The sequence below is a fragment of the Mytilus galloprovincialis genome, chromosome 9 (assembly GCF_965363235.1).
Source record: "Mytilus galloprovincialis chromosome 9, xbMytGall1.hap1.1, whole genome shotgun sequence".
NCBI lineage: Eukaryota > Metazoa > Mollusca > Bivalvia > Mytilida > Mytilidae > Mytilus > Mytilus galloprovincialis.
The window spans coordinates 30378053-30522231 of record NC_134846.1 but is presented as its reverse complement, the minus strand read 5'-3'; the positions used below and the strand labels follow the sequence as shown (position 1 = coordinate 30522231).

Below are 144179 nucleotides of genomic sequence, written 5' to 3'. Positions count from 1 at the left end.
TCCGTCATCCAAATAAACTGTGTATATCTTATTGTTCATGTTATACGCGTGCTTTCCTGAATATCTATCTTCTTTGTTGATTGTTTCCAAATGTGTAAATTGGTAATCTTCATTTTCAAAACACGACCATGTATAAGCTGCGATATTTTCACAACACCAAGTGAAATATTTATTTGACAATAATACGATATGGATACTTAAAAATGATAAAAATACTGTATATGATTTAACTAACACAAATTGAACGAATTCATAAATTTACTATTTATTCAATTCCAAGGACTAGTTAATTGCTCTTATTACACTTCCATCTTTTTATTACCATTTTATTACCTTAAGGATGTATTAAGGTGCGATTTTGGAAAATGTTCGGACTCCTCAGTGTTTTTCCATTCGATACAAGGTAAAAAGAAATGCCCCATAACACTTATTTATGTTTTAACATAAGACTTAATAGCTCAAAAAAGGTCATTTGACAAAAAATAAGCAGATTCTTAATTTTCTTTCTTTTGATTTGAGACCCAAATATTACTAATGCAAATAAAAGGTAAAAGTCCGAGTCAGCATTTTCCCCGCCATATTTTAGAAATCAAATATCTCGAATAGGAGCGCCATGAACTATCAATATTCTTATCTTATTTTGATCCTTAACTAATACTCCTCCAGCTTAAAGTATCAATTTTGAATTCTTGATTTCTTAAATTTTACCTTAGATCACCTAACTACATTCTTAAAATTTAAAAATGTCCTATGTCGTAAAAATATCATCACGTTTTGATATTCGTTTTTAGAGATATGATATTTCGTTTACTATAATGCATCAAATTAAAAAGAACAACTATGTTTTGAAAACATGTTACTGACTGATAGTGTTTTTACATAGAATTATGGTTTCAATTATTAACCATTTTGTTATATTTATATCATAAATTATGAGACTTAAAGAATGTATCGGTACTTACTTTAAGTAGAATATTGATACAAAACACATGTTTGATTACCGGTCAATATTAATTGCAAACGTGTTGATAATAATTTCCTCAATTACGGAAATTGATATTTAGATAGTTTTATTAATAACTTTTTAATCCTGAATGAAATACTTTAAATATTTCCTTGTATGGTAGTAGTCGCCGATATACATGTATTTGAATATTTATGTAACCAAACAATATTGCTCAATGATTCATTTCCACATGGTTTTACTTGTTTTACAGCCTTTTGAAATAGTTCCTTCTATTGAATATAATTAAAAATTATCAAAAATAAAATAATCATACTAATCTAAATCATACAAACTTGTTTATATAAGTATGCGATCATATGGATAATAATAAATAATAAACAAAAACACGTTGATAGGTCTTAGGTTCTTTATTTCATCAGAATTGATGTTAATATTCTAACAAAAATTACCCTGAAATAATAAAAATATAATTCTCATACAATTCAATAAGTAGTAATTATCAATTACTATAAAATCAATATATCTATATGCATAGAAGAAAACTGTAGATATCTTTGCTCCTTAAAATAATAGTTTTACAAGCTACACAAAACGATATTACACCATTCCGAATTCTGTATTAAATGAGTGCATTCTATATTTCTCTGTATTTAGTGCATTGTGAAATATGCAACGACAGACTAAGTTCACAGCTAATAAATAGCTACGTTTGTAGTATCATACCAAAAATAGTGAGTTTAACATAATAATAACACGCAATTGTAAGTGCAAACAAGACATTACGTTTTGCAACAGTTACACAAAAAAAGACAATACATTTAAGCAAAGCAACATAAAAGTAACATGAACAAGACAAACTGTATACATATAAACATACCTCACATGTAGTGCAAAGGCCTTTTCACCAACTGATTGGTTTGAATCAGTTTACATTCTGTTTCAATAATATAACCTTATTAAAGAATATGAAAGTCCTAGACTATTTCAATACCAAATTAAAGATATAACAACTTCCAATAGAGCTGAAGAAAATGGCTACCACTTCAAATAAATATTTTAGCCAAGTGACCAGAACAAAGAATAGTTAAACAAAAGATTCCCGCCTAAATCGTACTGACTAATAGAAAAGATATAAATAATCGGAAATGTTCTACCTGAATAAACTAGAAGACTACAAATTATAATAACTGTAAATAGAATGTATCCAGTATATATTCTAATAACATAAAATCTTAATTAACATAAAACATAAAAAAATATAGCTCTACCACACATTCCTCCCAGCTATAAAATGACGTCCCGTCATTCCTAAAACTAATGGTGGTTCACTTTATCCAGAATGACTAAGGCTGCTTCTCGCTGTAATCCTGAGAATAATGGTGTTCTAGCTAAAAATGTTATATACTAAGCCTTCTCTTGCCACTCAGCTGTTGGCTTCGAATATACCATGGTACTAGTATGACCAACAGAGGTAGTCCCAATAGCTGCGATGTCGTACAGACCAGAAGAAATCCATGCTGGTGGTTGATCGTCTGACAGGTACCGGTGACGTATCTGGTTTCCTGAGGTTGCTCTTCCTGTTCTACAGGTGTAACCTCCTGCGGAATAACATCCTCAACAATATATGAAACGCTTCCTGAAGCTGTCTCCATTTCTGGCCCTTAGTTCCCCTCAGGCTGGGCGTCCCCTAATGGAATGAAGGCAGGATGTGCTGGTTCTGTTACATCTACAGCTGGTTGATCAGTGAATGTAGGTTCACTGTCAACTGTCCTCTCCAGCACATAGTCTACTTAAAAAAAAATCCACTGATTCATCAGATGACTCATCACTGGATTCACTTAAAGTAGTCCGGTGTTCAGGTATTGTCATCTGTAAGCTTGTCCTTGGTCTTGGAACTGGTTGTGGTATAACAGTTGGTGCTTCTTCTCTGATATACCCTACAGGTAGCAATAAATTCTTGTGGAGATTCCTTGTTCGTCCTTTTCCGTTCTCTTTGACAACTGTGAAAACAGGAATATCTAAATTCGGCTGGTCAATGACTACATATGGAGTATCTTCCCATGTATCGGATAGTTTGTGCTTGCCATCAAAAGCCACAATCTTTACAAGTACACGATCTCCCTTCTGTACTGCTGCTCCTCTTACACGAAGACCTTAACCCTCCTTATGATTGGCTTGTGCAATCTTTGATGCTTCAGCGGCAAGTTGGCATGCATGTGATAATCTGTCTCGTAGATCCTTTACATAATGAGTTGTTGGTAACTTAGTATCTTTATGTAGGTCAAACGCTAAGTCGATGGGTAGTCTTGGGTGTTTTCCAAACATTAGAAAGTAGGATGCTACTCCAGTGGACTCATGACGGGTACAGTTTTTTTTAAACTTTTTTTCTTATGTTATGCTGTTACACTATAATTCGCGGCTAGGTTACGGTTTAGCGCCATCCATCTACCACCATCTGCAATCTTTTTATGTGCCCGCCCAAGCCAGGAGCCTGTAGTTCAATGGTACCGTTGTTTCATGTGTGTCATATTTGTTTGTCGTAAATCGTGTAGTTATAAATTAGACCTTTAGTTTTCTCATTTGAATCTTTTCACACCTTCACGTGGTGGCCTTTTGAAGCATAATATACGGTGTGTTGAAGGCTGTACGGATACCTATGATTGCTTACATCCACTGCATGTACAACTGTGGTGAATAGTTATATCATTGGCAACCACACCACATCTAATTTGATTAAATTTCTAGGTTGTGTTTCGTATACTGTAACAAGGTTTATCTTTGTGTGCATACCATGAGCCCTCTTTTCGGAAGCCCGACCAAAAGCTATGGATTTATTGTCCAAACAAATTTTTTTTTTCTTTCAATTTTAGCAATTTTTTCTCAGGGTCAAAAACAAATTATCTTTTTCTCCAAAAACCTGAAACAATCTTTTTTTGAAATTAAATAAATGTCTTATTGTTTTAAATTTTGTAAAATATGCAAAGAAAGAAAAATTGATATGAAAATTGCTGATTATAATGAATGTAGGCATTCACAGTCATTTATAATAAATTCCAATAAATTAATTCTCAGTAGAAAACTGGTTTCACAAAGCAATAAATGTATACCGTTCGCTACCATTTTATATTGAAAAGCATTGTGGATTATTTATAGATTGAATGGACCGAATTTCCCGTAAAATTATTCTTATACATGTACTAGTCAAACAGTGAGGATTCTACTTCGTCAAATTTATCTCCCCATTACGCCAGTTTATTTTTACAATCGTAGAAATGGAAGTCATTGTAGGGATGACGCGCTGCCAATTTAGCTCTTGAAAACCGATAAATTTATCCACATAGCACCATTACGATCCTTATATGTCAGTTGTATTTTAAAAGACAAATGTATCTACTTGCTAATGAGCATCAGTTAATGTTCTTGTCTGCATTGAGTCAACTTAAAACTATTGTCTAATCGGTTGTCAGGTGGAATTTTCGAAATTCATAAATATTTAAAAAAAAATCGATTTAAATATTTCGTGGAAGGGCAGACTGAATATTTTCAGTGGACTATTAAGACTATTAACTCTAATTATCCCACACACACAACTGTGTTTTTTTGAAGATATGCATGTTTACCATCAAACTTAAAAGACTGTCGTCAAGTACTTTTAGTAAAACTTAGCCATTCGAACACACCATCTCTGATTTTGTGATTCATTAGAAAGGTATTTCACTTGACCCATATATTTCATCTTTTAGTACTGTAAATTTCTTATGTTAAAAAGTCAACCTGTAGCCTTGATATATAAAAATGATAGAATCTGAAGCGAGATGATGTATCAAATACTCTTGCTTTATACGTTTACAAGACGAAATATTCAACTTAAACACGCCCTAACATAAAAAGGTACACTCGATTTTCTCTTTTTGATACAATGGTTACCCATTTTTGGGAATTTTTCTTGAGTCACATAATGGAAGGGCAGATACGAAAATTACTAAACTAATAGATTGATATGTTCTCTGATCGTGGTAATACTTTTTTTAAATCGGAGGTTTTGCATTTTCTACATCCAACTTGATAGATACCCATGTAATCGACTTGATATCTAATTGTTCTGCTTAGCTTTGTAATAGATAAATTGAAAACTTATGCAAATGGTGTTTTTAAAATAAAATACTTCGTAATTGAACAGAAAATTTTCATTTAGTTTTTTCATAAAGTTGTTACTATAGTAAACAATACAGTTAGCATTTATCGCCTTCTCTAACAAAGAGCTTCGATTCTGTTGATCTATTTCAACCGGGTTTCCGCCGGCAAACGATAATTTACGATGTTTTTTTATCCATTATATGAAATCAAACAGACCGAGAAAACTATTGCAGGTGTTTTAGATGTCTCTTTACATTTATATCGAAGTGAAATGCCTATCAGCTATCCTGGAGGTCATATCAATTGTCTCACTCTCGAAAAATGTACGAAAACTGATAATTTATAGCGATTTTGTGCTTTATTTGTTGTTAAGATTAGAATTTCCTCTCAGTTCAGTATTTTTGTGATTTTACTTTTTGCTAAGTAAAATTTTTTTTGAAATTTGATATAGGATTCTACTTTGAGTAATGAAACCAGGAACGACTCGTACAAGAATTACCACTGCACAAATCAAACACGTTATCAAAACAACAAACGTTACAGTACTGAAATTAAATATGTTTACCTGAAATAATTCGAGTTTTTTTCATTTGTTCTATCGATATCAAAGAAACAGACGTAGTAATGTGTTGCTTGGCTTCCAAAATGTAGTAATTACTAATTTTCCAACAACAAAAAAATCTCACAAACAGGATTTGAAAATTTGGTCGAAATGCTTGCGTCCAAAATGTCGTATGTGTCTTGAATATTTTTGTAAATGGCAGTAAAATAAAAACTTTGACATTTCTGGATTACATAAACACCTTTTTTACAGATAAATACAGAAATGTAAAAGTGTTTGATTCCCAACGACATTATACAACTATCTTAAAGTTTAAAAACAAAGTTTAAGAAGTAAACTTAACGAACAATTAATATCGTCAATTGTGCAGAAAGGCTTATTTCAAATCGTCACTGAACGATTTTGTGAAACAAATTGTCTTGGCGGAAGAAAATCTTTGCTTTTCAAAAACAGCATACAGTTAGACCAATCAAAACATCACAAATAAGAAATTGCAAATATTTATTGTTTTTATAGTTTGCTTTTAAAATGTCGTATGTGAACTTGTTGCCTGCCTTATGGTCGGGTTGTTGTCGCTTTGACACATTCCCCATTTCTTTTCTCAATTTTATTGAACATTTTTGTAAATTGCAATGAAATTAAAAAATTGGCATTTCTGGATTACACAAAAACTCAATTTATTTTCACAGAAATAATCCTAGTATGAAAATTATGTACAGGCGATACATCGGGATTCACATACTGAATTTTCAATTTGCAGATTATGCTGAATCGAGAGTTTATAACATGGATTGTACAAATTAATAAAACATGAATTCAAAGATTAAGACAAAGGGACAACAATACACGTTCAATTTCCACATGTTGTAAAGGAATGTGTATAAGCGAGTACATCTAATTGTGCGTTGGGTTTTCAATTCATTTTTAAATTAACATTTGTGTTTCATTTCTAGAATTTCGACCAAGGGGGAACAACCAATTGATTTACAGTACAAAGACAATACACAATGCTCGTTCCATAAAAAAAAAAAAAAAAAAAAAATACAGGCTACCTTCATATAGGTGTTGTTTAATTTGCAAATAAGTTTTTAAATTGGAAGGACGGTGAGTAATTTGAAGACACCTGATGCATGCGATGTCAGTGTCGGTTAAAAATTAAAGTGTATCTTTGTGATTCAAAATTAAAAACCGCAAACTATAAATAATATGTGAGTTTTGTAAGGTGGTAGTAGGTATTTACGAAAAACAATGCGAAATAGAGTACAAACTATTATAGTATAAGCGTTCAAACTTAATGAGTGTTCTGATAAAAATAAAAAAGGATTGACCATCGACTTCACAATCATTGACAATTTGTAAAATAAATGCAAAAATCACCGTATTAACTTTAAATCACTAATCAAACTTACTTAAATAAATACGCCATATAATATTGATAACTTTATAACGATCAATATTTTTATATCACCTAAATTCCCGATTTTAATTTCCTACCATTCCATATCGTTAAATTCAAACATTCCATACAATATTGTTTTAGTGGGTTTTTAAAAAAAAAAAGAGAGGCGAAAGATACCAGAGGAACAGTCAAATTCATAGATCGAAAATAAACTGACAACGCCATTGCCAAAAAAAAAAAAAGAAAAAGACAAGCAGACAATTTCTTACGTTATATGCATATCTATATATGATATCATGCTCTAGATCGTCATTCGTCTAGTTACAAACTGCCTTTTTTTGGTCTTAAGTCAGAAAGTCTAATATGTATAACATGTATAATATACGGAAATTTATATTTGCTGTTTGCCGCCAAATAAAAGCAACTATTTATAAGACAGAACTCGGGCTCAAAGTAATATGTCCGGATAGGGTATATGTCTCTTTGAGAACCTTTACCTTCTTAACTACAACAAAACAATTCCGACTCAGCCTTTTGGTCTAGTACTAAGAGAAGGGTTCATATTCTGTGCTTGTCCCCAATTTGCATTTAGTTGGTCAGTTGACTCATACTTCTATATTAGATATCAAAATGCCTTGCAGGAAATTGCCACGAGTAAATTGTGTACAATTTGGAAATTAGTATGGCGTTCATTATCACTGAACTAGTATATATTTGTTTAGGGGCCAGCTGAAGGACGCCTCCGGGTGCGGGAATTTCTCGCTACATTGAAGACCTGTTGGTGACCTTCTGCTGTTGTGTTTTTTTTATTTTGGTCGGGTTGTTGTCTCTTTGACACATTCCCCATTTCCATTCTCAATTTTACATAAAATCAAAGAGCGTCAACAAACTCAATATTGACCAAAAGAACAAATTATTTTCTATTTAAAATGAATGACTTATTAATTTGGTTCCTTACTTTTCGAATCAAACGAAACAGTTGTGTCGCTTCCGTTATAAATTATGCTTTGTTATCAGGAATCCCTTCGGTAGCCATTTAAATGAGCATAAATAATCGATATCTAAGTTGAAGAAATTGACCAAAATGAACAGGGAAAACAATCTTTAAAATATATTTCATTGTACTATTGAGAAATAATCCACCTACACATATCGGAACACGGAAACTAATTATGGGCACATAACAGTCTTCTACAACTGTGTCACATTTTATTGACATCCGTCCAGCGTTCTAGAAGAAGATTTGTTTACAGGAGTCTAGTACCATGTATCGAAGGACGTAAAAGTATTAGCCTTATAACATGTTGGTCCATAGTAATAATCTATCATATAATTAGTACGTTCTATAGCTGTGTAAAAGTTTCACAAATATTCATTCTGATGAGTTTGGGGATTTATGATAAGAAGGCAGAAAGCAATATATTTTAGACTGGACAAAAGAGAGACAAATAGACAAATAGAAAGGACTGACATGTAAATTCCCGTATACCCAACACTTTATTTGTAGGGATATACAACAAAAACAGAAACAAAACAGAAACAATAAAACACATAAAATAAAAAAAGAACTTCACTAGGATTTCCCATTTTATAACCGGCAAATAAATATGCAGCGGAAAAAATACTTGTGTAATGCTCTTTGAAGGTTTAAGAACCCTTGCTAAAGCTTTCCGTTTGTCCGTAAGGGAATTACTGCTAGGCAATATGATGTCCTAATCCAAAATATCCTCATTTTCGAATGGAATTTCAATTTTCCTGTTTTAATCCCATTCGGTATTCTGTCAGTTCGGCTTAAAGTTACTAATTTCCATTTTCTGAACTAACATGTTCAAATTATTTGTGGATAATTGACAATACCTTTAAGGCTATCCTGTTGATATTCATACAGCTTTTTTGTCCATGTACCTATACAGAAAACAATCCTGTAATTGCGTAACTATATGCTTTTCTTCTTACATTTACCTCGCGTTGTGAAATGATTTGTGCCTCACCAAAGTCTCGACGTTTCTTGAGTACTTGATTATTTTGTAACATATTTTGCTACTTACATACAATGACATAAAAAATACTTTTAGTTCCCTGTTATGTAACGACTTTAATTAGGAAATTTAGATCAGCCTTTTGTAATGCTACTTTCAATAAAAAATCAGTTTGCAAGAACTGTGATAAAAGTGTGTCCAATGAACCAATTTAAAGGCAGTTCTGCGATTAAACAAACATTACGTTGATTATACAAAACATAAGGTCAAAAAAGGATTACTTGGGCAAGAATTAAAGAATGTCGTTATTTATTTCTTAATCTTTCATCATACCAGAGGGACATCAAACTCATGAATAAAAAATAAACTGACAACGCCATGGCTAAAAATTATTTTTTTTCTATGTACACGTAGTAGGTTGTGCGATTTTTACAATGCATCAGGAGAAACCTTAAGGGTATTTTAAGTTCCAATTGACATTGATAAATTTCACTTATGAATATTTTTTAGTATACTTTAGGTGATTGCTACCAAACAGCTGTTAGAACCGTGTCAATATTTTGTTTTTGTTGTTTACTTTGATCATGTATGTGGCAGGTGACGTTGGCTTTCCTTGTGTAAATGTGATAAAAAAAGAGAAGAATTTCGCTCAGGCGAAAACCTTACATACATCCCACGTTTACCAAAAAGATTTGAAAGAGTAACTTTTACAAATGGTAATATTCGAACACTTTCTGAAGAACTAATAGAGATTCTTACTTTTAACCAACGTATAGGTTGCTTGAATTTCACAATTAATGGAATCTTTGAAATTAAACACATTTGCGAACCTGACTCTTCAACTTCGTACTTTATTTGACCTTTTAACTTTTTATACGCCCGTCAAAATTTTGACGGGACGTATTATGGTATACAAATGTCCGGTGTCCGTCCGTCTGTCCGTCCGTCTGTCTGTCCGTCTGTCTGTCCGGCGTAAACATGTCGCACCGTAACCTGAGAACGACTTATCCAAATTTCATGAAACTTAACATAGTTGTTTCTTATGATGGTCAAATGATCTGTATACTTTTTGGTGAAAATAAGATTAAAACTTTTTGAGTTACGGCACTTTGTAACTAAAACAGGGGTGTGTTTTTTTCACATGTCGCACGGTATCTCAAAAACGATTCTTGATTATGGCTTAAAACTTTAAACACTTCTTAGTTATATTAATCTTAATATCTGTATACTTTTTGGTGATGATTCAAAATTTTATTTTTGAGTTCTTGAGTATTTTGTAAAAAAGGGGGAGGGGTTTTTTACATGTTGTGCCGTATCTCAAAAACAGTTTATGATTATTGCTTAAAACTTTACACACTTCTGTGTTATATTAATCTAAAGATCTGTATACTTTTTGGTGATGATTCAAAACTTTATTTTGGAGTTATTGAGTATTTTGTTAAACAGGGGAGGGTTTTTTTACATGTCGCGCCGTATCTCAAAAATAATTTATGATTATTGCTTAAAACTTTACACACTTCTTTGTTATATTAATCTAAAGATCTGTTTTGATTCAAAATTTTATTTTAATGATATTTAGTTTAAAAAAAAAAAAAAAAAAAAAAAAAAAAAAACAGGGTTGGGGGTTTCACATGTCCCGCCGTGTCTCAAAAACAATATATGGTTATTGCTTAAAACTTTCTCAGAAACTATTTATGATTATTGCATAAAACTTCCACACAAGACGTCGGGCGTATCATGCGCTCATGGCGCAGCTGTTTCCTAACTTATTAAAACTGTCCTTAAACAGTTATAAGATTTCGAACCTTGGATAATTTTGATGTCTGTCTACGCTTACAAGTCTGACCCTTGATAGCCATTTGATCCGAGTGATTCATTCTGATACTTTCACAGAATTAAGACATTTGGAGAAATTTTACTTAATTGCTGTAGGTCGACCTTAACAATAAAAGAAGGAGATTTTGATATTTCGTTTTTTTTAAATGCCATTCCGAGCATGTCATTTATTTTTTTTATATTTTAATAGACTTTCGACACTGACACTAAGTAAAATAATTTCATCTTGCAAAAAAATAGAAAATTTAGATCTTGGGAGAAAATTACATAAATTCGACTACTCTGACCCCATTGATATATTAATTAGCAAAGTTGAATACGCTAAACTAAGAGGCAACACAGCTTTTTGATTTGCCCGAGTACATCTTTCCAAACATGCAACAGTAAGTTACGCTCATTTTAAATAAGAATATGCTACGTAATTGAAATGGTTCCGGAATGAAAATTTCAGGGACAGATTTTTCGGCTCTCCCTTAACACCATTTGCGAGTATGGTCTTGACGAAACGATGATAGTCAGAAGAGGACGATAAATGGCTGACCCGTGTCAAGAGAGAGAGAGCCATATCTCTTGCACGTAAAAGACATCCTTGTAGATTTCGAAAAAGAGCAGGTTAATGCCGCTAACAGGCAGCACTCGCACCCGCAAAGTGGAAAGAGATTAATATAAGTTGCAAAACTTGTTTCCCAATCCACTATAAATAAATATGATTAAACTAAACTAATGGTTCAAAATTGTTCAGCAATATCATATCTTTAGAAAATTTAGATTTATGTAAAACTTAATAAGCATCTATACGAGACATCGTTTCCACCAACTTTACTGAAAAATTTAAAAGGATAAATTAAGCAAGTAATCAGTTTTCCTGGCCATCGTTTCACAAAGAATCGTACGACAATCTTAGATCGTACGTCGGTCGTACGTCAAACTTACGAGTATCAACACGCTGTCGTAAGTCAAATCGTAGTACTTCAACCTGTTAAAATCAACAACATTACATTATCTTAAAGAAAAACAAGTTTCATTGGATGATTGAAATACATGTATTTATATTATTTTGTCCCAATCATAAGTAACTGAAACTTTAAATTCCTGAAATAGTCGTATTTCTCGGTACATTTGACATTATTTTCCTTTAACCAAAAGCAACATCTTGCTTCCAAAAGTCCAAATATTTGACCGTAAAAAACATAGAAGTAAATGAGCTAGATATATATGGGTCATTTTCAAAAAATGTGGATATTTCAGTTGTGAAATAACAATACAAAAAAATATTCAATTTTCAACTTTAATATATGAAATTGAATAGTTTAACAACAATACAACCTGAAATAAAAATATGCAATCTTAAATGCTACTACAAAAATATTTTAAAAAATAACATAGAAACAAGTATGGGACATATGTCAACTACATAACGGATTTAGTTTCGGTCCCTATTTTTTTTTTAATAATATTTACATTTTGCTTGATATATATTTCCATAAAAATCATCACACTTTTTTCAAAACAGTTAACATGGTTAAAATAACACTTTTTAGAAACATATTTTAAAGTGAATTTAATTCAGCATTGTCAACTACATAACGCTTTTTGTCAACTACATAACGTTATGTAGTTGACCGTTATGTAGTTGACCTATTTGTGGTTTTTGGATGTTTTTCTTGACCCTATTACTACCAGATAAATGGTTTTTATTGAATTAGAGTCAGTATTATAGACTTTGAATGATTAATGTAAAAAAAAATATTTATGCCAAAATTTATCAATGTTTTTGCCGTTACAAAGTTGACATAGAATAAAATTACGGAGTAATTTGTACTCACCAAAACTAATCTATAATGAAATGAATCAATGATGTCATCCTGTAACTTTAAGCACGTCATCAGAGGATGAAGAGTAAGTAGAGAGCACTTCCTTAGTTACAAGGGATATAATCAGTTGTTTATTGGCAACATTATTTCATTTGTGTTATGTAGTTGACATTTTTTTAAGTACGAAATGAAAAGTAAAAAAAAATGCTAATAAAATCTAATAATTCCCTGTATTTGTGTATACATACCTGCAGTGATACCTATACATTTATAATAACAAAAGAAAAATAATAATTTCCGCTGGGTATTAAAACCAGCATTTAAAAAAGACTAGTTTTTCAATTTCGTACAAGCAATTTTAGGGTTTTTGGACCCTTTGAAACCCACTGGAAGCAATTTCTGTAGCTAAATTTCATATTGAATTTGCTGGAACTTGTTACACACACCAAAAACTAAATGGTGTATCTAAAAATTGGATAAAAATATTTATACTTTTTTAGAAATATTGATTGTACAAGAAAATCCACATTTTTTGAAAAAGGCCCATATATAGGGAGGGGGATCTTTTAAATTACAATCCTTTTTTCCTATCTAATGCATATCCTGCGGTTATACTACAGCGGAGGACGATGATCTTTATCAAAAGACATTTTTGTATATATATTACGATTATTTTAAAACAAATAACAGTTACAAAATTGAGAAAACAATAATTTATAAGTCATGAATGTAATGGTATGAATCCATAGTTTCAATGTAATTTACTAATTACACCAGTTGCCATGCGCTCTATCAGGTTCGCGTTTTTTAAGGTATAAAATGTATGCTTCAATCCCGTACTCAATACCTGCTTGGATCTTTCTAATAATTTTAGGTTTGAAAACTATGATAATTCATTTTGCCATTATGGGATTGTTTATGTTTATAAATATACTTATCAAATTTTATTTTCAAATTAAGAATATTGTAGGCATAAAAACCCTAAATTTTCCAATCCTAAAAATGTTTAATTTATTCATTTTCATTTTTTTAAGGTGACGAGATTCTCATTTTTAAGCATTCAAGTGGATGGAAGAAAACATTAGTCTGAGTTTCTTTATTTTTTCAAGTTCCCACCTTGATGAACGAAAATAAATTAAACTCTTTCAAATACAAAAAGATTTACTAAATTTTTATTAAAATTATTATTATATGATCTCATGGACATTTACCTTCACTCCATTTTAGCTTCAAATAAGTATACTCTCCTCGAAGTCAAGATCTTGTTGACAGTTAGAATTTGGGATCTTAAGAAATGAGCCCGAGCGGAATTATTTTCTTTGTGTCAAAATATTACAATTTTTTATTGTATATGCAGCGCACGGTAGGTTGTCTCCTGATTATGCATCTCCACGTCAAAGATAGTGTCTTCATTGTAAACAGAGTTGCTAATATACTTTGAAAAACATCATCCCCCCCCACCTTTTGAAGAATTAAAAAGAAGTTTGATAGTCCTCCTTTACATTCCCAAAATTTTGCAAGCCCCCGTTGATTTCCTTCCACTCACTCTTCGGTTACAGATCACGGGTGTCATTCGGTTTATCGAGAGAAATGATTGTGACAGAATACCTAACGGTTGTCAAGAATTGCGATTGAATCGTGAATTATTTGAAATTATACTTTAAAATCTGTAAAAAATCTTGTTTTCTCTAAACACGGAATAAATCCAGATAAAAAAATTATTTCTGTCAAAATGATTCAATTTTCTCAATGACACTGTGCAATTAGATAAATAAAATATGCAGTACTTTAGGAGAAACACAAGTCTATGGGATTTATTAAGAAAAGAATACATTTTTAACCTACAATGACTAAATTCCAATATATAGTTATATATTTGAAACCGAATCTTTGGTGTGACCGATTAAACAATAAAATAAAAGGTGTTTTTTTTGCTTGAAACCGTTCATTTTGTTTTTAAAAACACTGAATTTTGTTTATTTTTTCATCAAATTGATCGTGCCTTCGGAAAGATTGGGCAACGTATTATCTCCATCGTGAAAGACAATGCGTGACCAGACAGACGCAGGAGGTTTGTGGGTCTGTGTTTTTTTTTTTATACCGGTATTCTATAAACCATTCTTCCCCATGCATGGGAGATAAGCACACATTACGTTAAGAAAAGCAACGGGAACCTATATTTTTTTTGGACCAAAAAATACTCTCCGAATATAATATCTGTAATTCTAGCAAGTATTTTCGTTAAAATAATCAACTTTCTAAAGTCTGTATCTCGAAAAAGGCTATTTTTGTCGCCTATGGGGAAACTTATTATGTATTACAATCTACAGCTGTTCACATTCGACAATTTTACGACATAAGTGTAAAAGTACCAATTAAAGTGCACTCTTCATGTATGAAAAAAACAATTAACGGACTCCTACTATACAAGGATTTACTTACTATAAAAATCCTTGACCTTTAGCACGAGACAAAATGTGTAGTTGTCATTTTTATAAAGAATTAATATATCGAAGATGTATGAGATTATGAGACAAATATAATGATGAAATAGTTCTCAATACAACCAAAGGATATATCTCCTATTCCACAAAAGATTGTCGATGTTCGTTACGATACTTAGATATTGATTTATTACTGATGTTGTTTGTCTATCTTTGACATTTTTCTTCGAGTTTAGTATATTTACTACATGTATCTGCTATCATTCCTATAATTCGAAAATGCTGAACATTAGAATATAAAAACAATTGCCTAAAAGTTTGCACTAGCTTAAGTGTGTGTAATGCTTAAAGAGCATATGGTCCGAGAACACAGTTATTTCGTAGTGCATTTCGTTTAGAATAAAAATGAAAATTGAATAAATGACACCTGCGCTTTTTCATTAATATTTTACAGTGTGTTTTACTACGTTTGGACAAATTATATCAAAACTATAGAAAACTTCATCGGCTCTAACCCAAAATATGGACAATTTTATGTTAAGGGGCTCTTGAAATCTTTTGACAGCTTCCGAAATGCTAATTTTTAACCTTTTACAGCTGGACAAAATCTCTTCTTTACTTTAAAATTCAGGACCCAATTTTTTTTACAGTGTAATAATTGCTATTTGAGGTATAAAACATAAAGACATAAATTTGAAAGGGGTATAAAAAAATGCATCTTCGCTAGCCAAGGGTTACGATTGAAGAGAACGGGAGTGGATCGTAACCCTTGGCTAGCGAAGATGAAAAAAACAGAAACTAACACACTGTCTACACTAGGGATTATGTTATTGTTCCCGGACCATATTAATTCATAAATGTTCTATTCACCTTTATCCTCCCATTAAACATGTTGCTACGAACATAACAACATTTCAATTCTTAATTGTATATAAAATAAATACAAAGGTGTCACGATTTCCCGACGGTTACAACATGAACAATTAAATAAAAAAGGGTCTACCAAAAAAACCCGACCCTTATCGCCACTTGTGGTTTTACCAAGATTTCCATAGAAACAGTCAGTTTTCAATGAAATGTCTGTTAAAGCGTGTGTGATGTTAAATTTTTGATTCTAAGTTACTTTGAGATCACATAAGTGCGCATGACCATTATGCAGAGAACTGTTTAACAAAATGCAAAATTAACATGAATACAGAAAGTGCGAGCGGGGATTGGTGTACTATGTATACATATGCAATTTTAAACCGATTCTTGTTAATTCATCGATTTATTAATTCAACATTAATTATAAGAAACAAATTGCTGACTGGTCCTGTAATTAAAAAAAGTCATATGAAGATCTATATGGAGTTTATAGAATAGAGAATATAAGAAGGGGCTAACATTACAGAAAATGGATAAAAAAATTAAAGAACCGAGCAAAAGAGGCCAAAATGATAAGGATAGCAAATAATGTGCAGAAAAAGATACAAATAATTTCTAGTAAAAAAGTCCCAATGAATTTTTACTGTTTTATTTTATGACATCATCATTCTTTTAAATAATAGCAAAAACAGACCACGCATGAAAAAAAACCACCCACCGGCAGTCAATTTTTCTAATAAAATCAAAGCAAAAATGTTCTTAAAACTAGATTGGACACTTACCATGCTTACCTCACTAAACCTAATTACCATACTAAGAAAAAAACTGATAACTATTTCAAAATACGATGGTATGAATTGTCTTCTTGGTTTTGAGAGGACGATTCATTTTATAGACATGAACGCGGCTGTCAAAGAGAGCACCCATTTTTCATTATAATTGTAAGTTTACGTTACGTTTACGATCACCTTTGTGAAACACTCGTAGGTAAAATCTTACGCTTAACGTAAGTTTAATCGTAAACGTAAATCGTACGATTCTTTGTGAAACGATAGCCTGTACTTGCGAACTAATGTGTTTTTTTAAATTGCCTGTAGAAGACGAATGTAACAGCTGTTCAATACCCTTATCTATACTAATGTACCTTGCCAATTTGATTAAATCATGTGTTACTAAAAATTACAATCATAACCTTGAGTAATGTACTACTTGGATTCCACTTTTTACGATGGCATTTTACATGTGTTCTTTTGGATCCCTGGTTATAACAGCTGTAGGGGTTTTCTTGAAATGTCATAGAAATATAAAGAATTATGTATAACGTCACGGTACCCAAATTGCACCGAGTACCCAAATTGCACCTATTTAACACTTAAACAGCGTAGAAATTTTCTAAAGTTGCCTTTGAGATGAAACAATTTATATTTGGATTATTTGACATAACACACTTACACAATAGGTAAATATATTCAAATATACACTAAACGTTCACAATTTATATAAACAGATGAAGCTTTCACTGGAAAAGAAAATTGTTTGAAAAGTCGCCATGCGACGTTCATAAAAATGTATTCTTTGAAAAATTACATAATAAAAATATGTTACAAACATCCATTTAGTTAAAAATGACTATTGAGCTTGTACTAATGTCAAATTGTTCTAAATATTTGAAAAAAATCAAACAAAACATCTGTTATTCGATTTTTAATGATGTGAATTTAAACATGGATGCAATTTGAGTACTCCTCCTTGCGGAATCATGGATAGTTTGGAGGTCGATTCAAACCCATTTTTCTGTGACTCAATATGGATTAAAAATCAAATTGGTGTACCTGTATAATAAAGGAGGATACAGCTACAAAATAAATACAGATGGAAATTTGTGTTTTGATCATAAAAAAGAAGGTGACAAAACTTTGGGTACCGGGACGTTACCTACTTATAGTGAAACACTGCAAACGATATTGGGTTCATAATGAATTGGTTAAAAGACTTGAAAACAAAGATGGACTAAGGTTTTGTATTCACAACAGAGACTTCGTTGCTGGCACCCCTGTCAGTGCTGATGTAGACAATTGTTTAAAGTAAGGAAAGAAGACGTCGAAAAGGTCGAGATGCGCTTGTGTTAATAATGCTTGAATACATAAATTCTAAAAATATGACTAGTCCGTTGCGCACCTTGCTGGATAGTACACCATATTTTCGTTTCAAGAAAGGAATTGGAGAAGATTGGTACTGGAAAGCTGTTGAAGAAGGCCTCCGAAAATATATTTGACAACCTCCCGTTTCTGTATTATAAAGTTAAAATTTGTGAACGCTTAGTGATTTAGTATCTGCTTATAAATACATTATGGATTTATGCAAAGAAGGAAATACCCAAACACAAACAATATCCATTTAGATGTGTGAGCGCTTTTTAGATTTCTTAATGAAAAAAATAATGTTCATGGATTCCAAATAATTTGACATACTTCATAATGCAGCTAGATTTGTCAAATTCTCTTTCAATGTACATAATGTTTACTTATATATTGGCATTGGACAGGGTAGTGCGTTGATAAGATATTTATGGTGTAGTACCTTTAAATTTTAAACATAGATTTACCTTTACAATTCTTCCAGCTGGTTAAAGTTCTGAGTTGACCTTAGTTATAGTCATATGGTAAATGTCAAAACAAATACATGTGTTGATCATAACATTTGTCAAAACATAACTAAACAACATAATTTATAAAATGAATAGAAGATAGCTCTTATAATTTGTTTGCGGATTTGTTTTAACTGGTTTTATATTTCTACGATATAACCAAATTTGATATATTGTAATTGGACAACAGATAAGAATCGTAGTAAAGTACATTTAAAGTATATTGGCGGGTTGATGTGTAATGATTGATATATTAGATGCATGATTTTTTTAATAGCTGTTTTTGGCTTTGAACTTGCTGTCAGTCACTGCGAGTACTTTGATTCTGTACTAAGTGTCTCAGTGTTGTGGTAATGTATAAATCCCTGCAACATAACTCTGTGTTTTAGATACACATATTTCTGCTATGTATCTATCTATCTGATTAGTTAAGCCCTTTTTAACTGACTTCTTTAAGTGTTTTCTTATGTCGTACTGGGACACCACTATTACTGGATATGGTAGGATTAGCGCCTTTATACTAGTTTGACCCTTCTACATTCTATTTGTGAAGAATCCAAGTCAAGATCCAATAATTCAGTTGTTGTTTTTTTGCTGTTTCCCGCAATTTTTTACGCTCATTATTTTTTACAAGTATGAGGCAGTTAGTTTTCCCGTTTGAATTGTTTCACATTTCAGGTCATTTTATAGTTGACTATGCGGTATAGGCTTTCTTCATTTTTGCAGTTCGTTCAGTGACCTATAGTTACTGTGGTTAATTGTTTTGTTTCTTCATGCTTTTGTTGATAGTTGTTTCATTGGCATACCACATCTTTTTATTTTCATATGAATTGTATTTTTACAGTGACATATGTGACATAAAGGGCCATTACCTCAAAATATGGTCATGTTATCGATGTTAAAATTGTTGCCCTATTGTGTCAAACGTAATATATTACATACTTGTAGTTATGCTATTGCATTAACTGATGTATAATTCATCAAAACTGTTTTCTTTTAATTTAGTACTGCAGCTTCATTATGGTTCAACTTGATAAAAACTATATGATTGAAATAAAATCCCTCACCCACATACTATCTTTTTTAAGCGCGCTTTTAAAAAAATCGTTCTCGTTATATCCGTACTGTAGCTATTAAAACAACGTCCTTCGAACTCAAATGCGATATTGATGTGACGGATTGATTGTTTGAATTGCATAACTATCCGTTATGTACAATTAAACTAACTTTATCGTTAAATATAAGTGTCTTATATAAGAGTAATCGTCAATGCAATAGGAACTTAGTACTTATTGGAACAATTATATAAGTATCACTTGATACATATAAATGATTATTAGAGATGCAGTACATACTATAATAGTACAACATAGTTCATTCTAATTTATTTAGCCATTGACATACAATCAGGCAAGTCCATATCTAATTCTGAAAAAAGAAAGTAAAATCACAAAAACACTGAACTCAAAGGAAAATCTAATCGGAAAGTCCACAATCACATGGCAAAATCAAATGATAAAACACATCAAAAACGGATGGACAAGAACTGTCATATTCCTGACTTGGTACAGGCATTTTCAAATGTAGAAAATAATGGATTAAACCGGGTTTTAAAGCGCTAAACCTCTCACTTTGCTGACAGTATGGTTTCTGATTTTTTGAGTATGCAAGGAATGGTTACGTCTAAGTTGGTCCAAACTGTATAGAATATCTTGTATTTGTTTTTGCAGCAATATTTAGAATTATTATGCATATTAGAAAATATAGTATCAATGTGCAAAGATGTGTAATCTACATTAAATAGATTATACCTTTAGTTTTAATTGAGAATATGTAACATTTTAAATTTCTTGATTCGAGTGACACTGCTAAATGTTTTGTAAATGATATACGCGTCCGGCGTACAGCATTATAAGCCTGGTATCATTGATGAGGCTCCCAGCATATTACCAAGCAACACATTATACATACTTAAAAATTATAACAGGCAAACTTATGTAAGCGACCTGTATTTAACTATGACAAATTCGTCTAAAAGTTTTACTGTGTACATTAACCAAAAATATATTTTTATTCACAATGTCTCCTCTTATAATTGATTATCAAATCCTTTATATAGATCTTAATTTTAACACTTTAATCAAAATAATTAGAATAGCGATTGGATGCATAAGATTTACACTAATTGTTGTTTCACTTTTTAAAGGTAACTTTTTGTTTTATTCTTAAGTATTTGTATCATAATGTGTTTCATATTGTAGGTAGTTGCTGCCATGAACATGTCAATAGTTTTTGCTTGGTTCACTTTAATGATTCATGCAGAAGGTAACAGTGGCGTTGTATGTCCGATACCGCTATGCCAATGTCGGTATTTACAAGCTATTTGCTCCGGGGAGAATCTTACATACATTCCTCACTTACCAGATAACATTCGCTCCGTAACATTTATAAATGGTAATATCGGAATAATTTCACAAAAAAGGATAAGAAACTTAACTTTTAACCACATTGAAAAGCTAAAGTTCACAAATAATAGGATTTCTGAAATAAAACCAAACACATTTGATAACTTTACTTGGATTACTCATTTTACTTTTTCATCAGAACAATCATTAGATGTATTTGATTTTAGGTATGCATTGATAGATATTGGCACTGGATCTAGATATCTACAAAAGCTCTACTTAATAGACATTGGCGTGACTGTTCCTCCGAATGATATGTAAAAGCAAGTAAAATTCATACGATAAGTCTCAAAAACAATAACATGACGGTTTTGAATTGCTTGTTGTTTTCAGATTTGAAACAATTGGTTGAATTGGAAGTAAGATTTAATAAAATAACACATGTCATACCCGGGATGATGCCAAACCTTCGAATACTATACTTAAACCACAATGCACGTACCGACATTTTGTATGAGCAACGATATAAAGAGTGCATTTCATTACTTGTCAAAACTCTACATCAGTAACAATAATATTTCAAACCTGAGTCAATTCCGATGTTTGCCAAAACTTAAAAATCTCATCCTCGGTAGTAATCTAATCCGAGTTATTCATTTTGATACGTTCAAGAATTTACAATTGATGAAACTGGACTTAGCGGCTGAAGGTCAGCCTTTGAAGAAAATAGAGGAAGGAGCTCTAAATATTTCGTCGTTAAAGACATTATCACTTAGAAAGTGAAATTTTGATTTCTACAGACTTCCACCATTGGCTCTCAGTAAAATATGTTCATTCTGTAAAGGTTTAGAAAGTTTAGATCTCGCTGGAAATGTAATAAACAATTTTCCATCTGTTTTGCCTCTGTTACTGTCTCCATTGACACAGTTGAGGAAACTAAACTTACAAGCAACCATGCTAAACTATTTGCCAGAACACACATTTACAAACATGCAATTCATTAAGAGGCTTATTTTAAGTAATAATAGAATATACAGTTGGGATGGTTCAAACGTTTTTGGCAACCTTACATCGTTAAGATATATTGATTTTAGTAGTAATTTAATAACTGTCATTACCAAGACATCATTTACGCCATCTGTACTGACAAATTTAGAAAAAATAAGTTTAGCCATCAATCGCTTTTCCTGTATTTGTGAGCAAATGTGGTTTTTGAATTGGCTGCGCAAGACGATATAAGTGTTGTAAATTATCCCGATCTATACTATTGTACCCAGCCAAGTAACCTACATCATGTGTTACTTAAATATTACAAACCCTCTGTTGAATCGTGTACTCCTTCGGATCCAATTTTAACGACTGCTATTTTAATTTCTGCTTTTGTATTCCTTATAATATTAGCGTTTGTTTTTTTTTCTTAAAGTGCAACACGAACGTGAAGAATTATGTTTATCTTCTCCGAGTGAAACATCGTAAAAAGTTCGGTTATTTGCCAATTGACAGCAGCGAGGATTATAAATATCATGCCTTTGTGGTTTATTGCGATTCAGATCGGGCATGGGTTCATAATAAGTTTGTTAAAAGACTTGAAAACGAAGAGGGATTTAAGTTTTGCATTCATCATAGAGATTTTGTTGCCGGAGATACAATAAGTGCCAAAGTAGACAATTTTCGAAAGGAATCATGGAAGGTTGTTGTAATAATGTCAAACGCGTTGGCTAAAAGTGAATGGTGTCAATGGGAAATCGACATCGTTCAGGAAAGAAGACGTCGACAAGGAAGAGATGCGCTTGTATTAATTATGCTTGAAAATATTAACTCGAAAAGTCCTTTGCGTACCTTGTTAAGAGGGTGTCCATGGAAAAAACAGGCACTGGATGGCACATGACATATTTTGTTTTCAAAATTTTTTCATCTATTTCATATCACTAATTCATTCTTTCTCAGAGTAAAATTGTGTTTTTATATTAACTGCAACAAATAAAGAGAAAAAAAATACATAGAAAACACTGAAATTTCATTGAAAAAGGGAGATAACTCTTCATTTTGTACAAAATTTTGTTGCATTGTTAGTGAACTTTAAAATCATTTTCTGAGCCATCGACTGTTAATTCAAAAATGGCTTTGACATATATATCCTTTGTATGATATAAACATTGAATTGGAACCAAAAATTCAGTGGGAAAAAAATTATGTTGTGCCACCCATATCATGGGATTTGCCTGATATTTATTTGGACAGCCTCTTAAACAGTACATTAAATATTCGTTACAAGAAAGGAATTGGGGAGGATTTATTCTGGAAAGCTAGCGCTGTTGTAAAAGGTCTTCGAAAATCAGTCGGACATCATCCAGTTTCTTTGTTATAAAACTTGTGAATTTTCATTCAAGCAGTCACATAATGCCACCTGCATATCATTAAACATTGCGAATGATACAATTAAAAAGAGATGTGGGATTATATACGCAGGAAGACAATAACGTAGCAAAATAAAAGTCATTGTAAGTTAGGCACCTACGCTTTAAGCTGAAATGATTGTTTTGTTGTATGATGCTGCTGATTTGGAACAATCTCTGTGGAATATACAAGGGCGAAACGTAGGAACACGTTTTGTTTTCTTTCCTTTTTGTCTTTCCTTGATTTCAGCCTCAATATATCCTACAAAGATTTGTTTAAAAAAAATTGTACACGTTAATTTGAGCTTTTCCGTCTTTTTAATTTGTATATCTTAAGATAATGTAGGCGGATTATTAGAACTGTTGAAGATTAACTTCACTTCCGTTAGTAAAAAGAACAGTGGTTAAGTTTCATGTATTTCATCACGCCAAACTAGGGAAAAGTTTAATGAAACCTCAAAATACCGTCATAAAGTGACAATTAATCCTAAATGGGATTAAATTACGACCATGGTGATGTTGACATATTTGCAGACCTTAGTAGTCATCTTCAGTGTTCTCTTAATCTTTTATAGTTTCCACAAAGACTTAAATAGCTACAAAGCTCCGTAAGGGCTAGAATTTACATGAACAATCGTGATGATTCGAGCCGAGTACTTTTTTGTAAATGTTATAGATCTTGTTTTGCTGGCTGTTTTTGCTGTTTAACGTTTCTGTCTTTTTACCTTTAAGTTATTCTTTTCCAAAAATTACAACATGAGTAAAAGATGTCATTAAAGATTACAGAAAGTGTTAGCCTTGGGACTTACTTATAGATTGTAAACTTCTGGTATCTTTGGCTGTTTGAAATTTCCCCTGCGTATTTCAGTTTAAATGATTAAAACCCAAAAGCTTTTTGTGAAGGTTAATAACTACTATTATTTATTTTTGAACATTTTTGCTCTTAGCGTTTTCTCTTTCTATATGTTCACCCGAAATTGCAAAAGTGGGTAAAAGGGATCGACAATTATTTCAATAAAACTTATTCTTCGAAAAACATTTAAGTGATAGGTCATTCGTTTACTCTTGTCAACCATTGGATTTTGAATTAAAGTTTCTCTAATTTTTGTGCTATTTTCACATTTCCTGACCGGTGTGAGAAAAATATTTCTCCTCACCAGTGAAAAAAATGTTCTCGGAAAATGATTGGTTGAAAATTAATTGTGACGTTAAAATTTCTTGGTTTCTTCTGAATTTTCTTATTGTGACGTCATGAAAAAAGGCGACTATGCATGATTACGTCACATCAAAAGTACACAACTTTCCTCAAATCTTTGAAAAGGAAAGATAAAAAATCATTAGAGAAACAGATTCCACCACTGTATCTCGTGTATTACGATATTTCTCCACTCTCAACAGTTAAATTTTAATTATTTAAAAGGTTCGGCAAGCCTCTTGCTTTAAATATTGAAATTTAACTGTCTGGAGTGGAGAAATATCGTAATACACATGTTGCAGTTGTGGAATTTATATAGATATGACGTATAATTTGATGAGACAGGAAACCAACGAAAAAGAAAAAGCAAGTTTCTAGAGTCAACATTTTGACTTAAATACATGTTATAATAGACTGATGCCTGAAAATTATACCCAAAATCTCCCAATGACTGAAAATAAATGAGTTCTTTTAAGATTCTTTGCCAGCAAATATTTAATGACAGGCACAAGAACATTGTGTGTAAGTATGAGTAGTTGAGATGAAATATATTACAGGAAAAGCGTGTTACTATATAGTAACTGTTTAATGGAATATCATACAAAAACAAGTATGAACTAAACAAAATAAAAAAAAAAAAACAATTAACAATTCACGAAGTTACTAAAAACTGTTGAAAGTATCTCACCTAAGATATCATTGGAAACCACAACTTAACATTGATGGCCTATTTCAGAATATACTTTATACACAATCATTATACAGTTATAGCTGTCTTTTGTGAGGTAAGTATTGGTTTTTATTGACTTTTAAAAAATGAGACTTCATAAATCCAAAAGCCGGAGTAAATATCAGTTTTGCAAAAGTCACTTAAATACAGAAGAAAGTAATTGCTGAATTGTGTATGCCTAGAGAAAAACTGTATTAAAAAATGACACTTATTTAAACTAATAAGAATAATTTAACAAGCACATGCAAGGATATGCCGTTTAATAGCGTTAATGTCATTTTTCTTCAGGTGAATATGCTGTTTTATGCAAAATCACTTTTTTACAGAAATATTACCAAAAATAATTAAGTACTTTTATTCTACACGATACGTTTAAATTTTTTTAGATGTCAATTGTCTTTTTAGTTTTTCGTTTTCAAAACCCTACATTGTTGAACACCAATACAACGAATTTAGATTAATACGTCATTTACATTCAAAGAAAAACCCGATCTTGTGCGATGTCAAGATACATCTTTATACACAAAATTATGAAGGATAGATAATTGATAAAACTACTAGAGTTTTTGTCAGAGATGCAGACTTTTTTTTAATACAAGCATGAGGAATAATTGGTTAATTTCGATTAGAAAACAACATAAATACAAATTTAAATTATAATTAAAACTGTATAGCCATATAATCTATTTAAGGTAGTTGAGGGGTATACCGTCATCTTGAATTGTACAAATACAGTAAATAATCAGTCTATTTCTTTGCCCAAATCTGCAAATTTGGAGACAGATTTACAATTTATTGGTTACACTGTATATTTATATAAAGAAAACTCAGATATTTATTGCATTATATAAAATGTTTTAACAAATACCAAATATTTGTGCTTTCAGAATTAGTTTTTCAAATAAGCCATTTAAGGGGAGGTAACTCTATTAGTACAAAATTTACCCTGGACATATAGGGATATTTTCATTTTTTAGAATGAGAAAGAAAAAATTCTGTCATTTTTTTCAATACTCATTAATATATGATCTGTGACTGAATTAAACAATTAAACAAAACATTGTTGTATAATATGAATGACACGAAAGGAACTTATATTTTTACTTGCAACAATATGTAGTTGATTTTGTTTTGTTACAATAATCATTAAGCATATTATATTTATTTCATAATCTTGATAGATATGACTGAACACAAATTGTAAATAAATTATTAAAGGACTCTTAGATTAGTACTTCTATTTTGTTTTGTGTTAGTACTAATTTGTTCAATTATTGTTCTGTCAAATCACTTTTACTGTTATTGAAGGACCCATCGCTCACAAACACGTTTAATTCTTCAACATTATGTGCATTTCCTCAGCTAATAACCTGTTAATTATCGGTTATTTTCCTTGGTTGTCATCTGATGTAAAAGTTTTTTATTCAATCTGTCAATGATCGATGAGTTCAAAAATATTTTATTGCCACGGAACATTTTACAACTCATCTTCACATTTTGCATAGTGTTGATTTTTGTTGTTATAAGCAAAACATTTTAAATGCTAACATCCTCATTTGAAGTAAACAAACTCATCATATATACCAGGATTGAAATTTTGTATTGCGCCAGACGTGCATTTTGTCTACAATAGACTTATTAGCATGATTAGCGACGCTCGAATAAAAAAAAGTTAAAGAAGCAAAATAAAGTACGATGTTGAAGAGCATTCAGGATCAAACATTCCTGAAAGTTTTGACAAATACAGATAAGTTATTTATACTGCACTCGTTCTATTTGAGCAGTCAAAATGCGTTGACTGTATATTTCTATGCCATATACAGTCACTGACCTGATATCACTTTTCCTCATGAATATTTAAATAGAAATTGTCGAAATTATATTTAATTATTCATACGACCTTTTCAACCTGTTCTTGTTTCCAATGTAAACAACGATACGTTTAACGACTCAAACTTGTTTCTTTTGCAATTTTTGGGAAAACATATTTCACTTATTAATATTTTTTTGTTTGCAACCTATAAATCATTATATTTTATGTTTATTGTTGATATTTTAGTCTGCAACGAATTCGTTCACCATTGATTGCGGTAATGATGTACATTTCATCGTGTTTTATATTTCTCCGTCTGTGTGATATGAGGCCTTTTTAAAGGGGGATTTTTCCCAATATTTAAATCAAATAAATAACATTAACACAATAAACAACAATTGAAAATGTTTTTTTTTTAAGATTGCAGTATAAAGACAATAATAGTGCATTGACTTGACATATCAACGATATAAGGATTCGGCCCGAAACGGGGAAAATGCTCGGCACAGCCTCGCATTTCCCCGTTTCTAAGCCTCATCCTTATATCGTTGATATGTCAAGTCAATGCACTATTATTGTCTATTTATTCATAAGGTAGAAAAACCTTAGTATTCATACTCAATCTTCTTGCTTTTATACTCATGTACTTATGTGATGGTTTGATTCTTACCAAGGCGTAGTTTACTTATGTTCATTAAAAGTATAGCTAGTATTTCTTCTTTGGTTTGATTTAATGTTAAAGTTTGTTGCTATATATAGTTTTAATGTACTAAGCAATTTTGTGAGAGATGCACCTACGAAGGCCTATTGTTTTTGTTTGTAATTAAACTAGAAGAATCATATGAAATAAAGTACTTAGATAACGAACACTGTTATAAATTGAAAGCGCATAAATATATGAACTGAAAAAGCAGAAAAAAAGAGTTTTTGTGGTTGTTTTCGAGATAAATCCCATTGAAAATTATAAGGGAAATGATTCCCTCCTGATTTTTCATACATTCAACAACGGCACCTTTTTCTTTTAAAACTATGACAAAATAAAAAGGATTTTATATATGTTTTCAAATCTTGCTTTTAAACGATTGTAGTCAATCCAGTATAGTTCAGTAGCAATTAAGACACTTCAGTTTAGTTCACACCATTCATTACGGTGTTGAAATGAACAGATTAATATCAACTACTGGATAGTCTAAATTTTCAGATATAATTATTTTTATAACATGCTTTCAGAATAGAAAAAGAAAAATTGGTTCACTGAACTTCTCTTCTTGCTTCATAATCAAATAGGTCATGTCCGAACATTCTATTGTACAAGTTACTTCATCTGAGTTATCTCCCCTTATATAAAAATGAATAAAACACAAATATTTTTTGTTGCATATAGCCCTAAAATTGATAAAACTCATGCTATTGCAAAATCCAAGATAGAGAAAGACACATTAGTTACTTGTGAAGGGGTGTATAATAAATGTGTATCGTAGTATGGCCATGAATTGCACAAATTATAATTAGTGATGCGAAAGATACAAAAAGGAACATTCACCACATACGTAAAAAATAAACTAACAAAGTCATGGTAAAAAAAACAAAACAAATGGCAAACACCAATATACAATACACAGCATAGAAATTTAAGACTGAGCAACAACGAAACCTACAAAATGCTGGGTCAATCAGGGGTGCTCCAGGAGGAAAGCAGATCATACTCCACATGTGCCACTCGTCGTGTTGCAAATGTCAGAACAAATTCGGTAATAAGTCTAATTTGAAGAAAAGATGGCATGATTGTGGTTACGACAATTGGAAATATCCCGCGTCATCTGTGAGGCAGATATTCCTGAACGATCAACCAACTGATTGCATACATGTAAGTACAATTTTATAGATGTGAGCAGTTCAATTTAACCACTTTGAACTCTTGGTTTAATAGCTTCCTTTTGAGAAGCACCTTTCTATCAAGAAAATGTCAAGCCTGGTATACTGTATCAACTGGGAGATATATACTCCACATACCTGCGCTGATAGGATGTTGCTACATAGAAATGAGAAGTTCACTATTAGAAGCTGAAATCATCTCAATTGTTGTACACTTCTATTTTAAACCGACCCTCATTTCCAATCTCTTGGTGCAAGTCAAGATATGAGGAAGACTTTACGCACCCTAGAACACGTAGTATTCAAAATAACTTTAAAGCCCCGCTTTTATTGTTGATAAAATTTATGTTTATTATTCAGAAAGAGATTTCGTGTAGCATTTGGAAGACCAATCAATACAATGTTGCTTGTGAAGCCAGTAATGTAACTTAGGTAGTCAATACGAGTTTAATTACACACAAAATCTGCGAGGATAACAACATATCTGTCATGGAGGAAGTAGTACCGTCCTTTAGAAGTATAGATTTATAAGCTGCTGATACCAGGAAGTTTGAAATTACGAAGATCAACCTCTGTATATGTTTGCCACACCATCATACATGCGATTACTTATCATATGATTTGTACAAAAAGGACGACAAGAAACTCAGTAGTACTTATAGAAAATAAATAAATATATATTATATACTTGAAGGTTTCGCTGTATATATACTAAACCTTAAAGTATATAATATATATTTACTTTTTTTTCTTTAAGTACTACTGAGTTTCTTGTCGTCCTTTTTGTACAAATCATATGATAAGTAATCGCATGTATGAGGGTGTGGCAAACAAAGGTGTCAGTATTCACCCCAAAAACTAACAAAACCTTTGAATAGACTTATTAAGAAGGGATATAGTTACGATACCGTTGTCAGGTCATTAAAGATTGCATATTTTGGCATTAATATTGATTCACTTATAGGGTCTTTGCATCGGAACTAAACACATTTATTCAAAAACCAGTTGTTGGCATGACACGGGTTATGTTCTTCTCCTAATGGGAATGATTGTGCCTGATGTTCATATGATGAAATCATAATCTTTCAGTCAGTTTAATTGAAGTCTGGAGCTGGCATGTCAGTTAACTGCTAGTAGTCTGTTGTTATTTATGTATTATTGTCATTTTGTTTATTTTCTTTGGTTACATCTTCTGACATCAGACTCGGACTTCTCTTGAACTGAATTTTAATGTGCGTATTGTTATGCGTTTACTTTTCTATATTGGCTAGAGGTATAGGGGGAGGGTTGAGATCTCACAAACATGTTTAACCCCGCCGCATTTTTGCGCCTGTCCCAAGTCAGGAGCCTCTGGCCTTTGTTAGTCTTGTATTATTTTAATTTTAGTTTCTTGTGTACAATTCGGAAATTAGTATGGCGTTCATTATCACTGAACTAGTATATATTTGTTTAGGGGCGAGCTACATTGAAGACCTGTTGGTGACCTTCTGCTGTTGTTTTTTTCTATGGTCGGGTTGTTGTCTCTTTGGTACATTCCTCATTTCCATTCTCAATTTTAATAGAAACTTTAAATGTTTCTTATCCTAAATTTTCTGAAATTCAAAAACCAAAAATTTTTGTGGACATGAACTTTTGATAATTATGCCGAGGTTGCCTTTTTTATGGCATTAAAACGTTTTGTTACAAACAATTTCAATATTGGTATTATAACCATGATAACACATAAGGAAATTTTTCATTATTTACATGTTATTTATCAAACTATTCAAATATCAACTGGTACAAATGCGGAAGTTAGAATACAAACTGTTTCCATATATTAGTGAAGGTAAGTTTAAAATTTGTTGTCATCAATGGTTAGTTTAGATAAGTACTGATACTTTTATTTTATTATTATATAAACAATATATTTAGAATATATATTAAGGCGACAGCCCAGCAGACAGCTCATCAGTTATCACTTGCTTTTATCGGTAATCATTCATATGGTTATGAATGTAATCTAACTGTTTACAAAACTTTGAATTTTCCGAAATATAAAGGATCTTCTATCCAGGGAATTCCGGGTACTTAATGACCCCCTACTTCGTATTTCTTTTTTTATATGTTGTTTTTATTCGAACGTCACTGAGGATTCTTTTGTACAAAATGTTCAAATCTCAATAAAGAGGTTAATGAGGGAAACACTTCTTTTTGATTGAAACAAAGTAGCAGTCAGCAAAGATTTCTTTTTGAATTGAGTTGTAATAAACAGAATCAATCTACATCTGTTTTAATTGATTGTCATTTAAGAGGACACATATTTTTTCACCGGAATAAACTTGGTATCGCCAGATGACTGTTTCCTCCCGCTCTGAATTCGAAATGCGTTTGCCGAGTTTAGGCACATAACGTAAGAAAAGCTTGTTTTAATTCAACACCATTTACTATCATGAATTGGCTGACCGATACGAAATGTTGCTGTTATAGCTAAATAGTGACATGTTTCCATCAGTTTTAGACCTGTATAACCAGAAAAAACATGCAGAAGATAACAGATCAACATTCAAACTTATAAGTCGAAAATGAACTAACCTCGCTATGGAAATAATAAAAAAAACCGCCAAAAATGACAAAATGCAATATAGAAAACTTTCCTTTAGCAACACGAAACCTTGGTTAAAATCTGAACGAGATTTCTTTTGATGAAAGAAATATATAGTTGCCTACATGTATATATCTAACAAATAGATTTTTTTCTTCATTGAAATAGATATAGGAAGATGTGGTATGAGTGCTCATGAGACAACTCTCCATCCAAGTCACAATTTATAATAGTAAACCAATATAGGTCAAGGTACGGTATTCAACACGAAGCATTGGCCCTCACTGAACAGCAAGCTATAAAGGGCCCCAAAAAGTTACTAGTGTAATATCATTCAAACGGGAAACCTATGGTATTATCTTTATAAAAACACGAGAAGCGAGAAACACTTTTGAACCACACAAACAAAAGACAACTACTGACCATCAGATTCCTAGACAGGTGCAAACAATAGCAGCGGGATTAAATGTTTAAATTATACCAAACCTTCTCCGTTATCTGAAACAATAGTGTAACATCACAACAGAGGAAGACACACTATAAAATATCAATTAGAATGGCTTAACGCAATGATAAAACGTAGTAACACAAATTAACACACAATGAACGAATAGATTTGATCTATGATACAATGTAAATACAAAGTTAATACAAATAAGGGATGAATAGATAAATGTATATTATTTTGTATTGTATATGATATATATATTATATAGTACGCGTTTCTTTTTTTTTCTTTGATAATTGTTTCAATCATATGCTATACCTTCAGAAGGCTGAAAAACAGGAAAATTAATGTTAAATTGAAATATTGGTTAATCACAAGGCTTCTTTTTTAATTTGTTTGTATTAAACGTTTGGTTCCTCAAATATCTAAGTACATGTACATATTTAAGTACTACCAATAAGGACATATTCAATTGTTTGACATGGCGGGTTCAGATTTGATTAATCAAACTATTTAAATATTGATAAGCGTAAATAAGGAAGAACATATAAGCACTATTGCAACAAATATAGAAATAAAAAAAATTGTCGGCATCATATTTAAATTATAATAAGGAAATTTTAATTAACAAAACAGTTTGATAATTGAAACACTATTTGTACATGTTGTATGTGAAACCATCTGCATTCCGTAAAATTGTAAGTATAATTGTAAATGCGACAGATACACATTGATCATCATGAGCACTATTGTACAGATATTTATCACCTTAATTCGCATTTGTTGTAAATAAACGTTGCAGTTAATGTTATTTTACACTGAATATAAAATACATAAAAATAAACCTGATAAATATGTATACCAATATAAGATAATGTTTTATTTTGAAATAAGCAAAACTTGATAGCATTAAAGAATTGTATTTTTAGTTGATACAAAAGATTTGTGCACATAACCTATTTTTTTTTAGTGTGTAAGCTTAAATAAAGAAAGACAGTCAAAAATAATATTGAAATCAGACACACAACCTTTTCATGCTATTGTCAACCAAAAAAGGTATAAAAAACAATTTAGTGAGAAAACCGAAATATCTTGGGTTAAATTAATGCAACAGTACGTACCGCTGTTCGAAGGTCATAAATCGATTGAAAAATAACAAATCCCCGCCACAAAACAAAACCGAGGGAAACACTACAACCACAAGAGGAAAACAACGAAACAACAGAAACACTGAAATGCAACACAAAACAAAACAAAAACAATGCAACACACACAGAAACGAACCACAAGATAACAATCGCAATATGTCCTGACATTAAAAAAAAATGGCGTTAAAAATTTCTTTAATTTTACATTTTTTAATTAGCAGATTTGCATTCACCTAAACACCCTGTGCTAAAACGATTGCATACGTCTTATATATCATGTATATCTCAGTATTTCCAAGATTGAAATTTCGACGGTCTGCTTCATATCTATGTCTTTAACTCGACAGATTATTTCAGAGTAGAATCTTTAAGAAACGTTATAATTTCACTCTCCAATTGTAATTTCTAATTTCCTAGAAGTAACATACCTTTTGCTCTATAGCGTGGTATTTACACATCCTGAATTTATACGTTACGCAAGTGAATATTGATACTCAACATATATTAATTTCAGATTGTACTCCCAACGCACAAACTGCTCCAACAGAGGTATGAGAAATGACGACTGCAATCGAATAGATATTAATAGCAAACTTGTACTGCAGTATTTGAATTGTAGCTAGATATGACATATGAATTTTGTTTTCATTATTCGTCTTTCAGGTAGCTATTCTCATGGAAATCGTAATGGAAATTAACATTATCTGTGCATTACTTAGTGTTATCCTACATATTACAAGACAAGATAAAATACATTGTCCGATTAAGCTTTGTACTTGTACAAAATTTACAGCTATTTGCTCTGGTAAAAATCTTACTTACATTCCACGTTTTCCGATAGGCATAAAATCATTCAGTTTTCTGCAAGGAAATATTGGCGCACTGTCACGGGAAAGAACGAAAAATCTAACTTTCAATGTTATCAACGAGCTAACATTAAAAAATAATGCCATAGTTCGACTTAAGCCTGATACATTTTCACCCTTCATGAAAATATCTTCGTTGACCATTTCATTTGAACCATCACTGCCAGCGACAGATGTTAGGAATGCATTGCACAATATGAAAACTTCCTCTTTAAGGTCACTCACCTTAACAAACAACAATTGGTCAGTTCTTCCACATGATATGTTTACGACTATAAGCACGAAAAAAATACGCGAGATCAATATCAAGAGTAATAATCTTCAAGTGTTACATTTCTCGTGGTTTTTAAATATGAGTTATTTTCACAATTTGAAAATCAGTTATAATAAAATTTCAACAATTTTTCCTGAGCGTATTTCCAGTCTGAACAAACTTTATTTAGACGGCAATGAAATAGTGAAATTTGAAACGTTTTGTATAAATCATAGTATTAACAGTGCACTTCCAAATTTAAAATGGTTGTCACTTAACAATAATAGAATTGGAAACTTTACACAATTTCGATGTTTACCGAGGCTTAGAACATTGGAAATTGATAATAATTGTATCGGTACCATTCACAATAACACCTTTACAGAGTTAAAAGGATTGACTAGTCTAATTCTTAAGGCTGCAGGAAAACCATTGAAAAAAATTGAAGATAGAGCCTTCAATTTACCATCGTTACAAAAGTTATCACTCCGTGATTGTCAATTCCATTTTGATAGTTTATCAGCATCGGAACAAAGTCGTGTTCTATCCGGCTGCAAAGATTTGAAAGTTCTTGATCTTGGTGGAAATTATTTAAGTTCAACAATTTTGCCTAGGATTTTATCACAAGTGAAACAGTTAACATATCTTAATTTACAATACACAAGACTTGGCTATTTGCCTGACAAACTATTTCCAGAACTGCCATTCATAAACACGCTTATCATGAAAATGAATCGAATATATGGATGGGACAGGGATGTGTTTGCGCATGTGACTTCTCTACAATATTTAGATCTACGCAATAATTTGATAAAGATAGTAAACGAATCATCTTTTCCAACTACGTTACTTGCAAATTTGAAAACGATCAATTTGGCAACAAATCAATTCGCGTGTACATGTGAACAGATATGGTTTGTCAGTTGGTTACGGCAGACAAATATAACTCTTTTACAATACCCGCAACGTTACTATTGTACATCACCAGACAATTATAGTGGAAGTTTGTTAAAAGATTATAAACCTTCTTTTATTTCGTGCAACCCAATATTTTTGATTGTGATTTCAATTTCTGCATTAATTTGCCTTTTAATATTGACAATGTTAATTTTTCTGAAATGTAATATAAATATAAAGAACTGTTTATACCTACTAAAAGTTAAACAGTTTAGACGACAGGGTTATCTTCCCATTTTGAATAGCGATGATTATGAATATCACGCTTTTGTTGTTTATTGTGAGGAAAACCGAATATGGGTTCATAACGATTTTGTAAAAAGACTTGAAATTGAGGATGGATTTAAGTTCTGCATTCATCACAGGGACTTTGAGGTAGGGAAACCTATCAGTGTCAATATTGATCAATACCTTAACAAATCATGGAAGGTTGTTGTTATAATATCAAATGCATTTGCTAAAAGTGAATGGTGTCAATGGGAAATCGATATAATTCAGGAGAGAAGACGCCGACAAGGCCGAAATGCACTTCTTTTAGTGATGCTTGAAAATATCACCTCGAAAAACATGACAAGTCCACTGCGTACCTTACTAGACAGTACCCCGCACCTGAGGTTCAAAAAAGGAATTGGAGAAAATGTTTTTTGGACTGCAGTAGTTGAAGATCTTCGAAAAGCCATAGGACAGCCTCCAGTTTCAGAATTATAAACACAATGTGTTAAATTGTATTGACCTTTTAAGTGTCAATAGATGCAATTGACAGCAGATTTCTATTATTTTATGCTGTTTTAAAATATGTTAGAATGTTTCTTTATTTTGCGTTCATGTTTGTAATATATAAGCATGATTAGATGCATGAATTCCTATATCCCTTAGTTAGCATTATCTTTTATAAATGTTCATTAATCCAAGATTAATCTTTTGAGGATGAATGATATATCCTGCTGTATTTAATGCCTTTAAATAAAAAGAAACATTGAATAGATGATTATTCATGTTAAATTTTTACCGATGTTCTTATAAGGCTAAATTTGTGTTGATGTCTACTATTTCAATCTAGTTAATATATAAAACAAGATGTAGTATGTGTCCCATTAAGACAACTCTCCATCCAAGTCTCAATTTGTAAAAGTAAACCATTAAAGGTAAAAGTATGGTCTTCAACATGAAACCTTAGATCACACCGACCAGCAAGCTATTAAGCTATTAAGTTTACTTAGATTTTATTGGGTTTTTTTTGTGTCTCATTTTCATAACAGGGATATTTTCTTTAATGATATAGAACATTTAGTTTACCGAAGTTTAGTTAATGTTAAATATTGATGGAGTTCGTGTTGCTTATTCTTTCGTTTTCTATGTTGTATCATGTGTATTATTGTTTGTCTGTTTGTCTTTTTCATTTTTAGCCATGGTGTTGTCAGTTTATTTTCGATTCATGAGTTTAACTGTCCCTTTGGTATCTTTCGTCCCTCTTTTCTAAAAGAAGTATCGCGTTTCGTTTTTTTTTGTGCGTCGGCTTTTTTGGATTGGATGATGAAATGGACAGGTTGTTTATTGTTATATGTTATAATTAGGCTATATACATGAAATGTTTATATCTGGTACAATACTCTAATGTCGTCTTTGTATATTAAACACGCAATGTGAATATAGTGATGATAAATATGTCACTGGCAGAGGTATAATGAATAAAAGGATAACATTCTAAAATACAATAAACTTTCATAATGTTATATATAATGCTTCAAATATGACTTGGAAAGTAACAAAAAACATTTGGTATAGATGAAATTGTGTTAGGTTTCACGTAGATACATCTCTATTTTTGACGATGAGGTAAAAATCGTAAATTTTAATTGAAAAGAAAAGCAGTTTTGGTATTTACAATTTAGTGAAGTGACGAATTCAGTGAGGTTCAAATCAAGATCAGATATATTGATTGGAGATTGGATAAGTATTTCACGACAATTAAAAAAAAATGGATGGGATTGCGACTTCGACAATTGGTTTGTTATTATTTGTAACAAAGATATTACAGTAAAGTCAAAGAATAAGCACAATATCCGAAGTATCTGTAAACTTTATGAACAATCGGTTCAATATTTGTCATACATATAATATTAGCAGCAACCCACAAAACATGATAAAGGCTTTGACAAGTTTTGAAATAGCTGAATTAATATGAAACTCAAAAGGCAGTATTACAAGAATTACGATCATTCCAATACTCGTTGTTTGTTGATAAGTGATTGATACATGATGTGTTTAGTTATCAGTGATGGTATCGTCAAACTTTAACTACATGTAAAATCGGATATATGTATTGTGCTAGCAACAAACAATGTGAACAGTACATACAAAGCATTGATTATATAGGGACGAATTTACTAATGAACTCAAAATCGTCAAATTTTTATTTTCAGACTTTTCTATTTTCCCGCATTTGTGTAGGAATCTCAAATTGTCCTCCTGGTCTCGTTTGTTATGATACTTTTAGTTTAATATACATATCGTGTTAAAGGCCGTACCTTGACCTATAATGGTTTACTTTTATAAATTGTTATTTGGATGGAGAGTTGTCTCATTGGCACTCATACCACATCTTCCTATATCTATATTTATCAGTCTAGTAAAATATAGGAAAGGAGCACTATAACTATTTCTAATAATTCTTTGATATGACAAAGCCCCTTATAGCGTTTCTTTGTTGGAATTGCAATGGAAATGACGTCATAACAAAACTGACGTCACAACTAAAATCCCTAACAACAGGACCAACATCGGAAACGTTACGGTGTTCCCTTTCTTTTCGAACAGATTTTGAAGTTTGAGATTGCGAGAATCACCTGTGTTTTGTATGTTTTCACTGTAATTAGTAATTATATGATTTCTACAAAAATGAACGAAAAAAAACAAACTCGGTTAAACTAATTGAACATAAATAAATTGCACTATGTGTGGCTACAATAAGATGTGCAAGATGGGTCAAGAAAATGATTATGTTAAAACGAATTAATTGCAGGCTATATGAAATGTACTTATAATAAGTAGACTAATAATTACAGTATTTGCCCTGTAAAAGGAATGAAATATGTACATAGTTATCAAAGATACCAGGGTTATAATTTAGTACGCCAGACGCGCGTTTCGTCTACATAAGACTCATCAGTGACGCTCAAATCAAAAATATTTATAAACCCAAACAAGTACAAAGTTGAAGAGCATTGAGGATCCAAAATTCCAAAAAGTTGTGCCAAATACGGCTAAGGTAACCTATGCCTGGGATAAGAAAATCCTTAGTATTTCAAAAAGTTCAAAGTTTTGTATACAGGAAATTTATAAAAATGATCACATTATTGATATTCATGTCAGCACCGAAGTGTTGACTACTGGGCTGGTGATACCCTCGGGGACGAAACGTCAACCAGCAGTGGCATCGACCCAGTGGTGTAAATAGTTATCAAAGGTACCAGGGTTATAATTTAGTACGCCAGACGCGCGTTTCGTCTACATAAGACTCATCAGTGACACTCAAATCAAAAATATTTATAAACCCAAACAAGTACATAGTTGAAGAGCATTGAGGATCCAAAATTCCAAAAAGTTGTGCCAAATACGGCTAAGGTAATCTATGCCTGGGATAAGAAAATCCTTAGTTTTTCAAAAAGTTCAAAGTTTTGTATACAGGAAATTTATTAAAATGACCACATTATTGATATTCATGTCAGCACCGAAGTGTTGACTACTGGGCTGGTGATACCCTCGGGGACGAAACGTCCACCAGCAGTGGCATCGACCCAGTGGTGTAAATACATAACGTACATAATGATGAAACTCGTTTGGAAAAAAAATGCGTTTCAATAAATTTATATGTTCTATCAAAAAGTTGATTAATACCGGCGTAAGGTTGTCTACGATATTGGTACAAGTTCTCTTAGAAGAATATATGTAAAACATGCGATTTGTAAATTAGAAAAAGGTTATGCAGTTAATAAAAACAGGTATATTGATAAATATCTTGTACCAAACGTTGCTAAAAATATAACACAAAAATAAATATCATCATTATCGATAAATTATCTAACAATTGGATTCCTTGCATGAATTAGTATCTTGTGTGTTTTCTGTTGAAAAAGATTTGATGAAAGACATGTTAAGGTTTCGTTTTCTATATGATAATAGAAACTTTAAATGTTTTCTTATCTTAAATTAACTTAAATTCAAAAATTGATATTTTTTTGTAGAAATGATTTTTTGATAAATATGTCAAGGTTTCGTTTTCTTTATGGACTTACAAACGTTAAACATTTTGTTACAAAAAAAATCAATATTGGTATTATAACATATAAGGATATTTTCCGTTAATTACATGTGATTTATCAAACTTTTCATATACCAACTGGTACAAATACGGAAGTTATAATAAAAACTGTTACCATATGAGAGTGAAGGTAAGTTAAATTTTAGTAGTCATCATTGGTTAGTTAGATAAGTACTGCATGTACTAATACTTTTTTTTTTTATTATAAACAATATATATTTGTTAAGTTAAGTACTAATACTTTTCTTTTATCATAAATAATATAACTAGCAAATTAAGGCGACTACCCAGCAGTTAGCACGTCTGGGCTTTCATTGGTTATCATTGATATGGTTATAAATGTTAACTTAATGTTTACAGTACTTGAAATTTATCGAAATATTAAGGATCTTCTACATGTTCTACCCTAGAAATTTCGGGTCTTTAATGATCCCCTTCGTCGTAATTTTAACATTTGTTTATTCGAACTTCACTGGTGATTCTTATGTCTACAGACTGTTTAAATCTGATTAAAAGGTAATTGATAGAAACACTACTTTTGATTGTAACAAAGAGGCAGTCGAAAAGATTTCTTTTCAAATTGAGGAGTTGCAATAAATTAAACATTTTTACTTGTTTGTCATTTAAGAGAATACATATTCAATCAAGCGTTGAAATTATAAACTTGAGATCGCTCTGAATTCGGAATGCAGGGGCCACTCAATAAAAGGAAAGCTTGTTTAGATTAGACATCATACAATCACCATAATGAATTGGCTAACATAAATGCTGTGTTGGTGTCTTTACTTACTAGCAACATGTTTTCATCAGTCTAAGATACATACATACGTTATTTAAAGGGACTAAATTGCAATATCTGACAAGTTAAAGCAACTAATTCATCGAAAATAAGAGAACTCATTCGATGCATGAAACATTTGATTGTTATTGATCATTATTTGTGCTTGAGTAAGTATAGTATAGTATACCGGTATTATGTATATTTATTCTTATATTTGATAATTGTTTCACTTAAATGCAATACAATCAAAAGGCTAAAGGAATGGAAAATTGATATAGAAATGTCATTCTGATCAATCATTTGGTTTCATTTTAAATTGTTTGTACCAACCATTTGATTCCACAAATATCGAAAAACATGTACATCTTCAACTACAACCATATAAGGACATATTCGAAAATTTATATGCCAGGTTCAGATGTGATTGATCAAACTGTTTAGATATCAATAAACGTATATGAGAAAGTGCATATAAGCACTTTTGCAATAAATATTGACTGGAATTTAAAGTGACAGCATCAATATTCTGGTAAGTGTCATCATTTATAATTAACAAAAAGGTGTTATAATTGAAACAGTATTTATTATGTGAAACCATCAACAGTCAGTCACATTTTAAGCATAACTGTTCTATTCAAATTGAGGAACTGAAGTTAACAGAATACAACTATGTATTTTTAATATGTTTCATTTATTGGATAATTATTTATTCTTGTAAACGTCTTCCGTTTGGTTTATGAATGTGGCTTCCAAACAATTCTGATTTCTCAGATTCATGCAGTAAACAATCAAATTACATTAATATATATAAGATGATGTGGTATGAATGTCGAGCAAACAAAGAAGGCATTTAAATTGTGTCAATAGTATCAAATGATCTACAAATCTAAATTTCTGAATTTTCAGATGTTCATATCATAAGGTCTGAAATATAGTATACTTTTTGTAAATTATTGCATTATTTCGTTTGCCAATTGATGTTGCAGTCGACTTTTATTTTACGAACTGACTTTTGATGTGAAATGTTTTCTTCTTCAGGTAACTGAAATCAGCGAATTAAAATGGCAATCATCAATATCTGTTCATTGCTAAGTTTATTCATACATGTCACAGCACAAGATGTTATACAGTGTCCAGCTGAGTTTTGTAAATGTGCAGATTGTGAAGCTTTCTGCTCTGGTAAAAATCTAACCTATATTCCACGATTTCCGATAATTGTTAAAAAATTCACTTTTCTTAATGGACATATTGGAACACTATCCAAGGAAAGGACGGCAAACTTGACTTTTAACAATATCCTCACGCTAAACTTTACGAACAACAACATTTATTTACTGGAACCGGATACTTTTTCTAATTTCACATCAATAGTGTCATTGGCAATATCATCAGAACCATTATTACATGCAGCAATCGTAATGCATGCATTGAACAATATGGAAACCGCACATTTAAAATCACTCGCCTTAGCAGGTAATAATTGGTCATTTCTTCCACATGATATGTTTAAGGCAATAAACACGAATAAAATACATAAAATTAACATCAACGACAATAATCTTCAAGTTTTAAATATGTCATGGTTTTCAAATATGACTCGCTTACAATATCTGAAAGTCAGTTATAACAAAATTTCAACAATTATACCTCATCGTATTTCTAGTTTGGACAAACTTTATTTAGACGGCAACGAAATAACGAAATTTCAAAAGTTTTGTATTAATCATAGTTACAGTGCACTTCCAAGTTTAAGATTGTTATCCCTTAGCAATAACAAATTTGGATATATTGGACGATTTCGGTGTTTTCCGAGGCTTAAAATCTTAAAAATTGGTGATAATTTCATTGGTCGTATTGATAATAATACTTTCACAGATTTAAAGATGTTAACTAATCTCAGTCTTCCAGCAATAGGAAAACAGTTGAAAAAAATTGAAGGTGGAGCTTTGAATATACCATCATTACAGATGCTATCACTCAGAGATTGCAATTTCCATTTTGATAGTCTTTCAGTGTCGGAGCAAAGTAGTTTGTTATCAAGTTGCAATAATCTAGAACACCTTGATCTAGGCGGGAATTTTTTACAGTCAATAATTTTGCCTAGAATAATATCATCATTAAAACAATTAAGATATCTTAATTTGGAAAATACCAGGCTTGGTTATTTGCCTGCCAACGTATTTCCAGAACTACCTGTAATGGACACGCTTATCATGAGAAAGAATCGCATATATGGATGGGGCAGAGATGTGTTTGCTCAAGTAGCTTCTTTACAATATCTAGATTTACGCCATAATTTAATAAGGGTAGTAAACGAAACATCTTTTCCGGCTGCGTTACTTGCAAATTTAAAAACGATAAATTTAGCGAAAAATCCATTTGCGTGTACTTGTGAACAGATATGGTTTGCCAGTTGGTTAAGGCAAACAAATATAACGCTTTTACAGTACCCAAAGCGTTATTATTGTACTACACCAGACAATTATAATGGAGTTTTGTTAAAAGATTACAAACCTTCCTTTTTGTCGTGCAACCCAATATTTTTGGTTGTGATTTCAATTTCTGCATTAGCTTGCCTGTTAATATCGACAATGTTAATTTTTCTGAAATGTAATACAAATGTTAAGAACTTTTTTTACCTTCTCAAAGTTAAACAGTTTAGACGACAGGGTTATCTTCCTATTTTGAATAGTGATGATTATGAATATCACGCGTTTGTTGTTTATTGTGATGAAAACCGAATGTGGGTTCATGATGACTTCGTCAAAAAACTTGAAAATGAGGAGGGATTTAAGTTCTGTATTCATCACAGAGACTTTGAAGTTGGAGAATCTATCAGTGGAAACGTTGATAAATTACTCAAAAAGTCGTGGAAGGTTGTTGTTATAATATCTAATGCATTTGCTAAAAGCGAATGGTGCCAATGGGAAGTCGATATAATTCAGGAGAGAAGACGTCGACAAGGCAGAAATGCTCTTCTTTTAGTGATGCTTGAAAATATCACCTCGAAAAACATGACAAGTCCTCTGCGTACTTTACTAGACAGTACCCCGCACCTAAGGTACACAAAAGGAATAGGTGAAAACTTATTTTGGAGTGCAGTTATTGCAGATCTTCGTAAAGCCGTCGGACAACCTCCAATTTCTGAATTATAGATAAACGTTTCAATTAAGCTTGCTATTTGTGTTGTATCAAATTCGTGGAACAAACTGATTTTATCAAAATTGAATATTTATATTTTATGTGTATCACCATTGTCCGACCATTTCTTTTACATTTGTTTGTTTCTCCGTAATAATTTGTAATTAATTACTGAATAAAAATGTATTAGTTATTATATTTCAAGCCTTAACATTTTAACAATACACAGCTATGCTTCGTGTTAATTATATTGTTACTATGTGTTCTTTCGTTTCCTTGTATACTTGTTTTTTTAAAACAAGAAGGGAACGATATCAAGTGAGCAATACAAAAACATAAGTAGAAAAACGTAAAAACTATAAAAAAAAAAGTCCAGGAAACACTCTGCTGAAATAAAGAGACTTAAAAAAGGACTTACTGTTCGTATATTACTTTTTTGATGGTATGGACATGTTGTTCATACATCATTAAGAAAACAGCAGAAATAACAAAAGGCCTATAAAAACATTTTTTTTCAAGAATTAAAAAAAAGTAAAATTACAAAAATACTGAACTCCAAGGAAAATTCAAAACGGAAAGTCCCAAATCATAAGCTGTAACACATCAAACGAATGGATAACAACTGTCACATTCCAGACTTGGTTCAGTCATTTTATTATGTAGAAAATGGTGGATTGAGCCTAGTTTTTTTATGTAGATAAACTTCTCAGTTGTATAACAGTCACACCAAATTCCATTACTAGTATATTGACAACGATTCGCGAACAAACCAAACAGACATAATAGGAACGTGCATACCCAAACATTTAAAAATGAAGCTTACAATGTATAAAACCTACCCATAGGAAAGAGCTTTATAGACATAAAACTCCCCACTTGCATTTAAAGTCAACTTTGCAAGAGAGGTTGGAATTTCTTAATTTCTGATGTGATATACATGATAGTTTTGAAAAAGAAGAGAAGTAAAATAACAAAGTGTCAAAATCAAAGTTTAAACAAACTAAAACGAACGTGAAACAACTGTCCTATTCCTAAATTGGTACAGGTATTTCCTGATGTAGAAAATAAAGGATTAAACCTGGTTTTATAGTTACCTAAACCTTTCACTTGCATGCAAGTTGCAACAAATTACATTATATTGACGACAATGTGTGAACAAAACAGAACACTAATAGCTTAACATGTTAGAAATATAGGTGCAGCAGTAAGAATATTAATTGTGCTATACTTTGATGACTTTATAAAAAAAAAACCCAAAAAAACAGTCATGTCATTAAAAGAAAATTCTGGTTAATTTCTAATGACACATGTTTAACTGCTTTATTTTATAAATAAATGACAAAATTAAATTTGAGATCAAAGCACAAATAACAGTCATAGCGAATTGATACAGATAAAACATAGCTTGGCAGATTTATGTTTTAGCTTTCAATTTACAGATTATGCTACATCGAGAGTTTATAACATGGATTGTACAAAATAATTAAACATGAATTCAAAGATTAAGACATAGGGACACCAATACAATTTCAATTTCCACATGTTGTAAAGTAATGTGTAAAAGGCGAGTACATCTAATTGTGCATTGTGTTTTCAATCGATTTTCAAATTAACATTTTTGTTTCATTTCTAGAATTTCGACCAAGGGGAACAAGAAATTGATTTACTGTACAAAGACAATAAACAATGCTCGTTCCACTTACAAATTCAGAAATACAGGTTGTTTTACCTACATAACGGTATTGTTAAATTTGCCGAAAAAAGTTCTTAAATTGGAAAGACGGTAAGTAATTTGAACACACCCGATGCATGTAATGTCAGTGTCGTTTAAAAAAGAGTATCTTAATGATTCAATATTGAAAACCGCAAACTATAAATCAAATGTGAGTTCTGTAAAAGAGAAACGAAAGACACCAGAGGGACAGTCAAACTCATAAATCGACAATAAACTGAAAACGCCATGGCTAAAAATGAAAAGGACAAACAGACAAACAATAGTAAACATAACGCAACATAGAAAACTAAAGAATAAACAATTTGAACCCCACCAAAAACTAGGGGTGATCTCAGGTGCTCCGGAAGGGTAAGCAGACCCTGCTCCACATGTTGCACCCGTCGTGTTGCTTATGAGATAACAAATCCGGTAAATAGTCTAATTCGGTTTGTCACATTTATGAAAGGGAAGGGGACTGTAGTTACGACCTAAGGGACATATCCGATATCATTTTTGAAACGGTTATTCCATAACGGTCAACAAACTCGTGATTGCGTCCGTAAAATTTACGAAGAAATAATTTCAACTTCACCATTTGGAACTCATGATTGAATAGTTTTCTTGTGAGCAATAACCCTCTATCAAGAAAATCATGATAGGAAATGCAAGCACGGGAATATCGTATCAATTGGGAGATATATACACCGTATGCAGGTGCTGCTGGAATGTTGCTACTTAGAAATGGAAAGTTCACAATTGGAAAGCTGAAATTATCTCTTTTGTCGTAAAGTTTTGTTTTCAATCGACCCTCGTTTTCAATTTCTAGATGTAAGTCAAGATATGAGGCCGACTTAACTGTATCTGTTGTATACTTAATCTCTAGTTCGATGGGATAGATGCATTCGACATAGTCACCAAATTTTGAATTATGTAGTGAAAGAACATCATCTATATAGCGGAAAGTAGAGTTAAAGGATATTGCTAACTTCTTATCTTTCTTCCTAAGAAGTTCCTGTATGGAGTCAGCCTTTGTGATAGTAGGTATTTACGAAAAACAATTTGTTGTCATTATTTGATGCAAAATAGAGTACAAACTATGATAGTATATGACATCGTAAAGGCGTTCAAACTTAAGGATTTTTCTGAGAGAAAAAAAAACGAATTGAACTTCGACCTCACAATCATTGATTATTTGTAAATAAATGCTAAAAAAACTGTGTTAACTGCAAATCAATAATAAAACTTACTTAAACAAATAAATCATATAATATTGATAACCTTATTACGAGCAATGTTTTTAAATCACAATTTTTATTTCCTGTCATCGCTTATCTTAAAATGCAAACATTCCTCACATTATTAAATTTTTATTGTTTAATTTTAACTTCTTCCGTAAAATGGACATCGAACTTCAACTTTCTTAAATTCAATTAAGATGTAGTTTCTATGGTTCAAATACATCTTTTGAAATTTCAAAATGCCATATTCCAGTGCTTAATCACATGAAAATATTTGTAAAGAATCAATGATTATAAACCTGAAAAGTAGATACTTATTGATAAAATCAAATAAAAACTATAGATGATAGTGACCGGAGTGTGAGTGGATGATTGAACCAACAAACAAATAATACAACAGAGCCTAAAACGACATTTTGTGACAGGTATATTACTATTACAGTAACTCTAACCATTTGTGTGATTGTGAATTTGTATGCGTTTTTATGTTTGTGTATTTTAGGTAGTGGGGTATCGAGAAATTGTAAAGTGGTAATATGAAGCAACCCAATAAGATAAATAACCGAGAAACATCGACCGAACAACAACAGACATTCGTATTCAGTTTATATTTGTTTTATAATGATATAGCTCTTTATCTTTAATTTGTTTTTTTTGTCTTTTTGTAGATCGCAGCGTGTCGTACGACCGATCTCCGGCCGGTTTTATCCAAAGACTTGAAATTTATATTTGTTATTTGTTTGTTTTATCTGCAAAAAACACACAGTCTTTAGAAGAACGAACACCGACTGAATGGCCCGTAGTCAAAGTAAAAGTTCTTGATAGGGTTACGACTTTCTGTGAATTACTTCGTCACAATATCGGGTCACCATTTTGGTCTGGTACAGTGTGTACAAGGCAGGGTTTATTTTCTGTTCTATACCCCAATATGAATTTAATTTATCACCCATTTTCATCATCATATCTAGCATTCAAATTGTGAATATAGATATGAATTCACTTTAAGAATTCTTAAGTGATTATATTAAATGTTAAAGGTTTGAATAATTGTCTACATTGTTTGTCAATGTTATACAAGGAAATGATTGCATTGTGAACGACAGTACAAAGTGTTTTATTTAGTTTTGTTTTAGCGATTATTAAGGAAATAAGTCCTTATTGAATTTGATTTCATACATAGAACGTGATAAATTCATTAAAGTATAATACAACATTACTAGATACAATTGGAATAGAGACTTGCAGGAAGGCGTGCTAAAAGTAAGAATATGGTTAATTATAATTATATTTACATGAGAAGTTGTATCTGTTTTGAGGAGCAATATTTACTTTAACTTATAATATCTGAGTTAAATCATCACATGAATTTATACTAGGATAAAATTTCAAACGTCAGCAAGACTTATAAGTATCGTTCTTATGAAAAAGTGAAAAAAGCCAAAAAAGTAAGAAGGTGAAATCGTTTTGCTAGATAAGTTAACTGGTTACAACTTTTATACCCAGATTAGCCCATTGTGAACTAAATACAAAATGTAAAATGTTAAACTGATGTGCAGATGTATATGTAGACATACTTTTTATTATTCGTAACGAATTTTGCTATATCCATTTTAAAAAGCAACTTTACACATGCTGTGTAACATTTATTTAAAGTATTTAATTATCTATTTGTCTTTTAACTATTATTCTCAATGCACGTGTATGTAATTACACTAATGTAAATAAATTACTAATTTGGATAAAAAAAAAATTGTTTCATAAACAATATAAAAAAGAAGATACAATATGAACGCCAATGATACAATTATCCACCAATGACACAGAAATTAACAACTTTATGTCACCGTACGGTCTTCAACAATGAGCAAAGCCCATACTGCAAAGTTAGCTATAAAATGCCCCAAAATGACAATGTAAAACAGTTCAAAAAAGAAAACTAACGGCCTAATTTATGTACAAAACAATTAACGAAAAACAAATATGTAACACTCAACAAACGACAACCACTGAATGTTCATCAATATTTTTTTAGTATATAAATACATAAGTACAAAGACCTCCTTTCTTAATGAACATTGTTTACGTCATTCGTCTACAGTACAATAAAAGACTGCAAAAAATAATCTGAATAATTAAACTTTTCTCTGTGTTTTATCTCTCATACCTGCATTAATGTAAGAGGTTTTTTTGTCCTTATTTCGAAAAAGAATAACCTGCGCAAAATTGTATAGGTGTCTTCACAAAAAGGGCATGCTGTAAATCGCCATGTGAAAAAGAGTGGCGAATAAAAGAGGGACATTCAAACTCATAGATCAAAAACAAACTGATAACGCCACAGCTGTTAAAGAAGCAGACGAATAAAAGTACACAAGAAACAACATAGTAAACTAAAGACTAAGCAACACAAACCCAATCAAAACACTGGGGATGATATCAGCTACTCCGGAAGAGTGAGTTATTTAAGTAGATGCTACATAAACTATTCACGATCATCAATAAACTCTAGATTCTCTAAATAACAAACCAGATTTTGAAAAAGAGTAGTACAAGATAACCCTCGCCAAACACTACTTTGATGCAAATTGTAGTCTACATGATTGTCCATTTATCTTTGGTGAGGGCATTTGCTTTTGTTATCTCGGGAAAACCTAATAATTGATGACTTTAATAAAAAGGAACGTTTATCCTTAATAAATACACACAAATACCAATCAAATCCTTTTTGAAAATGCAATGACTTATTTATTTGTTTCCTTAATTTTCAAATCAAATATAGAATTTGTTTCATTTCCTTTTAGAATCTAAATAAAATATTTGATAATCATTCGCTTATTTGTTTCATATGTGTGTTTTGTTGTTGCTATTTAATGTAATTGAAATAAAGTGAATAAGAAAGTGTTCAACATAAGAGTATACATTGTGAATAAAATATATTTTTGGTTAATGTACACAGTAAAACTTTAAGACGAATTTGTCAAAGTAAAAAAAACCAGGTCGTTTAAATAAGTCTTCCTGTTATAATGTTTAAGTATGTATATCGTGTTGCTTAGTAATATGCTAGGGGGTCTCATCAATGATACCAGGCTTATAATGATGTACGCTGGACGCGTAATTTATTTATAAACCATTTGGACGTGTCACTCGAATCAAGAAATTTAAAATATTAAATATTTTAGTTAAATTAAAATTATAATCAATTTAATGTAGATTACGCATCTTTGCCCATTGATTCTACATGTCAGATATGCAAAATGATTCTAGATATTGCTGCAAAAACAAAGACAAGATATACTACATGTATACAGTTTGGACCAACTCAAAAGTAACATTATTTTCATACACAATAAATCAAAATTAAATATAGACTTGCCTGATTATATGACAATTTCTCAATAAGTTAGAATGACTTTTGTTCTACTACTATAGTATGTACTGCATATCTATTAATCATTTATATGTATCAAGTGATACTTATATAATTCATCCATTAAGTACTTAGTTCCTATTGCATTGACATTTAGTCTTATATAAGACACTTATATTTAACGATAAAGTTAATTTAAGCGAACATAACGGACAGTTATGTAATTATTGCGAACCCTATGATAGTTTTCCATAGATTCACCTGCAAGTTACCTGTCGATTTAAACTTTTGTAAGTTCTATTGTCCCATCTAACAAATACAACAGGTATTGTTCTCTGTATAGTTCATTCACCAGGACCTTTAAATTTCTTCTAGGAGAAATATATCACTCATTGATTAATTTACCTGACCAAAAAATTATCTTTTTTTTATTGAAATACTTCTATAAACTCACATTAACTGTATGCAATATTGTATTTATTCAATCTATCATTAATATTTTTTCAATCTGTTCAATAAAAAATCTGATTTAATAATAAAAAGTTTATTTTAGACACATTTTTTAGTATTTTCCAATGAATTTGCATGTTTTTGTTGTTGTTAATTTATAGACTATGTTTATGAAGACCTTAGTTTAAAAATAATAATATTCAAATTTTTATTTATCAAACACACAAAAATATAGAATATTTGATCAGAAATCAACTTTTAATTTTTAAATCAGTATTAATATTGAACACATTAAAAACGAGTTTTTGGTATTGAATAAATACAACACCACATGAACACCACATGCAGTTTTGTGAGTCCTTTCTTAGTATTGGTATAAGTAATTTTCCATCATTGACAGTTCAATTTTTTGTTCAGGTAAATTAATCAATGAGTGATAGATTTCTCTTGGAAGAAATTTAAAGGTCCTATTGAATAAACTACACTGAGAACAATACCTGTTGATTTGTTAGATGGGACAATAGAACTGCCAAAAGTTTAAATCGACAGGTAACTTGCAGGTGAATCTATGGAAAACTATCATAGGGTTCGCTATAAAACAATCAAACCGTCTCACCTATTTTGCATTTGAGTCCGAAGGACTTTGTTTTAGTAGTTGTTGTACGAATATAATATTTTTTGAAAGCGCGCTTAAAATCGATAGTCTGTGGGTGAGGGATTATATTTCAGTCATATTTTTTTTTATCAAATTGAACCATAACGAACCTGCAGTACCAAAAATAAGGAAAAAAAACACGTTTTGATGAAGCATACATCATTTGAAGCAAGTAGTATAACTGCAAGTTTGCAATTCATTACGTTTGACACATAAGGGCAGCATTTTGAACATCGATAACATGACCATATTTTGAGGTAAGGGTGTTTTATGTCCCATATGTCACTGTGAAAAGACAATTCATATGAAAATAAGACGATGTGGTACATGTAATATGCCCATAAAACAACTCTCAACAAGAAACAAGGAAATTAACTATTATAGTTCACTGTACGGACTATAACTTATGTATATAACAAGAATATTAGTTTGCTTTTAATTTACTTATCACAAAATCAATATTAATACCAATATAAACAATATTTAAAGATCTTATGACAGTGTTGAATCGGTAACATTTTAGAATAGGTTTATTTAAAGGATCGACAATTTTTCAAGGGTCGTTTCTATATTTCCGGGCATGGTAAACAACATCTCCGTAAAATTGTGGATGTGCTATCCCGTTTTATAAAAGCTTTCTACAGGCACAATAGATCTACAACCAAATCACTATATCTATGGGATCATTTAGTTAAAGTTTTAAGTAAAGTGTGGTAACGAAATCCCTGATTTAATAATTTACCAGTAAAAAGTAAAATCACAAAAATACTGAACGCCAAGAATTTAAAGAATTATGTCGTTGAAATCCTGATGATGTCCGCACAGTTTTCAGATGTTAGGAGTTCAACTTCAACAATTGGAACCCTTGGTGTAAAAGATCCTTGGGTGAGTAGCAAGCCCTGGTACACAGTATCAACTGGGGGAAATATACTCCATATGCCTGCGCTGATGAAGTATTGCTACATATAAATGGAACGTTCTCAATTGTTGTAAACGTTTGTTCTAAACCGACCCTCATTGACAATTTCTTGATGCAAGTCAAGATATGAGTTAGACTTAACGCATTCTAGAATAGGTAGTTTTCAGAATAGCGTTGAATACTGGTTTTTATTGCTGATAGAATTGGTGTTAATAATTTAAAAAGAGATTTAGTGGAGTACTTGGAAGACCAAACAATAGAACGTTGTTTCTGAAGCCACTAATGTAATTAAGGTATCCAAATGCAGTGAAGGAAAATCCAGTTCTTTATTTTTGGTTGAAATTCAATTCGAACATCGAACAGACCAATTATCCAATATTTCCTCCTTCGTAAATGTATGTGTCATGGGGTTAAATATTGATTTTTTTCCGGATAGGTTAGTAGCATGTGTTTTCATAGACCTATAGAGTTTTTCAATTCTAATTTGAATCCATGAATTCAAAGCCACGGTTCATTCTGAAACATGGTTCAAATTTGATTATCTCCCGTTCAACTTAAAAAATCTGAATTTAAGGATAATCATTTAATATCGTTAATGTCCTTTACGTCTGATAAGCTCGATGCTTTTTAATATAACTTATGTCGCTTTTTCGAGCGTCATTGCTTGTAATTTGACGTGACATTTGTCTGAAGCAAAAATAACATCTTAGTTATGCGTCATTTCCTCGCATAAAATTCCATTATATTGACAACAATGGTTTTACAACATAAACAACATAAATGAATATTAACATCAGTAAACAATTGTTGTGTCTTCTTTTTGTATATAGTCCGTTCTAGGGCATGATCACAAACGTAAGGAAAATACATTGATCGGAAATTGAAATAATATTGTACAAGGCTTACTTCGGTAAATAATGCGAGTGTTGCGAACATCTCTATCATAATTTGTCAAAAATATGCCATGATATTCCTTTTTTATTGTTTACATCTGTTGTTGTCGGTGGTTAACCTTAATTGCATTACATTTAACTAAGAAAAAGATGATATCGAGGCTCACAAATTTTTAATTTTTGAACAAGCAGACGAAAAAAGATATTTGAAAAATGTCTTTAATAAAATTCTTTTGAAACAGACGTTCATGTATAGCTGAAGGCAAATCTAAATGCTGGCGAAACTTCATATATCTAGCACATGCTGACAATCCAATTTGACTTTATACATTTAACACTCTAGCAGTTAAAAAATACCTAAATTTAGCACTTTGGTAGTAACAAATACAATTTGACTGCGTAAACCTAGCCCGCTGGAATTAAAATATACAATTTAACTACTTAAAAAAACAAAGCTAGCAGTAAAACAATAGCATCTCGTTTGTGCTCATACACTTATTTTGGTTCTCAATTCTCTTCAACTTCGTACATTATTTGGCCTTTTCAAACGTATTTTGATTCGAGCGCCACTGATGAGTCTTTTGTAGACGGAACGTACCTTTGGCGTATATACCAAATTAATCCTGGTATCTATGATGAGTTTTCATATAGGGCAGAGGTAAATATCACATGAGTTATCATGAAATATTATTCAATCAAATGCTTTGAGCAAACTGCATTGTTAAAGCAAGTATGATGGTCCTACATTGTTTTGATTAGTATGAAGTATCATTATAAAAACAGAACACTTTAAATTTGCAAAACAATAATTTGGAAATCCGCCGCCTAACATTCTTGAAGATACAAGGTAATACCAATAACACAAATGCGCAAAATAACACTGGATTCAATAAATAGCAAGTTTTAAATACAGCTCAACACCTAAAATTTCTTTTGTAATTTGGATATTAAAAACACGAGATTTTATAATCAATAAACAATATTCCGAGTTTTTCCGGAATTGTGCAAATAACACCTTTCTACATGTCAATTTACAACTGATGTTTAAAGTCATGTAAGAAAATACTACAGTTAAGATGTCAAGTACTACAAAAAAAAATGCTGGAAAACTTAAATGAGTATACAAATAAGCGCATAAGTCCTCAATTTGTGATACAACATCCTATTTGAAATTCAATTCACAAAATGTATGTTACCTATCAATATCAAGATCAATTTTGGTTGATTAGTTTTATCTTGTTCATGTTGTTTGTCCTCTTGCTGCTGCAAAGTCTTTTTTTAACTTTAACAATGAGTTCAATAGAAAAAAAAGGATTGAGGAGTCAAGTATATTTGAGCCATTTTTTTCGGCAGGTGTCATTAATGAACAACTAAATAAATAATAATACAGTAATTGTCATGATTTTGTTTATTTTGTATGGGTCAATACAATTTTAGTTATTAATTTTTAATTTGAAACAATTTGTGTGTGTATGCATTTTTAACATTCAAAAGGCTAATATTTTCTGCCAAATGGATGGAATGTCACAATAATAAAACGGGTAAAAATTAAATAAATCCTTTAAACTTTTATGACGACAATGTATCTTGGTAGTAAGCAGCCTATTTTTTGCTGTTTATTATCACAGAAACACCATAACAAGCGGATAACCAGTTAAAATTAAACAAAAGAAATGACATTCTTTGCTAGAGTAGGTAAAAAAGGCCAAGTTGGTATATTTAAATTTTTACATCTGTTACTTTCGGCTTTAAAAGATCAATAAAGGTAAAATTGAGAATGGAAATGGGGAAGGTGTCAAAGACCATAGAACAGACAACACCAGAAGGTCACCAATATGTTTTAAATGCAGCAAGAAATTCCTGCACCCGGAGGCGTCCTTCAGTTGGCCCCTAAACAAATATATATATACTAGTTCAGTGATAATGAACGCCATACTAAACTCCAAATCATACACAAGAAACTAAAATTAAAAATAACACAAGACTAACAAAGGCCAGAGGCTCCTGACTTGGAAAAGGCACATACATGCGGCGGGGTTTAACATGTTTATGAGATCTCAACCCTTCCCCTCTACCTCTAGCCAATGTAGAAAAGTAAAAACACAACACTACGCGCATTAAAATTCAGTTCTAGAGACGTCTGAGTCTGATATCAGAAGATATAACAAAAGAAAATAAACAAAATGACAATAATACATAAGTAACAACAGACTACTAGCAGTTAACTGACATGTCAGCTCCAGAATTCAATTAAACTGAATGAAAGATTATGTCTTCATGATATGAATATCAGGCACAATCCCTCCCGTTAGGGGTTTAGTATCATACTAATTTGTGTAACACCTGCCTTCTTGTCGACAGCAAATTAACAAGTGCCCGATACGGGAATTCCAAAATTCTAATTCAAGCTGATACGGGAATTCCAAAATTCTGATTCAAGCTGCGAGCGCCGTCTATGGCCATGCCAAATATGACAATGAGCTACAGGCTGCAACACCCATGCACCCACACAAATATTTGATTGAATTAAACCAGATTATTGAAAATATAAAAATTTTATAATCTCAATTAATTGCAATACTCATAGAAGAAGACCCTCTATCAATACTGAACGATAACAATTAGATGAAGAACAACGATCAAGAATTGTTGGCGTATTTTCTAAACTATGTTGACGTCCTTCCTTTAATCACAAAGTGATTAAAAACTAATCTAGAGTTGTCTCTCTTTATCTGTTGTTTACTGTAATTCACAAGTACCAACATTAAAATAATACAGACTTTCTGTATATTATACTCATTTGTGTAGAGGTTCCATCCTCTGTTTTTTATTTATAACTTTTACGACTGATACAAAAACAATCCTTTGAGTTAAACATACATTTTATTACACCAACTTGTATTTACATTATCATGACTAGAATATACATTTTTACTTTGTGGTATTACTTTGGCTACAGAGTATTCTATAATATTTTGTTGAGGCGCCAGGGTGACTACCGATTACCTTTACACAATGGCTATCAGCTGACCTATGTTGACATAGTGTCATGAAACCCCTGGTAGGTAAACACGGTAACACCACAACCTACCATGGGGAGTGACCGGGGAAAAACACTCGTATTACCAATGCTCCAGTTATTAGTGCCCCACCTGTTGGCAGGTGTAGGCCTCTCCTCTGTAAGATGAGGTGGATGAGGTCCCAGAGTTACCCATCTATAGACCCCACCGTTACCACTAACCACATTTTCCAAACCTGCAAAAATTGTAGAACTTGTCAGGCCCAGAGCAAGGGCCGAGTGAAATAATCCCCCATCAATACCAGTCTCCCTGGACCGCCACATGAGAGCCCTAGTCAGCTACTAAATCTGACTTGGGTTCTAACCTCCAAAATTTTTTCATTATTGACTCATTGGAAAAGTTGATTTTGTTGTGCGTAGGAAAGATCAACCCCCCTTTTGTATATTATTTAAGAAAATCTGATTTCCAGTTTGTGACAAATGAGTTCCATCTGTTCTGTATAAAGACACTTCACTTGCCCTAATGTTCTCATGTAATATTGCTTTACCCCCGATTTCTATTACAAAGTTTTGGACCACTGAATTCACTCTTTTTCTCTTCTGTTCGATTATTGCACCCGCATTCAAGGGTGCAAAATGCCAGTATCTGCGCTGTCTGATGGAAGACCATATTATAATAACATTTTTAAATAAAGTCTTGTAACGTAGATAGAACATTTTACATTTTGGATTACACCCTTCCCTGTCAATTCTAAATCTGTCAAATCATTAGCTCCACAGTGAATAATAATAAAATGAGGAGAAGATAAAAAAGATCTTTTTGCATCCAGTAGGGAGTCCAAATCTTTAATCTGTAAACCAGGATGCCCAATCCAGTATGTTGTAACACCTTTTGACCCCAGTCCCAGGTTGTTCCTACCATATTTCTTCGCCTCTACGTTGGCCCAATGAACAAGGGAAATTCCAACAATCAATAACATATTGGGACCTGTGAAAACCTGTAGCTTGTTTGCCTTTTGAAACTAGAACAATTGCAACCTAATATAGCGAGAATAAGCATGCGATTTCCATCTGCCTAATCTCACAATTATCTCCTCTGATACCCCTGCCTTGCTTGTTCCGTGGCTCCCCCAATTCTAAAACTATGTGACCTAAAATGACTTTTACTAATATGAAGAAAATGTAAAGTTTTTTCCAGTATACTACTGAATCGGTATCTAGTTAAAGGCATACCAGTATAATGAATAAACAAATCTGTATTGTTGGTCTGTTTTTAACCACCTTACTCTTTGCATGCTTAGCTCCAGGACTTTTTTCCTAACTTAAATATCAGAAATTGTTAAGTTGGAGCCATTTATAAAAGATTTGGATTATGAAGTAGTGATTTCCCCTACCCTTAGCAAACCAAAAAAGGCAACAGAAAAAACTGCTGAAAATAAAGCAGCTTCATATTCATTCTTACATACTTTATCTAAACAACTTATCATATCTGATAACAATTGCATTGTAATTGGTGCTCTAATGTCATTACGTTTTCTTCCTTGAATTCTTTTTATTCCTTATAATGCCTTTCCAATTATAAAGAACTTTGTAGTATCCTGTATGCCTTGAATTTTATGATGTATGAAACGCCTGATATATAAGATATATGCCTCCCCCCCCGAAAGACCCTGTACTGACAAAAAAGCTATAAAATTTAGCAAATCATTGACTGGCACCGGCCAATCCTGTTTCAATTTATAAGATGATCTAAAAGTACAAAGTTTTGACAGAGCCAACTTGTATGATTATTGTGTATTTTTGGACACACTTTGATTGACAATATAATCAGCCACATGACTTAAATGTTCCAGATCTGTGTTGGAATTTTGGTTGGCCACTGGTCTGCTTCTGGAGCTAGGCTTCTGAACTTCTCCAACTGAGAACGAGAAAGACAATCAGCAATTTGGATTTGTTTTAAAGGGCTATAAATTGCCTTAACTAACGTATTATGTTTTAAGTTCATTAAAAACATCTGTCTTACTAAAGTCATAACTAATGATTTGAACAACCGCCTGATTATCAACATGAAAAATAACTTTTTTGTTAACAAAATAGGATTCCCAGGACATAAGTGCTGCTATAACTGGAAACAACTCCAACAATGTCAAATCTCTGGTGATTCCAGTCTCAACCCAATGTTTTGCCATATGCCTTGGGCCCATTGACCTGCAAAATATAGATCCCATACCCGCCTTTGGACCCCATTGCACTATCCGTGAACAACTCTTAATTTTTCATTTGAAACTCATACATTGTCTGTTATTACAGTGACACCATTGCATTGTTTTAAAAAGTCTAACCAAACTTCTAAATCTGCTTTCATCTGCCTGTTTACTCGAATTTTGTAATACGATTTTTTTACCCCGATTGTTGAATTTATGAGTCTGCGACAGAAGGTGCGGCCTGGAGCAACTACCTTACAAGCAAAATTTAGGAGCCCAAGAAGGGATTGCATATCTTTAAGAGTTATTTTAGAACTGTCCAAGGTATCTCTGATTTTTTTGTGAGAGTTTGATAAGTTTTTCATTTGGAAGCCGAATGATTAAATTCTGTGTATCAAATCTATACCCAAAGACATAAGTAATGTAGTCGGCAAAGTAGTCTTGTCACTAGCAAGAGGAATACCTATTTTGTTGCATACCTCTTGGAATAACTTCAAAGTATTGCCAACTTTTGATGTTTGGCTCGACTCGACAAAAAGAAAGTCATCTAAATAATGGAGGATATCACCATTTCCGCTTTTTAGCTGTATTATCCAATGCAAAGCTTTTACAAATTTCTCCCACAGGGCACAACTTATTGAGGCCCCCATTGGGAGCATTTTATTAAGATAATATTCACCCTGAAATTTTATTCCCAACAAGTCAAAATCGTGCGGGGCAATTGGCAACAAACGAAAAGCCGCTTTTACGTCACACTGACTTAAACGGGCAAATGTTTTGTGTCTATTTATCAAACATGCTGCTTCGTCCACTGAACTGTACTGAACTGAACAATGATCTTTATCAATAAAATCGTTTATTGAATTATTCTTAGGATAGAATAAATGTTGAATAAGTCTGAAATCCCCATCCTATTTAGGCACTAGCCCCATTGGTGATACCTGAAGTGTGAGAAAAGGTGGGTCTTTGAAAGGACCAGCAATGCGACCAAGTTTAACTTCCTTCATTATTTTGTCTTTGAAAATTTTGGGTAGCACTTTTTAAATTGGAACTCTCCCTTGGTTCCCTAGAGCCAAAATATTTTAATGAAAAACCGTATTTGAAACCAGATATAGTTTCATGTGCTACATTGTTAGATGGGAAGAATTCTAAATAATTTTCCACGACTGATACCTTTATAGGAGTATTTCCTAATGAATAAAAATTAATACTTTTTGTTACTTCTTCCTTGGGCCCGGTTATTACATTGGGCCTTCCTGTGTTTGCCACTGCATATTTCACATATGTGTTTAAACCTGATGAGATATCAGCAGTTTCCTCCGGTACTTCTGCCACCACGTGTCCGACCTCTTTTGTTTTCTTGGCAGTTCTTCTCCGGCCAGCTCCGTCTTTCTTTTGGGCAATTTATTCATGCTGCACTCTCTTTCCCTTGTCATGCTGGTCGTGCTTTTCTTCTTCCCCATGGCCCTTTATGGCGATCCTATGGCATTTCTCTTGTTAGGCATCTTTTCTTTATGAATAGTTAAACTAATTTGTGTAACACCTGCTTTCTTGTCGACAGCAAATTAACAAGTGCCCTATACGGGAATTCCAAATTCTGATTCAAGCTGCGAGCGCCGTCTATGGCCATGCCAAATATGGCAATGAGCTACAGGCTGCAACACCCAAGCACCCACACAAATATTTGATTGAATTAAACCAGATTATTGAAAATATAATTGTTTTATAATTTCAATTAGTTTCGATGCAAAGACCCTATAAGTGAATCAATATTAAAGCCGAAATATGCAATCTTTAATGACCTGACAACAGTATCGAAACTATATCCCTTCTTAATAAGTCTATTTAAAGGTTTTATTAGCTTCTGAGGTGAATACTGACATTTTTGTGCTTTAGAAAGAATATTTCCATAACAGATTAAATGTGAAATACCTGAAAGTATAAGACGTCTGTATGTTGAGCTATATGTACGAATGATGTCCTTGTACAGATGATAAAATTTAGTAAATGTATTGACTAGTTTGTGATATCGAAAACCCTGGTGTAATAATTTTTCAGTAATACATAAACTTCTCTCGTTAAAATCTACAACGTTGTTACATACACGAGCGAATCGTACAAGTTGAGATACATGTATATAAACACCGTAAGATGGTGACAAGGGAACGTCACCATCTAAAAATGGATAATTATAACGATAGGAAATGAAAAATCATCTCTTTAATCATAAATTTAAGTATGTAGATGATATAGATATCAAGATCGAGGACAGGGCAGTGGTCATTGTTAGTATTAGCTTTATTTAAAGTAAGTTCAACAGGATACATTTCTTTAGTATACATACTGAAGTCGTCATAATTGAGAGCCAATATATCATCCAAATATGTAAAAGTATTATTAAATTTTTGTATGAGATGTTGTTTCGATGGGTCTTTGCTGATTTTTGTCATAAATCGTAACTCATAGCAATAAAAAAACAGGTCCGCAATAAGTTGAATATTGCTTTCTATTTCGCAAAACGTTTCCTGCTTTTCACCACAAGGCGTCCGTTTGGATCATGAATTTTATTGTTTTTGTATATTTATCTACCCAACGAATAATATTTGAACAACAAGTATTAATGTGTCTTTTTACTTGAATACGGATGAAAAATTACCAGAGAAACAACTGGAATTAATCTTTTTAGACTAATTATTATGTATATGCAATGAATAGTAATGATATCAAATTTAGGTAAACTACAATAACACATATGATAAAAAAGAAGATGTGGAATGATTGCCAATGAGACAACCGTCCACAAGAGACCAAAATGACACAGAAATTAACAACTATAAGTCACCGTAAGGCCTTCAACAATGAGCAAAGCCCATACCGCATAATAACACATATAAGACTACATTTAATGGTATCAGTGTCTTTTAAGTTTTTTTTTAAATGAAAGTTCGGTCTATATTTAAACCGTATTTAACATATATAAAAAGAGTGCACACGAGTTTATTATCAAATAAGGAAATGTTTTAAATTATTAAAACATTTATTTGAAATACATTTACATTTACTTCCGATGTTTGATCTATTTTCATCTTTCTATTCCACTTATTTAAAAACGTCATCTCGAATTAATGCGATTGCTAGTTTAAACAGATTTAAAAAAACATGGTATCAATTTTACCTGACGGCGACTATAGTACAGAACCACGTCATATGTTATCGAGAAACAAAAAGACTCTCACGTTACGTAAAGAAAGATATATCAAAAAGGCATGTAAATGTATGCACCTGTCCTAAGTCAGGAATCTGAAGTACAGTTATAGTTATAGTATTTGTATAGTTAAGATCGTTGGTTTTCCCGTTAGATCGGTTTTACACTAGTATTTTTGGACGCCCTTTATAGCTTGTTGTTCGGTGTGAGTCTAGGCTCTTTGTTGAAGACCGTACCTTAACATATAAGGGTTTACTTTTATAAATTGTGACTTGGATGGATAGTTGTTTCATTGCCACTCATACCACATCTTTCTATATCTATGTCAGCACCATAAAACTGGTTACTAAGGTGGAGAAGATATATAAAATTTGACATTTGACATTTGACCTCTGTAAACATAAATTAATCTAGTACTAAAGCGGATAATTCATACAATGAAACGATGGGCACAGATGAGTCACTGCTTTAATGTGGGTTTTTTAATATCTGTAATCGTAAATTGCTAATAAGGAAGTAAAGTTATATTGCTAATACGGAAGTAGAGTTATGCACATCATTAGTTGTAGAGATGTTTCAATAGGAAAGACACATTTGTTCAATATAAAGTGAGTACTGATATTCACTAGTAACCCGAATTTAACTTGATCGGACAAAAACGCATTAACGCTGTTTAAATGAGATTAATCGTCATTTGATAAAGATTGACAAAAATTAAAAATCATTTTTAATTTATTTCAATGCATATCAAATCATTTTAATGCCAGTCAAATAGATTCGCTTGCAGTCGTTCAATTTAATTCAAGTTGGCGGTAAGTTACGTCAAACAAATAGGCCACGCCCCCGTTAAACTATTTCAAACTGGTATTAATTCGTTTTAAACCGTGTTGAGACCCGAGCTTTTAACAGGTAAATCACTCAAGCAAAACAACATCGATGTATCTTTCGTTTATTTGTTTCAAACTTTATCGACTTATATATATATAAATGCGTGTATTCTTATTAAAGTCATATACTTCACAATTTAAACAAATAAATGATCAATACACGTAACATATAAGGAATTAAAAAAAAAAAAAGCAATAAAATATTGATGCACGGTTTAAAAAATTCAAAACTTGTGAATCTGTTAAAAATAAAATAGTTAGATGTTTAACATATTTTTAATTTGCCCAAATGCAGTAGATCTTTATCTCACATATTCGTTTCAAAACTTGCTGAGTGCTATGAAAACTTGTGACATGTAAGTAATGTATGGTCCATTGCAATGACTTACGAAACTTTAGGTATTCCTGTATATTTCCGTTTCTCTTTTTCTGTCTTACTATAGTGTAATCGTAAATTAAATATAGACACGGAAATTAAAGTAACTTACAAAAATTATTTATTTTTCACATAGTTTAAATCGATGTATCTTATATTTTCGGTCAACAACAAATATTCCCTAGCTGTATATTGATATATGAAATAGCTTGTAATAAAAACAATGTTGTGTTAAATAATAAAATTAATGAAGATACTGCTGACATTTGTTGAATTTAATAAACAGTTAAGTCTTGCACAACATTGTAAATGAAGGAACAGCTCAATAAACTTTTAAAACTGTGTCAAATTGTAATATCGGTCACTGACGCGAAACGGGCGTTAATTGTGGAAAAGCAGAACAATACGAAAATTGTGAATTGTGGTTCCGATTTTGTACAGGGATTAGTGTGCTGTCATGCACCGTGACGTACACAAAGTCTTGCTATGAACATATATTCTGTTTATATGAGATAAATTTTAGTCTGCGATAATGATGGGTTGGTTGATTTAAGTTTTACGACCTTGACTTGCTCTAAGTCGACATTATCTTACGTCTAATGCATTTAAAAAAAAACACCATATATTTACGTTTAGGACATTTAATATAAGTCTACCTACCAAATTAAAATCAACATAAACATTATTAAAATAAACAAGAATGGAAAAGAAACAATTATGCATTGTTGCTCTGATATAATTTTTATTAACTATATTTGAGCGGTAATGTCTTAATAAAAACTAATTGTCGTATACATAAAATATTTCATCTAGGTGCTTTCGTTGAAGTTCGCGTTACATATCAAAATGAATTTCATTGGTTGGAACGTTTGCAGACTTTCAATCCAGGTGTTCTCATCGAGGTCCGCGTTCATGTTTCAATTCAATACACAATATTTCATCTAGGTGCTTTCGTTGAAGTTTGCGTTATATAGTAAAATGAATTTCATTGGTCGGAATATTTGCAAACTTTCAATCCAGGTGTTCTCATCGAGGTCCGCGTTCGTGTTTCAATTTAATACACAATATGAAGTCCAATATGGTAAAAAAAAAGAGAATTTTAAATTCTACGATGTCCGAGTAAATAAATAGAATTTAGAAAATAAAACACTTTTACGATTCTTCCAACACAATAAAGATACTATCCTTTTCGCCGATGAATAATTATTACTATAATATAAGAACTAGGATTTGTATACTATTCAATTTGGGAACAGTATACCTAACAATATATATGTTCCTGATTTGATTTATTCACTTAAATCAATAATTGATCAACTTGAACTTTGAAAAAGTTACATTAATATATCTTTTCGCATCCTTTAATTTAAGGACTAGTCCGCATATTTCGTCTGTTCTCGCTTCAAACCAAGCCATCATAAATACATCAGAGATTCCTAAAATTAAAGCATTTATTTAAAAATAATCCCCATCTTACTTCAAAGTATGAGGTAAATCGATTAGTTTACGCTAGCCAAGCAACCAACAGACAAAATAAATCTTGTCTCCCCGATCGAGACTACCTAATAAAAAATATGGAAATAATAGCATGTTAGCTATAGATTGGTTACAAACACATTTATGCAAACATGAAGCAGCTGTTTCCTTACTGAACTGGTCAGTGGTAATACAAAACCAGGGTTTCAAAAAGATGAAGAAAAAGAAAAAGACATTTAAAATTTATAAAAAAGAAATCAGAAATAGTGTTTAACTGAAATTGAACAAAAAAGAAATTATAAAAAATATAGTCTATAATATGTGAATATTTATTCAAGAAAGCTAACAATAAAATGAAAGAAAAATATGTGATGCTTAAGAACATTGACCTGGGCCGTAACAGCCTTATGTTGGAAATTTTAAAACAAAGTTGAAACAAAGGCTTGTCTTCATATCAAATTGTTTTCACGGCGAATGTCTTGCAAGAAGCAAACTCTCATTACTCCGGTGTCGCCCCTGCATGTTTTTGCGTGATCCATGTATGTTTCTGATTTACTTGTCTTTTGTTCATCTACTGTCCTACTGTGTGGCTATAGTCTTAAGTGTAAATTGTCATTTGAAATACTTGAAACTTGCTTATACTGGTTGGTTACACGTGAAACTTATGATAATGGTTCATGCATAAATCACCGGAATTTGGTACACGTTAAATGCACGTTATTTTTAAAAATAACATTATTAAAATAATATCTTTTTTCTAAAATTTAATTAAAATCATGAAAAATACCTTCATATTTTTGCAAAGTTCACGTGAAAATAACATGAAAAATTTCACGTGTGATTCATTTGAATTACTGAGTTTTTTACTCCATCATTTAAGGCAATGGTGGTGTCGTTGCGTCATCCATGCAGAAATATAGTACTTTAAAAATATGATTCAGTAAACAGTTTTATAATTGCTCGGTTTTTGATGGTTGTTTTACGTTCAGTGGCAAATAGTTCAGGCATGTTCGGGACAATACAATACAAGCTCAGTAAGTCGGACAAACAGTGCAAATTGTATGCAAAATTTCACAAAGTTCAACAGTGTCATTTGTGGAAAATTATTTACGAAACAAATCTTGAGATCATACATGCATTCTTTAAGTAAAACAAACTGCAAATGCGAAATATAAAAGGTTCAGCTTGAAATTCCACATGTAGGAGATGTAAGCCGGAGGCTGCGTGCCTTTTATATTTTATCAAAACGTCTAATCCAGCAACCTGTCATGAACAAAAAATAAAGGAAACCAAGACGAAATGCGGACCTTTAATATGAGTACATTTTTGGTAACACCAGGTACATAATTTAAACCTGAAGCAAAAAGACAGCACTCAGTCCTTAATAATAAGCCTTTTAAACCCTATATGTATACACCAAGTGCGCGATTGACGGTAGAACGGACACGGGTGAAACAGTATAATGATACGTGCTCTATTAGGATATTGGTGACAAAACATATTTTTGAATATGCAGTTCATATAATGGAACGGTAATTTTGAGATATAAAATGAAGTAGCAATGTAAGCAAGCTAACATTTCCGTCATTTTGTATTTGGTAGAAAGTTGATTAATTGGCAATTTTACCGCACCTCCTTATTCCATTATGTACTAATATGTACTAGGAGACTGAAATGTTACTGTGATAATTATACTTATCAAAACTTTCCTATTTAGGGAACCGTCGTTTAGTAAACTGACTACAAATTAGAAATAAAAAGATACTCGTCCAATTAGCATTAGTCACAATTTGCTTGGTGTATTTGGTTTTGATGTAGTTAAATGTCCAACTGTAGCTATCTTATAAATTGCATATCCCATATCTCTATTAATCGTTCTAACAGCAAACTGGTGTACAAATAATATGTTACATATATATTTTTTTATTTTATTTGTACTTGTACTTTTTATAAATAAAGTCTCATGTTACCCCACTTCCATAATTATCAAGCGGTAACGTAAATATTTCTTGTTGCCTAAATGTTCGTAAATTTTGTCGATTTCTTTGAAAAAATTATAGGCAATGATTTAAATTTTAACAACTAAAGTTTCAAGTAACGGGTGTAAATTGTAGGATTGATTGTTGGTTGCTTAACGTCCAGTGGCAAATATTTCATGCATGTCCAGGACGAGAACAAGTTAACACTAACTTGAATACAATACTAGGTAGGTTTTGTAATAGAGCCGATCCGGGAAAATGTTTGAGAAAAATTTGGACTGACACTGGACAATGAGGGTATATTATGAGCAATTTGCCCCTCATGGCCTAACAAGGCAACTATGTTAATTCTCTTTTAGTCGTTTTGTCTCCGAACTTATACATGTACATCTTTTCCAACTCAAATCACACACAAAAAACTACACTACCAGCGAGTACCCATGCAAGCGGAAATTAACACGAATAGAAAATCTAAATGATTTCAAGATCTAGCTATTTCAGTCTCTTTCTGCTATTTGAATACTAATAAGTCAGTCGTTTGCTTGTAAATTTCGAGAATTTTTTTTATAACGAAACCAGTCTTACTTAGTGACTAAAGCCAGTCCCAACTATTAGCTTGCGTTTATAGACGCAAGTTGATACTTGGGACTGACTTTAATCAAACTCTAACGGGACCTGATTTTTTTTATTTTGTTTTTTTCCGAATCAAGTTTCTATGTATTTCTCAGCCTACGGTAACCTTCTCAGGCCTGATTCCGATGTTAATGTATGTCTTGTGTAAACTTGGTCTAGCTAGCACTTTATTTTTAAAATGTTTCCGAAACTATAACGGTTTTATGAGACTATTTACATTTGGAACACATAGAATGTTAACTTATTCTGCAAAATAACCAAGGTAAGGTGGCTCGGGCCTATTTGAAGTTTCTATCAGAAGTGCATTTTTGGTTATTTTATTCTGTAAAGAAAATGAATCAAATTGGTCTAAAAAAAAAATAGGGGGTCACGGACCATTTAAGCTCAAAATTTTACTTTTAAACAGGTATGTAAAACGGACCATTTCTCAATGAAATGATGGGGAAAATAGAGGTGTTGTCATATTTTTATCAGAATACCAAAAAAACGTTCTATGACAATTGGTCCAAGACTGTAATATGAAAAGCTGGAATATAGCTTCAAAGAATGAGCAAATAAAAAACATAGGTCACCGATAAGGAAAAAAAAATATTTTGCCTTATAACCCAAATTTTGGCGGGGAAATGGTGAAAATGAGGTGAAATTCCATTTTGACCCTTTAACAAATACGGATAATAACGAAAATAGTCACAAAACTACAATGATTTAACATTTCTAATCAATCAAAATATCTAATAAAATTATATCGAATTTACGACAAATACTTTTGTAATTCATGCGTGAAATTATGCGCAGTCGAATAGTCCCGATCCACCTTAAACCACTTTTTTTTTACATTGAATTTCCATACTAACAAACTATTTTCTGTTTGAGTTTCAAAGTCTACTTGTATTGTACTTTTTCGACTTATTCTATCCGTATTCTCATCCAAATAAATTTCCTTTTTCCATTTTGTCCGAGCGGTGATTTTGACGACCATTTTAACACGAATTAATAGTTGTACGAATTCCCGTTTTTTTACACATCATCCTAAGTTTCTATAGATACATGTAAGATTTTTATTTTCAAAACAAAATTTCATGAGGATACAGCGTGCATCGATTCATGAAAAGTATTTATTGCAAAATAAACTAAGAATGAAATAAAGTGATAAAACTCAGTCTATTTTTCATAAGAACATACAGATAAATCGTACAGATGCTTTAATATTAAAAAAAGGAGAATATAAATTAAAAGTATATAGTAATTCATTTTTAAAGGTTAAAAATGAGCAGAAGAATTGCTGGAACACGATAAAGCAACCTATGTCAAAACGTTTACCGTTACGTATTGCATACAAACTTTCGACACTCTGCATCTAGAAAAAGTTACCATAAAAATGTCAAATAGTTTCCAAATTTTTTTTTTTATTATTTAATCACTTTGTGATTGCAGAACCGGTTGCATTGACTTGTTTGTGTGAACGTTATTCGATAACGTCAGGAACGATAACTCGTGGCGTAACGTCATAAGTCGTGTCAACTTACTGTCAAGACAAACGCTTTTATAGAAAATAAAGGAATATGGAGTAAACGTACACGGGACAGTAATCGCACACAAAGTCAATGCTTAACAAAAATACAAATTATCAATGGTCAGCGTTTTTATTCCTGTTCATCTTTTATAGTCGCTAAAGGGTCTTCAACAATGAAAGATTCACTTGTGTACCAGAACAACAAAAAGACACTAGCAAGAAAAGATCTGAGAGTACTTAAGTTACTGACAGCTAGTTCACACTCTTACGCTTGAAGTCTTCCTGTCCATCATCCCGCAATCGTTATTTTTGAAGACCATAAGTGAATGAATAATTCGATTTTCTGTCTCAGGACCTGCGCATATATGAAATACTTACCACTGAACATTGAACAAGTAAAATCCAGAGTTTTGCATTTACAAGGACGCGTACGGATGAGGATTAAATATAATCTTTATGATATCTTCACTTGTACTTTACCCTTAGGCTGTCTTCGTGTACTGTAATTTATGGTTTAAAGGAATACGAATACTTTATTTCTCATAAAACTTCAATTACTAGTTATCAAGAACATACATAAACATAACTATAAGGTAAAATTATTACATGCATGTGTAAACGATACAATTAAATTAACATGGAGAGCTGACTTTCACATTTATATTTTTTACATAGTTTTTCTTATATTACAATATTTGAAGAGTTAAAATGTTGATCAACTTTAAAGATATATTAGGGTTTGACTTAACAGTAGTTCCGTAAACATTTCCTTCTTTCTATAGTTTATAGCCCGTAACAGAGTAGTGATCGAATTCGCGTTTCTTTACCGTCAGAATAAGTTATGTTATCGACAAACTTATTTCAGAAGTGACATAATTTAATTTTCTTCATCGACAAAATATTTCATGTCCAACGTGTAAGTTTTCATTGTTTAAGTCGAAGTTTTTTTAACACAGTAAAACTTTTTTATAATCAACCTCTGTCATTGGCATTTTCATTTTAACGGTAAAGGATCAAATACGGGATCTCCGAAATTTCTACCATTTGTTACGAGGAAATCATTATTCAATCGAACATATGTCTTTGTTCATGACACATATTATGAAATACAAAGGAGTTGAAATGATCAAATACTTTCGAACTGACGGAAACAAAAATACATAATCTAGAATGTGTGTTCTGTCATAAACAATGGCTTCGTCGAGCGAATCGACGATGTTACATGTAACTGATCTTACCCAGACAACATGAGTATGTTGGCCCAACATTGGCACAACGTATATCATTGCATTGGCCCATCGTTGTATTTTAACGTTGGCCCAACGTATAAGTGCAAAGTGGGCCTACGTTGGCCCAACATGATGGCTTCATGTTGGCCCAACGTTGTACGGTTATATGCAATACATAGAGCCAACGTTGGCCCATTGTATGAAAAAAGAAATCCATGTTGGTACAACGTTGGACCAACGTAGAAATATCTTTTCTTATGTTGGCACTATGTTGGTCCAAGGTAGGTATTTCTCATTTTTATGTTGGCAATACGTTGGTCTATTGTTTCAACCAAATTACAATGGATGCTGCATGAGGAGCTGTATATGATAAATACCCCGGAGCGCATTTGATCTTTTTTTGTATTCCAAACTGCCAAAGTTTAAGGTAGCAATTTTGTATTTTTGTATTACCCATTGTTGTTACTGTCCTTGTTTTTTTCATGAACTTTGCCTCTTTAATTTTATTTATTGTGTGACGCTAAGATATTTCTTTGGCAATGTTTGATGGATCGACCAGATAAACTCTGTGTCATTTGGTGTCTTGTAAAGAGTTGTCTCATTAGCAATCATACCACATCTTCTTTTTTCATATCAATTTCATTTATTTCTTTAACAGAACAAATGACGTATGGCTTATGGTTAGGCGATCAAACAAATAGTTTTTTCGGAGATGTAATTTTAGTTGTATTGGTTCCAGATCCAGAATGAAAATTAAATAATTCAGAAGATGAAACTTTATTTATTTTAAATTTAATATCATTGGTCGTCACCACTATTAGTGTCCTCCTCAATTTGAACTTCAACAGTGTCATTATTATTTATAATTGTTATTCTTTTTTTCTCTTCTCTGTTTCTTGCCACCTTCTCTGTCAAGGCTTAAGCGCCGCCAATCTTTAGCTGCATCATCTATTTCATTATCCGAAGACTCTTTACAGCTATGTTTTTTTTCTAACCGACTCTGTAATAAAGTTATAAGTAAACTTGAATTGCGTATTTGCCTAATGCATGCGTGCGTAATCTCCCTTCTAGATATGTAATATGAAGTAATGTATATTCTAAATAGTTTAAACACTATTTAATACAAAATAAAATCTTAAATAACCATTTTGTTTTATATTGGTTATTTGTCTAATGGCCAGAAATTCATTAGTATTAGACGGATTTGTGGGTATAACAAACCCTTATTACTATTATTTCAGAATTCGGTATCATGCTTTATATATTCGTAATATACATGATATATAAAGAATAATTTAGATGTGTATTAATGAACAGTTATATATTTGATATATAAAAACACTGTTACACATTCAAGTGTGTATATGATTAGGTTTCACAAATATATCGTATCTGTTTGCATGCGATTTAGAAATACAATAAAACTAACAAATTCATTTATATTTTAATGAAGTAGAAATCATTATACCACATTTTTGAAAAAATTAGGGAATAAGGTACATCTTAAGACAATTTTATTCCATTAACTTCAGTAATGATCATACATGTTGTGGTTATAGATTTATATATTTTACCATTTGTTTGAAGATACTAATGTTCAGTGGCAAATATTTCATGATAATTAATAGGATTGAAATGATTTAAAATCTAGAAAATATTTCGCCCGAAACGTATAAACTTCAAGATCAGCATTATAAAATGATAGAAATTAATATATGTTTTGATTTTTAACAACATCCCTCAGATTAAAAAATCATATTGTATTTGTCATTCTGAATCGTATATATATATCAGATTTTTTAAAGTTACAACTTACATGTTACTATCTTTCTCTTTGAATCTCAGATGACATGATTTTCTCTTTTTGTTTTCTTCGTATCGCTGCTCTCTTACAAATACACAACAGGAAATAATCACAAAAGTGACCATCCCATTACATTCAGATTTCCTATAAACTTAATTACCATAGCAACTATCTTTGAAATTTGTCGAACATATGGTCAACCTTCTATCAGAATGGGCTTGATTAACAGACTGGCTGTATCAAATATCACTCTGCATATAATTGCTATTATTATGTTTCACAAAGTTTAATGAATAAAGTTATTATAAATAATGATTGCAATAAATTTTAATTTTTAACCAGGCAATCTATGTTTACGATATACATTTTTTTTATTACAGTAATGATATTCCAGTATAAATTTTACCTGACTTATATATAGAGTATAATATATATCACGCAACGTTGGGCCAGCATTGGCCCAACATGGAGTTGTAAATGTAATTTCAGTTGATAAACACTTTCGGTATAACATTAACTTTTCATAAAGCCTGCTGCAATCGAAATTATCCGCCTCCCAAGAGAAATAAAGCGTAAAATATTATATTATCAATTTTATTAACAAAATTTCATATCGGCCCTATGTTGCTACTAACATAATGCCAACATTTGCCCGATTATTTATAACCAACATGAGATAATAATATGAATTTACAAAAACAGACCAACGTTGGGCCAATGTTGTGCAGCCGACACCAACGTGCGACCAATGTACCGACAATTTGCCAACGTTGGGCCAATGTTGTGCAGCCAACATAAACTTGCGACCAACGGACCGACAATTTGCCAACGTTGGGCCAATGTTGTGCAGCCAACATAAACTTGCGACCAACGGACCGACAATTTGCCAACGTTGGGCCAATGTTGTGAAGCCAACACCAACGGTCGACCAACGGGCCGACCATTTGCCAACGTTGGCCCACTGTTAGTCTGCTGACTGGGTAGCTGTAGAAACAGTTGGTGCGACCTCGATAAAATCTTTATCAATTTAATATAAGCGATAAATATTCATGACTACAATGATAACAAGAAAAAGCTTTTAAAAAAAAAGCTAGCCGTCTCTTAGCTGATGAAAATGGAAAGTGTTCTCGCTTTGTAGATTAATTCATTCAGAATAGCCTTGCATATCAATCAACAAATTTTACCACATACGTGAGGTCACACGTTATGAAGTAGTGTATCGTTTAATGTTGTGTGTGTTTACAAAACTCCAGGAGATTCGGCTATTTATAGATAAAAGTTACCCGTGTACCAATATGCATAATTTATGACAAGGCAAAATCTAATTTCTAAAATAGAGAGGACAAATCCGATACTCTACGGGATTGAAAGACATTTACTAGGTTTGGATTGTTCCAACCAATCAACGAACTTTAATTATTCACGTCTCAGTAATATCTTACAATCAGGTGGTAAGAAGCCTTCAGCCCGCAGACTGCCCAACGTTCAATTCTTAATAACGTCTTCGAGAAGACGTTAATGAATTTATTGGAGTCACATCCACTGTTTCTACTGTTAACGTGAACTCGTCGGTTAGTGCAATGAAGACACTTTTAAAGATTGAGATTGTTGGTTTATTCTTTACACCTTCGAGGTATTAAAATTATTTCAGTGTTTATTTAAAGTTAAATTTATTTTCAAATCTCTTCTGTTTAAAAATTGTCGAAACTTCCGTTTAAGATTTCTGTGGTAAACTATCTATTCTATAGTTAGGACCATTTTATAATAAATACCCTTTTGTACAAGAATACTTTCTTTATAGAAGTATAGATCTGCTGGTTATAGATTTTTTTTATAACTTTCATTATTGTGACGACGCGCTATGAAATTCAGATTAATTTATAAATGAAGTTGTATATAAATTTTTGGTCATAAACACAAATCTTTTAAACAGTTCGACGAGTGCGTCAATGTTACAGTAGTCTGTTTACTGTAAGTTACTAAGCTTGGCCCGATTCATCTGTAATTTATGGAAACTAATTCACCACTTTCTGAGACATTCATTTTTATTTCACCATCAGACATGAAGCTACATTTGTAACTAAAGGAAAACTCTCAAATTAAAGAAATTTGACATGATATACTGCAACTTTCTTATAATCAATTAAACGACTGCTTTTCTTAGATATGTGATTTTTCATGGTCAAATTTTTTCATTGTTAACGGACATTTTGAGATTTTTTATTGTAAAAAAATGGTGTTTTTTTTAAAGAAATCAACATTCAAAATTTAGAACTTCATGAACATGTACAGAAAGCTGAATTATTGCACATCTATGTACTACTTAAAATTGTACTTCGATCTGTTGCGTCCTTGAAATGTTCTGACCGTCCTAAGATTTAATGTACGGAAATGTTTCGGTAAATTAAATTCAAATCCGAATTGAATGTTTATGACACACAAAAAGAGAAACCAGAATCTCGTGATGACCAAACGTATGTACACGTTGGGGCGATTTAGAGCTCTTCAGAAGGAGTGAGATTCCACCCTTGTTGAAAGCCTTGTGGAGACCTCTAGATTTTTAAATTCCCTCCGTATTTCTCATGGATGGAGTGTGGTCTCTCTGTAAATTACCCCATATCTTTTCATTTTCCTATTTACCGAAGGTTCCATGTGAAAATTTCCATTGGATCATATCTGTTAAACTAAATGTACAAAACAGGTTCAAGAAAAGGCGAAATTTCTTTTTCAAACCCGAACTAGAAATCCATTTTTTTTCTAATAGAGCACCTTACATTATCGTCAATGAGTTCAGGCATGTGAAAAATTATATAATCATACACAAGAAAGAAACCCTGAACAGGCTTTCAGCAATATTTTTTACCTATTTAATATTAAGTAAATATTAACATGTACATGTATTTGATAAAGTACAGATATAACAAAGAAACTGCCCGGTATCCGACGTAAGAGTACACTTTTTACTGCACGCGTAGTCGGGTGCGTTCACTACGAGGACACTTGTACTCAACTACGCGTGAAGTATGAGTACAGAATCGTCCCATACAGTACATTTTCTATGTTATCCTAGTATATTATCCGACAGTTAAGAATAGAATCTGGTCAAATTTTGAAGTTTTTTGATTTTTGCCACGGACCATTTAATTTTCATGGAGGAAGGGGCCTGGTAGTTTTTAGAAAACAATATTCTGACCCTGATTTTGACTTAAAAAATCTGCTGCCTCAATATTTTGTCATATGAAAAAAAAATTGTCAACAAAATTTTCCCGTTTAAACTGTACTAGAAAAAAAGTTTGGCATGTGAAACGGACGAAGACATATTCTAACAGAAGTACAAATACCAGTCCTCCCTTTTGTGTATACATATGAGAAAACATTTCAAAGTTATTGATTGAATTCAAATCCATCACACATACGGTACACATTGTAGTACGAAAAAATAAAGGACTTCATTCCTATCAAACACCTTTTTAATTGTTTACCAGTATATTTCATTTAGTTTTGGGTAAAATTGTAAAGGAAATAATACTATCAAGACGTCCTTCCATAAATCTTTTTTTTCTGTTCTGACTTTGAAGAAATGACTACTTTTCTCCCAATCGAAATGGTGCATGAACATATTTTGTTTCATATTATTAGAATTATTTTCAATATTATCGGTATTAAACTTGATTATCGACACATGAAAGTTTGTCACATTGTCAATCTTTTTAACGTTTAAGTACCAATACTTCGGTCACTACTCAATTAAGTTTGTCGATAACGTAGCTAATTTTGACGGTATAGAAACATCAATTCGATCACTTCTCTGTTACGGGCTGTAAATGTTCTACAATTCATAATGAAATGGTACTCGTCATCAATGTTGTTTGTGTCACAGAGACGACATATTCTGTCTTCTCTGTGTAAATCCTACCACCTTCTAGACTCACTGAGCGGCAAGTGGCGACTACCACATATGCGTATTTGCGTAATATATGAATTTAGTAAGGTAAAAATGAAAAGCAGTTTTCAAATTGTTAATTGTTTTTGAAAATACGACAACATGAATTTTTTATGCGATTCTGCAATAAAAACAAAGCATTCTTGTTGAAACTGGTCTTTGGTTTTTTTGTTTAATACATTTTGATACCCATTTATCACAACAATTTAATTCGAAATAGTTGTAATTTGCAATTTTTTTAAAGGAGTAGGTCCAGTAAGGGCCGATTTTGGCCTCAATTTTCAAGTTCATCTGACGAAATATTTTAGACACTTTTAAAACACTTAAGTGTCTATTTCAATTGATTCAATTAGTTTTTGTGAAAGATTTTAACTGATTTAGTCATTAAAAACGCTCCGATTCAAGCTTGAATATGAAAAATCTATCAAATTTGCCAAAAATCGACACTTTTCAGATGGTTTTTGTCAAAAATGAAAGTGGCCGCATTCGTGTTCATCCTCAACCTTTATATATATTATGTATTATCATCAAATACAACTTACGTTTCAATACTATGAATGAACACGAATGCGGCCACTTTCATTTTAGACAGAAACCATCTAAAATTTAACTAAAATGCTAAAATTGTGAAGATTTCAGTAATTTAGCATGACTTTATGATGCTAGTACCCGATATATGTGCATTGTATTGTCAAAAACAGCCCATATTTATGTAGCAGAATCATTCTACTTTCCAATAAATAGCTTTACGATTACATTATCACAACTTTGTTAAACAGCTATATTTTGGGGCAAAAAAGGGGTCTTACTGAACCTACTCCTTTGTATTTTATCCTCACCAGGTAGGTGAAATTATGTATAAAATTAAATTTAACGAAATTGCGAAAATGCATTACGAGCATATTCTATAATTTTAAGTCTTAAACTTTTTCAAATATTGAATACGCAACAAAATCTCTGTAATCTTACCCATGTATTATTTATGTTTATGTCAAAGGCGTTTGATTGGGTATTAGTTAAAGGTAGGCGTGGTTTTCGGTAACTTTCCTCCAATCAACTGGCCTATTCGACAAACATGTGTGCGCTGATGCGTGTAAACTGGCTATTGTAACGGCACGTGTCATACATCAGAATCTATCGTGCGTGACCAATATTTATTGTAAAATTTCTTGTCATGTGAGCAAATTATCAGACATACAAGTTTTAAAGGTTACAACTTAGATTTCCTTTTTGAAAGATTATTATTTTCGGCAGTGAAAATTCTGAAATATATTTTGTTCAATAAATAATAGTGACTGATCTTCTTATCTTGTTCAATAAATAATAGTAAAATTTACTTTCCATATACATGTTTGACTTCCTAAATAACACTAGGAAATAAAATTTGTCACAATTTCGCTTTTGTCGTCTGCCCAAGTTAGTTTAATTTGGTATTGCAATATGCACATGAGATACTTGTCACTAAACGTTGAACAAACAGTAACCATCCACCAATCCATCAGTGATTGCGATACCTCTGTTACATACCCGTCTTTTTGTCACATGTTTGGTACTATTCTTTGAACAAAGTTTGTGTTGTAAGCCGAATTTGTCCTACATTTTAATTGTTCTTGTCAAGTAATACATTCCTTGAACTGGTTTAAATGTTAAACTAAATCCTATGAAATCAATTTGGTGCATTGGTTCTTTGAAACACAATTTTGTTAATTTGAGCGTGTCAACACCTAGTCTAGTAGTGATTTCGGTTTGTATAATCATACAACAAAAGTTTATATTGGTATTATAGTAAGTTATTGTTTCATTTTACATGTTTACCATTGGTGACATCAAATAAAATGTGTTGCAGGTTGAACTAAGCAATACGAAATTTAAATGTCATATCCATATATATGCAAACTAAAGGATCTAAACTTTTTATGTATGTTTAAACTATAATGAATGCGGAGCGGGGTATTGTACGAAGTCATCCAGACTAGCCGAATTATAAATCCTAGCCTCCGTATGATACTTTGATGTCAAATGGACTACAGTTAAAAAGTTACATTTGCTACCAATCCATGCAAAATAGTAAGATGTATGTTCCTGAGCGTATTATGCACAAAGAAAAGGGTTTTGGTGTACTTTTGAACTAAGCATGGTAGTATGGTTGCCATACGCCTTCATGTTACAGAAACGACCAATATACACTACAACAGAATTACGATTTCAGTTGTTATAGTTCACACACAAATTAATTGGGCTAGTTTGAAATCTCCTGCATGGTTTATTCCATTGGCAATCATATTCAAGAAAAGTTGTAAATCTTGAATATTCTGTAACATCTGTATGAAGCTTGATTGAGACGTAGATTCACACAGATACCGATCATTGTTATCTTGTCTTCATTTACACAAATGAATGTCGGGGATTCGGAATATGGCAGTTATACATGTATTCTCAGTTTATATTTAGTTTGAAGCATTATCGAACTAATACGACTTTCATCTTTAAAATTTACTTTGCACTAAATATCTAGTAAATGACATTACATAGGAATAACTTGTGGTGTATTCATGTATACTAGTATGTAATAATAATAAAAAGAAACCAACAGCACTATTTGACGAAGACGAAATTAAGGATTGAGTTTTAACGTCCAGTGACATATATTAGAATGATGTCGAAACAGAACTTGAAATTGACAATAGGTGTTCATAGAACCGTCGCTTTTCCAAAGAATTCACGCTCAGTTGCGATTTCACGTGCTATTTCACAACCTCGGGTTCGCATTATAGTTATATTTGTACAAAATAACTAACAATAAAAAAATTGTGATGATTTCTTTAACTGTTCTTGAACGTTTTAGTTTTAATATAAATCTGTGATTTTTCTATATTCGTACTTTCGTCGAAGCAAAGCAAGTTCGATCTAGACCTGGACATTTATGCATTAAACAATATTCAATCGTTGTACAAATTTATTGTAGAACATGTAGAAAAATCCGTCTTTTCGGATAAAAAAATCTACTTTGTTAACTCGGATAGAAAACTAACAATATAGTTTATCCTATTACAACAAATCAAGGACGTATAACTAACTAACATCTAATATACGTCCTTGAACAAATGGAAGTTTTTAACGACCTTGACTGGCTATACAGCCCTTGCACGGTCGGCCCTGGCTTGCGCCTTTTTGGGCATTAAATAATTTAATTTTTACCATTTGGTAATTGACATAATTTAGTATGATAATAAGTTAAATAAAAATTTAAAATAAACAAAAATTTGAATAAATAAATGAATAAAAATTTATGAATAAGTAAATAAATAAAGAAAAGAAAAGAATATAAAAATAAATATAATAAAATAATATAAAGATAATTTTGTTTAATAAAAAATAAAAATAAATAAAAAATAAATTAATAAATAAAAAATAAACATGGTGCCACCAGAAGTAGGAACAGGAGGAAAGCTAGGCCAAGCAAACAGCAGTGAACGGCAGCAACGTTGTCCTGGTACACCAGCAGCCAAGTAAAGAGCGGATAATTTTGATATGCCAAATTGTGTATGTGAATTTATTTGCCAAATATTTTGTATAAACCGAAATAAGCCTAAATTTGTGTATGTGAGTTTTGCAAAAATAATTAGTGAGATGTTTTGTATGTACTAAAAATAAAATGATAGGTAAAATAAAATAAAATAAATATAAAACCAAAGGGTGTATGTAAATTTTGACTGCTTTGTGCTAGCCTACCGTAGTTGCAGGACTTTATAGTGCTAGTACACTGGAACAACTATCCGCAGGAAGACAGCGCCCCACGCTAATTAAAACTGGGTTAGCGCAAACCAGATCTTGCGAAGTACCATTTTTTAAGTCTTAGATTTGACTTGCGACTTAATGTCATGAAAAATTTACATACGGACCAAAAGTAGAAACAAAAATAATTTGGAGTGCCGCTAATTTGGAAAAATAAAAAAAAAAGCCAAAGGTTATCGTGCGTTCTTGTTTAGTTAGCATAATTTCAATAGTTTAATTAACTTATCCCTACATACATTTTATCTAATATTAAATATTTTAAATTATTTCAAAGGATTAAGGATTTTGTTTTTATATTATAATTAATTTGGATTTTAATTCGTCTTAAAGATTTAAATTTTACTGCCGGTTACGGCCTGACTCCATTTTGAGTCACTGACCCGGATAACTCTTGCAGTGTGTTTTGCCTATTTAATGATGTTTTGGTAAGTCGTCTTGAAAAGCCTTCTGTACTGCCGGTTATGGCCTGACTCCATTTTGAGTCTCTGACCCCGGATAACTCTTGCAGTATAGTTGGTCTTCTTAACGATCTTTTCTTTAGTACGTACTGTATTTGTGGTGAAGATTTAATTTTTACTGCCGGTTACGGCCTGACTCCATTTTGAGTCACTGACCCGGATAACTCTTGCAGTGTGTTTTGCCTATTTAATGATGTTTTGGTAACTCGTCTTGAAAAGCCTTCTGTACTGCCGGTTATGGCCTGACTCCATTTTGAGTCTCTGACCCCGGATAACTCTTGCAGTATAGTTTGTCTTCTTAACGATCTTTTCTTTAGTACGTACTGTATTTGTGGTGAAGATTTAATTTTTTTACTGCCGGTTACGGCCTGACTCCATTTTGAGTCACTGACCCAGATAACTCTTGCAGTGTGTTTTGCCTATTTAATGATGTTTTGGTAAGTCGTCTTGAAGAGCCTTCTGTTCTGCCGGTTATGGCCTGACTCCGTTTCTGAGTCTCTGACCCCGGATAACTCTTGCAGTGTAGTTGGTCTTCTTAACGATCTTTTCTTTAGTACGTACTGTATTTGTGGTGAAGATTTGACTTTTTACTGCCGGTTACTGACCCGGATAACTCTTGCAGTGTATTTTAATTCTTTTATTTCTATTACTTTTTTTAATTTTTTAAAAATACTTATATAAATTTGTGGTAATCAATTTCTGTTAAATATTGTACCAAGCATGACCAGACATATTGTTGTTTGTCTTTAGGAGGATCTAGTAGTATTTTGGTATTAATATTTTGTATTTGAACCTTATCCAAGTTTGATTGCAAATTTTGTCTCGATTGTGAATGATTAATACAGTTTACTAGTACGTGTTCTATATCCTCTTTAACGCCACATGTATTGCATATTGGAGAGACATTGCGTATGTACTGGCCTAGTTGACCAGGTAATAAAGTAGTGCCCAACCTAAGTCTAGTTATTGTTTTTGAATGATAACGATTACCTTGATAAAAGTTGGGTTTTTTATTTACTGTGGTATTTATAGAACGACTCCATAGGGAGCATGTGTTATCCCATCTAGCTTGCCACTTTTTCTTATATAATGCTGTTGTTATTGCAATGAATTCGTTTGCACTAAGACTCAAGTTAAGGTCAATCTTATCATTACTTAGCGCTAATTTAGCTAGTTTGTCAACCTGTTCATTACCTAGGATACCAACATGCGCTGGTATCCATTCTATGGTTACTTCTATATTTTTTTGTTTTAGACGACAAGCCAGTATTTGAATTGGTTCTAGGATATCGGGTCTACTTGATGCATTATTTTTTATAGATTGGATTGCACTATATGAATCAGTTAGAATAACAATTTTTTGCCCTGACTGTTGATTGGAGAACACCCACTTTAATGATTGATAAATGGCCGTCATTTCTGTGGTGTAAACGGAAAGATTGTCCGACGTTCGTTTATAGCTTGCAATCAACTTTGATGGTATTAGAAAGGCATATCCAGTTTTACCCGAAGCTGGGTCTTCTGAGCCATCGGTGTAAATTTTTAAATGATTTTTATATGCATAATCGATGTACTCTAACGCTTTAGTCTTAATGATATGCGGATTTTCTTTTTTACTGAGGCTGTTTTTTATGTTACTGGATGTTTTTGCTTGACCTATAATCCATGGTGGTGGGTCTTGAATATTTTTAGTAACCAACTTTATTTTGTCTAGTTCGTTATCTTTAAGTAGATTTTGGACTCTGAATCCATAAGGTATGTTATGGTCATTCCATTTATGATTATAAATTTGATATTCAATACAGTCATCTACTAATTGATTGGCTGGATTAGGTGGATTTTGTTTAGTACGAGCATAATATTTAAGAGAACGGTGGTCCCTTCTTAGTTGTAATGGCATTTCGCCAGACTCGGCTAGTATTGTTTCTAACGGGGTCGATTTATGGGCCCCTAACACTATGCGAAGACCTTTAGCTTGTATTATATCTAATTTAGATTTTACAGTTATAGATGCTGAATTAAACGCTTGACATCCATAGTCAAGAACCGATCTAAGAAGTGATTTATATAGCATGAGAAGAGAATCAGTACCCATGCCATAGTTGTATGCTTGAACATACCTTAGAACGTTTAATATTGCTTTAGATCTTTCTTGTAAGTAGTTTACGTGTTTATTCCAAGTTAGCTTTCTATCAAATATGAGACCGAGAAATTTGACATGATTCTGGAATTTGATTGGTTGGTTATCTAGCATTAGGTTAACTGAATAAACATGACGATCTCCAAATATAACTCCTATTGTTTTGGTTTTAGATATTTTAAAACCCCATTTTTTAGACCATGCACTTATGTTATTAAGGGTTTCTTGCATTTTCTTTGTTAAATGTTTAATATTTCCACCTCGGTACCACGTAACACTGTCGTCAGCAAATTGTGACATTACTGCGGTTTTTTTTGCCAGACCTACTAGATCATTAATCATGATGTTAAATAATGTGGGACTGATGACACTACCTTGCGGGATACCATTGTTAAGATCATATTCGTCTGAGGATTCTTGATTTACTTTTACTTGAATTTTTCTACCTTGCAGAAAGTCTTTTATAAAGTTAAATAACCTTCCATTTATACCGTAATCTTTGCACTTTTTTAGTAGACCATAACGCCATACTAAGTCAAATGCTTTTTCAATATCGAGAAATATGGCTAATAGAAATTGTTTACGTACTTTAGCTTTTTTAATGTCTGTCTCAAGTCGCAGTAAGTGGTCTAATGTGGAGCGACCTTCACGAAACCCACTTTGTGTTTCATTTATTATATTTTTCTCCGTTAGAAGATGTTTAAGTCTAACATTTACCATGCTTTCCATTAGTTTACAAAAATTTGATGTAAGAGAAATCGGTCTGTAGGATTTAGGGTCCGATTTATTTTTATTAGGTTTTAGTATAGGGATTACATTTGCATGTTTCCAGCTGTGGGGAAGTTGACCAGTTACCCACACTTTGTTTATTAATTGTAACATAATATCGATCATACTTTCGGGCATATGTTTGAACATTTCATATGTTATACGGTCATCACCGGGCGCAGTTGTCTTTTTGGTCTTAAGCACCTTATAAAGTTCGTTTTTGCTGAATGGTATATTAAACTTTGACCTATTATGTTGCTCATCATCATCCCTATTAATCGGATTTTCTATTTCGGTTTTTAATTTATGAGTTCTGAATTTGGGATTTAAGTTACTGTCACTAGATGCTTCTGCAAAAGTTCCGGCGAGCATGTTTGCTTTATCTACATTAGATACCGCTTGTTTGGTGTCATTAATAAGTGTAGGTAGGGTGGATGATTTTGCCCCTTTAAGACCTTTAACTGTGTTCCAAACTGTTTTTACGTTAGTTTTATAATTTAGTGTGTCACAGAAATTTTGCCAGTAGTCAGTTTTTGCCTTATCTGTGACACGTTTAAACTCCTTGACTGCAGTTTTATATAATTCATGATTTTCTTCTGATTTTGATTTATCATATACTCTATGTTTATAACGTTTATTTTTTTTGGCATTTGTACAATCATCGTTCCACCAGGGACAGTTTTTTCTTGTATGTATAGTACCACTAGTTTTTGGGATTGTTTCATCTGCGATTTTAGTCACCACTTCACAAAGATTTTGATTAAAGATTTCAATATCGTCATGTTTTATATTATCTATATTTATTTCTTTACAGAGAGTAGTGAACCTGTGCCAGTCGGCTTTATCGTACATCCATCTTTGTGGAGTGCATACTTTATTTTTAACCGGTTTTGCATTTAATACGGTGAGTACTGGGAAGTGATCAGAACCTAGTTGCTCATCTAAAACTGACCATTGACTGTCATTGGCTAACGATGCGGAGACTAATGTTAGATCTATTTGTGTTCGGTTGCCTGTTACAGTTTGATATGTTCCTGTACCGTCGTTTAAAATTATCATGTTATTTTGGTCTATGACTTTTTCAATTATGTTACCATTGCTATCTGTTGTGCTAGACCCCCACATCGAGGATCTACTATTAAAATCTCCAAGTAGCACTATATTATCTGATAAGTTATGCAAAACTTCTTGATATTCATCAAATTTAATATCTTGATTAGGGGGTCTATACACATTAACTATATTTATCTTATTATTTTGACAGTTTACAGATACGCCTACTACTTCTATGTTATCAGTATTAAAATTAAGTTGTGAAAAATTGAATCGAAACATAAATTGCTACTCCTCCTCCTATTTGAGGTTTCTTTTTATTTTTACCTTTAGGTTGAATCGGTATCTTTCTATTTCGAATGATTGGTGGGTGGTAGCCTTGTAGTTTTATGTACCTATTATCTTTAAAACGAGTTTCTTGTACACAAATAATTTCTGGGTTATTATGTGTGTCTAAGTAATGTTTGAGGGAATTTGCGTTCGCATAAAGTGATCGCGCATTCCACTGTAAAATGTGTAGCCCCATTACGGTTATTTAATTATTTAAATTAATTGTTGCTTATAATATCTTTAAATGACGTCAACCGTTAATTCTTTTCTAAATTGCTCTCTGATAAAACTTTGAAAGAGTCTCATGATGGGAACAGAGATATCCCCTTGTTTGTCCGCTATATTCCGGATCTCTGTGATTAGGTTTTCCCAGTTTTTTAAATCACTTACATCTTGACTAGGTGGTTCAATTATAGTTTTGCGGATCTCTGAAATATTTTTTCTATCTTTATTAGGAATACTGGGTGTTTGATCTTCTATTTGTGTATTCTCTGTTTTAATATTTAAATTTTTATCTACGCTTATTTCCGGATTATCTACCGGTGACATAGTGGCTTCATTATCGCTAATTACATCCGTGTCATTGTTAATTACTTTTGATTTAACACTGTCAGCGTATGATTTACCAGGTGTGACATTTGATGTATTAATACTCTTAGGTATGGTTTCATCCTCTGACACTGGAGAGTTAATTATTATAGGTATGGTTTCACATTTTTGCTGTGCCTTTTGTTTAGCTTGGTCAAATGACATTTTGTAACTATACATATTTTCCAACACCTGTTTTTGGAATATATATTTGGGGCATGATTTATCTATTGCCTGATGTTTACCACCACAGTTGTTACATTTTAAATTTTTTCCATTACAGTTTTTGGTTGCATGTTTACCAGCACATTTAATACATGTATTAATAGATTTTCTGCATTGTTTTGCATAATGCCCTAGACTTGCGCATTTGGTACAAAATTTAGGGTTAGGCTTATATGGCAGTAAATCATACTCTATGTTTTGTCCCTGGCTGTTTAAGGGAATAGATTTAAGTATTGAGTCTCTTTCTGATAGAGTTACTAATAGATAACCAGCTTTACCTAATTGTCATACAATTTTTATATCTGCCCCTGTTTCTCTTAGCATATTTTCCTGCTTTTTAATATTTAAGATTTCAGTATCAACAGGTTTAGGTATAACTTTATAGACTCTATTTTTAGTGACCGTATTTTCGTTTATTTCTTTTGTAGCAGCTGCTTCAATAGTTATTTTCTTTTTATGGTCAGTATCAAATTTGGACACTTTTATTTGGAAATTACCCAGTTTAGTCAAGCCAAGTAACTTTCTCCTTATGGTTTCAGATGGTGCGTAAACCAGCACACTGTTTTTAAGTGGTTTTATTTCTATGGCTTGATCATTAACACTTCCTATCATGGTTATTAGCAGATAATGGAGAGAGTTAAGAGTCAGTAGCAGGAACTTTTTAGCTCTTGATGTGATGATTAGTGTTCCACTAGGGGGAAACATTTTTTTGCCCTTATCATTGAGTGACACAGGGCTTTTAGTTTTAGTTTGGCTTAATCCTTGCCTTTTTGCACTATGTATTGACGAATTGCCTTGACTTTGTTTGTAAATTTTGGAATCAGGTGATTCCCCTTGTTGTGGACTTCTTGAGTCAATTTTCCTTTTATTGTTTGTCATGTTGCTCATATTTCAATTTATCTTAACTTTTAATTAAATTTATTAAAGCAAAAATAGATTGAACTTTAGCTTATTTAAATATTTAATACTTATTTAGCAAAAATATTAAATTATTTAAACTTATTTAGCAAAAATAAAGTTTAAAACCTAAAGATTAAAAAATAAAATTTATAAACTTACAAAGAAATAATAAAAAGAAATGAAAATGAACTCAAGTTAAAAAAATAGAAATTATTTTAAATGCTAACTAAACAATTGAACAATTGAACAAAAACAACAGACCGTAATCTTCACCTGTAATTGCTTTGAGATCGACGCGTACGTGTTGACTCGACGATGGCAAGCTAAGGAGTGAACATGAACGCGGACTCCATTGAGAACACCTTGGATTGAAAGATAACTCGAATAATTACAGCGCCCCCTTACGGTCATTGTCCTCCAGAGGGCTTGAAGACAAAGTGATCATTGGACGCGTCAGCCCAATACAAATTGTATTGACCAATCGCGGACAACGACCTTTAGATTATGCGCAGTCCCGATTTCCGGCAACATCACGTTTGTTTACAAACATGGAGATCGATAGCTATCTAAGTGAAATAGAGGATAAATATATGTTTGAATTCAAAGATAAACAAAGAGAATCTATTGAAAATATACTACAGTTGAATGATACAGTTGTCATTTTACCAACAGGCTATGGTAAATCACGAATTTACTTCCATTTACCGGAGCTATTTGAAAAACTGTCCGGTGAAAAATCAACAGTGCTAGTTATTTCACCACTTCAAGCTTTAATGAAGGATCAGATCTCTAAATTAGAACAATTAAATATAAGTGCAACAGTAGTAGGTGAATGTCAACCAGATAAAGGCGTTGTTGAGAACATTGCTGCAGGGAAATATTCCATAGTCTTTTCCTCGCCTGAGGCAGCCCTTACACCAGGATTGTGGCGCACTAGTTTGACCAAAGGACAATTTCATAGTCATATCAAAGCAGTTGTAATAGATGAAGCCCATTGCATCACACAGTGGTAAGATATTATTTTTAACATTGCTACTGTCTTTTATGATAATGAGGAGATGTGTACATGTACAGTATGATTTATTTTTTTTTTAATTGCCATTTGTTTGAAATATCCTTTCAAGGCTCTACAGTTTTGTCTTGGCTTTCAACAATGAGAAAAAAAAAAACATATTATATTGTCGGCTATTAAAGAAAAATTTCTTACAAGTTACAGACTAGATTATAACAATGAAACCTATGAAAAAACAAGGCATGCCAGAAACAATTTAACAGACATGAACCAACAACAGCAACTGAAATGCTGGTGTCCATTTTACATGTATATGCTATGTACAACTACATGTACCACTATTAATAGATTAAGTTAAAAAAAAACCAATTGCATTGTAATGTATATTTCTTTTGCCATTATTCACTGAATTCATGCAGTGATGTAGCCTTTCTTGTCGCTAATAATATGTTAACGACTAACAATCATTCATTCATTCTTGACAACTTTTTATGTTAATATATTGATTTTTTATTTTTTCTTTGGCAGGGGTGGAGAATTTAGAAGACATTATGACAGACTTGCAGAATTACGTTCAGTTGTACCAGAAAAAACTCCTTTTGTTGCCCTTACAGCTACCTCAACCAAATCCATGCATTCAGAAATTTTGAAAAAATTGCAGATGAAACCAAATGGGACTAAGACAATTTCAAAATTACCTGAACGCACCAACATAACATATTCATTGAAAAAGTCCAGCAAAAGTGTCCATGAATTAGAGTGGCTGTTAAAAGACTTGAAAACTAACTCTGTAAAAACAAAGAAGACCGTCATATACTGTAGGAGTATTCTTTCATGTGCCGATTTGTTTGAGTATTTCGTAAGTGGTATTGAACACAATAGAGATATTTTGGATAATAGACTTGTAGCAATGTATCATAGGTCTACAGCAGAAACAAACAAGAATCATGTGTTGAATGAGTTCCCAAATGAAGATAGTACCATTCGTATTGTGTTTGCAACAGTTGCATTTGGCATGGGAGTTGATATTCCTGATATTGAAAGAGTAGTTCATTGGGGAGCACCTCGAGGACTTGAACAATTTTCACAAGAAAGTGGTCGAGCAGGCAGGAATGGCAAACCTTCACAATCTTGTATATATTTCTCCAGCTTTGATACTGCTAAAGGACGTTGCAATGAAGGGGTGAGAAATTTGTGCCAAACAAAGGAATGTATTAGACTTGAGTTAAATAGATATTTTGTGCTAGACAATGATGAGCTTCTTGAACAAGGTAACCATGTGAACAGCACAAATCCTTTGTGTCAGTGTTGCAGTAATTGTCGGTTAAATTGCACTTGTGGTTGTTGTGTAGACTTTGAATTCTATAATATACATATATCACCTGAAAACAATTTTGAATCAGATCCAATTGCCAGACAATTCAATGACCAGAAATTAAAAATTTTGAAGGACAATTTCATTGACTTTAATGATTACTTATGTGAAGAAGGCCTCAACCGTCAGCTTTCATTTGACAGCAAATTCATTGACTGTTTAGTAGAGAATGTTTCTTTCGTATTCTGTGAAGATGATATCATTTCACTTGGACTTTTAGACCATGACCTTGCAACAGAAATTCTCGAATTAATTGAGGAAGTTGATATGGAGTTTTGATAAATGTTAAATTGTGCATTATGATATATTTAATTTGATTAAGTACATGTTTATGTACTTGTATTAAATATTTGACAACATGATGTATCTTTTTTTTGAAGAAAATCAAAATATGAAAATCAGATAACAATGTATGTTGTATATCATTGGCCTTGCCAATGAGCATATGATCTTATATGTAATGAGTATCTAAAAGCCACTGTGTGACCTTTAACAATGAGGATATTCCATAACTTTAGTAGATGTGTCGTCAGTTACACTATAAAACCCAACTTGACAAAATGCAGAACAAATCAATCAACTTATCTATTCGTCTCAGACAAAAACTACCAATGAAATCTTTCAACCCTTTATATTTGATTTATGCATGGAAACACTATAATCAATTGACCAAAAAATAAGCAGATGTCATATGATCGCCAATGAGAACGTAGCCAACCAAAGTAATTTGAAGTGAATATAAATGTTGATTCTTACAAGGTACTGTAACACCACTGTCCAAGGTTACAGTGAGAGTTGGGATCCAGCAAAGTTATTTTAGGTTCAATATAGCTTACTTTGATGTGCGAGTCTAGGTTCCATGTTGAAGGCCCTGTTGTTACGGAAAAATACTTCTGAGTTCATGTAATTACAACTGTAATATTTGGATGAAAAGTTGTCTCATTGGTCATCATACCACATCTTCTTATGTTTAAATGGTCTTTAAGGGTCGCTGTTCAGTAACTACTTGTTTACAAAACTCTAGATACATGTAACCATGAAAACATGACTCAGTTATCAGTATCCACATGATCCAACTGCACAACTTTAGTACAAGAACAAAAAATTGGTGTTGAAAGACATTTTATTAACACAACAACTTCATTTTAAAGTAGCATCAAATATATACAATCATATGAGAATTATACATGGAAAATGCCAGAATAATACGAATTAAAATTGTTGACTGAGAGACCAGCAGTTAAAGTACATGTATAGGTACAATGTACATGTATCACTTATAAAATATCAGATAGGTTCTTCAAATAGAAAAATGTGTGCATTCAATGCAAAGTTGAAAAAAAAGTTTAGAAGACAGCATGGATAAAAATTACAAAAACTTCTGTGGTTCATGATCAACAAATTAAAATCTGAACCAAAAGACTGGAATTACATAAAATGATAAATATTCAATGGATTGATTTTTTAAAGACCTATATATGCACAATTATTGAATCATATATATATAACTGTATATATATATACTGTTTATCTTAGTCAGCACTAATCTTTTCAATCGTAAAATGGAACAATATACATTTAGGCAGATTCATATACACGAAAAAGCACTATTCCTTTAATTTTAACACTGAATTCTGTTTCAATAGATAAACTATTCAGTTATTCCAAAAGTATCTCTTGTTGAAAATATTTCTATACTGGCACTTAAGGATGTACTTAGGTGAGGTTTTGGAATTTGTGTCAAATGTTCGGACTCCTTGGTGTTTTTCCATACAATACAATGTAAAATATTTTGCCCCATAACACCCATTTATTTTTTCATATAAGACTTAATAGCTCATGAAAGGTCATTTACCAAAATTTAAGAAGATTCTTGATTTTCTTTCTTCTGTTTTGAGACCCAAATAATACGAATGCAAATATAAGGTAAAAGTCCGAGTCAGCCTTTTCCCGCCATATTTTAAATCTCAAATATCTCGAAAAGAAGGTCCATGACCTATCAATATTTTTAGCTTATCTTTATCCTTTATTGATGCTCTACCAGCTTATAATATCAATTTTAATTTCTTAATTTCTTAATTTTTACCTAACCTCACCTAAGTACATCCTTAATAAAGATGTATGGTCACAATTGGTCAAAACAAGAATATTTACAGCACTATTTAACACAACAATCCCAATTAATGAGAAAAAAAAAACAACTGATTGAATATTAACGATAACAACCTACTTGTATTGATTTAACCAGAGACCGCATAATTGTTCATCACCATCAGTTGAAAAGACAAAAATATTTACAGCACTATTTATTTACAATGATCACAGTTAATTATAAAACAAAAACAAACAAGTATTTGGAATCACAAATTACCAAGCACATCATGTCTTGATTTAACCAAAGGCAGCAGAATTCCAACAAAGCAATAAAATATCACACATCAAGAGACTGTAAAAAATTGCATATAAGACTAGTAAAAAGAAGTTTCATTGCATACAAAATGAGTATTATTACATGATCACATAAAAAAAAACCAAGGTACATGTAACACTATATATTTGAATACAAAACATGCAAAATGTAACTCATTAAAAAAAAACATGTAAAAAGGATAACAAACAAAATTGCACTATGGCTTCAAAATATTGCACTGAACTTTCACCATCACAATTTATAACTTCATGTGTACACACAGTATTCTAAGTAAATTTCTACACAGTTCAACACATTTGATATGAACGACTACGCTGGTATTTTGCAAATGTTTCTTTTTTTGATGTTAACCACTGGCTCAGTTTTTGTCCATTTACCTTACTTGTTTCATCATTTATAATATTTTGGAAGGAGTGGTGACAACGTCCTGGAATTTTATCAAACAAATTCTCTTTTGCTAGCTCTTCAACTAAAGAGTTGATGTCCTTTTGAATAGATGGTTTCGAGTTTGATGGTCGACCAAAAAATTGCTGCAAACCTTCTGTGTAGCTGTCAATAAGGTCATTGCAGCCCTGCAAACTTCTACCACATCTTTGAATTGAAGATGATGACAAATTTCCACTTAATGAGTTCAACGAATCTTTTGCCCGCATGTTTAGAAATTCCAGCGCCAAATCACCTGGTACATTTTTTCCTGCCCCACCATGAATGTTCACACCCCTGTTGTGACGCAATTGGTGTGCTAGCTTTGGTGGTAGAAGTGCTAACAGCTGAGCTTGTAGCCGGAATGAAAGAAGACGGTATTTTGTATGGTTATTTTGAGTATATTTAAGAATGTCTAACCTCCACATACGCACTAGACGATCACCATCATTTTCTTTAGATGCATCCTCTCTAATCCAGTCGTAAAGACCATCTCGCAACAAACTACATGAATAATTCAACTTATGGTCTTCTGTTTCAGCTTTATTAGAATCAACTTTTTTGGTTTCTTTCTGCTTTTTGTTTGTTTCTGGTAATTGTAGATGTTGCAAATCTTTGTATAAACAAATATTCATGTGTTTTTCCTTACACTTTCCATTTATGGCAAATGTCTTAGGACAGCCTGGATATCCGCATGGTACTCTATTATTATCTGCCGTGTCTTGGCCATTCTGTTCAAGGACAAATGGTTTGGCAACAATATATTTTTCAACAATGTCTGATGACAACTTTTCCAGAAATTTTTTCTTTTCCTCTTTCTTCATTGTGTCAGTTATTTTGTTGATATCATCTACACTTGTCAAATTCAGGATTTGTAACGCTGCTAGGATAATATAGCCCTTTGTCACAAAACGTACAAAATCTCTGCAGTCATTGACAGCATCTTTTACCTAAAATACAAAGTTTATAATTTTAGAACAATTTCAAATATAGGATAGTGTCAACTATAATCATTTATTCTGGTTTTCTTTAATGCAACAATAAATTTTAGGCAGATCTAAAAATTAAATAATTTGTTAGTATTCAGAGTAACAGAAACATTAGTTTATTAAGACAGACAATATAACATAGCTTTATAATTTTATGAATTGAACAGATATTTCCAAACATGTTTCTCATCATTTACAATTACAATTATCTCCTGCACAAAAAATTATGGTGAAAAGCAACTTTATTTAATGAATTTAATAGAGTGGCTGAGGAAAAGCAATATATGTAGAAATTTTTATCATTTCATCTTTGTGTTTATAATTAAATGTACTTACAACTGATTTAACACCTCGGTGATCAAATTTGTTCCTAAGCTGAAATAGGGTTCCTTTTTCGGCAGATGATGTTCCTTTAAAATGTAGATTATAAATTTCCTGAAAAATAAACAAATTTATAAAAACCCAACAAAACCAAATGATGACTGAAAAAAAAATAACATAAGTGTTTACAAACATTCTGTAAGTGTCTGTCCCACCTTAGGAACCTGTTATTCAGTGGTTGACTTTGTTTCATGCTTGCAATTTTTATCCTGCCTGAATTGTTCTGTAATTACTTTGGCGGTTAGTTTTCTAAAATGAATTGTTACATATATTTAAAGCAAACACTACATTATGGATTTTTCTCATTGTTGAAGGCTGTACTTTTGCCTACAGTTGCTAACACCCACTTCATTTGAACATTGGTGGATATTAGTCTCAGTTGCAATCATACCACAGCTCCTTGTTTTTAAATTATCATTTTACATGTACATGAAACATATATTTTTTCATCTTCAATTACATAAGAAACATACCTGTAAAGTTATGACATGACCATGCCAGTCTTCACTCTTCCAAATAAATCCTTCCAGACGGTCCTCTTGATTAACTCCATCAGCTCTTGCCTTTTGTGCCGCATCACCTCTTTCTACACTAAGAGCATCTCCCCCTAACAGAAGTGGCATCATCTTCCGCTGTCCATCTCTCGGCACATACTGTTGTAGGTGTTCAATAACTTCAATCATTTCTTCTGTTTTGTTTTCATCTTTTTCCATGATTCCCAGAGGTACCTACAATGAAGATATATTTTTTGAATTTGAAGAAAATATCTTTATCAAAAATCAAAATTACATGGACAATATATATATAAAAGTTGTAATCTAAAACTTAGAACAATTACTAAAATTTCAAAAAAAAGTTTATAAAAATATATCAATTAAATATTCACACATATATATATATATATATATATATATATATATATATATCAGTTGTTTAATTTTGATTTTGATTTCACGACAGATGTACAAACGTATTCATTATTTTCATTAATTAGCTACATTGTAAACTGTGGATACTTACAATAACACTTTTTTTCTTCGACTCCTCTGTATACTGGTGGGGAATGTGGTAGGTAACAAATTCTTTACAGTCCTTCAAGGCTGAAATATGGTCGACTAATGCCCTTTGAATAAGTATATTACAGTCTTTGTATAGTGCCTTGTAATCTTCTGCATTTGGAACAAACGCCTCATTTGGGACAGACAGTATGTCTGCTTGTGGGTGAACAGAGTCTAAATCCTCTGATGGTGCTCTGTCTTTCACTGCAACAGAATGGACTAAGTTGAAAACTTTGTTTGATGTGTCCATTGTTTTATGTCGTGCTTTTGTATTCATGTTGAGGTTGTCCATTATAATTTGAAAAGAAGGTTCAGTTGTTGAGTTAATATCCTTGGAATTTACTGTTGTAAAAGGAGAGTCAGCTGCTGTTAGTTCAGTGATAGGTTCTTCTTGCTGGGATGTGTCAGCTGGAATTGGTGTAGACTTGACCATGTTGACTGCCTCTATAATACATGTAATACAATTTATTAATAAAATGTCCATTTTTTAAAATATACAAAATATTTAACATTTTCAACACACATCTTTTTGACCACATTCGCATATATCAATGTATATACGGTATACACTAGTAGCTGTTTAAAATTAAAAATTATTTCAATATTAGATTGGTTAAATCTTTCATAAAAATTTCATATGCTGAACTACTTTTCATAATAAAAATATATAACATAAGTATGCTAACAGAATAAATATGTTATTTTATTTGTTGTCTAAAGATTTTACCAGAATTAAGATATCCCGATATAATAATAAATGTTTTGTAAAATACATAAAGTGTAACTACATTTGGTTTTACTTGGACAATCATCTCATTGGCAATCATAGTACAACATGTACCACATAATACATCTATATTTTTATAATAAAAAGTATGATTTTGTTTAATTAACTTATAAAAGAAATGAAGCTGGTTTATATGTACCTTTAACTGATTCTTTATAACTGGGTGTTGTCATTGGGCATGGTTCAGCTATGAACATTGGCCACGGTGATCCTTCATTTATAGAACTGGGTGTCGTCATTGGACAAGGTTCAGCTATGTACATTGGCCACGGTGATCCTTCATTTATCGAACTGGGTGTTGTCATTGGACAAGGTTCAGCTATGTACATTGGCCACGGTGATCCTTCATTTAAAGAGCACTCACTCATTATGTTTGCCTCGTTAAATCTTGAACCCTGATGTAATCCTGAAATGCATAATAGGAATATGAGTTTTTTGCATTCTTTCGGTATCAAATAAAATGGAAAGAAAGTCAATCAAACATTAACACAGTCACAGATTCATAAAATGTGCACAGTTACATTGAATCAACTGGAAATAGTAAACATGATAGTTGAAATCTGTATGCTTTAAAATTGACAACTTTCTTAACCAAAAACTTGAATTAAATTTAAACACTCAAATACATTACATACAGTTCATGTAAACCGAAACTCTTGGTTGAAATAAAAAAACAAAAAACTTTTTAATGAATTAATATAGAAATAAAAGCTAAAACTTATCAACACTCTTCTTTTAAAAGTATTGTATATAAAAGCTCAAGAATTAAAGTGAAATCAGTTTCCCCTACAAATGTGCTGATAAAAATGGGCAAATTGTAATACCTGGTTCTGCATGCACTGGTTTCACTAGTACTGGTGTCTGTACAGAAGACAATGAGGATTCCATTGATACATGTACTGTAGAATCATCTTCCAAGAAAGTGGACAAGGCATAATTATGATCATCTGAAATGATGTATAATAATGATAAAATAGTGAATTGCTCATATATGTACATGTAGAAATGTGGTTGACAAATGAGCATATAACTATTTTCCATGTACAAAATATGTATACCTAAACATAAAGTTAAACATAAATGTATACAATCTATTTAAATGTTGAAGCATCCATAATCATGCCCATGGACTAATTTTTCACTCATAAATCAATTAATGTACATATAGGCATCAAATTATACATGTTATAGTCAGATTAAAATGTGATTAAATGGATACTTTTAAACAAAGATGAAGATTGTCTCACTGGTAATACGTAATACCACATCTTCTTTTTATATGTGCAATTTGTCCAATGATTGGTGTTAGCCTGCCTGCTCAACATACATAATGAAAAATATAACATACCTAATAACGTCATATCTTTGTCTTTATCCTTTGCAGCAGTAGCTAACTTTTGAGACCACATTTTTACTGGCAGGTCAAAGTCCTCACATATAACATCAACATGTCTTACTGCAGATTTGTATGAACTGCTCAAACCAGCTCGGTTGAAGGAAGTGTACACCTAAATAATAGAAAAGTATCTGTTAAATACATGTGCAATGTCACGAATGTGCATACACTAAAATACATATTCATTTCGTAAGATATAAATGTACCAAAGAATTAATCATGTTAATAGGTTAATGTTTACTATATTGACATTTTTGTTTTTAATAAAATTCAACAATGTTGAATATAATTTTACATTTGTGACTGTCTATTCAGTATCTTTCATCCTATATTTTCTAATTTTTTCATGGACATGTATTAATCTAAATGAGGTTTTATTCAAGCTTTATGCTCAATGTTAAAGGTTGCTATGTCGCCTTCAATGATAAAAAACTGCTAACATTGTATATCAACAGCATTTGATCTTCCATAACAGTCAATGACAGTTGTCTCATTCAGCTTAATATCACATATATAAATATACATGTATAATTTATATAAATACATGTACATGAACAAGAACTGTGAAAGATTTAAGTTTTGTGTATGTCCTTAAATTAATCATTTTTGTACATACCTTTGTTCGAACATGACCTCTGAACATCAAAATGCTATTTATCACTTGTAAAGCTCCCATATGCATGTTTCTGTTAAATAACAGTATTGCCACACTTGAAACAACACGAGGAAGCTGCTTCAATTTACTAGGTCCAGCAACTGTATGAAGGAAATCCATTGTCAGAGGACATACACTTTCCAACTGTTTGCAGGCAGTCTTCCATGAAAATTGTTTTATGTTTTTTGTTCGTAAGACACAATCTTTGTATTTGCATATTTGCTGAATCTCTTGACTTATCTTCTTTTTAATGACTTGGTTGAGGTCTTTCTTCAGTTCTTCAATTTGAAGAAGATGATTCAGAGCTGTTTTGTACTGTTTTAATACTAGTGCTCGGCATGCTAGTTTGCTGTGGCCTTTAAGTACAGTATTCCTTGTACTGCCTTTAAATCCAAGTTGCACCTGGAATGAAAATAAATGTATTCAGTATTGGTCTAAAATCCAAACATTGGGTTAACATTAAAAATAATTAAGGAAATACATATACAGATGATTGTACAAAGTACCTACATGTACAAATATTGTAATACATGTACATACATGTAATTCAGACATTTAAAAAAAAAAGGGGGGGGGGGTGTTCCATCTTTATGTCCCCCTTACAAATGTATATTAATGTTTAGATATATATATGAGAAGTATATATGTAAATGACTAAATGTACGTTGTCGTTGATCTTTATACCAAAATTTTTGTTAATAATTTTAATGTATTTTTCACGTTTATATTGTACATGTACATATTAATTTATTAGAGATACAAGTAAAGTCGTGCACTCTTCATCAAGTAATTTAGTATGATGATTTGGTGCATGTAGACCTAATTTTGTATAGTCAAATAAGACTGAGGCTAATTATTTGGAAGGCTAAGCTTACATGCCAAATAAAATAATAAATGTACACAGTTACACTTTTCTGGGTTGTTATATATATCCTCCTCAGATCATAAATATATTAAAGCATACCTTAACTCTTGGCCCAGGGCTTGCAGATATTTTTTTCTTGGTTGTATTTGGGGTCTTCCTTGGTGAATTTGAGAAATTCAATCTCCTTCTGTTTGCTTTTGGTGTTGATGGGGTAACTAATTTCTTTCCCTTTGGAGTACACCCAGATTTCATTGGAGTTAGGCAACTTCTTGGTCTCTTTTTAATTGATGAAATCACTATCTCCACAGGCACAGACTTATCATGGTGAACTGGCAATGATGTACATTCTAGATCTGTTTTGATGTTCTCAAAATTCAGGGAAGCAGCATTCTTCAAATTCTCTGTAAGATTGTTGAAACGTTTCTGACTCCTACATATACCCTGTAATGTAGCAAAGCACTTGCTGCACACATAACAACTTTCTGCACTGTCAACATAACAACGAAGTGTTTTTTCTGCAATCCCGTATGAAAACGATAGAGTTTTGACAATATCAACATCTCCCTGAAGTTTATCAACATTTCTCCTCACGTCTTTAGATGAACTGAACACGTGTGAACAGTGAAGACAGGTGCTTCGGGCCATCACTCATGTTTACAAACATTTATTTCAACTCCTCCTACTTTTTGCGCCAATTTCTATAGACAATAAACCACAATGCAACTCGTTAATTTAAACTTCCGGTTGACGCGTTCTGATTGGGTATGCATTCAGGCGTTAATGGAGTGATCGAAGTGATCGTAATATAACGACTGGATTATTCGGGTTAATTGAAAGATTGCAAATCTACTGACCAATGAAATGCTTAAGATTTAGAACGCGGACCTCAACGAGAACACCTAGATCGATAACACACTGTAATCGTTAGACCGTCGAACAGATAGCGATAATTCCAGACTTCTTCTTCTTCTTCTTTTTCTTTTATTTTTGCACATAAAAATATTATTAGGTTTATTATTACTACATTTCTAAGCAGTTTGTAAGCACACTTTAAACACAAATTTTACTAACATTCTCAACCACTATGGTTGTATATTATATTAAGGTAATTAAGATTTTTTTCCCGCATAAATAAGGTATTGGCCAGTTCACAACCAATCTGAGTGTTGAGAAAAGAAAAAAAAAAAAATAAGGTCACAATATAGAAGAATACATGCTGCCAAGGAATTGTAAATAAGGAATTGTATATTTACAATCCCTTGATGCTGCTGTACATGCCTGATTGACAAAGATTTAATAAAATTGAATTATTCATAAAAATATGTATTACAATTTAAGTGTTTCTATATTGTGATTAAATATATGCATTTTATGTACTTGTTTTGGTTTGGATTTGTTTATTCAAAGCTCGCGAGAAACGCTGATCTCTTAAGCCGGTAACAGTAGTGGTAGATATTCACAGATTTTTTAAAAAAATAAAAACACACTATTACATATACATGTGACAATAATTTGTTAAACCAGTTTAGACTTAGTGTGTATATGTCTCCGCTGATAACAATTCTATGTTAGATAAACATAATTATTTGGAATTAAAAGTTGTATAGTTATCAATAAGTACATTTTCAAAATCATTTATTTATTTAGACTTGATGAAGGTCTACATGATTTAACGAATAAATGTAAGAAGATGTGGTGTACTTGCCAATGAATTAGATCACCGTACAGCCTTCAACAACGAGCGAAAACCTAACCGCTTAAACATTTATAAAATTTCCCAAAATTACAAATATAAATTAAAACAATTCAAACAAGAAAAATATCGGCCTGATTGATGTACAACACTTATAGAAAAATATAAACAACAACGACTAACACTGGTCACAGAAAAGAGGGGTTTCAAACCATATGTCCCAATTGAAAAATTATTTTATCTTTTTGGTCTAACATTGTAAACAGTTCCGATAGTAAATTATATAGATATATTTATAAACTCAGCGTAGATGGTGGATTTACTTTCGATTGGTTGATTTGTATAAAAAAAATTCTTGAATAAATATGTATTTTAAAATATTTGGTTAAATCAGAGTAACTATATATATAGTTTTAATCAAAAAGGGTTAAAGTTGAGCATTAAACAGAGATTTTTTTTACCAATTTCAGCAGACTTGGAAATCAGAAATGGAATATTCTCCAAAAGTATTATGTTAAAAACTGTTTAAAGAAATCTTTGAATTTGCAGAATATTTAGACTTATTACGTTATAAAGATAAGATAACGTTGTATATGTTTAGAACTGGAAATCATCGGTTACCTATAGCAACCGGTAGATGGCGTAGAATTATGAGACAGGAAAGGTACTGTGTACTTTGTAACTCTCAAGAGATAGGTTGATGTATTTCACTATATTCTAAACTGCACAACTCTAACAGAAAGTAGAAGACATTTTCTTAAACCTAACTATGTAAGCCGAGTAAATGTTTCAAAATTGGGCACTTTATTTATTTCAAAAAATATTGTGTTTTGAAAAATTTGTGTAAATTAATTTGAATTATATATACATAAAAGTATGTTCTCCAGGCTGATCACCAATCTCTCATTCTTGTTGCTCGCTTTGTGCAAACTTGTCATACGCAAAATCTGTATGTTAATATTATATGTAAAAATATCTTTCTTTTTACCGTTCACTTGGTTTTATAAGAAATAAAGAATCTAAATTAAATAATACAATTAATTTTACTAACATTCTCAACCACTATGGTTGTATATTATATTAAGGTAATTTAGATTTTTTTTCACATAAATAAGGTATTGGCCAGTTCACAACCAATCTGAGTGTTGAGAAAAAAAAAAAAAATAAATAAAAATTATATCAGAGCAACAATGCATAATTGTTTCTTTTCCATTCTTGTTTATTTTAATAATGTTTCTGTTGATTTTAATTTGGTAGGTAGACTTATATTAAATGTCCTAAACGTAAATATATGTTTTTTTTAAAATGCATTAGACCTAAGATAATGTCGACTTTGAGCAAGTCAAGGTCGTAAAACTTAAATCAACCAACCCATCGTTATCGCAGACTAAAATTTATCTCATATAAACAGAATATATGTTCATAGCAAGACTTTTTGTACGTCACGGTGCATGGCAACACAATAATCCCTTTACAGAATCGGAACCACAATTCACAATTTTCGTATTGTGCTGCTTTTCCACAATTAACGCCCGTTTCGCGGCAGTGACCGATATTACAATTTGAAACAGTTTTAAAAGTTTATTGAGCTGTTCCTTCATTTACAAAGTTGTGCAAGACTTAACTGTTTATTAAATTCAACAAATGTCAACATTATCTTCATTAATTTTATTATTTAACACAACATTGCTTTTATTACAAGCTATTTCATATATCAATATACAGCTAGGGAATATTTGTTGTTGACCGAAAATATAAGATACATCGATTTAAACTATGTGAAAAATAAATAATTTTTGTAAGTTACTTTAATTTCCGTGTCTATATTTAATTTACGAGTACACTATAGTAAGACAGAAAAAGAGAAACGGAAATATACAGGAATACCTAAAGTTTCGTAAGTCATTGCAATGGACCATACATTACTGACATGTCACAAGTTTTCATAGCACTCAGCAAGTTTTGAAACGAATATGTGAGATAAAGATCTACTGCATTTGGGCAAATTAAAAATATGTTAAACATCTAACTATTTTATTTTTAACAGATTCACAAGTTTTAAATTTTTTAAACCGTGCATCAATATTTTATTTTTTTATTTAAATTCCTTATATGTTACGTGTATTGAATGATCATTCATTTGTTTAAATTGTGAAGTATATGACTTTAATAAGAATACACGCATTTATATATATAAGTCGATAAAGTTTGAAACAAATAAACGAAAGATACATCGATGTTGTTTTGCTTGAGTGATTTACCTGTTAAAAGCTCGGGTCTCAACACGGTTTAAAACGAATTAATACCAGTTTGAAATAGTTTAACGGGGGCGTGGCCTATTTGTTTGACGTAACTTACCGCCAACTTGAATTAAATTGAACGACTGCAAGCGAATCTATTTGACTGGCATTAAAATGATTTGATATGCATTGAAATAAATTAAAAATGATTTTTAATTTTTGTCAATCTTTATCAAATGACGATTAATCTCATTTAAACAGCGTTAATGCGTTTTTGTCCGATCAAGTTAAATTCGGGTTACTAGTGTATATTTTTCATAAAAATATGAATATAAGAAGATGTGGTATGAGTGCCAATGAGACATTTCTCCACCCAAGTCAATGAGGTCTTCAAGATCGTGATGAGCGTGGCCAACTTTGAATATATTCAAAACAATCGTGGTGCGGTCGTTGCGAAATCCGATCGTGGTAGAAGCGTAGTAAGAGCGCAGTAAGGTCGTAGTAAGATCGCAAAGGTCGCTGTACCATCGTAGCGAAAGCGTGATTCTATTCGAAGAGACTGCGCTACAATCTGACAGCGACGTTATTATGACCTCACTACGACCATCACGTTCTCACCGCGACCCTACTACGCTTCCACTACGACTTTACTACGTTTACACCACTCTTTTTCAAGACCATAGTACGCTGATAGCACGTCCTTGCCGTCTTCATCACGCTCTTCGTACGACCTGACTATGTTCATACTACGACCACCATTCTCATTGTCATTTTACAAAAAAATATTAAATCTTTCCAGGTTTTGTTTGTCTGTTTGTAATTAGATTTCTTGTCCATTTTCTCTAACGGCTCAATCATGCTTCTCGTTTTTATATAGATTAGACAGCTGGTTTTCCCGTTTGAATGGTTTAACACTAGTAATTGTTGGGGCCCTTTATAGCTTGCTGTTCGGTGTGAGACAAGGCTCCGTGTTGAAGGTCGTACTTTGGCCTATAAGAGTTTACTTTTATAAATTGTTACTTGGATGAATAGTTGTCTCATTGGCACTCATACCACATCTTCCTATATATAATTTGACACATCTGTGTCATCTCTGCTATCGTGCACTAAAATATCGTCATTTGAGGACAATAAGGACCGGCGATAGGTTGTAATTTAGGTTGGAATGGTCGGTCCGACATCTCTGCTTGATCAAGATTCGTTACTATCAGAGCTCCCTACGGATAACTCGTGGTATGGTCGTAGTGAGAACCTGCTGTGCGTAGAAAGATATTGATGAAAGTAGTGAGGTCGCAGAATAAGCGCGGCAAGAACGTGGTATAATCGTAGCGGGATCGTTGCAGAAGCGTAATTAGGACGTAGTAGCATCGTGAAAGCAACGTCAATTTATATCTTCATTCCGCTCATACCGCCCCTCACTATGATCTAAATTTATTTTAGATCGCGGTGAGAGTGGTGCGATCGTGGTCTTGTGGGACTGGGGCTTAAGGATGTACTTATGTGATCTAAGGTAAAATTAAATAAATCAAGAATTCCAAATTGATACTTTAAGCTGGAAGAGTATTAGTTAAATATCAAAATTAGCTACAAAATATTGATAGGTCATGGAGTTCGTTTTCGAGATATTTGATTTATAAAATATGGCTGGAAAAGGCTAACTCGGACTTTTACCTTATATTTGCATCGGTATAATTTGGGTCTCAAATCAAAAGAAAGAAAATTAAGAATTTGCTTAATTTTTTTCAAATAACCTTTAATAAGCTTAGTCTTGTGTCAAAAGATAGATGTTATAGGGCAAAATATTTTACCTTGTATCGTATCGAAAAACACTAAGGAGTCCGAACAATTGACATTGAATTATTCCAAAACATCACCTAAGTACATCCTTAATGTAGAGAGATATTTTCAAGCGGAATTATTAATAATGAAAAATATTAGGAAGGTTTATGTATTTATCGCGACTTTTGTTGGCAATTAAACGTTTCAGAACGTATCCTTTCTCCCTTCTATCTTTTACACTGCAAGCCAAAGTGTCAAGATTGTATCAACAATTGCATTCACTCATAAAATTTACCATACAATTAAACATGTCGAATTGCTTACACATTTAACATTTTTGAAATTTTAAAGGCGAACGTATTGCTCTAATACATGTTTTAGCAACTCCTATGTTTATACTTACACTTATGTCTCTCATCAGTTTGGTATAAAAGGTAAATGACCGTTTTTTTATTTTATATTTCAGGTTTCCGATATTTTGGAATTGTTATGGCAAATATCCATATTTATTCATTCCTCGGTTTAATTATGCAGGTCAAAAGCCACGATGAAATTAAATGTCCGATTGAGCTTTGCAAATGTACAAAATTTGCAGCCATATGCTCTGGTAAAAATCTTACTTATATTCCACGTTTTCCGAAAGACGTTGAATCAGTAACTTTTCTTGATGGACATATTGGTACATTATCAAAAGAAAGAACTAAAAACTTAACTTTCAATGTTATATATAAGCTTAGTTTTATAAACAATGCCATAGTTCGACTGGAGCCTGATACATTTTCTACTTTCATAAAAATTAAGTCCTTGACAATCTCATCCGAGCAATCCTTGTCAGCAATTGACGTAATGAACGTATTGACCAACATGAAACCTTCACGTTTGAAATATCTAGAATTAACAGGCAACAATTGGAAATGTCTTCCAGGCGACATGTTTAAGGCATTACAAGCAAATAAAATTAGCATTACCCTCGACAGAAATTATCTGCAACTGTTAAATTTCTCATGGTTTTCAAATATGTCTCGTTTGCTACATCTGCGAGTAAGTTTTAATAAAATTTCATCAATTATACCAGACAGTATTTTGAGCCTGCGGAAACTTTATCTAGAAAAAAATGAAATAACAAAATTTCCCAAGTTTTGTTTAAATAATGGTAATAACAGTGCACTTCCAAATTTAAACTATTTATCCCTTAGCGGTAATAAAATTGAAAATATTGGACAATTTCGTTGTTTTCCGAGGCTCAAAACATTGAGAATTGGTCACAACTTGATAGAAAGAATTCCCAACGACAGTTTTACCCAGTTAAAAAAATTAACTGACCTTAGTCTAGAAGCTATAGGAAAAAGATTAAAAAAAATTGAAAACGGATCTTTTAATATACCGTCATTGCAAATGTTATCCCTCCGAAATTGTGAATTTCATTTTCAAAGTCTATTCACGTCAGAGCAAAGTAGGATGCTGTCCAGCTGCAACAACTTAACATATCTTGATCTTAGTGGAAATTTTTTGAATGTAACAATTTTGCCTCGGTTATTATCACCATTGAAACGATTAAGGTACATCAATTTAGAAAATACTAGACTGGGCTATTTGCCTGACAACGTATTTCCAGAACTACCTGTGATTGAAACGCTTGTCATCAGATTCAATCGAATATATGGATGGGGTATAAATGTGTTTGATCATATGCAATCTTTACAATATATAGATTTATCCCATAATCTGATAAAGACTATAAATAAATCATCGTTTCCGACTGCATTACTCACAAATTTGAAAAAGATAAATTTAGGTAAAAATCAATTTTCTTGTACTTGTGAACAGATTTGGTTTGTTACTTGGTTACAGAGGACAAACATTACGGTGGTCGACTATCCAATTCGTTATTATTGTACTACACCAGACAATTTTAATGGAAAACTGTTAAAAGATTACAAACCTTCCTTTTTGTCGTGCAACCCAATATATTTGGTTGTGATTTCAATTTCTGCATTAGCTTGCCTGTTAATTTCGACAATGGTAATTTTTCTTAAATGTAATACAAATGTGAAGAACTTATTTTACCTTTTCAAAGTTAAACAGTTTAGGCGACATGGTTATATGCCTATAGTAAATAGCGATGATTTTGAATTTCACGCTTTTGTTGTTTATTGCGATGAAAACCGAATATGGGTACATGACGACTTCGTAAAAAGACTTGAAAATGAGCAGGGATTTAAGTTGTGTATATATCACAGAGACTTTGAGGTTGGAGAAACAGTCAGTGGGAACTTTGATAAATATCTGAAAAAGTCATGGAAGGTTGTTGTTATAATATCAAATGCATTTGCCAAAAGTGAATGGTGTCAATGGGAAGTCGATATAATTCAGGAGAGAAGACGTCGACAAGGCAGAGATGCGCTTCTGTTAGTGATGCTTGAAAATATCACATCGAAAAACATGACAAGTCCTCTGCGTACTTTACTAGACAGTACCCCGCACCTGAGGTACACAAAAGGAATTGGTGAAAATCTATTTTGGACTGCAGTTATTGAAGATCTTCGAAAAGCCATAGGACAACCTCCCGTTTCTGAATTATAGATATTATATTTGATTGAACATTTGGTTAGATAAAATGTGTGTCAAAGTTCACTTTTTAATTGATAATTGTAAGAAGTCCTAATTAGAAAAATCTCCTGTCGCTACCAATCAGAATTATTAATGAATGTTTAAATAGTTATCCAATCATTCAAACGCTAAAAGTTTTATTGATTTTCATTTTAGCATTAGAGATTGTCCTTTTTTTTAATAAGATTGTCGAGGCCGTTATTGATATGTGACATGATAAATTATATAGGACTCTTATCGTATTGGAAGTAACCGATGACAAAATAATTTTTGAAAGGACTTGATTTTACGTATACAAATGGTACAAATATGTCTACGTTGTCAGTTGTTCTTCAATTAGTTAACTGCTTCTCTTCTTTTATGTTCTGTTTGCTATTTACTCTTTCGTGCAAATCTATTATGGTTGTAAATAGATAAAACAAATGTAAACTGTAGGAATCAAAACACTCTTAACAATTGTGTACATGCATATGATGCCATCAGGATTTTGTGAATTTGTCGACGCAGCAATTCAGAATTATCCTACATCATTTAAACGAAAATTCCTGTATTGACAACACCTTAGTTTTTTTGTCTAAAATCTATGGAATAAAAATTTAAGATTTTATAATATAAGACGGAGTAAATTATGACGTCCATTATCACTGAACTAGTATACATTTTTGTTTAGGGCCAGCTGAAGCACACATCCGGGTGCGGGATTTTCTCCCTGTATTTTTTACTGAATAAAAAATGTTTCCATTTTCCATGGCATGTCAATTATACTGTTGCTAATTGTTTTATTGTTTTATTTTTTCAATTTTATTTCTCAAAATTGCTAGAAGTCGAAAAAAAAAATACATAGAAGAAAATTTACGAAGAGGCAAAGAGCATTACACGAAACACGTCACAGAAATCTTAAACAATGATCAAAATTAAATTTAAAAAGAACTTAGGGGAGGGGTTGATGCTGTGGTGTTTTATTTTATAAATCCTTGGGGGAAAAGAGTTAAGAACCCTTTAACTCGTAAAAGTGCCACAAGTTGTTTTTTAACTAGATAACTGCTCCTGTTCTTTTATGTGCTGTTAGATATTTACTCTCACGTGAAAATCTATTATGGTTGTCAACCAGATAAAAAAGTACAGTGTAAGAATTAAAACACTCTTAACAAGTGTGTCTGTGCATATGTTCATGCCATCAGTGCGAGTAGGATTTGTTACTTCGTTGACGCAGCAATCAAGAATTATTCTCCATTATTAAAATAGAAATTCTATGAAGTAGAAACTTAAGATTTGTTTATATAAGAAAAATTTCAGAACGTTTTTCTTGAACAAATATTCAGCTATTTTGAAAGAATATAATCAGTAATATTTTAGAATAATTTAATTTTGGATGTAACGCGTCTACTGATTGGCTGACGTTATTTTGTTATCAGCCCATAGACATAATTTAGTCATGTGACCGTGACGTCATCAACGTTTTTTCATGGTTTTCTACGGTTTAAAATGGAATTAACAATTAAATTATAAAAAACGACTGTAATATTTTTTCTGTCTATTCGAAATAACATAAAAAATGTGGTGCACACTGTTAAATTACCCGCTACGCGCGTTATTCAGTGTACACCAAATTTTTTATGTTATTTCTTCATAAACAGAACAAATATTACAGTCATTTCTTAATAACAAAAGAGATAAATGCATCAATTCATCAGATTTTCAATTATAGTTCAACGGGTCAACATTGTCTGACAAATTATATCAACATCTGTAACATAGATCGTTTACTGTGTTTGACCGTAAGTGTTGATCTCGGCATCTACTAGTAAAATACAAGTGAAGCTAATATTGTATTGTCACTTTCGCAAAAACTGATATTCACTTTGGTTATTGGATTTATGAAATATCGGTTTTTCAAAAATCAAATGTATAACAAGGATGTATGACGTATTGTCTGAAGTAGGCCATCAATCTGAAAGTGTGGTTTCCGATGATATCATTAGGTTATGTCCTTTTAAGGGCACTAGCTGTCAAAGTCATGTTCACCGATTTGACTCCAATTTTCATATAGGAATTATAACCATGTAAAGTGTATCCAATTTATAAAAAGTCTGAGATAAACAATTTACAGGGCATTGGCTCGATAATATGTAGCTTCGTTTCTTGTGAAGTTTTTAATTTTGATGCAATCCAATTAATTATCAAATTGAACTCCGAAGACCTTCGATGGTCATATAAGCGATATAAACATAAATAATGATATAAATACAAAGTGAACTCGTGCTATAGCATTTTTCTAGGTCTGTTCAAATCATAATTATAATATAGATTAAAAATATATGTTTATCATCGTTTCTACCTATATAAGAATTTGTTTTTGTGGATCGAATCATTCATTCAAATTATTAACCTTAGTTTCGTTTTCGATGTTGACATTCTTTTCCTTGGAATAACCGAACACGCTGAATGCATGAGTTATCCATCTCTAGGTATGGAGTTAAATTGAAGTTCATATGAATACCGATTCAATTAGGTCGATTTTTTTGTTTCTGTTTTTTAGTAATGTTCTCAGCAGCAGGGTCTAGAAATGGTCGTGTTGACTGTCGCCAAATTTTCCCTGATACAATGTGTTCCTGTCTCATCTCACGAAAGGAATGTATCTCCTTCATACAAAGCGCGGATTGCTTTCTCGGATTTCGATATTGAATAACTTTTTTGTCTTTTTTCGTTTTTAGCTCTTTATCCTTTTAATAAGCTTTTGATTTTCAAACATTTATGCAATGAGCATCACTGAAGACACTTTTGTCTAAATGCGCATCCGGTGAAGAAAAATTTGTACCGTTTACTTTGGATTCATTTATTTTCGTGGATTCAGAAAACCTTGCATTTTCATGGATAAGTGATTTCATGGTTCTGCTAAAGTCTGAATACAACTTTATAGAAATGTGTTATTCATCGAACATTTAAATTCGTGGTTAACGTTTTGGAATGTTGGGTCCTCAATGCTCTTCAACTTTATACTTGTTTGGCTTTATACATATTTAGATCTAAGCGTCACTGATGAGTCTTATGAAGACGAAACGCGCGTCTGGCATATTAAATAATAATCCTGGTACCTTTGATAATTATTCACCTGTACCATTGAAACCCAGAAATATTGGTATCAAGCGAATAATAATGCATCCACGGTATGTTATCAATATGCTGTCATAGATCTAATGTTAATAGAATAATCGTCTCAAGTCTAACGAGTTAAAATTGAAATGGCGTGTTTTATACAAAGAGAGCAGTAGCAGGAGAATAATCTGTTGACCTATTTTCTTCTATTTACTTTATGTATGATTATTGGTTTTTTTTCAAATAAAGTAAATGAATATTAATATTTTCAGTCAACAGCTGTTGTATATTCTTATTGTATATAGTCCCTTCTATGTATATTACATTTATCACATATGTTGTACTGATATGTACGTTTTTGCATGGCCAATAATAGCCGGAATTCAAGGTTGGTTATCAGCCCTCTGGGCCAATATCGATGTCAGCCCCCGAAATCGATATTGATCCCCCGACTTTGACTTCCGGAAAAGAACCTGTCAATAAAAAAGTATTTGTAAACAAAATGTCATCTGAGCAATTAGTCGATCAGGAAATTTTTCCGAGTAATAAATGAAAATACAATGAATAAAAACAATGAAGTCTTTAAAACAATAGATAGTTATGATTCTGCTGTAGCAGAAAAAATGTAAATATCACCAGTGGAAATAGTTATCTGTCTGGAATCACAAAAGTTCCTGTAAAATGTTGACGTCATAATAGAAATATATGACGCCACAATGGAAAAGTGATAGTTCAACTTGTATAACATAGAAAGTTCAAGCAGAACATATTTACAAATAGCGATACGTGTATTCTTCCTCAGCATTAATTTGAAATGTAACACTTGCTATTTGTACTGTGAGAAATAATATGTTTATTGTTAATTATTTGTTAAAATTTTCATAAAACTTTTCTCACTATGATACAAATTTTGTTAACTCACTGTGATAAAATTGAGAAAGGAAATGGGGAATGTGTCAAAGCGACAACAACCCGACCATACAGCAGACAACAGCCGAAGGTCACCAATGGGTCTTCAATGTAGCGAGAAACTTACGCACCCGTAGGCTTCCTTCAGCTGGCCCCTTAAAAATATGTATTCTAGTACAGTGATAATGGACGTCATACTAGACTCCGAATTATACACAAGAAACTAAAATTAAAAATCATACAAGACTAACAAAGGCCAGAGGCTCCTGACTTGGGACAGGAGCAAAATTGCGGCGGGGTTAACCATGTTTATGAGATCTCAACCCTCCCCCTATACCTCTAGCCAATATAGAAAAGTAAACGCATAACAATACGCACATTAAAATTCAGTTCAGGAAAAGTCCGAGTCCGATGTCAGAAGATGTAACAAAAGAAAATAAATAAAATGACAATAATACATAAATAACAACAGACTACTAGCAGTTAACTTACATGCCAGCTCCAGACCTCAATTAGACTGATTGAAAGATTATGTCTTCATCATATGAATATCAGGCACAATCTCTCGCGTTAGGGTTTAGTATCAGACTATCATAAAATATATGAGAAGAACATAACCCGTGTCATGCCAACAACTGTTTTTTTTAAATTTTTTTTCAATTTTTTTTTTCAAATGTTTTTTTGAATTTTTGTTAAAAATATTAAACATAATTTGATATATGCTTTCTTTTTCCTCCAGCTTCAAAATATGTGATTAATCGATTATTAAATGTCATTTTCCATATTTGCTGTAGTATCAGCCCATGACCCACCTAAAGCCCTCTGGCTTGATATGGGAGTCTAGGGCTGATACCCCGGCCAATATGGTAAATGCCATGTAATAATCTATAAGTATATAATACATGGTGTACGACAGGATTGTTTCTCTCATGAGGTATCAATTAAGATTATTCATTTAATTTTGCTTAGCTACATATGTTGATGATTTCAAGTTTGATAGTCCAACAGTGAGTGTGTCCATTATAAACCAATATATCATTCACGTCAGGTAAAGTTTCCCAGAAATATTAATGAAGAAAAAGCAAGTTTGTTTGTTTTTGTTTAGATTGGTGCAAGTTCTAAGTTTTGAGAACGTTCATATGTATCTAATGCACATTAAAATGCATTTCATGATCAAATGGTTCGCTGATGGCTGACAAGAAATAAACTTGACAGAAATTGCAATATCGAATACGATTCTTCATGGACATTAAGCAGATGATTTACAAGGTAATTCCACTAGATAGATTTATTAGACGAAATAAAGACCTTGTCCCCACTTATGATGTGCTTTATACAAATACTCCTTTTTAAAGAGTATATTAGGATGCTTTCTGATCAAAGAAAAACAATCTGTCAGTCAATTTCAAATCCTCGGATTTACTGAGGATAATAATTATTTAAGGTGGGGCAATGTAAATGCAAATGATTATGTGCATCATCGTTCCAGTTCAAAAACTTTTATCTTTTTTTCCTTCCTTCGGAGTAATTTTTAAATGTTCATTTCCAGAGTTTTTATCTTCAGGTAGCATTTTTGCTCATTGTTCTTTATTTTTTAAGGTAAAAATTAAAAATGCAAAACGAATCTTTTAGTTTCCCTTTATTGAATACTTAAAAGAAACTGATCGTTTTAAATCTGATCGAATTCTTATTTCAAGAAGAGCGTTAAAATGATTACAATGAAAGAATCTTGAAACTTTTTTTTCAAAATTAAAAGCACAATAGATAGCAGACTGCTTAAAGCAATCATTCTCAAATTGCTTTTTGGAAAATTAAGGTTAAATTTTTTAACCATTATATGCAAATTTACTCGAACTTAAAACTTAGAGGCTCTAAAGAGCCTGTGTCGCTCACCTTGGTCTATGTGAATATTAAACAAAGGACGCAGATGGATTCATGACAAAATTGTGTTTTGGTAATGGTGATGTGTTTGTACATCTAACTTTACTGAACATTCTTGCTGCTTACAATTATCTCTATCTATAATGAACTTGACCCAATAGTTTCAGTGGAAAATGTTAATAAAAATTTACAAATTTTATGAAAATTGTTAAAAATTGACTATAAAGGACAATACAAGTAACTCCTTAGGGGGTAAATTGACCATTTCGGTCATGTTGACTAATTTGTAAATCTTACTTTGCTGAACATCATTGCTTTTTACAGTTTATCTCTATCCATAATAATATTCAAGATAATAACCAAAAACAGCAAAATTTCCTTAAAATTACTGATTCAGGGGCAGCAACCCAACAACGGGTTGTCTGATTCATCTAAAAATTTCGGGACAGGTAGATCTTGACCTGATTAACAATTTTACCCCATGTTAGATTTGCTCTTAATGCTTTGGTTTTTGAGTTATAAGCCAAAAACTACATTTTACCCCTATGTTCTATTTATAACCATGGCGGCCATCTTGGTTGGTTGGCCGGATCACCAGACACATTTTTAAAACTAAATACACCAATGATGATTGTGGCCAAGTTTGGTTTAATTTGGTCCAGTAGTTTCAGAGGAGAAGATTTTTGTAAAAGTTCTTCGGGCCAGGTGAGCTAAAAATGATAGTTTTACATTCAGCGTAGCAGATTTACATGATGAACGATAAATATTACTCTAGAATTAAGTGTTTCAAACTTTGCCTTTATTGCATTTTCAAGACATCACTTAGAGACTTATCTGTTACTGTAATAAATTCGCTTTAGACTATTTTATATTAGGTAGTATTTCATTTGAAGATCAGATCAATTTGCTTTTCAAATTGTAGAATAATTGACATAAACAGGAAATGCAATGTCGAACACGGTGTAAAACCGAAAAATAACATATTTAAACATTTTTCTACAAGGAATTCAATAAAAAAACATGTTTAAATTTAAATTTGCTGAAATCTTATAAAATATCTTACAAAATCTAGATCTAAGTCATAATTTGATAAAGATAATAAACGAATAATCTTTTCCAACTGCGTTACTTCAAAATTTGAAATCGATAAGTCTAGCAAAAAATCCATATGCGTGTATTTGTGAGCAGATATGGTTTGTCAGTTGGTTAAGGCAAACAAATATAACGCTTTTACAGTACCCATATCGTTATTATTATACTACACCAGACAGTTATAATTGAGTTTTGTTAAAAGAATACAATCCTTCCTTTTTGACTTGCAACCCTATATTTTTAGTTGTGGTTTCGATTTCTGCATTAGCTTGCCTTTTGATATCGACAATGATAATTTTTCTGAAATGTAATACAAATGTTAAGAACGTTTTGTACCTTCTCAAAGTTAAGAGGTTTAGACGAAAGGGGTATCTTCCTATTTTGAATAGCGATGATTATGAATATCACGCTTTTGTTGTTTACTGTGACGAAAACCGAATATGGGTCCATGACGACTTTGTCAAAAAACTTGAAAATGAGGAGGGATTCAAGTTCTGTATTCATCACAGAGACTTTGATGTAGGAGAATCTATATGTGGAAACGTTGATAAATTCCTTAAAAAGTCATGGAAGGTTGTTGTTATAATTTCAAATGCATTTGCTAAAAGTGAACGGTGTCAATGGCACTACAAACCATTAAAAATCTGAAATGGCCTATATCTGTACTCGACTGTACTGATTTTTACTCGACCAGTCTGAATTCGTCTGAGATTTACTTGATAATACTCGACTGTAGTCTGAACCATACTTAACAGTCTGAATGTGTACTTGACCAGTACTTAACCATTTTATACGAGTCTGAACCGTACTCGACCTATTCTGAAGCGTACTCGACCTAGTCTGAACTGTACTCGACCTAGTCTGAACAATACTAGACCTAGTCTTAACCAACCTAGACCTATTCTTTGTATCTTTCAACTGAATTTTATCAATTTAGGAATTCTTTTAATAAAAATGGAATTTGAACAACAACTTGAAATTAAAAATGGATTCAATACAGTATTGAAATTAAGATTTCACAATAATCAACCATAATATAACTTCAACTCAATATTAATGAAAACTTACATAATAATGTATATCAACTTTTAAAATATAAATAAAACACAAGCTATCAAAAAATCTAAAAAAAAATGAGTTGTGACTAATATTTTCAGTATTATTCAAAATTTTATAAATATTTCGTAAGTATTTTATGGTAACTGGACTATTTTCACCATTAACTTAAGCCTAGTATAGATTTATGGTGTCAGTTGAGTTCAGGTAATAATGCTGTGAATGTTTTTATTAAGATATATATAAAATAGTATGTGAAACAACTTAATAAATTTAAAAAAAATGAGAGCTTAATTGTTTTGTTTTATTAAACCAAGAATTTAATCTAATCCTAATAATAGAATTTCCATAGCAATCCTTGATAACCTTTTTAAAAAAGGAAATGTATTCCAAAGTATCAGTAAAAAAATATTTCAATTAATTTAAGTATTTTTTTTTTGTCAAATTAACATGGCATACATAAAGCACTTTAATATGTTCTTATTATCTCAGTACATGTGTGTTTTACAGGTAAAAAGAAAGCCCTATTTTCTTAAATTCGTGTATTACTTATCTAGTACATACATGTATATTCGAAAGTCCTTGTTATTTAATTTAAACAGGATGTTGCAATTTTGAATCAATGTTATTTAGAATTTAATACCTCTGGCCAGGTGTGATCTTATTTATGAGTTTGCCCCCAAGCAGAGGTTATACTTTATATTTCGCCACTAATCAGAAAAACAATTTTATTTATTTATTTAATTTTATGCCTTTTTTATATAAGCTATATATAATATATTTTTTTTTATCCTAAATATAATCAGAGATATATTTCTTTTATAAGGTTAATTTTTTTATAAATTTTGTTGGCTGTTGTTATATATATATATATATATATATAAGTTAAAAAGAAATTTATTTTAACAGTTAAAAAAGTAGAGGTTTTTTGGTCTAGTATGGTTCAGACTGGTCGAGTATTGTTCAGACCTTTGGTTAAGTATGGTTTAGACTGGAAAAATAGGTGGAGTACATGTCGATAATGGGTTAAGACTGTTTCAGACTGGTCGAGTAATAGTTCAGACTATTTTCAACGGCAAAGATAAGGGTCAAGTACGATTCAGTACAGTCAAGTATGGTTCAGACTGGGGTCGAGTAATGTCAAATAAAAGTCAGACCAATTCAGACTGGTCGAGTTAAAATCAGTACAGTCGAGTACAGATATAGGCCATTTCAGACTTTAATGGTTTGTAGTGTGGGAAGTCGATATAATTCAAGAAAGAAGACGTCAACAAGACAGAGATGCACTTCTGTTAGTGATGCTTGAAAATATCACCTCAAAAAATATGACAAGTCCCCTGCGTACTTTATTAGACAGTACTCCGCATCTTAGGTACAAAAAAGGAATCGGTGAAAACTTATTTTGGAGTGCAGTAATTGCAGATCTTCCTGAAGCCTTCGCATAACCTCCGATTTCTGAATTATAGATGAACGTTTCAATTAGAATTCGTCAATTATGAGCGCCTTTATGACGTCATCAATCAGATCGAGGGGTCGCCTGTATCCTTGCACTATTAAAACGTTCATCAAACGTCTTACTGATATTCATTGTGCAGGATAAACTAGAAATAATATTTGTTCTGTAGGTACTTAATCACAACTTCCTGATAACAGTAGTGCTGATTGTCAACTACGAGAATCCTATTTGCCGAATACTTTGTGAAATATAGCATCATAGTTTTCAAACCATTCGCTTAACATTTGAACGGAAGTGACAATGCCCCTAAACGCACGAATGGTGTTTACTAAAACCAAAGTTTGTAAAGGAAATGCATCAAACTCGAAAGTTGTCTATTACAGTAGTTGAACCTGCTAATGTTATCAATATTTATATTTCATGTATAACATCATTATCAGACCATTTCTTTTACATTTGTTTGTTTCTACGTTATGATTTCTAATTAATTATTGAATAAAAAAGTATTTTTTTTTTATATATTTCAAGCCTTCACATTTTAACAATACGATACTATGCTTCGTGTAAATTATATTATTGCTATGTGTTCTTTGTGCAACTGATTTTTATTATCATAAGATGTTTGTAACAAGAAGGGATTGATATCAGGTGAGCAATACAAACACTAAGTAGAAGAACTAAAAAATCAAAATAAATCAAGAAAACACTTTGCTGAAATGAAGAGACTTAAAAGGGATAAACTGTTGGTATATTACTTAAATTCATCAAAAAGGATAGGTTGGTCATCACACCGTGACATTAAGGAAATAGCAGAAATAACAAATAGCCTAAAGAAAAATATATTTTCAAGAATAAACAAGCAAGTATGCAATTAATAGTCATAGACAAATCTCAATATATGTGAACATATAAATAAAGAACAGATTACAGATGCCAAAAACATAAAATAAATAACAAAATAAACCGTATTTAAATAACTGCAGTAACTGTATTGTACTGGAAGCAATCTTAAAGTTATTAAAATGCAGACCAAAAACAAAATCATCTTTTACTTCATATTGATTGCTGTTCTTTGTCCTATGCACTTTTCTACATTTTACCGTTCACCAGGAACGTGCAAACCCATGCATTTATTACAATGCCTACGATGTAGTAACCTATCAATATACAGAACTGTCTGGACATAAAACTCGCCACTTTTATCTAAAGTCAACTTTGCCTGAGGGATTTGAATTGTTCTTGACAATTTCTTAATTTCTGATGGGATAGAAAACCGTAAAATAACAAAATCTCCTAGGAAAATTGAAAATGTAAATATCAAAATGTCAAAATCAATGTTCAATCAATCCAAATCCTGTTCCTAACTTGGTAAAGGTATTTCCCTATGTAGAAAATAGCGGATTAAGCCTGGTTTTTTTAGTTAGTTAAATCTTTCACTGGCATGTTCCGTTATATTGACAACAATTTGTGTACAAAACAAACAAATAATATGTACAAATTTTAAAAATAGTAGTGCAGCAGTCAGAATTGTGCTATACCTCACTATAAAACACACAAAAACATCAAATCATTCAAATGAAATATTGAATTGATGGACTCATGTTATTTCTGTTATTATGATCTTCTAGTTGATTTTTTATGACATGAGTTTAACTGCTCTATTTTTAAATAAAGGGCAAAAGTTAATATGAGCGCAAATACATGTACCAGAAAAGGAGAGTTGATACAACTAAACCCAAGATTTGGCAGAAGTAAAAATGCCTCAAGCCATTTACTGTTAATGTACATTCCATTAGCGTCTGCAAACGGAGTATATATTACATAAATATAACTCCCAATTAATACGATATCCCCGGGTCTGTTTTTTCTGTCATGATTTCCTTGATAGATGGTTGTTGCTCACAAGGAAATTATAAAACCAAAAGTTCCAAATGATGAAGTACAAATCATTTCTTTCGTAAATTTTATCCATCCCAAATTCATTTATTTAGTTGTGATGTAATATTTGTTATTGTCATTGGATTTTGTCATATGTCTTAACGTTTGTAATTAAGGTCTTTCCTTTTTCTAAAGGGAAAGACCTTACTGTATTTCTTCTGTTTATTATTATTAGGTCTTTCCACTTTTCGTGGAAAGACCTTTTGTTTTTCTTCTGATTATTTTTTTTTTTTTCTTTTTTTCTTCTGCCGTCTGAGATGCTTTTTTGTCTTACAACATATCGAATGGATTTTTTGGCCAATGATGTTGTACAGTAATGGGGGTTTCAAAACTCACCCTGTGTGACCGAGCACTTATTCTTATAGGAGTTATCTCCCCGCGTCCTTTTTTCTTGTTATCGCTATATCTCTAAAACCGTAAAAGATTTTAACAAACTGGTTTCACCAAATTGTTCGTCTACTCTTGAGAAGGATTTGGTGTATTTTGACTTGACTGATCGGAAGACATCTTATGGGAGTTATTTCCCTTTGAAAATTTAAGATAGGCGATTTGTTGGATAAATTCATACGTTATAAGTCTTTTGATATGAAATCCTTGGTCCATTTGAAGAAAATTGAGGTCAAGGTCAAAGGTCAAGGTCATGTTCTAAATTTTGAATTCTGCTTGTTATCGTTATATCACAGAAACTGTGACAGAAAATGATATGATGTGTTTGCCAAATAACTGTTTACAATAAGGCGCAACTTCAACCTATTTCAATCAAAGTGTTTTGGTTAACCCTAATAGGAGTTTTCTCCCCTTATGTATTTCAAATCAGTATTTCTCCACAACCATACAAGTGTTTGACCTCCAGTCTTCCGTTTTGAGTTCACTGACCTATGACCTTGAAATTGAGAATAAGGTCAAAGGTCAAGGTCAAGTTCTAAATTTTGAATTTTGCTTGTTATCGTTATGCCACAGAAACTGTGACAGTAAATGATATGATGTGTTTGCCAAATAACTGTTTACAATAAGTCGCAACTTCAACCTATTTCAGTCAAAGTGTTTTGGTTAACCCTTATAGGAGTTTTCTCCCCCTATGTATTTCAAATCAGTATTTCTCCACAACCATACAAGTGATTGACCTCCGGTCTTCCGTTTTGAGTTCACTGACCTATGACTTTGAAATTGAGATCAAAGTCGAGGGTCAAGGTCATGTTATAAATTTTGAATTTTGCTTGTTATCGTTATTCAAAAGAAACTGTTACAGTAAATAATATGATTTGTTTGCCAAATAACTGTTTACAAAAAGGCACAACTTCAAACTATTTCAGTCGAAGTGTTTTGGTTAACCCTTGTAGGAGTTTTCTCCCCTTATGTATTTGAAATCAGTATTTCTCCACAACCATACAAATGATTGACCTGGGGTCTTTTGATTTGAGATCACTGACCTATGACCTTGAAATTGAGGTCAAGGTCAAAGGTCAATTTGACGTTCTAGATTTTGACCTTTGCTAAAAATTATTTTCTGTTCTTGATAAAACAATTAAGTGTTCTACATATACCTTTTAATCTTATTTTTTTTATATCAATTTGAAGAACTAAATGACATCAACAAGGAGTGACATTTTCTAACATCCTTTTTTAAATTTCATTCTTATTATCGAGGTGGAAAGACCTTCAATTGTTCTCTGAAGAATTGGTTTTTAATTATTATTATTATTCTTCCGCCAAACTTTGACAAATTTATCCGCGTTAACCGTAAGACGTGTCGCTTTCATGTTCACACTTTGTATCGGTGTCATGAATACCTATCCGGAACTCACCCTGTGAGTCGAAATATTTTGTCAGTTCGGAGTAATCCCTCCGAAACCAAAAAACCTTGTCATCGTTCAAACACCGTAACCGTAAGAGGTAGAAAAAAAGCGAAGGGTGAAATTTGTTCAGGACCAGACCCCGGTTCTTCGTTACATTTGGATCGAAAGGTTTTAACGACTCATTGGTAGGGTTATGCCCCTATGAAAATTAACCGGTGTCGGTTGACCACCAAAACTCAGAAACCGTAAGTCGTAGACACCTAGGATCTTCACCATTCATCATCAATTCATGTGACTTTGAAAAATACCTCAAGGTCAAATGTGTACGTTGACCTTGACCTTTGACCTTACACCTTGTTATTGGATAATCTCAGAAACCATTATACTTATAGAAGTTTTGAATAGTGGAAAATGTTTGGGTAATTAAGGCGCAACTTTGTTACATTTTAACCTAAGAGATTTTTTCTTTCTTAAAGGGGCATAACCCCTGATTTAGGTTTCTGAAAAGACAAAATCAGCTTTTACTATATAACCAAAGGTCCTAGACCCATGGGGTCTTCAGCAATGACATTGGGGACTAATGACCTTGACAAAGGTCAAAAGGTCAAAGGTCAAGGTCATGTCCCATATAGCGAATTATGTGTTTTTGACCTTATTTAAAGGATTTTCAGTGTGTTTTAAAGCTTTTCAATACATTCTAGGTCTATTGGAACATGTATTTTACATTATAAAAGGAAAGACCTCTCAATTGTTCAAGAACAATTGACATTTTAATTGTAAATCTTATTTTTATGGCCCTGCAACGAAGTTGTCGGTGCCATATAGTTTTACTCTTGTTAGTCATTCCATAATTCCGTAATTGCGTAATTTCGAAATTCCGTCATTCCGTCATTCTGCATCAAACTATTATACGGAGCTTTTTTGTAAACGTCTTCAGATAATGAGCTGATTTTTTGTATGTGAGTTAAACATGATGAGTTTCATATCAAGTTTTGTTACGCTCCGCTAATTTTTACCGAAATTACGGACTTTGGACTTTGATAAATTGTTAAAAATCACAGTTATACGGACCCTTTTTTCCTAAATGCTTTCAGATATTAGGCTGATTTCTGGTTTGTGAGCTAACCATGATGAGTTACAGATCAAGTTCAAGGTTCCTTCCGCTCCGCTAATTTTGCTAACATTTAGGGTTTACATCTTTGAAAATTGTTGAAAATCACAGTTATATGGACATTTTTCATCACACCTTCAGATTTTGAGCTTATTTTTTATATGTGAGGCTACCATCATGTTTGTGTCCACATGTGTTATTGAAATTGCAGATTTTTCAACTTTTTGAGACGGGACCATTCGTGTCGCTTTGACACATCTAGTTTTCTGTTGTATTCGTGTGTTATGGTAAAGATAAATAATCATTAAGTTCATTTATTACATTTTAGTTTGGATCAACGAAATTTACACGATATATTTGGTTTACAGTTTGATTCAGAAGAAACACCGACATAGCTAGATAATACAATTAATTATCTAATTACTACTACAATTTGATATTAATTAGTATTGTAATTTTCACTGTTATTCATAAACGTTAGATAAGTCAAACAAAACTTATCTTGAATTTCATCCAAAATCTTTCTTAATTTTGGAAACTCGTTTTATAAATTCAAATGTGACGTCACTTTGTACTTTGTGCGTTGCACTGGCTTTGGCTAGCACGGATGTGTAGTGTTGTAAAGTATCCGTTTTTATTTTTTAGCTACTGACCACTTTAGTTCAATCATGTATATCTATTATATAGTCATTTTATAAAATTTACTGTTTGCAAAAGCATGAATTATTTTAAATAATAAGGATGTCCAAGGCGGATTACCCTGGCCGTATTTGTAACTACATTTTGAAACTTTTGGTGCTCGGTAATCTTCAACTTTGTACTTGTTTTGGCTTTCAAACTGTTTTTATCTGAGCGTCGCTGGTTTGTCTTGTGGGGATGTGACGTTTGGCGTATTAAATTTTTAACCTCGTACCTTTTGTTGGTTATTATTCGTTTGTTTCTCTGTCCTATATTTTCTCCCATTTATTTGTATTGTAGTCCTGTCATGTAATGTTGTCATTTTTATGTTATAATTAACATTGCCATTAAAGCGGGAGGTTTGGCATGCCACAAAACCAGGTTCAACCCACCATTTTTTTTTCAAATGCCCTGTATCAAGTCAGGAAAATTGCCATCGTTATATTATAGTTCGTTTCTGTGTGAGTTACATTTTAATGTTGTGTTACTGTTGTGTCGTAGTTCTCTTATATTTGATACGTTTCCCTCAGTTTTAGTTTGTAACCCGGATTTGTTTTTTTCTCTATTGATTTATGAATTTCGAACAGCGGTATACTACTGTTGCCTTTATTTACGGATGCCACCACGAGTTGATTAACCAGTTGTGGAATATCCATTTCACAGACAATAGCGTAATTGTTCCTAATGTAACTACCATCCCGTTCCCTTTTCACGAATATGACCTACCGAATTAGACTTTATACCGGGTTTGTATTAACATTAGCAACACGACGGGTGCTGCATTTGGAGCAGGAGGGTCTGTTTACCCTTCTGGAACAACTGAGATCATCCCCTGATTTTTATGGGGTTCGTCTTGCTTTGTCTTTAGTTTTCTAGTGTACTACAGTCTGTTTGTCTTTTCCCTTCTTAGTCATGGTGGTGTCAGTTTATTTTTGATTTATGACTTTGAATTTCCCTCTGGTATCTTTCACCCCTCCTTTACTGTAAAAGATTACAGATTTTTACCATTCAAATTCATGTCATAATCATATAATTTGAACAATCTCAAAAAGGCATATAAGAGTTATGCAAACAATAATTTTTCTTATTTTATTAAATACGTTACATGACAAAACAGAAACTAATGCATTTGTGAAAAACCACTGTGTTAGTAGCATATGCATGCATGATGACAAAATATGCTTAATGTTAGTTTTTAACTTTAACATTTTCAACTCTTAAAATATTATCAGAATTATTAAAGATAATAATACTAAACACAAGCTAATTTGAAAAAAAAAACCATTCATACAAGTTCCAAATTTGCTGTTACAAAATGATAGAAATTATTACAAATTCAGGAATGTATCTCCCTCATGCAAAGCTCTGATTCCTTTCACGGATTTGGCTATACTTTTTGGACCTTTTGGATTATAGCTCTTCATCTTTTATATAAGCTTTGGATTTCAAATATTTTGGTCACGAGCATCACTGAAGAGACATGTATTGTCGAAATGCGCATCTGGTGCAAGAAAATTGATACCGTTAATTTTATTACTATCACTGGGTCGATGCCTCTGCTGGTGGACTATTAGTCTCCGAGGGTATCACCAGCCCAGTAGCCAGTACTTCGGTACTGGCATGAAAATACGGATTTTTTTGTGTTATTAAAATTTACTGATACAAAATGATAGAAATTATTACAAATTAAGGAATGTATCCCCCTCATGCAAAACTCTGAATTCCTTTCACGGATTTGGCTATACTTTTTGGACCTTTTGGATTATAGCTCTTCATCTTTTATATAAGCTTTGGATTTCAAATATTTTGGCCACGAGCATTACCGAAGAGACATGTATTGTCGAAATGCGCATCTGGTGCAAGAAAATTGATACCGTTAATTTTATTCCAGGTTAGATATATATGTCACGGCTAAATTAGTTTTGTGTTCAATAGAATACTCAACGAATCTATAACATGACTCAGTATCCCAAATGTTACAATGAGTTTGGGTAAATACCATTGATATTAAAGTATACGACGACATTTTGTATGAGAAAAAAATAAACATATAACTGATACAGATAGAAAACAATAATGTATTAAGCATGTTAAGGTAAAAATAACTGTCCTTCCAATATTTACATTCTACACACTTTGAGTCACTTTCTTTCTTAAAGGAAAAGCTGACTTTCGCATGTTGAAGTTAACGAGTCTTATGTAATCACTGTTGTCACTGTTCTAGTTTGACCAATATTTATCGACGACACCCATATCAAAATGGATGGAAAACCATCTATACCATTTAAAGACTAAGGAACTGTCTCGATATCTGGTTACGAGTTTGATGTCACATTTGATTCTGCTATACGTGGATCTCCAAATCTGGGAATAAGATCACTGAAATCATATTTTGAGTCTTTCCTAGAAGTAAACAATTCCATGAATGGACCCATATATTCTGCATTTGAATTATACATATTTGAAGCTCTATTTGTTCATCAACGGTATCATATATGGCTGATACTGTTGATACTCGTTTATCATGATCTTCGAATAGTTTTGCTTTTCCTTGTGAAGAGTTGCGTCGTCGACGCCAGCATACCAGTATCAAAATCACAGTACCAATAATAGTGGAAGATATTAGCAAGCAAAATCAAGGGAATTGTGCAAATGATGATACAAGCATGAAAATTAGCACAAAGCATCATTATTACATACTTTTTAAGAAAAAACTGCTGGCCATAAGAAATTTTCATTTTTTCAAAATGGCTACCAACTTTTCTAAAATGGCTGATTTTTTCAAGATTGAAATATTTATATTTCTGAAAAACGTTTTCTTTGACCTTCTCTGAGTAAAAAATATTACCAGGTTTGGTGAATACCTTCTTAACATGTGACGTTTATACTAGAAATAAATATTTGACATGTTCTTGGTTTGCGCATGCGTGAAAATGTTACAAAATTCCCACTCAAACATTTGAATTATTTATTACATGCTTAGCGCTTTTGAATTTTGAATGATGTTATGAATTTGTTTGATGACATTTTTTAAGGTTATGATACACATGCATTTAACAATTTCGCGCATGCGCAAACTATTTATTAATAAAGAACGAATACCACGCACTGCAAAGGCACGATGATGGAAATAGTAGTTCATCTAACAGATGAGGATTTGAATTTCTTTAACATATCTTGATCTCATTAATTCCTCTTAGCATCTAGGTTCTGTTCAAGTATAAAGTGTTGCTTTTGATTCCACTGTTTGAAAACACGCCCTTTCAGTTGCAATGATCAAGCATTCGATGGATAAGATGAAAAAGGTGGTTAACCTTATAAATATCGGGCAAACAGTTGAATTGGCCAGACTTGTACGAAGAACATACGTTTATCGTCATGTTTGGTGGATTGTACAATAAAATGGCGTATTAAATCAGTGGTGACACCACTGGGTCGATGCCACTGCTGGTGGACGTTTCGTCCCCCCAGGGTATCACCAGCTCAGTAGTCAGCACTTCAGTGTTGACATGAGCATCAATTATATGATCATTTAAGTACAGCTATTTGTAAGATCCAGGCAGGGGGTGATTCATGTATGTCTCAGAACTGCTTTATTCTTTTATATAATAGTTAGCTAAGATTGAAATAAAGTTTGCAAGCTTTTTTTTAAAATTTTGTTGAACGGTTGCTATGGAAACATGCAGCCATTTTTTTGAGGAATTTATGATGAAATCAGGCATGAAAATTGGAAAATGTCTACATTTTGGTTGCAGCAATTTCATGATAATGACAATTTCAAGAAAACAAATAATTTCAACATATAATTAGGCATTATTTGAAGTTTATATTTTGATGTTGAGGTTATGACATTTTTTTTTTGATATTAGGCTAAAATGGTATTTAAAAAGGTGCAAAAATCTGTATTTTGACATTTTCTGAAAATAGCTTAAATATCATACTTTAAATCAAGAAAAATTGACATTGAGCAGACAAGTTCATTATAAACTATGTTTGCATCTTAAAGTTCATACATTGAATTATTGAAAACAGGAAAAAAACATCTGGGTTTTTTTGAAATTTTTTGTTACCATGGCAACAAAAATTGGTAAAATTCATAAAAATGACAAAACACAATACTTGTTCATTATCAAATATTTTGCTATTTTTTTTATATTAATGCAATTTAACAGACAATAAAACTTATGATTTGTTTGAAAATGATAAAAAATATATAAGCTTTAATTTAAGTGGCTGAAAGACCATAGCAACCAAAAAAAAGCCCTAGCAACCGGTCTGAAATTGCTGAATTAATTCAGAATCAGCATCAAATACATGGTTTTCTAGGTATTGGATACATATAAATAATGGAGTTTGAATAATATACTCAACGGTTAGATAGTTAATTTACACTTGATCTGCTTTTGGTTACCATTGGAACAAAACAGTTCAGATTTGATACAAACCATTATGTACCTTGTAATATCTGTTTTGCAGCCCTGTAAATGGACTTCTTTCAACCATAATCAACAAAAAATCATATTTCTTTATATTTACAACTCATATCTCTTGATTTCATGAAAGGTCATTTGTTTATTGTAATAACAAAGTATGGCATAGAAATTTTTGATGGAGAGACAGAGTTAATAATGTAGGACTGCTGAATTTGGTGCCTGGTTTCCTCAAAAATTTGTATTCCTGGATTTTTCTCAATATCTCAAAATTCAAATTTTATTTTGGTCTAGAATCGTAAAAGTAAACGGTGCGTCTAAACACTGCTAAGGACTCCTTAGTGCACTAAAGACCTATACAATGCCATATATATATATATTATTTTTACATATTATGGTAGAGATAGATATTTAATTTCAAATTTTATAGAAAAATAATCATAAATAAATAAGATATTCAACATTATTTAAACGTTTCATTCCTCCTATTCCCACTTTTTTATAAATCTGGTAAGAAAAGTTAAAATGTCATGTGGGAATAGGAAGAAAACTTATGCAAACAAAGGATTATACTTAATCAACTTTTAATTGGCCAATGTTTTTTTGGATATATAGGTTATTTTTGTATATGTTTGAATTTTGTGTTTTTAATTCAAATAAAATTGAAAGAAATGGAATAAAATTGAGAATGGAAATTCTGAATAAGTGAAAGAGACAAAAACGTGACCATATAGCATAAACAATCGAAATAAAGAAATTTAGCAAATTATCTAATATTTCTAACACAAATTCAAAAGTAAAGTCACGCAAGCATTATAATATGAAACAAACAATACAAGTAAACAACACTAAAGCAAATCATACATTGTAGCACACACATCAGAAATCCACCGTATATTAGCCTATTCAAGTTTATTAATCTATTCAACGTGAATAAGGTGGGTGGCTGCATCGCCAAACTGTACTGTTGTTACTTCTTGTTGGGGCATTAATGCTGCATAGTGAATCATGGTTGAGGCCTAGATTCCTCATGTTTCAGTAGTTTTATTTGTTTAAAATGTTTGGTCGCGGGTGCTGGAATGTTTCGTCAACTTGCTTTGCCATCCCTTTAGATGATGTGTAGTCTCAGTCCCAGTATTGTGTAATGATCCCATCAGTATTTTGTTTCATAGTCAGTAAAGAGCATGCAGTCTAATTAGTTGTGTAATTTTTTTTATTTGTTGTTTTGGCTTTAAATTAGCTTTCAGTAACTGCAAGTACTCTCAGATATGTTCTTAGTGTCTTTTTGTGTTGGTATGTACAAGTAGCCGGCCATGTCCACTTTGTGTTTATGTTTTACAGGGAGAATTGGAATCCCACTTACATGTTTCACCTTGCCACATTCTGTATGTGTGTGCATTTCCCAAGTCAGGAGCCTGTAATACAGTGGTTGTCATTTGTTGTTGTGTTACAAAAAAAAATATATTTGTCAAATTGATTTTTTTGTTCATTTGTGATTTCGGGGCCCTTTATAGCTGACTATGCAGTATGGGATTTGCTTATTGTTGAAGGCGGTACAGTGACATATAGCAGTATGGAACCTAAATTCCTGTTCCTTGTGCTTTTCTCCAGATACTTTGTGTGTACTGGAAACAACGGTGGTTTGTGTTGATAAATTATTATATGCTGCATTTCTAATTTTAGATTAACAAATTCAATGATTTTTAAATCATATATTACGTATACCTCTGTCTATCTGACTTATTCTTTATTTTAAGGTACGTTTTGAAGAAAAAAAATCAGTTTGCAAATAAACAGTGTATCACATTTTTATTAAAGTAATATACTTCAACTATATGCTCCCATTCAAATGCATTGATCGTCAAAAAAAAGGAGGGTTTCCAACCCCCGGACTCCCCCCCCCCCCCTTTTCCCCCCGGATCCGCCACTGAACAGTGTATCAACTATATTTTCTTTTAAAAAATACAAGTAAATCTTAGATGAATTTTTAATTAACCTTGAATGTTATAAAACCAATTTATAATTAATCAAACCATCTATTGAAGGAATAGTGATTTTTAAAAGTGTGAATAGGGGGAATACACCATTTAGACACGTGCCCTGTTTTCTTTGATATGCCGAAAAAATCAATGAACCGATTGACACGTGCCAAATAACATAACAACAGTTACTGATTAAACAATCATGATCTTTTTTATTTTAAGTATTTTTTTTTCAACTAGTTTGATATCTGTTTACAAAGCCTTCATATGGTACTATGTGGTATGTGCTTTACTTACTGTTGAAGGCCGTAGGGTGACTTGTGGTTATTTATTTCTGTTTCAATTCGTTTCTTGTGAAGATTTGTCTCATATCAGAAGTTTCACCCATGTCCGTCAGTACTTTAGTCGTCACGAAGTTGGTTTCCATTTTCTAATTTTAGTTTGCCTCAACCAAATGTTATGAAACATATACATTATGCTAATTTCCACAAAACAGAGATCAATTTCAATTTAGTTGGCGTCACTTAAACTGTTCCCGAGTTATGCCCGTTTTGTGTTACTTTTCTTTGTTTGATACTTTAGTACTTTAGTCGTCACGAAGTTGGTTTCCATTTTCTAATTTTAGTTTGCCTCAACCAAATGTTATGAAACATATACACAATGCTTATTACCACAAAACAGAGATCAAGTTTGAATTTAGTTGGCGTCACTTTCACTGTTTCGGAGTTATGCCCATTTTGCGTTACCTTTCTTTGTTTGATACTCTAGTACTTTAGTCGTCACGAAGCTGGTCACCATTTTCTGATTTTAGTTTGCCTCAACCAAATTTTATGAAACATATACACCATGCTTATTACCACAAAACAGAGATCAAGTTTGAATTTAGTTGGTGACACTTTAACTGTTCCTGAGTTATGCCCGTTTTGCGTTACTTTTCTTTGTTTGATACTTTAAAAATTGTTAAAACCGAGAACCAGATCAGTTTCATAGGCGGATCCTGGAGGGACAGCCCCCCCCCCTTTTTGTGGGAAAAAAATGGTTGATTATATAGGGAATCACTGAAGTGTGACTGGAGCGCCCCCCAACTCCCCCCCCTTTTACACAAAGTTCTGGATCTGTCACTGAGTTTAAAACTGTATAGTTTACCTTAAATGACCTGGTTAAGTGAAAAAATATCTAAAAGTGACCATTGATATTTAAGGAAAACCTTTCTGAAGCCCTTTTTTTCTGTCATACATACCATATAATATTTTTTCGACTTTCATGTATGAGATGTGGTATAATTGCCAAATTGAAACAATTCTTCACAAGATACCAAAATGACACAGAAACTAACAACTATAGGTTATCATACGGCCTTCAACATTGGACAAAGTCCATGCTGAATGGTCAGCTATGAAAGGTCCCGAAATGACAATGTAGATCAATTCAAACAAGAAAACCTATCTATTTACAAAAAGTGAAGAAAAACAGATATGTAACACATAAACAGTCGACAACTACTGAATTACTGTGGCTCCTGACTTGGAACAGGCACATACATACAGAATGCGGCGGGGTTAAATATGTTAGCAGGATCCCAACTATAGATAAATTAATCCTCAAGAAAATCTTTATATAGATAAATTAGTAATGATTAAAAATTTGACATATTGTGTAGACACCTATAACTACTAGTATTGTTGAAATCTTTATGTTGCCTGCTAAATGTCATTAGTTGGGGTTTTTTTTCGTTTGATTGCTGTGTTATTGACGTATAACCTACATCTCCTACAGTTTTAGTTCCATTTTGGTGTACTTTCAAAAAGGTGTATGCAAAATCAAAACTAAATATAGATGTATTGCTTTTCTTCCCCTAGGTAATATGCTTAGAGAAAGATGAACCAATGATAAATGTACCTCAATTTAGAAAGTTAAATAAACTGAAAAAAAAATTTCACTTTCCAATCTTAAACTCTCCCCATTTTTTTTCTCCATTTTTCGTTCAATAAATTGTTTATATTTATTGACGGGAGTTCACTTTTAATTTGTATACGTTTTAGGTCACGGATAATTTGATTTTAATCATAAAAAGGGGGAATATTCCAGTTTTCGGACAATGCTTTGAGCAGTTATGAAACTTTGGTGACGCCAGGTTTATATCTATTAACATAACCTCCCATTAGTTTTTCATGAAGTTGTGATATGACATTGAGAAGTTATTAAACTTTTATTATTCTTTGAAAAAGCGACGGGCGTAACATGCGCTCATGGCGCAGCTGTTTATTTTAATTTTATGGAATTACACCCTTTTCAAAGTCTAGGATCAGTTAAGAGTACATTTGAACTTTGCAGTATATCTGAGGTAGTTAATGCACACCTTAGCTGTGCATGATCCTGATCTATGAAAGATTCTAACAAAAACTACCCAACCTCCACTCCTCCCCCCAAAATGCAACAGTGTATATATTTAAATTTTTTAAGTCTTTTCAATGAGCAAAGACAGTCATGACAGTACTGAGAGTGAAACAAAGCAAAGGATGCAGTTATATTCCCATTAGAAAAATGAACATTATAAACATAATTATATGTAATTTTTTACATAAACTATATTATATATCATTTGATTGACTGTTATGGGTGATATTTGTCACCATGGCAACTGTTGTAATAATACTTAACGATTGCAGTTTAGAGCTTATATATGCTTCAATGCATGTCTTTTCATAAAGGTTTGGAAACAATTGAGAACATTGAATTCCCCATACCGCAGAATTCAATAAATAATAACTCTGCTTCCAAGGGGAAAATACGTTAACATGGTGATAAAATTCAAGAGAGCCCCACGCAATGTTTTATTTATTGGTCAGGTAGTATTCAAACTTTGTTACTACAATGCTAACTATGATTTACATATTTTCAATTTTCGGAAAAGCACACGAGAAAATTTGATAATTTCACAATACTTCATGATTTCGAAAAAAATGAATGTTTTTTAGTATTTTTTAACAAAAAATCTAAAAGTCGGGGTTAAACTGCAATACTAACTAAGCTCTGAAGCTAAAACCAAGTTATATCGATGTTATACATGTATATGAAATTTCTGAAAATAAAATTGATTCTATTCATAATCATTATTCTATTCATAATCAGGCTCTCCGACCAAACGTTATCTTTTCAAGAATCTACATGTATGTTTTTTTTTAAATAAACCTACCCCCCTTTTTTTCCCTAACCTTCGGTTCTAACCTCAATGTTTCATTATATATTATATACGGACAAGACTGTGAGTGAAGCAAAGCATGCAGTCATATTCCAATTTGAATATAAACACCGTCTATATATAATATATGAATTTTTTTACATAAATTTCTATTGATACATTTTAAAATAGATGTTACTATGGGTAATATGTATTTCAATGGTAACTATTGAAGTCAGCAACTATTAACGATGGTAATTTAGAGTAAGCTTATGCTTAAATGTAATTTTTTTATCAGTTATGGAACAATTCAGTACATTAAAGCTCTAAAACTGCAATTTTCTGCAAATAATAACTCCGTTTCCAAGGAAAAAATCGGTTGCTATGGTGATAAAACTAAAGAAAGTCCCAAGCTTTTTTCTATTTAATTTGGTAAAGTAGTATCCAAACTTCATAACTAAAGTGCTAACTATGCTATACACAGTTGCTCTTTTCTGAAAAACACCACAGAAAATTTGATAATTTTGCAAAAATCCCAAATTCAGAAAAGTTGAAAATATGCATTTTTTGGCAAAATTTTTTAAAAAATTTACAAATTTGGTTAACATGCAATCTGAACTAAAATGATGCTAAAACCAAGTTGTATCAATGTTACATATGAAAATTAATGAAAAAGGCTTGATTCTATTCCTATTCAGGCTCTGAATTGTCGTGATTTAGCTGATTTTTGGAAGATTTTACTATGCTTCACAACCAAAAAATAGAGTGTCCGTTACCATGGCAACCACTCGTATTTTCCAACTCATATTTATTTTTTGAGCAGTATTCAGTTACTGCTTCTTCTAGGCCATTTATAGATAAAATCTGAAACCCTCATAAATCACATGTATATGGCACCCTGCCTGGTTCTTACAAAGAGCTGTACTTAAATAAATTTCCTGTCTACAAAACTTTGAATTTTTCCAAACATTAAGGATTTTCTTATCCCAGGAGTCGATTACCTTAGCCGTATTTGGCACAACTTTTTGGAATCTTGGTTCCTCAATGTTCTTTAACTTTTTACTTGTTATAGCTGTTTTGATATAAGCGTCACTGATTAGTCTTATGTAGACGAAACACGCGTCTGGCGTATTAAATTATAAATCCTGGTGCCTTTGGTGACTATTTTAAAATTCTGAGTGATATATTGCGTGATAGTGGATGGACATGTGTTCCACTGAAGCCGATATTGCAACACCTAGAATAGCAGACGCTTTTTATGTATGTTCAAATGTAATAAGGAATAGCCACGCGCATCAGATAACTGCATACATGTATGTGGTTTGCATGTCAGCCGTTATGAAAGCGTTAACACAGAAACATATAGTTCATGGCTCTGTGTGACGTTCAAGTATGACTGTGATCAACGGGTGTAAGGAAAAAGGGTCATATCGACAAAAGTTTAATTTCTGGCGTTCAATTATGAATAAAGACCTTCATGTTCCTTCGGTAGTATGCTCACTTCACGAGTCAGATATCGTAATTTACAAACAGTCCATATCAAGCATGATACCAATGTTGGTCTTGATCGTGTAAATCATGTTCGATGGTTACCCATCCATCTTCAGGATATGGCTTCCATTCAACAGCATCACCAAAACGTGGCAATGAAATTTGCAACTGCAAGTTGATTTCTTAAATTACAATTGATCAGACACAAACACAGAATAATAATTCGTAAACGGCGATGTTGTTACCATACATTTAATCGAAGATCCCTTCGAGACGATAGATGATAGCAGGACCAAGAAGTCAGTAGACTGGTAGATGAATTTGAAAGATCTCGTGGATTGAGTCATTCCGCAACATAAACGACGTCATGAAGACTGTACGAAAACACAAAAAGATTTCTTCGAAAAACTTTAAAGCGATGAACAAGTTTGATAATCCATTTCTAGAATAGTCGTCAGATTTGTACAAAATTTACTCTTTTAAGGAAATTTTTGATTCAGAAGTAGGTAAGATATGTATATAAACTCCAAGATATTGGGTCCAAACAGCACGATCTTTTGAAGCAAACGCGAAACAAAAGAGAATCTGCTTTTTTAACCAGATGAAAAAGAACATTTCCATATAAGAGGCGTAAAATAAAGCTGGAAACTTCTTTGTCAAAAAACAAAGCTACAGTACAAGAACACTGATTGCGTTCTCTTTTCTAGATTTTTTATTTCTTTTTTATCCATTAAAATCAAACTGCTCCTCCGTCTATGTGTCAGGATGTTGTATTAAATCGCAGCAAAGGTATACTTGAAAAATTCTGCGATTTGCCATCAACTGATCCAAATTCTGACACATTTATTGTTGGTGGGGCAGCAATGGTTAATTTATTGCCACCACTTGGGGCAAACATATTTGACGATTATGTAAATGATATCATACTGCCTTACATAAATCTTCCTTCGATAATAAGTATCCAAGAGTAGACATCGATTTGTTGTTTGCTAAATTAATTATTTAAAGGCTGGGACGAAAACATATGGCAAAGAACTGGTTTTAGACAGAAAGATGTTGGTTCTGGTAGAACGCCAAGGGTTTGGAGTAGTTTTCTCTGAAGTTGATAACAAAACGGAATTGTTCAAGTTTCTTGCCGACAGAATGGCTTCTTTAGAGACTAATGACAATGCTTATGCTACTCAAGTTGAAAATGTACTTTGCAATTTCAATATGATACGTCCCAGATATCCCCTTGTAACCATGAATAAGGAGATACACGAAAGATTGTCCATCATAAGCATGTTGCTGAAAATGGTTGTATAAAGTAATTTTAAGTAGTACTGACATAAATGTAGTAGTATTAGGAATTGCAGTGCTCGCAAGATTAGGTGTGGACAAATTGTGGATAGGTTTTTGAGGGAATAAATACTTTCGACTGCTTCCTGTACATGTCATATTAAATGTGATTGGTCCTCGTGTAGCAGCTTTTCCTTTCTTCAATGCATTTAGTGGGTGTGACACTGTCGGCATTTCATCGGAAAGTAAAAAAGTCAGCTTGGCAGACATTAGAAGTATTCTCAAATGTAACGGACATTTTTGTCCGATTGTGTATGAAGACACAGACATTGACATCATAAAAGTATTTGTTTGCATCATATACGGAAACATCACCGTTTGGTGTTAAGGAGGCACAATTAAAATCGTTTGCAAGGAAGGAGCGGCCTTATTATGCTATTCCGCCTACCACAAAATCATTATGATCACCTTTAGTAGGCGGAATAGAGTCAGAAGGCCGCTGCTTCCTTGCAAACGATTTTTATCTTCTGGAGCACATCAAAGGAGAAGCATATGTCAAGGTGGACATGTTTGGGCTAGTCTGGATTTATTCATTCGACAGGTTCATGTACCAAGTCATGACCACAGGAGTTGGGTTAAAGAAAAAAAAAGAATGATTATTGGAAACCAAAATGGACTTCCTTGTTGGCCGCTGATCCTCGTGTCATGATTTTTTTTTAATGCGGATACCAGAAATTTAGCTGTGTTGGTAACTGTAAATACTGCCGTTCAGGCCTTCCGTGTACATGTTTGTGTATTGGTAACTGTCAGATAATTATAAGATAAGCAACCTGTCTTTCTAAACAAACTAAATATGCATTTGAACTTTAAAAAAGTCAGCAATATCTCTTGTTAAGATGATAGAAATGATAAAATTGACATTTTCCACATTTTGCCGCCATTTTGGGACCGGAAGTCACGCTTTTTCTTCATGTAGGTATTTTTTTTTTTCGTACTTTAAGTTTTATCAAAACTGACATTGGATTTAACCTATTACGCAGGTTTCAAATGATTTACGAAGTGTAACCAATCTCTTTTGAAGTGACACCTGTTGATTAAAAATCATGTGTACTACGTTGATTTGCCTTGATCATGTAAAACAAACTAATCATTCAGCAAGTAACACGCTGGATTATAAACTATTTATTTTCACTTTTGTACAAGACTACAGTTATTTTACATCCTGCTATGGAAAATGTTATTGTTTTTGTCAAGATTACTCATTTCTTAAATTGTTCCTCTCCTAAAATATAATATCCGGTACTAACCAAGGAGTAAACTCAGTTCCGTCTTAACAATTGTTATGGTTCTGTAGTTTATATATCTCTTTACGTTTATTTCGAAGTGACATGCCTATCAGCTATCTCGGAGGTCATATCAATTGTCTTACTTCCGAAAAACGTACGAAATCTGATAATTTATAGCGATTTTATGCTTTCTTTATTGTATGCTAAGTAAACAATTTTTTTTTGTAATTTTGTTACAGGATTCTACTTTGAGTAATAAAACCAGGAACGACTAAAACAATAATTTGCAACTGCACGAATTAAACACGTTATAAAAACAACGAACGTTACAAAAAAAAATCCAATATTCGTTGAATTTAGATATAGTTCCAAACTGTCAAATAAAATGGAATATTCAGTATAATTCGGAATTACCGTGGAAAAAAATATGGATTAATTTAAATAAAAGTATGTCCTCTAGAAAAGCAAATCAAATAAGCTGGAAAATTGTTCATAACATTATCTAAACGGAGCAAACACTATTTAGAATCGGCAAATCAAATAATGGTAAATGCCATTTTTGTACAACAGAAAACGAAACTCTCACACATCTTTTTCACAGCTGTAACATTATAATGGTTGTTTGGGAACATATTTTTGCTGCGCTTAGAAAACATAATGTACTTAATAACATAGTATATATTCCAATGAGAGAAGAACTTATCATACTAGGAATGTACAATTACAACAAAAAGTACAATGTCATAACTAATACGATTATGAATACAGTTAAATGGATTATTTGGAAATGTAGGAATATAATCAAATATCAGTCTAAAAGTTTTACTTCCAGTCAATTGATATTATATGCAAAACGGGAACTGGGTAGTTTAATTGAATCTATGGATAAATCATTATCTTCCAAAAAAGAAAATTTTGCAGCTGAAATAAAACTTATAATAAATCTTATACATTAGCAAGTGACTTATCAATTTTGTACTTACTTTCTTTTCCTTTTTAGAACATTATACATGCAACAATAGAAATATAGAATACACGCATTTACACTGTCGAGCATGTGACCTATAAAATCATTGACCGACACATTACAATGTAATCCAGGTGTTAAAAGTACAAAAAATTAAATGTCAATTATAACAAGTAAAGGTAAATTATTGTGTAAATTGTAGTGTGTCTTTTGAGGACTTTTGGTATATTTTATTTACTGTAGAATGTTATAAATCTTTATACGCAAACTATGTCTGTAAAATTAATATGAATGTATAACTTATATATGCAAAAAAAAAAATAAAACAGATTTTTTTATAATAGAGTCCACCGTTTACCCTGGACGATGGATAAATGTAAACACAGGGCCCTTTGTGTTTACTTCCCTGGGTTATACAAGGTAAATTATATTCAGGTGATATTTAATAAATGTATTTCAAGTCTTAAAAAAAAACCGTTACAAAACTGAAATTTAAAAATGTTAAATTGAAATAATTCGAGTTTCTTATTCGTTCAATCGATATGTAATAAACATATGTATTAATTCGCTGCTTGGTTTCCAAAAAGGAGTAGTAAATTACTAATTTTTCAACAAACAAAACATCTCACAAACAGGATTCGAAAATTTGGTCGACATGGATGCTTCCAAAATGTCGTGTGTGTCTTGTATATTTTTGTAAATGGCAGTAAAATGAAAACTTTGACATTCCTAAATTCCACAAAACTTTTTTCACACAAATAAAGAAATGTACAAGTATTTGATTCACAAAGTCATTATACAACGATTTTTAAGTTTACAAACATCATTTTTGAAGCAAACTTTATGAACAATAAAGATTGGCAATTTTGTAAAATATTTTATTTCAAATCGTCACTGGACTTCCGAACTGTCGTATATGAAGTTTTTTGCCTAAAACTACGTTGTGACAAAAATGGTCTTGGCATAAAATCTCTGGATAACACAAACACTTAATTTATTTTCAAAGAAATAATCCTAATTCTGCTGTAAATAGCTTTCAATTTACCGATTATGCTATATCGACAGTTTATAACATGGATTGTACAAAATAATTAAACATGAATTCAAAGCTACGAGATATATAAAAAATCTAATATATTATTTGTTTTGCTCAATCATTAATGAAATGCAAATAGTGAAATTATTATTCGCTTTGAGCAGCCAGTATGGTTTAATTTTGTCATAATAAGCTAAAAAAACATTAATAATGAATTATTCACTTGCAAGTGAATAATTTAACTTATTGAATCCGTATTCTTGTGAACTTCAGTTTAACCCCTTAGCTTGAGATGGATAATACGTGAATTGTATGTATAAAGTTATTTGAGGAAAAGAATGTCAACATTGAAAGTGAAACAAAGGTAAATCATTTGAATGACTGATTCGATCCACAAATATTATTTCTTATACAGGTAAAAACGACGAAAAACGTTTAATTTTCATCTATAATATGAAATTAAATTAAATGTACCCAGAAAAATCCAACAGCACGAGTTTGCTTAATCTATTTATATCTATATTTATGTTTACATCGCTTATATGGTCATCGGATGACTTTAGAGGTCACTCGGTAATTAATTAGATGGCGTCTAAACTAAAATACACACGAAACGAAGATACGTATTTGCATGCCCGTGCCCTGTTAATTGTTTATTTCAGACTTTTAATAGTTTGGAAAAATGTTTTACATTGTTATATATCAAATATGAGAATTTGATTAAAATCGGTGAACATGAATTTGACAGCTAGTGACCCTTTAAGACATAGGGACATCAATACACTTTCTATTTCCACATGTTGTAAAGTAATGTATCAAATCGAGTACATCTAATTGTGCGTTGTGTTTTTAATTCATTTTCAAATTAACATTTTTGTTTCATTTCTAGAATTTCGACCAAGGGGAACAATAAATTGATTTACAGTGCAAAGACGATTCACAATGCTCGTTCCACTTACAAATTCAGAAATACAGGTTGTTTTACCTACATATAAGAATTGTTTAATTTGCCGAAAAAGTTCTCAAATTGGAAAGGCCGTAAGTAATTTGAAGACACCGGATGCATGTGATGTCAGTGTCGGTTAAAACGTGTATCTTTGTGATTCAATATTAAAAACCGCAAACTATGAAATCACATGTGAGTTTGTAAGGTGATAGTAAGTATTTTCGAAATGAGATGCGGTATTGAGTACAGACTATCATAGTATATGCCATCGCGAAGGCGTTTAAACTTAAGGATTGTTCTGATAAAAAAAAACGAATTGACCGTCGAACTCACAATCATTGATTATTTGTAAAATAAATGAAAATAGCACTGTTTTAACTGCAAATCAATAATAAAACTTAATTAAATAAATACATCATCAGTGATAACGTTATTACGAGCAATGTTTTTATATCACTTAAATTCCCAATTTTTATTTCCTGCCATCTCTTATCTTAAAAATTCAAACATTCCTCACATTATTGAATTTTTATTGTTTAATTTGAACTTCTTCCATAAAATGGACAACGCACTTCAACTTTCTTATATTCAATTAAGATGGGGTTTCTATGGTTCAAATACAACTTTTGAAATTTCAAAATGACATATTCCAGTGAATAATCATATGCATTTATTTGTAAAAAAATCAATGATTATAAACCTGAATAGTGGATACTTGTTGATTAAATCAAATATGAACAATATATGATAGGTACCGGAATGTGAGTGGATGAATGAATCAACAAACAAATAATACAACAGAGCCTAAAACGACATTTTGTGACAAGTATATTACTATAACAGTAACTGTAACCATTTGTTTGATTATGAATATGTATGCGTGTTTATGTTTGTGTATTTTAGGTAGTGGGGTATCGAGCAATTGTAAAGTAGTAATATGAAGCAAACCAATAAGATAAATCACCGATAAACATCGACCGAACAACAACATACATCCGTATTTAGTTTTTATATGTTTTATAATGACATAGCTCTTTACTATAATTTTACATTTTTGGTCTTTTTGTAGAACGCAGCGGGTCGTAAGACCGATCTTCGGCCGGTTTTATCCAAAGACTTGAAATTTATATTTGTTGTTTGTTTGTTTTATCTGCAAAATAACACACAGTCTTTAGAAGAAAGAACACAGACTGAATGGCCCGTAGTCAAGTAAAGTTTCTGTATAGGGTTACGTCTTTCTGTGAATTACTTCGTCACAATATCGGGTCACCATTTTGGTCTGGTACAGTGTGTACAAGGCAGGGTTCATATTCTGTTCTATACCCCAATATGCATTTAATTTATCACCCATTTTCATCATCATATCTAGCATTCAAATTGTGAATATAGATATGAATTCACTTTAAGAATTCTTAAGTGATTATATTAAATGGGAAAGGTTTGAATAATTGTCTCACATGTTTGTCAATGTTATACAAGGAAATGATTGCATTGTGAACGACAGTACAGAATATTTTATTTAGTTTTGTTTTAGCGATTATTAAGGAAATAAGTCCTTATTGATTTTTTTTCATACATAGTACGTGATAAATTCATTAGAGTATAATACAACATTACTAGATACAATTGAAAAAGAAAGTTTGTTTGCAGGCAGGCGTGCTAAAAGTAAGAATATGGTTAATTATAATTATATTTATATGAAACAGTTGTATCTGTTTTGAGGAGCAATATTACCTTTAGTTAACTTTATAATACCGGAGTTAAATCATCACATTCATGTATACTAGGATTTAAGTTTTAACGTCAGAAGACGGCGACGACTATGCAAGACTCATAAGTATCGTTCTTATAAAAAAGTGAAAAAAGCCAAAACAGTAAGAAGTTGAAATCGTTTTGCTAGTTAAGTTAATTGGTAACAACTTTTATAGCCAGATAAGACCATTATGAAATAAATGATAAATGTAAAACGTTAAACTGATGTGCAGATGTATATGTAGACGGACTTCTTATTAATCGTAACGAATTTCGCTATATCCATTTTAAAAAGCAACTTGAAACATGCTGTGTAACATTTATTTTAAGTATTTAATTTTCTATTTGTCATTAAACTATTATTTTCAATGTACGTGTATGCAATTTCACTCATGTAAATAGATTATTAATTTGGATAAAAAAAACTTTTTTTCATGAACAATATAAAAAAGAAAATATGGTATGATTGCCAATGATACAACTATCCACACGAGACCAAAAGACACAGAAATAAACAACTATATGTCACCATATGGTCTTCAACAATGAACAAAGCCCATACCGCAAAGTTCGCTATAAAACCTCGAAATGACAATGTTGAACAATTCAAAAGAGAAAACTAACAGTCTAATGTATGTACAAAAAAATGAACAAAAACAAATATGTAACACATTTACAAACGACAACCATTGAATGTTCATCAATATTGTTTTAGTACATAAATATATAACTACAAAGACCTCCTTTCTAAATGGACATTGTTTACGTCATTCGTCTAAAGTACAATAAAAGACTACAAAGAATAATCTGAATTATTTAGTTTTTCTCTGTGCTTTATCTCTCATATCTGCATTAATGTAAAAGGTTTCTGTGTCCGTATTTCGAGAGAGAATAACATGCAAAAAATTAGACAGGTGTCTGCACAAAATGTCATGCTGTAAATCTCCATGTGTAAAAGAGTGATGAACACAAGAGGGACATTCATACTCATAGATCAAAAACAAACTGACAACGCCATAAATATTAAAGAAAAAAGACAAGCAGACGAATAATAGAACACAAGAAACAACAAAGAAAACTAAAGACTAAGCAACAATAACCCCACAAAAACACTGGGGTTGATCTCAGGTACTCCGGAAGAGTAAGTTAGTTAAGAGTAAATTCTACATAAACTATCCACGATCGTCAATAAACTCCAGATTTTCCAAATAACAAACCAGATTTTGGAAAAGAGTAGTACATGATAAACCTCGCAAAACTCTACCTTGAGGCAAATTGTATTCTACATGATTATCAATTTATCTTTGGTGAGGGCATTTGCTTTTGTTATCTCGGGAAAACATGATTATTTGACTTTGATAAAAAAAAGAACGGTTATCGTTAATAAATACACACAAATACGTTTTGAAAATGCAATGACTTATTTATTTGTTTCCTTAATTTTTATAATTATTCCTTGTTACATGCAAACTTTTAAGAGTCAATCATTTAGCATCTCCCCCTGGATCTGCAATATAGATGACCATGAAAGTTAATGTTTTATTTTACGAAAATTAACAAAAATGGACAAGGCCGTTTTTAGAATCATATTTCATTCTACTGTGGAGATATAATCCGCTGTCACATTTTGGAATGTGAAAATGCATTCTCTGCGGCTTACAATTTTTTAAACGGTGCAAGTTTTATGGATATTCTTCCAGCTCTTTAGAAGAAGGACTGTTTACAGGAGACAAGTTACACTTTTTGCAATATCGACGAAGGTGAATAAAGTTATCAAGCCGATAATATGTAGGGTCATGATAGTGTTTTATAATGCGATAATTTCCTTTATAGTCAAAATACTGAATATATTATTCGTCGGATATTTTTTTTATTCGGATCGACATAAGTTCACATATTAAATCAGAAAGTAGATTCAACTATAAAAAGTGGTGTATTTCTGGACAGCATTCAAGTAAACAAGCTCTTCAAAATCCCTCAAGGTCAGTAGTCTATCACACATCAGTCAATATCATATAAATGTATACACCTTTTGGTTTTCTTATGCCATTATTTATTTATTCCTTTTATTTTAATATTAAACTTGATACTTATTATTATCCTCAAATTAACATACTCATGTCATTTCGAGTTATACAAAACACATGCCCACTAACTAAAACTCCTATACACAATTTGACAAAGCAAACTTCTTATGTCATTAGCTGCTGGTGCACCATGACAGGAGATACTTTATGAGAATTATAAGATATGATTTGCATTGAAAATTTTCATCATTATATGTATAATTTATTGTTTAGTTGTAGGTCATTGCCACCACACAGTTACCAGAACCATGTCAATATTTTCTTTCTTGTTTACTCTGATCATTTATGTAGTAGGCGATATTGCATTTCCTTGTCCGAAACCGCTGTGTAAGTGTGATAACAAAAAAGCCATTTGCGCAGGCAAAGAACTAACATATATCCCCCGATTACCAGAGATAATTGAACGAGTAACTTTTACAAATGGTAGCATTGGAATACTTTCGAAAGAACTAATAGAGAATCTTACTTATACTAGACGTATAGGTCGCGTGCATTTTATAGGTAATAGGATCTTTGAAATTAAAGAAGACACATTTGCAAAGTTGACTCATATTCAAGCTTTAACTTTTGCATCAGAGTTCTCACTAAGTGTACATGAAGTAAGGAGCGCATTAATAGATATTTACAAACGATCTAACAATCTAATAAAGCTCACCCTTGTAGACAATGGGTGGCCCATTCTTCCAGACGATATGTTCAAGTTTTCAAAGGCAAACAAGATTCGTAAAATCATTCTCAAAAACAATGACATTAAAGTTTTGAACTTATCATGGTTTTCAGATTTGAAAACGTTAACCAATCTTGATGTAACATCGAATAAAATAACAAAAATCATACCTGGGAAGATGTTAAACCTCAGGAATTTATTATTAGGAAATAATGAATTGACTGACCTTCCAAAGTTTTGTACAGAGCTTGAAGATGAGAGTGAATTTCCGAACTTATTAAGTCTGACCTTAAACAATAATAAGATTTTTTATCTTGGGAAATTTCGATGTCTGTCTAAACTTGAAAGTCTGATCATTGATAGAAATTTGGTCAGGGTTATTCACTTAAATACTTTTACAGACTTAAAACATTTGAAGAAACTCGACTTAATTGCTGCAGGGCGACCTTTGGTGGCAATAGAAGAAGGAGCTTTTAATATTTCGTCCTTGAAAAGATTATCATTGCGAGATTGTCATTTTAATTTCAACAGACTTTCGAAACGTCATCTAAGTAAAATATTTTCATCTTGTCAAAATTTAGAAAGCTTAGATTTGGCAGAGAATTACATAAATTCGACTTCTTTGACAACCTTGATATATCGATTAACAAAGTTGAAGACATTAAACTTAGAGGCAACACGACTTTCCAATTTGCCTGAGTACACCTTTACAAACATGCAATACTTAAATACGCTTATTTTAAAGAAGAATATTATACGCAATTGGGATGGTTCAAAAGTTTTTAGCAATATCACATCTTTGAAATATTTGGATTTAAGTAAAAACTTAATAAGCATTATTGACGAAACATCGTTTCCTACACATTTACGGAAAAACTTGAAAAGGATAAATTTAGCAAGAAATCCGTTTTCCTGTACTTGCGAACTAATGTGGTTTTTAAATTGGCAGTTTATGTATACCTTCTAAGAGTGAAACACCACAAACGATATGGCTATCTCCCAATTGAAAATAATGAGGATTATCAGTACCATGCTTTTGTTGCTTATTGCGATGTAAATAGAATCTGGGTTCATAATGAATTCGTTAAAAGACTTGAAAATAAAGAAGGACTTAAGTTTTGCATTCACCACAGAGACTTCGTTGCCGGCGCCACTATTAGTGCTAATGTAGACAATTGTTTAAAGAAATCATGGAAAGTTGTTGTAATTATGTCAAATGCGTTGGCTAAAAGTGAATGGTGTCAATGGGAAATCGACATCGTTCAGGAAAGAAGACGTCGACAAGGACGAGATGCGCTTGTGTTAATCATGCTAGAAAATATCAACTCGAAAAATATGACGAGTCCGTTACGCACTTTGCTGGATAGTATATATTCGTTTCAAGAAAGGAATTGGAGAAGATTTGTTTTGGAAAGCTGTTGTAGAAGGTCTCCGAAAATCTATTGGACAACCTCCAGTTTCTGTGTTATGAGGTTAAAATTTGTTAACGCATAGTGATTTGATACCTGCTTATAAAAACATAATTCAATAGAATTGATATGTAGGGATATTGATTTATGCAAACAAGGAAATAACCAAACACAAACAATATTCATTTTAAATGTTTGAACGCTTAATAGATTTTTAAATGAGCACATTCATTTTCATCATTTTCAAATAATTAGACTAATTTTATAATGCAGATATTGTAAAATATTCTCTCAATGCACATAATGTTTAATTATATATTTTCATTGAACAGGGTCATGCGTTGGTAAGACTGTTTATGACGTCGTACCTAAAAACATCAAACATAGATTCACCTTTACAATTCTTCCAGCTTAGTAAAGGTTTATGACCCCTGGCGGCCTCTGTAGCCATTTTTGTGCGAACTTTTAAAACATCAATAGTATCAAAACCACAGATATAATGAATAATAGAGCTAGGCCATTTTGTACATATACAAAGGGGAAACTTTATGTAAAGCATTATTATTTACAGTTTCATTGCATTTGATAAAAAAAAGAGTACTTTGTGGCAAATAATCCAAGATTTTTAAAGAAAATCCACAGCCTTTAATACAGAGATTTTTGAAACATACATTACTCACTTGTTTTTTTGTGATGTGCTAGTGCTTATTGTTTACAAAAAGTTCTAACCAACCTGTAAATTCCAAAATACCTCGTGCTGAGTCACTGAAGTCGAGAACAAACTAAAAGGTGTACTTGATTTGGTCCATATTTCTATTTGTTTTAACCAATAACCACATTAATAAACTTATTTTAAGGAAATCAATGCTAGCACTGCATGCAATAATCCTATATATATCAGTCATCAAATTGCCAAATATGATAGTGCAAGGATAAAGTCTGTGGATTTTCTATAAAATGTCCATATGTTTAGCATCGAAACAACACAAGGGTACATAACCCTTAAGCTCGTTCAAATACTGACCTGAACTTATATATAGTCATATAGCAAATGTCAAAACAAATACACGTGTTGATTATAACATTTATAAATACATAACTTTTAAAACGATATGATTTATAAAATTAATAGAAGATAGCTCTTATATTGTGTAACAGATTTTTTTTTAATATAATAAAAGTAACATTATCTCCACTTATATATCAAAGTGAAAAAAAGAAAACAAACAAACAATGTTTTGTAATTGAAAAACAGGCGAAAAAGTATAATAGAATATATATTTTCTTCAATAAAATGACATAAACTGATAATTACATTTTTTCGCAAATTGTGCCTGTTAAATCAATGATTTAGACCGATTGTGTTTGGCTATTTCATAATAAAAGATGGCGAAAAATACCCAAATCAACCATTAGTCATTAGCAAATGAATTTTATGGTTTTGCCCTTTTGTCGAGACGTAACATCACTGTCTCATTTAAGAGGCAGTTTTCCTAGCTTCAAAACATGTACATTTTGTATTCATCTGGCCAAAGTCTGTAATTTTGTATTTATCTGGCCCAAGCCTGTAATAAAGTGATGGTTTTTGGTTGATATCTGTTATATATTTTTTGTATTGGTAAAAATAAAGTCGTTAG

At 32.0% G+C, this 144179-nt stretch overlaps 4 protein-coding genes and 2 long non-coding RNA genes across 6 annotated transcripts; 3 read left to right on the top strand and 3 right to left on the bottom strand.

The window, feature by feature from the left end:
• Positions 1 to 1359: 1359 nt before the first annotated feature.
• On the bottom strand, positions 1360 to 2019 carry LOC143044785 (uncharacterized). The gene is made up of 2 exons (XR_012968776.1): positions 1845 to 2019; positions 1360 to 1417 (listed from the first exon to the last, which is right to left on the bottom strand). It is a non-coding gene; the product is annotated as an uncharacterized LOC143044785 (long non-coding RNA).
• Positions 2020 to 42128: 40109 nt separating this feature from the next.
• LOC143046731 (toll-like receptor 1) lies at positions 42129 to 43590 on the top strand. Its single transcript, XM_076219831.1, has one exon. The coding sequence runs from the start codon at positions 42308 to 42310 to the stop codon at positions 43577 to 43579; it is 1272 nt and encodes a 423-aa protein (XP_076075946.1). The 5' UTR covers positions 42129 to 42307; the 3' UTR covers positions 43580 to 43590.
• An 18157-nt stretch (positions 43591 to 61747) lies between these two features.
• Positions 61748 to 105039, top strand: LOC143044783 (toll-like receptor 1). Its single transcript, XM_076216943.1, has 2 exons — positions 61748 to 61834; positions 102874 to 105039. The coding sequence occupies exon 2, from the start codon at positions 102897 to 102899 to the stop codon at positions 104988 to 104990; it is 2094 nt and encodes a 697-aa protein (XP_076073058.1). The 5' UTR covers positions 61748 to 61834; positions 102874 to 102896; the 3' UTR covers positions 104991 to 105039.
• Positions 70085 to 71538, bottom strand: LOC143044782 (uncharacterized). The gene is made up of 2 exons (XR_012968775.1): positions 71136 to 71538; positions 70085 to 70319 (listed from the first exon to the last, which is right to left on the bottom strand). It is a non-coding gene; the product is annotated as an uncharacterized LOC143044782 (long non-coding RNA).
• Positions 85702 to 88069, top strand: LOC143046730 (ATP-dependent DNA helicase RecQ-like). Its single transcript, XM_076219830.1, has 2 exons — positions 85702 to 86332; positions 86864 to 88069. Exons 1-2 carry the CDS (start codon positions 85872 to 85874, stop codon positions 87987 to 87989), a joined length of 1587 nt encoding a protein of 528 aa, XP_076075945.1. The 5' UTR covers positions 85702 to 85871; the 3' UTR covers positions 87990 to 88069.
• LOC143044781 (uncharacterized) lies at positions 88816 to 97521 on the bottom strand. Its single transcript, XM_076216942.1, has 9 exons — positions 96795 to 97521; positions 95792 to 96232; positions 95128 to 95287; positions 94604 to 94726; positions 93919 to 94185; positions 92955 to 93436; positions 92408 to 92662; positions 91890 to 91988; positions 88816 to 91514 (listed from the first exon to the last, which is right to left on the bottom strand). Exons 1-9 carry the CDS (start codon positions 97338 to 97340, stop codon positions 90429 to 90431), a joined length of 3459 nt encoding a protein of 1152 aa, XP_076073057.1. The 5' UTR covers positions 97341 to 97521; the 3' UTR covers positions 88816 to 90428.
• Positions 105040 to 144179: the final 39140 nt, after the last annotated feature.

Bases quoted from the DNA above. Each gene is read 5' to 3' on its own strand.
- LOC143046731 (XM_076219831.1), top strand. From the start codon at position 42,308: ATGTTAACTAATCTCAGTCTTCCAGCAATAGGAAAACAGTTGAAAAAA.
- LOC143046730 (XM_076219830.1), top strand. From the start codon at position 85,872: ATGGAGATCGATAGCTATCTAAGTGAAATAGAGGATAAATATATGTTT. The intron at 86,333-86,863 runs GTAAGATATTAT...TTTCTTTGGCAG, and splicing joins GCCCATTGCATCACACAGTG to GGGTGGAGAATTTAGAAGAC.
- LOC143044781 (XM_076216942.1), bottom strand. From the start codon at position 97,340: ATGGCCCGAAGCACCTGTCTTCACTGTTCACACGTGTTCAGTTCATCT. The intron at 93,437-93,918 runs GTACATATAAAC...CATGTATTATAG, and splicing joins TTATAAAGAATCAGTTAAAG to AGGCAGTCAACATGGTCAAG. The intron at 92,663-92,954 runs GTAAGTATCCAC...TCTTCATTGTAG, and splicing joins CGAAGAAAAAAAGTGTTATT to GTACCTCTGGGAATCATGGA.
- LOC143044783 (XM_076216943.1), top strand. From the start codon at position 102,897: ATGGCAAATATCCATATTTATTCATTCCTCGGTTTAATTATGCAGGTC.